General features: G+C 43.7%; 2 protein-coding genes and 1 long non-coding RNA gene across 5 annotated transcripts; 2 read left to right on the forward strand and 1 right to left on the reverse strand.

The window, feature by feature from the left end:
* Window positions 1-3,131: 3,131 nt before the first annotated feature.
* On the reverse strand, window positions 3,132-9,811 carry riok2 (RIO kinase 2 (yeast)). Of its 2 annotated transcripts, none has more exons than XM_064296742.1 (10): window positions 9,676-9,811; window positions 8,796-8,934; window positions 8,458-8,574; window positions 8,058-8,233; window positions 7,639-7,727; window positions 6,773-6,964; window positions 6,584-6,676; window positions 5,542-6,075; window positions 5,125-5,221; window positions 3,132-3,407 (listed from the first exon to the last, which is right to left on the reverse strand). In XM_064296742.1, the coding sequence occupies exons 1-10, from the start codon at window positions 9,712-9,714 to the stop codon at window positions 3,246-3,248; spliced, it is 1,638 nt and encodes a 545-aa protein (XP_064152812.1). In that variant the 5' UTR covers window positions 9,715-9,811; the 3' UTR covers window positions 3,132-3,245. The 2 variants fall into 2 exon arrangements, with proteins under 2 accessions (XP_064152812.1, XP_064152811.1); XM_064296741.1 differs by lacking the exon at window positions 9,676-9,811 and adding an exon at window positions 9,119-9,308.
* A 123-nt stretch (window positions 9,812-9,934) lies between these two features.
* Window positions 9,935-81,039, forward strand: LOC135233320 (uncharacterized). Of its 2 annotated transcripts, XM_064296739.1 has the most exons (12): window positions 9,935-10,112; window positions 23,732-23,863; window positions 24,671-24,720; window positions 25,910-26,009; window positions 27,529-27,617; window positions 30,778-30,892; window positions 46,222-46,344; window positions 53,563-53,793; window positions 72,741-72,899; window positions 74,224-74,371; window positions 76,165-76,299; window positions 79,919-81,039. In XM_064296739.1, exons 1-12 carry the CDS (start codon window positions 10,077-10,079, stop codon window positions 80,383-80,385), a joined length of 1,785 nt encoding a protein of 594 aa, XP_064152809.1. In that variant the 5' UTR covers window positions 9,935-10,076; the 3' UTR covers window positions 80,386-81,039. The 2 variants fall into 2 exon arrangements, with proteins under 2 accessions (XP_064152809.1, XP_064152810.1); XM_064296740.1 differs by lacking the exon at window positions 23,732-23,863.
* A 41,858-nt stretch (window positions 81,040-122,897) lies between these two features.
* Window positions 122,898-129,221, forward strand: LOC135233322 (uncharacterized). The gene is made up of 2 exons (XR_010323808.1): window positions 122,898-123,092; window positions 128,804-129,221. It is a non-coding gene; the product is annotated as an uncharacterized LOC135233322 (long non-coding RNA).
* The last annotated feature ends 14,958 nt before the right edge of the window (window positions 129,222-144,179 follow it).

Raw genomic sequence — 144,179 nt, forward strand, 5'->3', positions numbered from 1 at the left:
CCCTCTGTCTGTCTCCTTGTCTGGAGGAAGCGAGCATTGTGGAGCCGTGCAATTCAACTTGCGCGGCTCTGAGAACCACTTGAATAAAGGCTTATAACCATCATTAAACTGGCCAACATGAATGGCCATTGTTCCCTGATGAATTAATCCACTTCCTGTCTGAAGGAGCTGCTTATAAAAGTATAATTGTGCACTGATATATTCATTACCACAATGACTGAAAAGACATACTTCCTTTTTTGTTCCTTTGAACTTCATTACTGGCGCAATCAATTGTTAATTTTCACCTGTCACATTAATCAATATTTGTGTTCATTTTTCCCCCCACTGAAATGCAGTGACTTCATTTTATCACTCTCAAATCTTCAAGATGAAAAATTTGAACGTCTGGCACCACCCCCTCTCCAAAAAAAAAAAAAAAAAAAAAACCCATCCCAAATTCCTCAGGTCTTTATGGGGAGAATGTAGTCAGTCCTTTCACAGGTTGGCTTCATTGTTAGAGGACTCTGGGAATGGAGACAAGTGCTTTGCATAAGTGACAATCCCCCTCCCTCCCTCCGACAATAGCGGCATTGAAGGGAATAAGCTTGCATCCCAAATCAAATAGCTCAATAAGCTCTTCAGAAAAGTGCCGTTCTATAGCGACCGTGTGTACGCTAGCAGCCAGCTTCACAAAGCAGTCCGGACATTTCAGAAGTGAAAGCGTTAAGTTAGTGATGTCCTGTAAAAGGCTTGTTTTTGAGTTCCTCTTAGTCATTCACATGCAAAAAAAATTGGTTGGTGGGTGGGTGGGTGGGTGGGGGGGTTGGGGTACACACAATTCCTTCCTAAAAACCCACTTGTTATGTAAAACCCATGGAAAAAAAACACAGAGAGCGCTGCTGTAGTGGGATCAAAACAACCCCAGCCCTTGTCCTGTCAATCAATTTTGGCCAGGAGACTGGGGGAGGGAGGGGAACAGAAAACAAACTGGGGAGGGGGGAGGGAGGAGGGGGGATGGTACGGAGACTTTGAAGGGACATGTGTATGTTTTCCCTGGAGCTTATACCGGCCCAGCCTCTACATGAGCTGCAGGTCTGAATGGAATCCGTCTGCAGAGCAAAAGAAACAAAGACTAACTCTCCTGTAAACACAGGCCATGAGTAGCCCATGTGTAACGGCACCTCTAACAGAGTGTTACTGTTCTCCTCACGGGCGTCCATACACACACACAGTTTATGCGCTACGGAGATACTCTCTGCCTCATTGATGTTAGAACAGTGATAACATCACTTAACAGGTTCCAGATCTGACTTCAACTCAATCCAGCAATAATCGATTACAATTATTATGTTTAAGGCATATTACATTATGTTGGTCCTGAGCCTAACCAGTGTCTAGCTAATTCCTGGACTGAGACAACATAAGAAACACATCCATTAGTATCTGTAATATGCCTACATACTGAACATATAGATGGCATGTCTTCTTCCTATATTCCTACATAGAATTACGTTTGGTGTTAGGGCCCAAAAACCTTCAACTTGCATTAAGCTGGTTGCAACAAGAACCGCAACATATCCAATGTCCTTTAATAGACAGAGAACGTCAAATGCATGGCTTTTATTTATTATCATAAATCAACAATAATAAATACACACAGGAAGGGACAGACCAAAGAGACAAAGAGAAATGTAAAGAAACTAAGGGGCAAAATTCAGGCCTCCCCACAATGGGGACGTGGACCTGAAATTACCAAGTCTGCCTACCAACACTAAAACAAAAACAAAGACAAATAATTCGATATTTAACAAATATCCAATAAATATGAAAACTTGGTCCAATTTCCTTAAGTTCTTGTATAGCTGATATTCCAATTAGTCATATTGCATAAAAAATATAGGCCTGTATGTTCTTATAATGCAACTTGTTACATTTAACACTTCAACTCAACTTTCGTATTGACTTGTTAGATTTAACTCCTGATTTTTTTGCACACCCAGGAAACTTGTGTCACTCGTCTCAGACATTAAACATGGTTTCCCCCCTGCCTATCGAGACAGAGTTGGGAAGCGGGATGTGTTGACATAACCTGCCATCTTCCTGTATAGAGTGGCTTTTGTTTGAGACTGGAGGCGTTCTAACGTAAACGGGATCCATGGGGTCTGGCAGCAGCCCTCTTTGACCTGATTCCCTGCTGGAAGACAGCGGGAGATCACGGAAGGAGGGAGAGAGGGAGGGAGGGAGGGAGGTAGCGGGGCCGGCAGGGGTCAGGTCCTGGACCCGTGAGCGCAGTGGCTCGGAATCCACAGCCATACACACTCACTTTCTCCAGTCACACGGCTACGTAAACTAGCTAATAAGTAAAAACCGTGAGCTGCCCAGAAGAAGGCAGTGCTGTGTAAACAGCCGTAAAAATGAATACAAAGCCAGACATGTTCCACCAGCAACAGACGGAAGTCAGGCTGGAGGCTCGTAGCCAAAGTGAAGGGCTTCGGAGAGATTTGCGGTTTGTTTGCCACAGCTTGGGAGTTGGCTAACCGTTCTGTTCAATAGATGTGCACAGATACAGCCGCTGGAGCACTTTGACCCCAAACACTTACTTCTCTGTCTTCACGTCCCCTAACTTTAGTGTTAAAGCACTGGAATCATCTGAATTTTAATCTTAAATGTCACAGCTATTAGCAAGACAAAAAGTCATGTCTATGTCTTTATGTCTGTTATGAGTAATTACAGAAACTTGCATAGCTGTACTTGTAAGGTTCTTTTTTAGTTTGGAAGTCCACATCATGTAATAGTGTTTATCATACCATCTGGAGAGTGACGACCGTTGCCATGAGAGAAGCGGACAGAAATACTCCTCAGCCAATTCCTTCTAACTGAAGACAGGGGTGGTTCTGATTCTTTTTATATCAACTTCCCAGTAACCAATGATGTGGCATTTCAGAATTCTTGACATCACCTCCAATAGTTTTACGTTCAAATATTGTACAACTCCCATGTCAGTTTGCAAAAGCCTGCTCTTCAAACTGAACTGGTTGATGTCAAGAGGCCTGTGATAAGAAAAATGCTTGCTATAAACTGTATTTATGAAAACTCGAGAACACATTTCTTCCAAATGAGCAAAAAACAAACCATAAAAGGGAGCCCTCTTATAAAATTAATGAGTTTATTGACTTTCACAGACAATGAGTGAGCTAATGCACAAAAGCAGCATCCTGTAAGTGGTGTGTGAAACGATCAGTCCGTAGCAGGCTCCGCCCTCTTTAGCCCCAGAAGGAGGCTGCCTCCAGGCTGCCTTTGATATTGCTCATGTTGTCCCGCCTCGCCTTGGTCACCAGGTTGGCCTCGCCCTTCTGCAGGCGCCGCCTCTGCGCCGACTTCTGCTGCTTGGTGAGCTGCCGCTTCACCTTCTGCTTCACCAGCTCCTGCGAGAGGGTTCGAATAAAACCAGCCAATCGTCAGTCTCCGTCGAGGTCACCTGACCTGATGGATGAAGGTTTCCTGTAACGACTCACAAGGATACTGGGAGCTGTCCTTGGATAAACAATGTGGATCACCCAGGTTTGACCCCAGACCCCATCTACACAGTGTCTGGAAATGGAAGCTACAGGTTGTGAGATTTGTGCCATGCAATCTGATTAGTTCTAACATATTTTAGCCAGCTTTACATTACAGGCCAAGGGTCGAATTGGTTTGAATCCCTGCTGCCAAACAGAGCCACATTTACACAAACACTCTTTGGCAGAAGTAGCTGATGTATTGACAATGTACATGTTCCAGAACCGGTGTGGACTATCATCTCACATTGGTGTCAACCTGATCAGGCTCATAATACAGAAAGTTTACAAACCTAACAATTAATGCTATGCTTCATCTCGCTACTATTAATTTTTAAATATACATCTAACTGGAATTTAATATCAACTCAATTTTTTGGAAAGAGTAAGCATATGGGAAAGTATCTAAGGAAATAGCAAAGACTTAGAACTGCTGCACACTGATTAACTTGCCCTTACAAAGGCACATTTAGAAATGCAATCCAAACACTGGTCACAGAGTTTTATCAAAAAAGTACCCCTTAGCGATTGTGAAACAAACACATGACACAACTATTATTACAGTGATATCGGTGTCTCATGGGTGTTTTTCCAAAAATAAGGAGTATGATTCATGTAGAAGAAGCCAAAGCAGGTCAGCAGTGCAGACAAAGAGAAGCTTGAAGCTGATCCATCAGTAACACTTACAACCCAGTGCAATCACACCTTATATTTAAAGAAGAAAATCCCAAGCGCTTTACGTCAGACATGGCATATCCACTCACGATCATTTCAAGTAAATTTTTGATTGGCAGCTCACAAAATGGTTGGCAATGAAATTATATTGCCAGTTATACTGCATTTTAAACAACCTCTGAAAGGGTTAACTGTGGGGCCCATTTAGCATAGCTAAACTGCAGTGGTTTCCGGATCAACCCCCGCAACTCATCATGGTACGAGCGTTTTCAGGATTAACAGAACACGGTGTGCGATTCACTTCAAAAGATCCTCTGTTGTTTCCCCCACAAGTCATAACCTAAAACCTATCACATGGCGGGACGACGCGTCTGATGGTTAAGAGCGTGCACGATTAGCGTCGTCTGCGTTGGCTGCCCTCGTTCACCTCCGAGCCTCAGGACCACACCGTCTCCCGGTCGACCCACAGCCGGCGTAACCCGATAGCGGCCGGGTCAGGGGGGCAGGAGCAGAGCGGTCCTCAAACTGCCCACTTCCTGTCCCCGGAAGGGCCCCGACACGATCGGACCCAGTGGTCCACCGGCCCTCGCGGGATCACCAATTTTTCCCTTCCTCTACAGCTTTAACGATGAGACCAGTGCAGGGTGCACATTTGGCTTTAATCTGTTACCAATCTTATATTAAACGGATGCATACCTCCCTCTCCCGCACCCATACCAGCAACAAAACACCATATGGGCGAAGAAATCACAGATGTATACTAGACTATCGAGTACACCACTGTTCCAATGGCTTACTATTTAATGAACAATCCTCTCTTTATAAAAGACTCAAACGTGTTTGTGTACACTAAATGTGTACAGTAAATATAGGTGGTCTTGGTTTAGGGATGCCATTTGGCTGTACTGACCGGGGGTATGGTAGAGAGGCTGCCCACACTCCCCACGGTTGTTTCGCTGGTGGTTCTCCTCCTGTGTTCGTTGATGTGATGCAGGCTATCCTGGTCTCTGTGGAGAGACAATCACACTGATCTCAATCTGTGGAACCAGAGTCAAGCAATCGCCCTGGCAACAACCACAACAAACTAGCAGCCTAGAATACTTCATTGTACAGCATGCACTTGGCCACACTTTAATTCCACAACTTCACTCCAAACTGGTTAAATGTGAAATATGAAACAATTGCCTGGTTTGTCACTCCTGGAAGTCTGTGTATAAGAACGTCTATATTACAACAGCAACGGAAAATTTGGCAGAGTGTAAAGGTTAGATTTGTTATTCTACTGTGGTGTCACTAATGGGCACTTAAAATCAGCTCAAGTCTGTACCTGAAAGGCCTGAAATCTTTATTGGCAGCCGAGAGGTTGAGTAATTCTGGACACTGGTCTGCCTCCTCTCGTTCCGGGTCAAACCCCGGGTAAACACAGGCCTCTGGTGCGTGCGGTTCATGGGCCTCTGGCTCTTCCTCTTCATCGGCCCGCGGTTCCTCTGGTTCCTGTGGTTCTTGGGCCTTTGGTTCTTGTGTCTCACGGGCCTCGGTTTCTGGTTCATTTGGGTCTGTTCTGAGGTTGCCGTCATACTGTGCAGTTTCGGGCCCGGAGCTGCCCTGACTGGACCGGGCCACGTCCTCCACCTTCAGCCCCTCCAGCTGCTGCATGGCGTGCCTGAACTCCTCCATATCGCCCTCTGACAGGGCAGCCTGCGCTTCTGAGGCCTGGGTGCTGCCTTCCTCATCATCCTCCTCCTCCTCGCTCTGTCCCTCCTCTTCCTCAGGGCCTGCCGGATGTAGAAGCTGATCGTCCTCCTGCATGTCTTTGGTGAAGCCACTAGCAGAGATCTCTACGTCCAAACAGCACTCTCTCCTACAATAAAATGGATCAAGACCATTCTAAAAATGTTCTTCATTTTAAACGAGCCAGTATTGGTCATTCATTTTGACAAATTACAAAAGCACAAGGAGACAACAGACAAAACTTTTTTTGTGTTTGTAACTTCTGTCTTGTGGTACCATAAAATGCTTCTTAATTATCAAAACATATAATGTACTTATCTTACATTTTTGATTAACAGTGGGTACATATAAGTGGATCAAGTTCATCATAAATCAGCCTCTATAAAGCAAAATGACACAGGCTTGTTGAAAAGAAAAAAAAACATTCCTTAAATTAGGGGTGTCAAACTCAAGTCCTGGATGGCAGCATTTTACGCAGGTATTTGTTGCTTCCTTACAATCAGCAGCCAATTAAAACTATGAGGAAAAGGTATGAAGCCAATCAGTGACCAAAGGATCACTGATGCTGAAACACACCAAAAACAAGGAGCCACTGCAGCCATCCAGGACTGCATTCTGACACCGGTGTCTCAAATTACCTGATGTCTTTAAACGTGGGATGCAGCTCACTTTCATAATTGAACCGTCTGCTGAAGAAATCGCGAATGCATTTCACGTCCCGGTCGAAATACCTAGAACAGATCATAAGGGAAACATAGGAACAAGTGAATATTTGTTCATCGAACTGCACACATTTTCAAGAACAGATTTTTCTGAAGGCTCATCACCATTCGGCATTCAGATGGGTAGTAGACACCATCTGGGGAAAGTCGATCATGGTGACATTGTCTCTGTCGTCCAGCATGAGGTTGAACTCGTTGAAATCTCCGTGGATCAGTCCGTGATTGGCCAGTTTCACAATCAGCTCCATGACCTCACTATACAAGGCAGCTGGATCTTCAATGCTACGAACTTGACATCTGCAAACATAAAAGGGACGTTTCAATAAAAGCTGCATTTACTGCAAAATTACAAATATGCACGTAATCAGTTTGCAGGCTCATTTATGAACAAAACAGGAAATCTCTTTTGTAAAGAACACAAAAACAAATCCCTTCTCTGTTTCAAATCCCCCATCAGTATCAAATTATAACTATTTGCCTGTTGCCAAACTTTGTTCTTTTGTGAAAAATTTGTCCTGTCCATACTAGCACTTAATACATAAAGGTTAAATACTCCCATCAATGAACATTCATCAGCTTCTCTTTGTTCTTATTTTTTGGGCAAACATATTTTTCTTTTTTGGTCAAATTGCCACTGTGTTACTGGAACAATAGTATTACATAGCTGTCTTCCACTTCACAGAGCTTTGCACAACAAATCATTTAATGGACTTAGAACATTATGCTTTTTTAGTGTACTAATAAGAATATGGACTGTAAACCCCAACACAAAACATGACTCCTGTCTACATCTAACAAAACCAGCCTTTAACATAAAAAATAATTTAAAATTATAACCTTGTATAGGGGGATGGCCTGGCTATATTACTTCAAAATGATAGCACCTGTTTTTACAACGCAGAGTAATACAAAAACCAATATTAAAAATGGGTAATAAGATGTAACGGAGGGGGCCGGATGTGTCTACTCACAAAGGATGTCCATTAATGAGCTCCATGACAACAGCATGCCTGTTGTAATCCACTGGTTTAGGGACAGGAAATCCTCTGTCATACAAAGCCTAAGACACAGATGCAGAGCTGTGATGCACTCAGCTGCAGCAAATTAAAAACTCTCACTAGACAAGGGCATGACAACAAAGATTTCAGTGTAATGTGAACATGATGCACTGCAATCAACTACTTTAAAAAAATCTGAAATTAATGCGACAGCATTAAGATACAAATTCATACAAATGATAGTGAGAAATATAACTGCAAAAAAGTAGTATTTACATTCACGATATGTTTCAAGCACTTATTATTTTCCCAATGTTCAATCAGGGCACAACACTTATGCCATTTTTCCAGAGGATTAAGCATCACTTCACAATGCCTCAGGGAGATGGTACCTTCATGTAGGCAAACTCCTTCATTGCGGAGAGGCGAGACAGGTAGAGCCAGGACATCTTGTTCCTGTGCTTGTGGTAATCCCGCTTGTTCTTAAGGTTGCGGAATGACGTCCGCCCCAATCGGTGAAGCTTCAGAGCAAGCTGCTCTCCTTCTGAATTTGCAACAATGTAGATATCTGACAGGTAGCACAAATCACAGAATTAGTCACTGCACAACGCCAAAAATGTCTTTCAACCACACTATACAGTACGATACCAACAAAAAATAGCCATATCTCACTGACCTATATGTTGCACGTTCAAAAAAGCAACTTCTTATGAAATATGCTTGATAATTTGTTGATTATATTTATGGTTAATAAATCTAATAGTACAGCCTAAATTTAATCAGACTTCCTACCTGACTCTTTGCCCACACCCATTTGGTTTCCAACAGACGTGAGAGCATCTCGCGAAGAAAAGGTTTTTAAAGCCAGATAATCATAGCCTCCGTAGTTGAGACGGTAACCCTGAACGGCTAGAGGAAGAAAAACAGACCAGTCATCATTTCTATCATGGCTAAATGCATAGACAATAAAATTGGAATGATAAAACAACAGACATTAAAGCATCTATTTATCTGTGCATAATGTTGGCTTATAATCACAATTCACTTTAGGCGGTCGCAGATCAGCAAGCTAACCGCCAGCAATAGCGACGTCCATGCCTATAAACGAGTAGAAGAGGTGTCATTCATACTTTTTGAGCGTTCGTATACCACCAACTTGTGTTTCACGAGTTCCCTCAGTATCTTATTGCATCCTCCGTGCCTGAGACTTGCAATAGAAGCGATGAGACTCACAGGGACTATTTCATGATTCTTCATGCCCATTTCAACCTGAGAGATATCACAAATAACATGTTGCTCTTAATTACTGATATGTAAAAAGTAACATCATGTAAAACAATAAACTGTCACAAGGTTACAAGCGATATAATTCGCAAAACATTGTGCCTCTTGCGGAACAGATGCTGCCATAGCCGAATATGACAGATATACAGCTAGCTAATTGACTACTTACAGCAGTGAGGACCCGGAAATCGTCTCTGGTAAGATACTTCAAGATTACAACATTTAATTTCCCCATGATCTTACTGCAAGTTCGCCGTTTAATTGGAATTTTGGGTTAATTCAAATGCAAAACAAATCGGAACTGCTACTGTACAGCCATTACAAACACACACGTGGTAAGCGGAAAAGACACACGTACACGCAATACGTAATACGTATTACGTTGTCCACTGACGTCAGATCCTATTTCAGCCACTGAAAATGTTCTGTGGTTTATGTATGTAACAGTTCTGTAGTCATTCAGTTTCTGCTCGGAAACAAAACTTTAAATAAGTGGGAAAAATAAAAGTTTATTCCAACAGTATTATTGAACAGTCGTGCTTTGTGTTAAATATGTCGTTTGAGCTGAGATAATTGATAATTTCAGTTGGACACTGAGTAAGGAATCTCTTTAAAACACGTGGATGGCACAACTAAAATCAACTAATTTAAGATTACAACTGTTATATAATTTTGGGCTTTATTAAAAATAGCTGAACAGAAATAATATTGCTTAAAGTTACATACTTGTTTATTCGCTTCGAGCGTAGAAGCTGTAAACTTCATATAATACTCATTGATCTGTGTTAGCAAGCTACTACACCTTTTTTAGGACGAATATACCGTAACCAGAGACCGTAACTATGACTACAGATATTTTCAGTAGTTGTGGTCATTGAAGTGCGCATAGAGTTTTTTTTTCTTCTCTGCCATGAAAACTCTCAGTACCGGAACTTGTAATTACCTAAAACGTATTAAGTAAGCGGAACTTATTAGCCAAAGAAGGAACAAGCGCTACAGAAATCACTCATTGGCTGCATGAAATCAATGTGCGGCTGATTGATTCATCCGCTCAACTGACACTTTATTTGTTTGCAAGAAAATTGTGGCCGGTATATAGGGTTGTACATTTTCAGCTAGTTAGCTAGATGTCATCCATAAATTCTAACACCAGTTCATCAAAGGTAAGAAATTACCAAGGCTGCCAACATTAGGTAGTTAGCTGCCTGAACTTTTTCATTTGTTGAAATTATGACTTAATTGCTGAAGCAGTGCATAGTAACTCTCTAATTGAGCTACGTTGCTGCTTATGCAATTCAAACAATGGCTAGCTTTCGTGCTGGAACATTCTGTAACTTCACCCTTCAACGTACTTTCTAATATTCTCACCATAACTGCTTACCTAGCATGATTAGACTAGTAACGTCGGATGTACAACTTCCAAACTAGTTATACAGCCAGTTAACGTCAACTGAGTAACTGGGGTTTAGCCAGGTTAATAACGTAAGTACTTTAATTTAGTCACGCTGGTTTTTGAATTGACCCACAGCGATATCTACCTGGAGCAAGCACTAAACTACTGACTTGCACAGCTAGCCATCGTTAGCGGGGGCTCACGTGCAGAGTAGTGTCCAGTACAAACGTTTCCTCATTAACGATACCTAGCGCGTGGTACGGCAAGTTTGCTCGCGGATTTGATTGCTAACTAATCAGCATTATGCGTTGGCGTTGCAAATTAAATGTACAATAAAACGATAAAGTTACTTTATCGGTATTGCAGTACGAGTAGAGATATAGTGCCACCTACTGTTCCATACGAGCGGAATATGGTCCAGTTTCGGAATTAAGTTTACAAACATGTGGTTGAGAAGGCAGGCTGTTGATAAACAGATCGCCAAAACAAAGGGGCAGATTCATTCATTCATGCAGCTGAGGCAAACATGCGTGCATTAGATTTTCAGTACCAGGCTATCCAGTTAGGTTAGCCCCTGCCAATGCTGCAGTTTTTTTGCTAGTTTAGAAAAGCAGTGGTTTTGCAATATTCAGCGAAATGGCATGGTTTAGCTTTCAGATGAATTAAAATGCACATCCAGTGTACGTTGGTGTCAGGCAGCTTCCACGTGCACCCATTTATGAAGTTTTTTGAACGGACCACCTTTTATTGTAAAATGCTGAAATGCAAATCGGAAGAATCCAAATAAAGGAGTTGCTGTTACAGGTAGTAAATGCAGAATGAATCTATGAAACGACACAATGGTCTTGTATCCATGGCCAAGTCATTGTCTTTGTCATAATTTTGAACATATTGTACGATGTTTTAAAGTACTAAGATTTTATTTATTTTTTTAAAGAAAAAGATTAATCTGTGTTGGTGCTAGTGCTTCCCACAAAACCAGTGATCAGTTGTGACCTTAATTTAATTTGTGAAGTGCCCTCTTTACTTCTGTTTGATCAGGCAACTTTTGATGAATGCATTCTTGGGATGTTGTATGCTCTTAAAAGGAGTATGCTAGCATATAGGCCTAACTAGAGTCAGTGAAGGTAATGTGATTAAAATGGGATGATGCATAATGTAATACAATGGAACAAAGAGGCTGTATACAAGAGTTGAATGAGCATTATTTTTTTGAGTCTACCTAGTAAGATGTACATTCCTATAGTAGGTAGATTTGAGGGGAAAAATGAGTCAATGGACGATTAACAAGGCCTCATTCTGTGAACAATGATGCTGTTGCTAAGGACCAAATACTCTGCATTCCATCACGGAAACATTTATGGAAGCTTTAGCGCTGTAAATGCGGTCCGTAGCAGCGTTTACACTTGGCTCTACAGTCACAGATAGGGCTCTGTTTTGGAACCGTAGTCTGGCCGTTTGGATTTATTGCAAAACCCGTTAGCTTTTATACAGGCATGGAAAGAAACCGCAAATTTTTCATGCATTCTGTGACGGGCCAGAAACGGCTGTCGATTCTGGTGAAATTCCCTGTACACTTTTATTTTGCGTTTTGTGGCCCAACAAGTAGCCTGCCCGAGTTCCGTGGAGAAGCTCTGGGCGTTCTAGCCAGCCATGGTGCTTCGCTGAGAAAAGCAAGGCTTTATTCTGCCTATAAGTCGCCAAAAGACTTGTATCATTTTATCTAGGCTAGCCTAAAATATTTAAGTGTTGATTCCACTTCCGGCAATGTTTGCAAGTACAATTTCTGCGGCTCAAATGCAATTAAAATCTAATCGGCTGCTATGAACGGATGGCTGGAAAGTAGCACGTATTTTCATGCGATGCTGTGGTTAGTGCTAGTGGTAAGATTCTAAGGCTGTGACGGAAGTCACACATTCAGTTGGAAATACTTGGACAGGCTAAACTGTTGTGGTCACTTTCTCTGAACTATAGCATGGAAATTTAGGGCCACACACGCTTTGAAAATGAAATGCAACGCATACTTTTTGAGCGTTCCTAAATGCTGATTGTAAGAAAAGCAGCATTTTATTTATGTAGGATATGCAGGCCCACTAAATCATTAAAAGGCCAAAGCATTATGTTATGACCATGGCAGAACTACTCTGTAATGTGACTGCAGTGCACTATGACATGCAAGCCTCTCTTTACTGCAGTGTCCTGCATTATTAGTTTACAAGAGTGCAGGCGTGCTCACATCCTGCTCTGAAGCAGCCACTTACTGTCAACTCTGCTGTCTATCACTACAGCATCACCGTCATTGGCTGACTCTTGGGTTGAGAGAGGAGACGAGCCATCTGATTGGGTGAGGTTATGGGTAAATAATGTTCTGTGAGGCTGCTGGCCATGGTTAGCACACTAACATGGTCAGGTTTCCGTACTTCACCCGAGAGCAGGAGTGGACAATCCCGGTCCTGGAGGTTTTTGTTTCCACCAATTATCCTGGATAAATGAGCTTATCGGCTGTGTACAGCAACACTAGTTCGCTCATTGATTAGATCAATGTAAAATGTTGGGGACGCGAGCAGTCTTCGGCTGTCATTCATATGCTAATCTAGAAATGTAACGAAAATGCCTGATGGCGTAAATGTTAGGGCTAATGAGCTAATTAAGGCCAGAAGTTGGCATGAAACCAGAAATGGATATGGCCCTTGTCGCCCATCTCTGACCTAGGGTGCGTCACCGCCTGGGGTGGAGAGTGGGTGGGGGGGAAGGGGTAGGATACAGTATAGCCTATATTCAAAATGTAGGCAGATATTTAATGACAGAACATTTCCTGAGCGACTGGGCTGGAAATCTGCCGAAATCTGTGGTTGCAGACGTAATTTAAAATACATTTTCAGGGCTAAAGTAAATACTGGATTGTTATTGCTGGCCTTTTGCATCCACGCGGTAGCCTGCCAAAAATCCCTAACATGAGCCATTACAACTGTCAACGTGTCAGAAAAACCCTTTTTTCACACTGAGAGGAATAGTGGTACCCAGTATAGATCAAACATTTATACACATGCTGCATGCACATGCAAAAGACGGCTGTTTCTTCAATACAGTGTGCACTTGCTGTACTGCTGAGAACAGCTCTAGTAATTGTGACTCAGACATAGGTTAATGCATTGCAAAGTGCTTTACCACTACCACTCCACTTAAAATACAATTGTGCTGCTGTTCATGATATCAGAAAAAAAATGGAGAGTAGACTAGTCTGCTAGACAACATTAGATTGTCAGCTCTGTCACTAACAAATCATTGGTCCATGGAGAGAGCACTACATTACAATAGTTAAGTAGTTTTTTTTCTAGGCATACTATGCAAAACTTTTTAGCTTTGCTGTGGTCCTGTGTGTGCAATCAAAGAAATCTCCTCCTCCGTCTTCATCCGCGCCTACTCACCCTGAGTGCCCGACTGTGGCCATCTAGCTACCTAATGTAGCTAGGTGGATAGCTAGAGGTAAAGTTGCTTACCTGTACAACTGAAAACGCGTCTACTCCAGCTCCATGTTGCTTTTAATCCCCTTTGTGAACTTCAGCTGTCGCCATCGACGAGGTTGACTTTTTCAAGCTAAAATTCCTGCGTAGTATTACTTTAAATCACATTCATGGGAACAGGGCCATCACCTGAAGAGTAAGTAGGTACCATGGGAGAGAACATGAATCTGAGGCCTATCGCTGATGGGCCGTACAGAAGCCCTTCACACGCTGGCTTCCTGTAGGCAGTGCAGGTACACAAGCACGTTTACAGAGCCAGAGGCACAATGCAGGGACACCGCTGCTTACGGGCAAACTCACACCCCGTGTGAGTTCGATTAACATGTTTGTTCCTGTTTGACAAGGTCACGCAGGTCTACTCACTTATGACAGTACTCTGTTTTCTTTACATCTGCTTAATTATGGAAATTAAATATTAGCCTGTCAAGATAACTGTCATTGCACTCTCTACCTTGCCTGAGAAGAGTTTGACCATTAAAAAAAGGTAATTTCCCAGCCTGACCTGCTTGACCTGTAAAGACCATCCACAGAATTTGGATTTCCATCCTGCATATGAGGGAACATGGATGGGTTACACAACTGCAGCCATGCAAAACACAGACGAGTCATTCATCAGTGAGAGACAGGAGCCTCCGTCCTGCCTGAGATTAATTTTGGATGTTATTTCACGGAGAGCTGTACGTGTAGGAAGTGCTCGCATGACACGCTTGGGTCCAAAAACAACCTGCCAGGCCCGTAATGATGACCTCGCCGGCGGGGGCGTGGGTGCCATGCGACCGGGGTCCATCACTCATGAGGCGTGGGGATGTGGAAAGCTTGGGTAATCACCCTGAGGAGCAGGGGCCAGCCCTCTCTCCCAGAGCTCTGTGAGGGTGACTCACGGAACGGCTTCAGAGAGAAGGCACTGTGGTGTGGTTCTCCAGGCTAATGCATGGTTAGCATGGCAACCAAACTTTTGCACATGGCATGTCCCTAGGTCTTCAGTCTGAAATGGGTGTGGCTTGCAGTGGGCCTGTCTCGATTTGCTCTTACCAGATCAGTAGACTCTAAATAAAGACCGAGAGCTCAAAGATGCAGTAGCACATGTGGCCACAGGGCGGCACTGCAACTCCACCCCAAGGAAACAAATAAAATTGCCATCATGTGACTACTAGGCCTGAGCCAACAAATATAGCGTTGAAGCATGCTGTGTCTTTCTGGGGCTGGGTGTGCTTTAGGGGCTGCGGTTTTTCTGCCGTCTGTGTGGATTTCTGAAGCTGCTGTCCTCTCCTACCCCACTCAGTTTGCCATGGAAATATGGTTTTGAAAACCACATTTTGGTTTTCAAAAAAATAGGACGGGTGGACAAGCATCTACGAATCTAATATTATATGGCTATATGTTTTATATATGTATGTAAGGTCTATGAAGTGAGAACTTAGCCTAAATCCTGGACAGTTTTAGGAATTCAGTTTGAAATCCCACCTGGACAGATATTTTCAGTACCAAATGTCTGGGAAAAGGAGGATGTCTGGGCGGCCTTGTAGAAGTTTAGTATTCCTCCGGAAAGGCCTCAGACCGGCCTGGGATGACTCTTATTTGAAAGCACATGACCGGGTGAAAGGATTACTGCTCTCCAGTTACGGAGAGAGAACAGAGTGCGTGATTGTGATGCGATGGCTGACCACAGTCATAGAGCCAGTGCGTGAATCATGACTCACGCGGGACTCAGGAAGCGCCTTCTGTGAGGAAATGACGTCGCCGGCAGCTTCGCTTTCCGACCTCCGACATCGGTCGCTGTTGACGAACTGAAAAGCGCTTCGCTTTTCTTGAAATTTAGAGGGGGGGGTGGGTGAATTTGTGCATGCCTTCTCAACACCGGATACACCCACCCAGCTCATGGGGTGCGGGGTGTTTTCTAAAGCGCGAGTGCCGCTCGTTTGGGCCGTGGTGCTAACAGCCAATCCCTCCGGGTGTGCCGGTCGGCTGATCCTGCCCAATGCAGTGGGACAGCTCAAGGTACCCGACCTGGCAAGAGGTGCCCTAAAATGCATGACATCACCCCCAACAGCGCCAAAACTTAAGAGGAAACAGGACAGGGTTCGGGGCCCGGGGCCCAGGGGTCCCGCTACGCTCCGGTGCGTTTCGCAGGGCAGCGTGCGGTGACTGAGCTTTCTGTTTGTTGTGGTTTCCCTTTGTGTCGAACATCCTTGTGTAACCGACACTGAAACAAAGCTTTCTGTGTGCGCATCGCTCCACAAACATCTACGTCTGAAGATTTCAGCTGTGTCCTCCTGTTCTGATTTGATGAGCAGTGGATGAGTCCCACCACTTGCCTAATTTAATCAGCTTGCCACTCAAATATAATAGAAAGCTAACAATTTACAATTGTAGTTTAATTCAAAAGAGGATGGTTTGATTGTTGGTGAAAGGGTGTATGGAAAACGAAGAGGTAACAGTACGTCCAAAGCATCGAGTTTTTCTATTTAGGTGTATTTCAAGCACTTTCTGCTCTTGGCTTTGTGTGAAAAATTGCTTTCCCAGCTGGGTTTTGCACCACAGTAACTCTTGAAGTTGGCGTTAAAATGCAAGCGAGGGTGTAGATGTGGCCGTCCGATCTCGCGCCGCATTCTTCTTCCGAAGCAGACCCCAGCGAACACCCGGGGCTGTTATTTGGATAGCTCCCCTCGACTTGTGCTGATGAAGCAGCCGGCCCCAGGGGCCTCTACCGTCCCCCCCAGACCCCCCCTCCCCTGCTCGGAACAAAGCGGGCCCCCGAAAGGAGACGAACCGACCCAGCCTCATCGAGCTTCACCGGCCGGGAACAAAAGGCGCGGGGCGACCCCATCTCTCCCGGCGAAAACGTCCCGGGGCCCCCCTCTCCACGAGCGAGCGCAGGGTTCATCCTCCGGTCACCCGAATCTGTCAGTTTAGCACGTCTAAAGCGGCGGTCGGCACCCCGGCTTTTTTTTTTTTTTTTCTTTTTCGCCAGGAGGCCCCCAAACATTGCCTGGCTCATTATTCCCCCGGGGAAGGTCGCGGCCTTGACCGTCAGACCGGAACTGCTCACTAATTAAGCCCCTTGTTTTGGCACTGGAAGTGTCATGTCTGCTGGACTTCCTGCTGGGATTAATGCTGCCCGTGTTCACTTTTCATAAGCGTGCAACCGGGGGGGGGGAGACTCGGCCCAGGTTTCTTCAGGGGAAGGGCCTGCAGCGCTGCCGCCGCCGCCGCTGGCTGTTGTGGGTTTAAACAAGGGGAATTTTCCTTTGTCCGCCACCGCACCCGGGGGCCATCGCTTTCAACGGCGGATCTCCAACTTTCCTTAAGCCCTTTTGGTCTGGGTGCGTTTTGGGGCCTGGCGGTCTCATAGGCCGGCCCGTTTGTGAATTTATCATCCCGCAGCCCTCCAGGTCCAGGATGACAGGATCAGAAGCGATTTCATGCGGTCCATCATATTTCTCTTTTTTTTTTTTCCTCCCTGCATCCTTCTCTTCCCATTCTTTTCAACTGGCGACTTGAGTGAAGTTCTTTAAATTGGCAAATGGTCTGCACACACATGCCCCCTGTAACACAAATGAAGATATGTGAACTTGGACTACTGAAATTGCAGCACTAATCTTGCTGAACTGAGGAACAGGTGTGTGATGGTGTGAAACGTATGTTAATATCGATTTTTCAATAAAGCCTGTAAGCTTAAAGCAAAATTTTAAACTCTTGACTTAATTTAAGTCTATTGTTCTGTTCAAATCATTAGTATCATTGGTACTGACTAACAGGTTACTCGGTTGGTTTGAATGCATTTTGCGTTGTTCCAAAAACTGCAGAAAAAAACTGCCATGTTATTGAGAAACACAAGCGACAGAAGCAGTATTTGTGAAATACTGAAACGGCCTCCTGCCGCCAGTGTTGGCGTGGACGGTCACTTTATGTTCCTTGAATGCTGCTCCGCTTGTTTGCCGTCCTAAAAGCAATGGCTTAATGTGGACAGAGTGATGTGACTCAGCTTATCTGAGCTGCTGCTGATGTCATCCAAACACATTAAAAATCACTGAGTGGACGTTTGTTCCTGGCAAGCGAAGTTGGCTCTTCTTACGACAGGCCCTGGAAGGCGTGTGCAATATCCGCATGAACGGGCACTGCTTCCAAACCAGGAGACAAAGCTCTGCAGGGGGAAACAGTCTTACTGCAGTCAGGTTGTCTCAGTGACACCGAAAGCAGGGTTCGTGAAAAGTAACAGTGACATATTAGAGGTAGGCCTCACCAGGGTCTGTACCAAGCCATTCATTTGTTAGACCCACACGTAGCATGCCTCATTCAGCTATAAGCTGGGTTAAAAAGCAATGGCCTCTTTTGTACCTTTAGCAATTGATTTAACTTGGTTTACAGTGATCTCTCGTCTTTCTACTGTAGATATTTCAGAGCGTGTTAGGCTATTGTTTGTCATTAGCTACACTTGGCAAAAGATGTAGTCTGGTTTAACCTCCAGGAGAAGTGAATTCTGTAATGAATTCTGTGTATGAGTGCTGGACCGTACACATACAAATCAGTTCACATTCATTTAAGTGAAAATTTACAAGACACAAGTGGAGATATTTGTGTATAGTAAAACACATTTGTAATGTGCCTCTTGTTTATGGATAATGATGCCCAGATTTGTCAGCAATATTGAGACTAATCTCTCGCCGTAGGAAAACTGTAAGAGCCAGGTTTTCGCTACCTGAGGCACTGGGATTGTGTCTAATTAGTTTAATTACTTCAATTAGCTTCCGTGTTCCTGCCCCATCGTTACTGCAGTTCAGCACACTGGTCGCCGGGCAAGCTTCTGCACTCATGCTCAAGGCCTACGCCCAAAATCTCAGAGAAGTCCCATTTCGCAAAGCCCATCCAAGAGCAACGGAATATCTGAGCTACTTTCTGAGGTTTGTACTACTTCGTCTGCTGATGGATAGAGAGCACCTCCTACAGCTGTCATTCCTCTGTCCTCCTAAATCAGTTTGGGGGGTCCTCCCGTGTCTCGTGTCTGGGGAGGACAGGAGAATCTGACTCCATCAACACCGTTAAAACGACACAGTGGTTGGCACGTCTCCCACACGGGACACGCCCTATTCCAGTTCCCGTCCGCACTGGCGCGCCGTGCGGTGGTCGGGCTCACCAGCCCTCCCTGGTTCCAGCTTCTTGGACTGGCACGGGCATGATCTCATTTCTCCCTCACAGAACAGAACGACCCAAATGCGGTGCAGCATTTCTGGGAGTTGGGGGTGCAGGATAGTTAATGTGAGATTAATTGGGGGATTTGGAAAGGACAAGATCCTCGGGATCAGTACTGCCTCAATAGAGCTTCGTTTTGCCTCTTCTGTCAGAGCAAGCATGGTGGCCAAGTCATATACACAGCAGTCATAATAGCATAGACCTAATTTGGCACTCAAGATCCACACAGAGATACTGTTGTAGTTTTGAGCGTGCATAATCGCTTGTGCTTGGATTCCTTAATGTAGCTTTTAGCTTCCGATAAGGCGAGGCAGGTTTTATGACCAATACCTTAAAACCTTTCTCCAAACAGCCTTATCATACACTTTTATTGTCGGGGATAATCATTTGGCTGTTGACTGAATGCTGTGAAAATGTCAGAAACAAGGTTCGATTTACCTGAAGGGCTCTAAATATATTCAGAAATATGGGCTGCTTTTTATGATTTGACCAAACTTTTGCAGACTACTGGAACTATATTCACTGAACTTCTGCACTGTTAAGGAAAGAAGTTGAATAACTAGCCTACATAGTGCTGTAAGTAACCTAAATAAACCTTTGATTCACTGAGGTCTTAGTTTGACAATGACGGGTGGATGACAACAAAGATGGATGAATGAAAAAGAAGAACAGTTGGACCTTAAGAGGAAAACACCATCAGACAGGATAATTTACAAAGAATTGGCTTTTGAAACAAATTGCTATGTTCAATGCCGAGTTGAATTTTTGGCAATTACAGCTGTCTGTCTACTCTTCAGAAATGAACATCTAGGCCTATTCTTTCCCAAGTGTCCAATTTACTTTCAAGTTAGTCAGCTTGCTATGTATAGAGCCTTGGATAAATTTTTTCGGTAATTTTATAAGCTTGCTGTGCAGTTTATTTCAAATATATTGGCCATTGCTGGGCAGGTATGGTAACCTTTACACCTCAAGATGTAGTGTTTCATTGACTGCCTAGGTAGTGCTCTCACGTCACCCATTTGTCTAATTACTTGACCCGCGTATAGCAGCTGAGGTTTGATCTTTTCAGACATGAGGGAAGTGACGGAGGTTGACTGAAGGCAGCTGAGACCCTGAGTTCCTCTCAGGCACTGCCTCAGGCACAATGTGGTCTCTGGTATTCTGTCCTCAGAAAGGCTCATTAAGAAAGAAGTCCACACACACACACACGCACATTATGGGGACACTGACTGTCACACAGCACATGCTGAAATAGCCGAAGAGACAGAAACATTTCCATCTGAAGAGCTCGTCCTTGCAAACCGGACAATTGAAACATTACATTTATTTGGCAGACCAAATAACTGAAACAGATAGACAGCTGACAAATACCTTTTATGAAACGTATTTCTGGCCATGGGTCATTCATTTTCATTCCATAATGAAATTTTCATGATGAGAAGAAACAGGCCTCCTCTCCCCACCCCCCGTACAGTGCCTGTGGGCCTGGCGTGTCTGGAGTGTTAGCCTACCAACTGACCAGACCACGGTCGTGGTTTTTCATGAGCTTCTGCATTTAGAGCAGGGATGACAAACTCCAATCCTGAAGAGCTACAGTCTTTGCTGGTATTTCTTATTTCCTTTCAGCCAGCTGCCAATGAAGGCCTTGAGAACAAGGCGTGCAACTTTTTATCCAATCAGTGACTTAATTAATCACTCGTACAGAAATGCGTCAAAAACCAGTGAACACTGCGGCCCCTCAGGACTACAATCTGATGCCTTGCTTTAGAGCATCATGGTTCTTTATGTGGGACCTTTCCTTTGATGACGAAATGACCAGATTGTGGAACAATGACTTGCCCTTGCAGCATTGATAGAGATTTTCCTACTGCAGTCTGAACTTGGCTCTGCGAGGGTTTACGGCTGATGAGTTTTACAAGGAGGGTGGAAAGTACGAAGACCACAATAAAGAAAAAGAGCCCAGGCTAGTTTATGAGGTACAGGATTGTAAAATAATATTGCCGTTGATAGGCCCATATGTAGTTCGTTACAAGAAGTTACTTTATGAAGTCGGTAATTATTGAATTGGCCTGAGTTTAAAGGATTGGTAAAGGACATTTCTCAAGTATAGTGCAATATTATCAATTAAATTTTCTTACCCATCACATGTTCGGCTAACCTCTTACATTTTTATCAAGTTCTTAAGTGACATCTTGGTTAGGGCTTAAGGACTTGGTTTTCCCTGTAATGAATGAAAATTGAAGTTGACAAACAGTACTGTCGTCCTTAAATCTGCTTACTAGGCCAAATCACAACAGTGCTTGAAATTGGCTTTTGAAAGTCAGTATTAGGCTAAATATTAAAGCTGGATAGTTTGGTTGGATTTACCAGATGTGTAAACTTGGTCTACCTCCCATTGAGTTGGACAGCTTGTAAGCAACTTGGGAGGTCTAACCAAAAGCATTTTTTGAATACATAGATACTTTCTGCAGATGGTTAATTTTACGCTATAACTTCATTTTATTTTCAGGCTTTTATTTCGAAGTGTGCTGTCAAAGTACTGCAGTTTGTTTTCATAACATGGCAATGTCGTTTGTTGTTAAGTTTCTGCCATAAATCCTTCTGTGCACACCAGCATAATAGGCTACATGTTGTGTTGGGTTGTAGACTATTCTGGCTTAATTATTTTTCATGCTCTCTGTACCTACCTAGGATTAAAATACTGTAAATTTACATTTGACCTTGTGCATTTTGTTGGTAATCTGGGTGTAATGGCAAAAAACAAAAACAAAAAAATATATATTTTTTTTATTTGGTAGGCTTATATTTATGAATTTTATAAGGATCTATACAAGAAAGAAAAACTAGGTCATGATGTAGGCTAGCATTACAGCCTAAGACAATGAGATATGGCAGCTGAATTTTCTTTAATCTAAATCTGAATTGGTTTTGAGAGATTTTTAACTTCCCGTGGAATGGCTTATATTGGCCCCGACTGCTTCCTCCTCATTGACTTTAAATGTGTCAAAGATGTCTCATACAGTCTTTAGTGCGGGTTATTGTTATTCGGTGCACTCTGAGTAAACAAATTGGCCTGTAGCGTTAACACATTTCAGTTGATAGGACAATTGAGCCTTTGGCATGCCTGAGACGGTCTCTTAATGAGATGGGTCCTGTGAGCCTCGGCTACAGATGGAGTGTGTAGAATCGCGGGGCAGGACCCAGCTGTTGACCAGTAAGTCTTCCTCTCGACCTGATGGTCCACAGGTGGAAGCGGAACGAGCGCAGACCTTGGCACCGGCGTGCCGCTTCACGGATTAGCCATCGCGCCTTTTTCCCAACGCGCTTTTTTCGGGGCCAGATGTGTCCAAACGAACCTTTAGTCACGCTCCGCGATGGCCGGGTTTCCTCCCCCGTCTAGATCTGGTGGGAATTCAGCTGGGGTTTTTTTTTTTTTTTCTTCAAAAAAAAAAAAAAGGAAGAAATGGGTCATTCAATTTTGTCCTGATTTCTGCCCCCACCCTCCTCCTGTTCTCTCCCATGAGATAAAATTGAGCTGGGAAGAACTGAGCTTCTTATTTGGTTGGGGTGCAGGGGGCAGCCGGGGATCGGGACAGGGGTCGACGAGAGAGCACGGCTGAAGGCGGGGGGCTGAAGTCACGACAGGATGTGCAGGCCGTAAATCATCATTAATCTCCGAGCTCCCAGGGCCCGTGCAGGAAGTGCAGGAGAAGCCGGTGCAGAGACGGAGGAAAAAACGATTTCAACAGACTGCCCGAAAAAAAAACTGAACTCTTTTAGGCCACAAATCAAGCTAACTTTTAGGAGAAAATAAAATGATATGCTAGCAAAAGTCAAGTTGATTAATCGTGGCCTTGCAGTCTTTTTAGTATTTTCATTGGACTTTGAAGTCCTGTGATATCGAAGATTAAAGAAACATGAGTGATTCGAGAGCATCCACATGTGTCATAATTACAGAGCACAATGCTCATGATTTGGATATTTTTAATTGCTGTGGAAATGTTGCAGTGACTGGCTTGTCAGAGTTGTCTATTTCCATGTTTTTCCAACTCATTGAGCTTATCGGTATCCACAGGGCCTCCATCCAGGGATAAAAATCAAAAAGAAGCGCAGCTTTCATCATTTTGAAACACTGCTCAAGCTGCCATAATGGCTAAACCTGTGCTCTAGTTTTTTTTCCAGTCAAAAATGACTACACTGTGCATGTATGCAGTAGTTAAGTGGGCTAATTAAGGTCTGATTTCATGTTAGAGTAAAGAAACAAAACCAAACTAATGTTTTGAATTTTATACAGCGATAAATAGAATATGGAACCATGTGATTTTAACCAGATGTCCATCTGCCTGAAGCTGATAAGAGGCATCCCTGTAGAATGCTGTTCTTCTCGTAATCACTGTGGAGGTTTGTAATTTTCTCAGGCTAAATTTGTGTTCATGGTAAAGGGTACATCGATTTGATGCGCATTTTCCGGATGTCAAGCGTACTAGAATTAAACTTTCCATGTGTTTTGAAACTAGAAAGTACTCTTCATCTTGAGGGGATGATAATTCTCAGCTGTGAAGGTAAAAGTTGTTTAACACATGTCAGTGAATGCGTGACCAAAAAGACATTTGAATAGGAATACCAATCGAATGCGAGTCAAGGCTAACTGGTTCTCTTGTATGCATTTTTGTAGGCTGGACGGTCTCTGGCCAGTTACTGCTCAGACAATGGCCTGGCATCTAGGAGCACCTTTAAAACTTCACTTGTGGATACCGAGAACGATTCTGACCTCAAGCCTTTCCTCAAAGGTAACACCAAAGTGGAGGTAAGTACATACTGATATTCTACCGAATATCAACATTTCAAAATATGGCCATCTCTCCTGTTTTTGTCTCCCTTCAATGGCTTCCTAATGCCACTCTTTCAAATTTGAGCGCTGGTGCTAGCTTGCTGCGAGGTCACTGGTCCTTCCGTTAATCAGACCTTTCACCTTTCAGACCTTGCACTTCAGGTTGTCTTTTAGCCCCCCAGTGGTCAAACGAGTTGGTGCTACTGTCAGAACTACTGTCAGAGCCGATCGCAATTTTTGAAAGCTAACTGAAAACAAACTTCTTCAGACTTTGCCTTTGTTCCCAGAATGGCATGCTGTATACATTGTAACCAGTATCTGATCTCACCAGCCTTTTAGTGAACTTGTGTGTAATGCTGGCCTAAAGCTTTTTCATATCACTGTGTATTTCAGTATGGTAGGTACTATTCACATGGTAGTATGGCACCATGTAATACTTTCTCTTCTCTAGGCCTTCTTGAATTACATTTGCCATGATACCCACTTCTACCACAAACTGGATGCAATCATTTACCATATACATACAATATGTAAATGTTTGGAATTCTAATGCATGCTTGCAGTGGTGTATGATGCATATATTCTTTTTTAAACCTCAGCTTACTTGAGTACACTTTAGAATGCTTACTGATATTGCATATTTTATTCTGCTTGCCATGAATTGGCAGAGTGTGTATTTAGTTAGATGCATGCTATTGCAGTGGTACAGAATCGGTAATGAGAAATGTTCCCCTTGAGAAATAAGAATAATATTCAGTTTTTTTTTTTCCTTTTTCATCTCAGAGGCTTCAGAGAGAGAATGCTAAGCTGAAAGAAGAGCTCGAGGACCTGCGGTAAGGCGGATTTCATTTGTATTCACGCCATTTGTACAGGATTAGCCGGTTTTAGCTGTGAATTTTGCGAGTCGAGTCTGGGCTGTCAAACATAGCAACCAAACTGTTGCGCTGTTTTCCTAGTCGAGATAACAGAACACAAAACACACAACACTTGCCTTGGTGGCGGTGGGCGTGAATATGCTTTTCATTCTCAGTCAGTAATTAAACTATCTAGAATGCTGTCATGGACGAGTAAACCCACTGTCTGCTCGCTGCAAGAATACTTCTGTGAATTATTTAGACTGTTTATGTTTTGGAGGCTGGAGACCGCTTCTCGATATTTATTCATTTGTTTTTTTCGTTCTGCCACTACAAACGAAATTGCAGGTATGTCACATACATGGGACATGTTCACAAACGGCCTATTTAGCATCAAATACAGGACCAGTGTAGATTAGCGGAAAAGGCTGGAAGCTCTAGTTTTTGTGCACAGAGTCACTTTTGTGCGCGTAGCTTCCACCTGCTCTTCCAAAAGAAATACGCACCTGGCACAAACGCTGTTTGCGTCTCGCGTCTGAGTCCTACTGTACGGCACAGCTCATTTAGAAATATCAAGTATGACATTAACATAACTGCCCCGAAAATCTTTATAAATAAAGCTGTTGGTGTTTTCTTCTTTTTTTTTTCAGTTTAGCTTTTTTTGTCAGGGAGTGGGGTACACTTGTGAGCATTTGGAAGGTTGGAAGCAGCCAGGTTTTTTTAGTTTTTTTAGCAAACATCCCTCTCACTCACTCACTCACTCACTCACTGACTTCAGGAGGGATTCCAAGCCACCAGCAGGTGGGAAAACAAAATCTATCACCCTACTGCCTCGCAAAACACGCATGGCCTGCGCCGTGTTTACATAGAGACTGACTGCATCCCGGCTTAATCGTTTAAGGAAATGTATATCAGGCCCTGAGCACTTCTGTTTTCCATATCAATTTTAGCTTGGACCGACATCCCAATCCGGTTTACTGCGGGAGTACCCTTCTGCAGTAATGCTGCAAATATTTAGTTTCCATTTTTTTTTTATTGGCGGCCTTCTTCCAAGCCCCTGTTGAAGCGTGTTTTGACGATAATGTTGGTTGATGAATCATACTTGCGCTAGCCAGGTAGCTGAGCTACCGGTGCTGTCTGAGGAGTTAATTCTGGTCTCTCCTCTTAGGATCCAGTATCAGCAGCTGTTGGATGAGGGGAAAGAGGAGGTGTTTGATGAGAGGAGAGTCAATCTCCTGAAGGCTCAAGTGATGCAGCTGGAGAGACAGGTACAGTAATCGTGAAAGGTGTTCAACTCCCCCTTGAAATCACTTCAGTCAACTAGGGAACGAACCAACCCCATTAACCAGTTAATGTGTAAGATCACGAATGTGTGATTAGAATGTTCTTAACTGAACAGTCTAATGCTGATGTCACATACGCTACTGGTAATTGAAAGCAATGGAATTCTCAACACTGACTTCACAGGGTTAAATATTGTACTTGTGTATGTTGACCGTTTTGATGGAATCACAAAGCGCCATTTTAATGTCTGCCGTTTTGCAATGGTGGCTTTTATTGCAGTTCTATCCTCATCAGTGTTTATTTCTAAACTATTTAGCACCTGTGCAGCAGGGCTTTATGGCATTAAAAACAGAAGGGCTATTTTGTTTCATTGCTATGGTAATTAGATAGTAGTAGTAGTTGCAGTGCATTTTTAACTCCTGGCAAATTCAGAAAGGTTCTGGAAAAGAGAAATACTCATGGACAGCTGAGGTCAAAGGTGACCATATATGTAAATTTCTTTTGGAGTTCTGGCAAAAAAATAACAACAACTGCCCTGGAAGCTGTTACCATAGCAGCAGTCCTGACATAAATGTCTCATTTCAGCAGATAAATGAAAAATGTAGTTGCTTCTGTTACTGTTTGAGCATCAAAGAGCACAGTGACTGTTTATTAAACTACATTAAATCATGTGATATCAGTTTTAGCGAATAGCCCTTTCAGTGTTAGCTGCTAGTTTTTTTACCAATAAAATACGGAATATACTTCTGAACTTTTCCTTACAATAAAGTGTACATGTACATATCTGAGCACATTGACTTAAGTGAAGGCAGCTATTACAAATGGCAGAGCTGAGAATACAAAGAGAAATGTGAAGGTTGTGCAGGACGTGACCAGGATTGGCCGTCAGCCTCTGTGTGACGTGACCGGATTGGCTATTGGCCTCTGCGTGACGTGACCGGATTGGCTGTTGACCTCAGTGTGAAAACCTCTGCCCTTCACTCCCACCTGCACCCTCTCCAAAGTCACTCAGGTAGCGGCGAACGGACATGATTATAATTGAGATTCCTGGGAAGTCGGCTGGAACTAGCCGTAGCGCCAGCTGCCAAATGCAGCAGGCTGGCGCAGCGTGATGTTTGCACAGTGACCATTGTGCTTCTGCCGTGTGTTCATAAGCAGGCACGCTGTAGTTTTATTGCAGGAATTTTCCAGCCGGCTGTGGCGATGGCTAAATCCCGTTTGCCTTTCCTTCTGAGGTCTGCTCGGACACTTCTTCCTCTGTGTTTGTACAGGGATTTTCATAGGACCTTTGTGAGCACTGGTCAGAATATTCTGGGAAAAAATAAATATGCGTTTCATTCAGTACACACGCAACACCAAGCGCAGCGATTGTAAAATAACTGTAGCAGTACAATGCTATCTTTGCATCCAAGTTCATGATGAAGACTTTGCCATTTGTCAGTCTAATTGAGGCAATATTTGGAGTCTGTTTAGATGCATGTTTTAAAAAAAAATCTCTTTCAGGTTATTCTCTTGTCTGAAGGATTGAGTTCCCAGACGAGTCGCTGTCTGGAGGTGGAAAATGCCCTTGAACCCCTTACCGAGAGACTGAGGTACTTCACACAAGCTTCAAATCAATAGTGCATTTGGGGAAAGATTTCTTCAGTAAAGTAATGTGCTAGAATCTGTCTTTTACCATGAATGCACTTTGCTTGGTATTGTTATACAAGTGACTGAAACCTGTTCCAATATTCATGGTATATTTTGGAGTACCAGAGATTCAAGCACATTATTTTGGTCCTGAGTATACTGTATTTGCATATAAATATATCAAGATCTCTTTCCTAAATTTTGTAAAAATGTTTGTGTTTTCGAAGGTAATGATCTGATTCTGATCTGATTAAATAGTCTGATTCTTCCCAGACTACTTAAAATGTCTTTTTGTATTTGCATGTGCATAGTTTTCCATTTACTGTAGTGGTGTAGTCATCACCTTTGAAAATGAAAATGATTAAGAAGTAAAAGTAACTCGCTGCATTCATCCATGCCCAGAAACGAATGCCTGCGAGCAATCACAGTTCCCGGCTAAGTAAAGCAATGCCGCTCGTTAGATAATGTTAAATTCATGTCTGAAGACCTATATATGTGGTAGGCTGTGCTGTATTCAGATACGGACTTCTTACGCACTAATCTGATGTAGCCATTAAAACCACAACCACTAAAAAGGCTCCTCATTTAATTAGTCTGGAGGCCTGTCTCTCAATGCCAGGCCGATTTCCTTCATAGGAGCTTCGTCAAAATGTCACATCGTATTTTTTAAGACGATTGCCAGTACCTCCGCGGTCATCATTTGCAAACTACCTGCAGACATAAATCGCTTCAGCCTTCAGATCCACGTTTTCTAGTTTACGTGCCGTCTTGCCGCGGTGCCCGCGATTACCGTCAATTTCAGACGGCCCGCCCGCTTAGCAAATCCCCCGAAATAGCTCGGGGAGAAGGTCGTTCTCCATCGGCCTCTTTGTGAACCGCGGCGTGCCACGGAGAGAGCGAAGGTGAGCCGGAGTGCAGGCAGAAGAGAGGTGCATCGCTGGGGAACGCAGGACAGAAGCGGTCGCTCAGATGCGCAATCACAGACACGTGTTTAGCTGCCGGGAGGAATGACAGCGTTGCGAGTTTTCCCCCCTGAGTTCAGATTGATCCTGATGTACTTCTTGTCCCTTGTGACTGAAGAGCAATTAAATGTCAAAACCGTACACGATTATGCAGATGTATAAATTTAGCGGATAATGTTATCAGGCAAATCAGTGCATCGCAGTGCTCATTGCGAACAATGTCACGCCTCTCGGAGTCTCTCTGATGACAAGGTGAACCGGAACATTCCGTTTTTATAAGGCATGTCGTGTTCCTCGTGCGATTTGTAATGAGCTGACTCCCGGGCTAGATCATCTTGTTTACGGAGGTAAATCAAGCCAGAGACTTTCTGTTCCAATGCAAATGTTTTCGGGAGGAACAACATTCTTCTCTGGGCTGCTTGGAGGGCACCTTGAGGTTTGAGGTTACAGTACTACTTGTGTTACAATTCAGGTTTAGGTGTTATATATATTCTCTGTGAAGCATTCAGGTTATGTTGAGAATGCCTAGTGTCACTCAAGGAAAAAATGGCTACACGAGACAGTACATGATATTAGTTCAGTATTCTCTGGAAAGAAGTCAATGATAATAGTGAAATTTGTCCAACCAAGCACATCTTTAAGATGTTTTTTCCAGTTCAAAACCAGAGGCGCGCGTTCTGAGGGCTCCTGCTTTGAAGTAGAACCCATTCGGTGGCCGTGTCGACTGGGCCGATGTTTATTCCTCCCAGAATAGCTGAAAGCGGCCTTGTGGCGGCGTCCCTCGCGTAGCCTCCCCACCCCCTTGGGCATAACGGCCTCATTGAAAGACGGGTCGTTTCCTCGGACGCCTCCAGGCGATCGCACCTGTTGCCCGTCAGCGGTGTGGGGGCTGGGGGGGGCTTTCCTGTGACACCTGCCCTGCTCCAGGCCTGGTTCTCCTCGCTCTCTCCTGGAATAAGAGATGATGGTGAGGTGTCGAACCCCCCCCCCCCCACCCCCCCACTACTCCCAGCTGCGATGAACCCGCGCGATACGCCAGGGTAATCTTTTTCCCGCCCTGTAAGAGCTAAGTGGCTGTTCGCCCGCCGCTGATCCACTTATCGCCCGAGGATTACGGCAGTTGGGCCCGGCGTAATTTCATTTCGCCCCGCTTTCACGGACCCAAAGTGCTCCTGTTCCCCCCCGAAGGCGCGAACGCAGCCTTGACCCCGGAAACCTACGAGGCGAGCATTTCGGCTCAGCCCCCGTCTCTCCATCACGAGAGCGTTTGTTTTAATTAAAGTACAGCAGGTATGAACTGGTTTTCAAAAATGTGAACACTGAGACATCACAGGCTTCCGGTGACTCGTCTGAAATACATTTTCCATGCAGGCCTTTGTGCTTTGCCATTGTGCTCCATTTTATCATGTTGCTTAGCTACTGCAAGTCCATGCTTTCACTAGCTTTCAACCAAAAATCAGAATGAGGTCACTTTTGGTGGAGTAGTTGGCTTTGATACTCATACCATAATAGCATATATTTAATAAAATTAAAAAGGTTAGACTTGATGTTAGTATAAAACCTCAGCTCATAAAGGCAATGCATTTAATAAAATAAACAGCTGCTATAATTGTAGTTATAGCAGAATGTGGAAAATATTAAAGGGGCTGTAAGGCAGTGTAAGGGCTTATGATTTTGACAAAACCGAAAATGATCACCTTTCTGAAGAAGTTGTGAAAGTTGGCAGGTGACTTTCCAGGTGCATGTCCGTGGTCCGCCCTGCTCCCACTGTCCCACAGGGTGATGAAGCAGCCCTTTCCCAGAATTCCCAGAGGCCCTGCTAGCTCTCAGGACTGCACAGGCGACCACCAGCTCGGTTGTTATGAACACAAACAGCCAATGGGTGTATCGGTCTAAAAAAAACCTTTTCATGTGACTTCTGCGATCACAGGTCAGGTGACTGGAGTTGAAACAACACGAAACTGACAGAAATAGGGACAAAAACCGATGGAATTGGGCCGTTGAACCCAACGACAGCTTAAAACACAAACAATGTAAAGGTCGGGAACGTCTTGTCAAATGATTCATCGGTGGAGTGCCCCGATAACAGTGGACAGTTTCCCGCTTCGCTACCCCTTGGCGTAAGCGTTTGGTGCCCTCAATGTCCTTGTTTGTTTCTCAGGTCTTTGCTGAGTGTGGACAGCCCATCTGCAGAAGTCCCCATTGCGCGAGCTGAGCTCACCCAGCTCATTGAGATGTGTGCTGACGTCAGACAAAAACTGCACAGGAATAATAAGGTAATCGCTGCTAACGGGTCTCTCTTCACATACGTGTTTCTCTTATCTCCATGGCTACCGCACGCCAGTGACATGAGAACCGCTTTGTGAGTTTCAGATGTTTTAAAGTGACCTTTTAAGTCGAACACATTTGCTTGATTAACATTTTTATACCTGAAACATTGAGAGACTGACAGCCTATCCAAACAAAGATTGCTGAAATGAAGCAAAGACAGAGCGTGTCATTTCCCTTGAGGATTGGTCAGTCCTGTCCCTAATTCACTTTATTTAACTGCGTGTGTTTGTTTCGCTAGGCTACTACAGGTCAGTTTTGATACTCTGTGCACTGGGTTCATCTAACAGAAGGAGAGAATGAAAGTCAAGCTTACATTTTCATCATAAGATTTATCTGGAAACTCTATGGTGCATGGCACACTAGATTATGACCCTGTGAGGATAGAAGGTCCCTACAGCAGGCTATTCAGAAACGACCATCCGTTATTCTTGATTTTTCTATGTTGCCGTTTACGGCGTAATAGATAACTTTGAATGGCGCACCGAAGACGGCACGCCTTGTGCATCTAATAGAGGCGGGAAGGAACTCTGTCGTGTCCTGGTTGTAAGCGAACGCTTACGGCAACGCTCCTTCAAGTCGCGTACGCGTATAATTTTAGTGCCGGGGAACAAAGGTCGATTACCACCATTAATACCCCATATGGATTTCCTGCGAGCTGTAATAGGGTAGGCTTAGCTCGGACGTTTTTTTGCCCCCCGAATCGTTGTCTTCCGGCGGTTATCATACTGTATCTTGCTGTAATAGTTTCCCCTTCTCGCTCCGCCGTTAAAAAGGAAGGCCGGGGATGATGCAACACTCGCGTCCCGCAGATAATAACGTGCCACGATGATAGAAAGTCCCGTTAAGTAATAGCCGAGGTGTTATTACGCGCTTTATCATTTGCTTGCTCAAAAAAAAAAAAAAAAAAAAAAAAAACTATTTTGTATGCCTGTCAGGACAAAGTAATGGGATCGTTCCCGGCCGGGGCGCGTCCCGGTACCGTGGCGGGCTCCCGCTCGTGTCGGGGGGGGGGGAGCGGTTCAGACGCGGGGACAGATCGCACTTCATTTCTCTCTTCCGTTCCACCTCCCCCCCGCCCCCCACCACCAGACTTCAGAGGGTAGGACGGGTTTGTGTGAATCCCTGAAAAACAGGCATGAAATTGCGCAGAGGCCCCCGGCAGGGCCGTCTGAAAATGCGTTTATTCCCTTTCTGCATTGGCTTTTGTGAAGCAGGACTGATGTCGTTCAGCTGCTTTAAGGGCAGGCCTCTTCCTGCATTTTGGCTCCCGACTAGCATTTGTGGTCCGTGCCCCGGTCTCTTTCCCAAGAGCTAGAGAAGGTGCAGGAAACGCAGTCCTTACGACCATTTTAATTTCCTCCGGCCTAATCTGGCGATAAACCTTTGATGACCCCCCGAGTGTGGATTCTCTGCGCGGATTCTGAAGGGGGAGGGGGTGACTGCAGCTAATTTAATAAGGTTATTAATTAACGGCCAGACGCTGCTAGCTTCCTTATGGCGAACATGCTCGGATCACAGATGCCGTTTGGTCAAACAAGCACCATTCCAGGTACATAAAAGATGAGGATCTGTCATAAAGGGCTATTAAATATTTTTTAAACTGCTGTAAAACAAAATGGCCTTTTAGGCCACACGAGGATGACTAATAATAGTGTCAATGAGAGGATCACCCTTGTCAAGTTCTTTGTTATTCATTGCATTGGGCAACATCACTAATAACAGAAATGCAGGAAATGACTCCATTTCCCCCCCCCCCTTTTTTAATAGTTGTGTTTGTGACGGTTCCCTGCCCATCTATTCAAGCAGCAGAGTCTATCAGACATGGGGGCCACTTCAGTCCCCCGCAGCCCTGGCTGGGTGTCGTTCTGCACCCCTTGGCTTCTCTGTTCTCCCTCCCAATTACCGAGCCCATTCGTAACGTTTGTTCCTTGATGGCTTCTCCCAACTCTCAACCGTTGTCAGTTTCCCCCCCCCCATTCCCGTTCTTGATTTCATAATAATTTGTTCCCTGATTTATGTCAGACAGGTTGAAATCGTCGCTGAGTGCCGATCGCATAATGTCTGTAATTGATGTAATTACACGAACCATCTGCGGCGCTTCAGACGGCCGACCGTAAACGGCGTTTCGGGGGGGGGGGAGCCGCGGGAGACGGCGGCGGGATCAAGTGGCGGCGGAGAGGGGGGCCCGCGCGCAAAGCAAATGTGTCTCGAGCATCCGAAAACGTCGATTCGCTTTGTTATTCCCCTCGCCAATCGGGCCCTTGAGTTTATGGAGCTCTTCGGCGGAGATGGCGGGCTTTCGCCTTGTTTCGACGCTGCCGCTAATTACGAAAGCCCACCCCACCCCCCCCCCCCCCCCGAACGAAACTGCCGTCGCTCTCCGAACAACGCGGTTTCGGCTTACCTTATTATAGCATCGACATCCTCGCAATCAAATTAAAGCGATTGTGTTCTCATCTCTTACAGGTTTTGTTATTTGGAAAATGTAATTAAATTGGAATCGTAGCTTGGCACTTCAGTATGTGAGGTTATCCATTACAGTAAGTATTATTACTGTAATTTACTTTTATATATTACTGTGTTTTTATACATTATGATTGGGGATACGGTTTCAGATTTTTGTAACTCTTTTGTGAATGTTATCGAGAGGCAGAAATTTGTACACTCAATGCAGTAAGTCGCTGAAATGCATTCATGCATGGTGCAGTTCGGAATTTTCTGGAATTTAATTTGGGTAATGAACCGAATGCAACCAAATGCCATTGAACTGAGACTGCTCAGGTCGAACCCAGTCCATTTTTGCTTGGTAGAGTGCAGTGCTGTGTGTGTGCAGAAAGAGATCTTGTCTCTTTTCTTACGAAAAACAATCCACACATTTTGACCAGAGATAATGTGTCTGCAGTTGGGCCAAGTGTCATGTGGCTAGCTACGTTCCTCAAATTGTTTTCATCTGGACCGACAAGGATGAAAAAATGCGAATGAACTGCACGATGTTGCTTTGTGTCCTTTCCACACGTATCCTGTTGGGTCCCTGGGGCACTCTTTTGATCGTTTGTAGCTTTGCCCCCTGAGTGCAACAATCAGCATGAAACAAAACATAAACAAAACCAACTTACGATACATAATTTAATAACATATTTGCAGGCATATTTGTATGTTTGCAAATATGTTGTTCAACACATTTTGAATAATTTTCTGGCCTTTAATAGTAATGTAATTTCTGCATTCTAATTCTCCTGTCTGAACTATCTGCTCGTATTTAGAATTTCCAAGATTTCACGGCCATCTTTGGATTTCACAGGATCCCCAGCCTGAGGGAATCATAGCTCCACTTGTGATTATCTTTGCAGCATTTGCCACGAAATGCATCTGCAAAGTGCTGCAGCGGGGGAGATCTGATCCTGCGTTCGTGTAATTTAACACTTTTTATTCATGTAACTCAGTGTTTAATATGTATTAATGCATCAGCGGACATACTGCAAACACAGTCTCACGCACACACGCGCACGCGCACACACATGAAGAGCTAAGCTTAAATGCAAGCACAACAAATATTTTAAAAAATGTTGCACAAATAAGTGGGTAAACTCTAAAGGAGCACTCTGTGCCTCAGTGTCTTAAATGAGCTTGAATTCATGAGATTTTCAACGGTGACCCAGTGTACAGTTGCAGACCGGCTCAGGTAGGGAGGAGAAAGACGTAGGCCTGACAGAAAGAGTGGCAGGCGTGGTAAGCTTGTCCCAGCACTGAGGGCCCCAGTGGAGAATGGCAGCTCGCCTATCCCCCTTAATGGAGACAGGCAAATGGCCATAGGATGAGGAATCTGAGATGTGCATAGGAATACGGAGGAGTTTGAGTGGTTATAATTCCATTGTTTGGAATGAAGGAACCAGTATGTGGTTTACTTGGTAACTATAATGGGATAGGGGCTGCACTGCACAGAAGGACTGGTGAAGAAATATGTTATGTATCTAGAGAAGTAAAGATTTATTTTTAAAAAGTGAATGGTTAATTGATTAAACTGAACACACATCACATTCCTGTGCAAGTTCTGTTATTGAACGTTTAAGTAAATCTGTTCAGTATTTTCTCAATTCTTCCACTAGGGGCAGACTACGATTAGGGACAGTTTACTTCCAGTTCACTGTGACGGTAACACACACTGAGCCTCATTCCAGAACATGTGGTCTTTGTTTTCATGGCTTATTAAAGATGGTCTCTATTTATTGCACTTCAGAATCCCAAACAGTCATCCATCATTGCCCAAAACTATCTATAAAACACATGCAGTGCCTGGGTTTCTCAAAGTATTTTTTTTCTCCAGTGTAGTGTATTCTTTTTGTATGTTCCTGTGTCCATGCGTGTGCGTGTGCGGTAACACATGTATGTATCCCCTATGGATCCAATCTGGTTTTTATCAGTGTGGTTGTGATCTAATTTTACTATCTGCAAATACAGAATCCCACTACTGCAGATACTAGGAATAATCCAGCTATTGCGAAACAAAATACAATCATCTGGACATTTTCATACAGGTACCCTGATTCCTCTGTGACACTAAGTTAGTTTGATGTAAAACAGGTGTTGTGTAAGTATGAGCTAATGAGCTGATTAGCGGCTGCTGCGATGACATAATATTCATTCTGATTTAGGTAGAACGAGCTACAGATTAGAGCAATATACCGTAGCCTGTGGGTTACTCTCGCATAAAGAAAAATATGGCAGAGTGAGATTTAACACAAACCTAAGCCGTGTCTTCACAGAGGTAGCGCCACGATTCTCTCGGCTTCCAGGCCAAAGTGCTTTCATATGGCCGGGACGGAAACCTTATTTGGTGAGAGGCTTTCTCCGGGTCTGTGGCCACGGCTCCCATCTCTTCCCCCATCTGGTTTCCATCAGATTAATGTTATGGCTTGTTAAAGTCACACACTGCGTCGAAAAGACCACAGATTCGTATCAGGACCTCGAAAGGAGTGCAGTTTTTCACGTGATAAAAGATTGCCTGGATTATGGCCATAATCCATTAATAAGGAAGCATGTGTGACATTACTAATGTCCTACATCAGTGCTGAGCCACTGACTCGAATGAGGTTATTACATGTGGTAACTGTAAGGGTGTCATATGACAGAGGTTATATATATGTGTGTGTGTGTGTGTGAGAGAATATCTGTGACTTGTTCAGGTGTTGTATATGTTATGCCTATTTATACTGTTCAGAGCTACAGTACAAGAGTTTATTTGGAAAAACGGCCTTTATTCAGTTTGACTCCAGTATGCCTTTTGTTTATGCCCAGTAACATCTTTTCAGAAAGTTTTTCTTGGTACTTATACACAGAGGTGTTATAAGAGAGGGGTGGGGGGTTAGGACAATTCAAAGGGCCCTGACTGACAGAGACCCTAAAAAAATATTCAAACATAGGATTTTCTGGTGTAGTGGGGCCCAATGTGAGATCTTTTCATTGGGCCCAAAATCCCTGGTGACCCCTCTGCTTATGCAACGCGTGAAGTTGTTTTTCACCGGCCGCTTGTGAATGGTCAGTTTGTGCTGGCAGTCACAAGCAAGAAAAATGTCTCGGGAATGAGAAACCAAACCCTTACTTTTTATTTGTGTGTAAGAAATGTATGTTCTCGATGCTTAGGTAGAGGTCAAAGTGCTCCCTATTTTTAAATGCAGGCCTAATCCGAGTAAGAAGCCGAAAAGGCAAGCGTAGGATATGGACGCTTGTGAAAACATCGCTCCCGGAGTTAATGGCGTGGCATTTAAAGACCATTCGTGAAGAGAAAAAGTGTGAAGGAAGCTTTTAGGCGCTCGGCGCAGAGAGATTGCTCGCTCGATGCGGTCGCAGGCCTCAGAAACTGCGGCTCAGCACACCGCTAGCGGCTGCGCGCGACGCCTGACGTCGCCCGCGCGGAATTCGCTCGGCCAGATATTTGCCCTTCGCTACAGCGATAAAGCAAGAAATGATGAAAAAAAGAGCAGCCCGTGGGGGACCCGCAGCTGTCTCCAAATTGCTCTATATGTCGGGAATAAAGGCAACTGCGTGGATAATGACCTCATTCTTACAAATAGAGAAATTATTCAGTTTCTGAAAAAAAAAGGAAAATGGCTCCATTTGCCTGAAGGGTCTACAAGTTCAGGAATCTGGGATGTTCCCTTCCACCATGAATGCGCACCCTGTCCTCCCCAATTACAGCAGCGTCTTCCGCGGCCCCTGCTCCCCCCCGCCCCCTCCCCTCCTAATTGTGCGGCTGGCCCGTGTTTACATACAAGTGAAAAGGGTGCCCTTCAAAGTCCGAAATCTGTGAGCGGCTCATGTGCTTCAGTGCATCTGTTTACCCAAGGCTAATTTTTGGATGCAGCTAAGCTGCCCTTGCACAGCTCTGCTGGGGGGTGAGGGGGAAGGGGGATGAGGGGGGGGCGGTGAGGAAGGTGAAAGGTCAGAGGCTAACGGGAGGGTTCGGCAGAATGTGTGCGCCTGAGGACAGCAGATAGCGAGGAGGGGGGGGAGTGGGGAGGGGGGATGGAGAGACTTCTCGTGATAAGGCCGGGGGATTTCGAGCGGCCCGGGCTGTGAAATTTAATTGGCGTGAGTAACTGCTCGTCCGCGCGGGCCCTCCCCGTCAGGAAGCGCTCGGAGACCGGGAGGCCCGCTCTTGAACCTGGGCAGGTCCGCGGCTCTGCAGCGCTCCAGCCCCACAGCCTGCGCTCGTGGATCAGCGTAATTACTGCTCTCAGCCCACCGGGTTATTGGTTTAAGGAATGTCAGATGCGTATATCAAACCCAATTTGTTCCTCTTGGCCTGAGGTCACTTCCCCCCGCGCCTCCCCCCCCCCCCCCACAATCGCACTCCGCCTCACCAGCTTTTACAGGAACATCGATACAGCTGGACAACCATCTCACTCTCTCTTCCTGCTGTCTGTTTGCCTGGTCTCTGATTTCTGTTTGGTTAGAAAACAGTGTGGTATATGTCGGTAGGTTGGTTAGAAAACAGTGTGGTATATGTCAGTAGGGTAGTTAAAAAACAGTGTGGTATGTTGGTGGATTGGATCATTTTTATTAAAATTCTAAGCAAACTGTGATCTTATTAAATTGAAAGGATTGTTCATTTCTGACCTGCCACCTGGTGCCAGAAGATGTCTCTGAATTAACAAAAAAAAAAAATGAGGCAGTGAGCATGGCTGGTCCTCATTCACCTGAAACATGCTACATGTGTGACTAATACATCAAATGCATTTTCTGCAAATATCCCATTTCTGTTTGTCCAAAGATTCCTTCCTCTGATTTGTATGGACGTGAGCCTTTGCACAGATTAACAGTAATACTGTATCCTAAACTGTTCACCTGAATTGAATACACTGCAATTTGTATGGGGTTCTTTCCCTATTTTAGGAAAATAGCATACATTTCAGTATTTTGCCCTAATTTTCAGGAAATAGGCTTGCATGAAGCACTTTCTTTTTAAAATTTTGAATGTAGACACGTATTTGAATGTCTTTTAGCAGGGTAGACTCACAAGCTGAGGTGTTGCTGTGTGGCGTCAGTTTCCTAAAAAACACTGGTAAAATGGATTTTATCTTTATGGGGTTCATATTTATCTAATTTTGTCTATATCGTTTCCAAAATAAGCAAGTTTGATTATGCGGGCCACATAGATAAGTGAAATAAAGACTTTAGGACCATGCTTAACTGCATTTTAAGTAAGAAAGGCTGCTTTTGTAGTATTAGTTATCCACAAGCGCGCAGCGAACAGTGTTTATCAGAATAAAATGAATGTATTAGTGGGGAGCACTAATGGGTCATCCTACCGGTGGCACTGTAGGTTGGGGAGCCTCTGCGTTAGCTCCTCCAGAGCTGTCAATGTCAGTGAGAGATGCTGCTGCTTTCGCTTGGCACTCGTTCTCTCGCGAAGCTGTGTGGCCTATGGAAAAAATGGCGGGCGCGTTTGGCGAGCGGGCCTACATTAGAGATGTTTCCGCCTCAGCTCTACTGGCACCCCCCCCAGTCACTGGGGAGGGACGGCTGGCAGTTACATACTGGGTAGGAGAAAGGAGGGGGAAAAAAGGTGAAAAATAAGCCAATGATAATAATTAAAAAACGAAGACTTCCAAATGTCTGTTTTTCATTCGTGTATGTCTTCTGTTCTTCATCTCGCCTAACGTGAAATCGATGCGATCTCAGATCTGTTTTAGGTTTGCTAATGAAATGTTTCGCTGAAAAGTGAGCCGTACTGTTGAGTCCTCCCAAGGATCCGTCAACAGACTGGTAACTTTGAAGTGTGGACCACACTGCAGCGAGTTTGATTCTGGCAGGGAGGAGGACAGCTCAGTTATACGGCGATGTTGCTTTGCATTAACTCAATCGAAAGCAGTGGTGTGAAAGGAGGCTTTTTTTAGTCTGGGCTTTGAGTTTTGATCCAAGTTTTCAGTTGGATTCTGCAAATTATGACATGCTGGCAGTGGTAAATTAATGAGGTGACCTCTACTCTGTCTAGTTGGAAAAAAAGAAAAGAAGTAAAATATCAATTCTCGCTATCCCAATAACTCAAATACAAGTATGCTAGGATAATAGCATTTGTCCATCCACCCAGCCGTCCATCATGCTTGAAATAGCCTAGTCATTTATCTGCCTTTGCCCTTGTCAAGGAAAGCCATTGCCACGTGAGCTATTTATTGCAAGCTAGCAATAACTTAAACATAACGTTATTGTTAACAAATATAAATTGTTTCTCTACTCATAATTGTTTGTGCAAGGTTCTGCATGGATGTAGATGTGGAACCGATGTGCATTTCATAGGGGAAAAAGTCAAAATTTCATTATTTTCTCATTAACATTTAGGGTATACACTTTAAAACAAAGCTGGTTGCTTTTACACAAAACATTGAAAGGTAACTAATGAAAATATTCAGTGACATTTCAAGCTATTAATTTACCGTGAACGACTGATGGGAACAAGCAAAATTTTAAAAAATAAATAAAAAATTGGCATTCTTCAGTTTAACATCTATAATAAGTGTTCAGATATGTGCATTACAAGGACGAAGGAAGAATATGTAAGAGAAAACTCCTACTTATAGCTTTAATATTTACGGATTCATGTGTAATTTTCAATGCACGCATTGTGAAGATCTGTCCGACTGGCTCAGTGCCTTGCAGAGCAGTGTGAAGGCTTAGAGATGCAGTCCGTTGGATTTATCTGTTGTGTTTTCATCTTGTTGCCGTATAAATAGTAAATCTTCATTGTTCAGAAGCATATTTCCCTTGCCAAGAAACGGCTAGACATGTACGCAACAGATGTTCTCAACCTTTTTGTTTTATGAAGCTCATTGTTCACTTGTCAAAACAAGAACTAAGTCTCCTAAATAAAGTTCAAGGAGGCTGCCTGAAAATGTAATAGGAATTCTTCCTTTTATGTTTTACATTTTTCACACATAAATCTTTTTTTCTCTTTAGTTGTTCAGGTTGCTCCTTTCGCTTGCGTTATTTGCGTGCCGATAAAACTCGTTATATCATTAGGCGTTACGTCTCGGCTCATTTTCCCCTTTCATCGAAACGTCAGCTACTTGAATGATTCCTCTGCGGGGAAAACGGTTTCAACAGTTTAAAGTTTCTTTTATAGTCTTTTCACTGCAGTAGATAAGATAAGTGGGTGCAGGCGTTCCAGAAACTGCCGTGTTCTCAGTGCTCAGTGGATTTGCTACTAAAAACAAACGTGGATCTGACTCACTTCAGTGCTGTTTACAAAAAAGACCTGCAGATAAGTAGGACAATTGTATGACACATACGCGTCTCCTTCAAGAGTTTTTTTCTTAGACTTTTTCTTCAGACTTCTTTTTCTTCGTTTTCATGCAAATGAAATGCTTGGGTTGTAGCTGCCAGGTGGCATCAAAACACCAGCCGTAAGAGAAGGCTGGTTGAAGGCTTCCCAGCTGCCCCAGTGCCTGCTGGGAAATGGGGCGCCTGGAAAGCGGGTCTCTGGAGCGGCGAGCGCTCCAAGCGCAGATCAGAGGTATGCGGCAGATGGCGGTCTTTGGCTCCCGCGCCGCGAGCGCATGAAGAGGGCTTCCGTACCAGTCAATCCGTCATCTGTCACCCAACCCGCCGGGGGGTACAGACGCAACCAAACTGGAGTGATGCTCCTCCCCCTCTCTTTCACGACTCGATGCCAAGTTCACTCGCACCTGCGCGAGTGTCAAAGACTACCAGCGTGCACTTTTGAGAAGAACGTGCTTTCTCTCGCTGTGCGATTTCTGGGATTACCTTAGGGTGTCGCCTCTTAAATCGCACTGCAAGCCCGCTGAGAAGTTTAATCACCAGATGAAGCGCCTTTGCCTTAGCTTAGAGCGTTAATCCAATCTTCTGTTTGTCCTTCTTATCCTGGTAAACGTGGCATTTAGATGAACCATAGGGCGAAAGTAAATCCACATGCTGTTTACAAAACCATAGAGTCAACATCCCTCTTTGCCATATGGCCAACATGAAAAGAGTCAGAAACCACAGCTTGACGTCAGATCCTTCACCGGGCCCAGAATTCCCAATGCGAAAGATGTGGCAATGTCTCCAAAATAAAAATAAATATCACTTTGTGCTAGTGAAACTGGGGAGCACCTGACTGGTTGTAAACATCTCAGTCTGTCTGTGGCAAACACGCCTGCCACAGGCCACCGAAGTGGCTTTCTTTGGGGCCCTCCAGCACAGAGACACAGGGAGATGATGTTGAAACAGTCCACATTTATTCCACAAGGGTTTGGCAAGATGGTAACGCCAAATGAGCAGATGTTAAACCCTGTCATGACAGAGAGCTCCTGGTGTGGGTGGGGATGGCAGATTTAACCTGTGCGCAGTGATTACCTCACTACGCACAGGTGCAGCCACTCCTGTTCCTGGGTCCAATTAGCCTGGCCAATTATCTAATTCTTCACCAATTATCCAATTGGCCAGGTCTAATTAACTTGACCCAGGGCAGGTGTGGCTGCTTAAACCAGCCATCCCCACACCACATACCCCCAACGCCAAACTGAGGCCAGGGAGAATCACTGGCCGAAGCCTACCCCCCCCCCCCCCTCAGGGTGGGTGGCCCCGGAACAGTCCAGTACATGCTGTGCCCCTCCTTCTGACGACAAGGCAGCCCTTCTTCCTCCTCCCTCCTGGAGCACGGGAAGTCCTGGGCTGCTCTGCTGGCTGGTGGGGGCGTCACCGGCTTGGGCTGTTCCAGGGGCTGTGGTGGGGTGGCTGGGCTGGTGGGCTGGTGGACTGGCCTTGTGGTGCTGGGGATCAGGAACCCTCGTGGCTGTGGTGGCCGCCAGTCGGCTCTGCTGGCGGGCGGCTGCAGGCTTATCCCCTCATGGGCTCCGGGCAAACCAACCAGGCCAAAACAAAGAACTGAAAACGACCAAACGGACGAGAAAGGAAGCAAAACGGCGCGGCCACCGCTCGTGCGCCGCCCGTGGCTGACCCGCCTTCCCGGCCAAGTCCAGCTCACGGCGCGACCACCTCTCGTGCACCGCCCGTCGCTGACCTGCCTCCTCGGCCAGGTGCAGCTCCTCAGCGTCCCAGCTGAGGATTGCCTCCTTCCCCTCCCTGGTCATCTTCCGCTCCCCATTCTTGGCCCGGAGGATCCGCCCGAAGCCCTGTCGGGAACACCTCAGCCGCCCCTCGTCCAGTGTGCTTCCTGGCTGGCCCTCCTGTGCCTCTTTGCTGTGCCGGAGGAGCCCCACGTTGGGCGCCACTGTGGCAAACACGCCTGCCACAGGCCACCGAAGTGGCTTTCTTTGGGGCCCTCCAGCACAGAGACACAGGGAGAAGATGTTAAAACAGTCCACGTTTATTCCACGAGGGTTTGGCAAGATGGTAACAGCCAAATGAGCAGATGTAAAAACCCTGTCATGACAGAGAGCTCCCTGGTGTGGGTGGGGATGGCAGATTTAACCTGTGCGCAGTGATTACCTCACTACGCACAGGTGCAGCCACTCCTGTTCCTGGGTCCAATTAGCCTGGCCAATTATCTAATTCTTCACCAATTATCCAATTGGCCAGGTCTAATTAGCTTGACCCAGGGCAGGTGTGGCTGCTTAAACCAGCCATCCCCACACCACACTGTCGTATAAAATGAGTGCCTTTTACACGGTGCATAAAAACAACAATCAATGAGCACGTAATTGACATAGATCCTGGTGAGCACAGCGGCACCACTCTGAGCATTAAAAATCAGACAAGCGAACCTTTACTTTGTGCAGAAACGTGAAATTGAAGGGAAACAAATGGAATTGCATGTTTGCAGCTTGGCATACGACTGGGTTTGTGTAAATATTTTGGGTGTGCATGACTGGCTTTGCGACAAGCTGGTTATGAGGAGGCACAGTTTCTAAACATTTGCTATGAATCCCTGACCTTGAGTAATCTGTATTTATCATATATTGAAACTCGAAGCAAAAAATTGAAGCAACAAATCTATGTGAGGGAAATTTGTCTGCATTGAATGCATTGATAAAGAGTTGTCTGTGCTTGATGATGTTATGAGTTGTGAGCAATTTCTCCCTTCTTGTGTCAAGTTAACATGTGCACAGTAGGCCAAATCATTTTGAGATTTTCCTGAAAATTATATGCAAAGTGGTTTTGATATTATCCACCTAGGGCATATCAAATCATTAAATCGCTCTGCATTTCAGTAGTTCCCGCGGTTGAGGTGAAAAGTCTGATTCAGCTCTGTGCTTTGGTGCACAATTGGAACATCAATTGAAATTAAGGCCAAAGATAGTTGGATGAGAATCAGAGACCTGTGGAGACCTCATACAGTAACTTGGACGTGTGGTCATTCATCGCTAATGAGCCAAGTACCGCGCGTGGCACTGGCCAGAATCTCAGTCTCAGAATTATCAGTGTCGGGCCTCGCCATGCTGAAATGCTCCAGAAGCTTTTGCTCCGGCATCATCTCTTGGCAGCCAGCATTCAAGCTGCTCTGTTCAGATGGCAGCATTTTACCCGAAAAATGGGTTTGAATCTAAACCCACACTTTTACACCCCCCAGGATGGGTTTAAATGTAAATCTACAGTTATAAACCCCCCAATATGGGTTTTAATCTAAACTTACAGTTTTAACCCCCCCAACATTGGTTTCAATCTAAACCTATAGTTTTAAACCCCCCAAGATGGGTTTGAATCCATACCCGCAGTTTTAAACCCAGGAGATAAATTTGAATCTAAACCCACATTTTTAACCCCTCCAAGATGGGTTTGAATCAAAACCCGCAGTTTTAAATCCCGCAGATGAGTTTGAATCGAACCCGATCCCTGCCGGCTTGTTAGGTTTAAATGCGAGCCGCCTGGCTGCGGAGAACGGGGCCGCCTGAGGCGTCAGAAGCGCTCATCGCGCCGCACGGAAAATTTCCTCTCCGTCACAGAGCCCGTCCAGACAGCGGAGCGCATTCCTTTCAAAAAATAACAAGCCAGTAAACCAGCCTACCTAATGCTGTAAAACAGAAGAAAAGGGGGGAAAAAACCTGGGAGGGATTTGCATATATGAGAGGAGTACTCTGCATTATTTTGCACTTTCCCTGGTCTGCTTGCCACATAAACGGATAATCTTGACGAACGGGCTGTTGTTTCCAGGCTCCGCGTAAACTAAATAAATGAGCTCGCTGGCGTAGAGGTGCTTTGAATCCAGGGCGTTTTCTACATGCAGACATCGTGCAGGGCTATAAAATTAGTTTAAAAGCAAATATGTGTCTTCCTTATCAAAACTGTTTGCAAATCTGCCAAGTATTACCTGAGAACACGCATTGAGACCCATACACTGCGGTAATGGCTTTGCAGCTGTTTCTACCATGTGGAAAATAATTTACCTGATTATGAATACGCTGTCTGATTTAAAACCAAGGTCAGAACGAGCGGCTTCTCGACCCCAAGGCTGCTCACATTCCACACGAGGATTGAAAGCAAGCTTTAACTGCCACATAAATGCAGGATGCAACTATTATATTTCACCCTATTACATATGTTATATTTATATTCATTACCTTATGGCTAAATCAGTCAACATCGTGTGATACAAAAATGTTACAGTAAGTGATTTGTGGTGATATATACTCGTAGTTATTGTTTCACATTTTAAAGGTCTCTACAGAGTGCCTATGAAGATCACATATTTCTAAATAAACATTTGGTTCAGAATGCGATTTTATCAATTCATTATGCATCAGTTGTATTTGGCTCATCGTGGAATTGTTCAGTTTCATTGTCTGAAGTTCACTGCTCAGTGGTGGGGGGGGTGTAACAGGAAGAATAACATTCACAGAAATGGAAAGAGTGAAAATTGGATGGGCACATTAAAGAAGCAAACATTCATTTCAGAGAAAGATGAGCTCAGGTGAAGGTTATCAAAGTTTTGAGACCTTCAAAGGAAACAATATGGGAAATGTCAGCTCCTATATTCTGTTTCCTTTGCTGATGTGAGCTAACATGATTTGAGGTCAGCAGTGAGTGGAACCAGGGCATATTTGAAAATTAAATTTCGACGGACGGCGGTCCTCGGAGAAATGCCGCCCTTAGTTCTGTTGTCAGCTCTGTTGTTGTCCAGCGTGCGGCTCAGAACATGTTCAGAGTCTGGTTTGAGGTGCAGTTCAAAAGGAATAGGAAATTTTTAAAAAATTATCTGTACTTATCTGGCTTTGATGGCCTATGTATTCTCTTGTGGAGAATCCTGCAGCTGTTGCCCCTGCCTGTGGGTTTAATATTGCGTGCATTTCTGAAATGGAAATGATACTTGCGGTCCCGGAGTTCATTTGCACAGACAGTTAATGCGACAGGGCTTCTCGTTATTCTCCAATAAAAAAATAAATAGAATAAAAAACACAAGACGATACAGAAGCTCCAGATACATTGAGTCTTTTTCCTAATTTGCAATGCCTTCTGGGCTAAAATGTACTTGAGACATAATAACAAAAGCATTATGATCTTGGGACCTTACTGTTGCCTAAATATTTTCCTCACATGTGTTTATGCAACTAAATGACCATTTGCTGCAGATTAGTTGAAGGCTCCAAAACAATAGAATCAAGACTCTACGATCTTTCAGATACATCTATGCTATTGATCTGCTATAGTAATTACAGAATATCTATTCCAATTCGTTTCTATTTTGTTAAAGGTGATGTTTTCATTTATTTGGGTAAATGCTAATGAAAACGCGCACTGTGTGGGTTGAAACGGACATGGAATGGTTAGAGAATAGGTCGGTTAAGAGTGATGCTCTACATTCTTCCTTTTGTGCTTGTAGGTGAAGACTGTGGAGAACCTCTCCATGCCTTGGATAATGTCCAAGAGGAACCTGGTCAAGCAGCCAGTCACCCTGGTGGATCTTTGCTATGGGAAGACAAATAACTTAAACCTTCAGCAAGTGGTAAGTCCAGTTAATCACCAGTCCCCTGGGTAATATTTCTGTTCTGTCAGCATCTGTCTGTACTTGAACTCAGTCACTCATCGCTCGTGCACGTCAACAACTTATTTTTAAGGGAGTGGCAGAATTTGGAAAATGTGTTGCCATTTTCTGTTCTCTTACAGTGAAGCAATTGCTTGATATTCCATCTGCATGTACAGAAATGACACCAGGATGCCAGTCTCTGACGCTCTGAATGCATGCTAAAAAAAATACTATAGATATCTTTTTGTTTAGAAGATTTTAAATGGATCTCATTTCCACCTTTGAGAAATGATCAGCTACTTCTTTTTACTAAGTAGAGGAAGAATTTCATTTTCCTGTGAGCGATTACAAAAACAAAAAGAGGGGGGGGGGGATCCAGCTTTGATGGCATGTTTTAAGAGCAGCTGGTCCTTCAGACTCAGCCTTTGCTTTGTATACAAGTCTCCTGTGTGTCATCACTTGTGGAAATGTTTGTTGAAATCGTAAGTAGTTATGTGCTGCCATTTTTACACGCTTCACACCGAACGACTACAAAGCCATTTGCTGATGTCCATCTGCCTGAGAGACAGATTCAGAACATCATATTTTCTGGACAACCATGTGTTATGGCCCACATCCTTCTGGATTTTAATGATTCAGGGGCAGCAGTGGCTGCTGCATTCAATGATGCCACTTAAACCAAGAAACAGAAAACCAGTAGAACAAAACTGAGGACTTTCATTGTCCCAAAATATGTAGGAGTACTCATAAGTGGACACTGGACAGAAAATAAAAAAAACGAGGGGGCATTCAGGCCTCCCCACAATGGGAAGGCGGACCGGAAATACCCCAACCTGCCTGCCTAAAACTAAAGCAAAACGAACAAAAATAAACCCGAAACATCCACACAAAAAAGTGTGTGGTCAAACAACGCCAGTTTCCCACAGCTGTAGCCGCACACACAAAAAAACCCTGCTAGCTGTACCAGCTTCAAAGAGACTGACCATGAGAGAGAGAAGGGCAACAGGTGTGCTGGATTTTCAATCAGGGCCAGGTGAATGCAGTTCCCAGTCCAGCAGAGAACATAAACTCTGCAATGAGGGAGGGGGGAGAAAAAACAGCTGAGCATCCGTGTCATATATTGCCTCAATCCAGTGTTTCACTGAACTTGTGTGTTGGAGGAACATCGGAGGGTCCATTTGACGTATTTCCTGGTCTTTCTTGATGGAAAATGGCAATTAAAAAGCAGTTGCACGCTGTCATCTGGCAGTGGGGTAATTAGAGGGGGCCTTGGGCCCCCCCTGGATTCAGGAACGCTTTCCTGGAGGCACGGTTGCCCCTGGTGATGGTGATAATCATTCTTTTCTGAGTTGCTGCAGCTGGTATCGCTGCAGCTCGGGCCAATCAATGTTTTTTCCCCTGACGGACTGAATCCACACCCACTGTTCTCTTCAAGGTGAGCCGCCCAGCGGCTGTTCGCTGCCTGAAGGGCCAGTGGGCACTCTTCCGAGGCGAATCGAAGGGGATTGCTCGCGCCAGGTCTGTTTCACACCTCAAGGCGGATACAGATACTGTGTAGTCTTTACAGCAGTGGTAACCAATCCCGTTCCTGGAGATCTGCCGCCCTGTAGGATTTCACTCCAACCCTAACAAAGCACACCTCATTCAACAGCTAGCGATCTAGTTCTACCATCCTGTAGGTTTCCATTTCAACCCTAATTTGGCATATCTGTTTCTACTAATTAGCAGCTCAATGAGATCGCTAGCTGCTGAATGATGTGTGCTTTGTTAGAGCTGGAGTGACAACCTACAGGATGGTAGATCTCCTGGAACAGGGTTGGGCAACCCTGGTGTACATGTTGCAGTATATATTAAGTCATAGAATAACAGCAATCTGTATTCCATAGTAGTATTCCATAACATTCATGAAGCCAAAAATATACCATTAGGAAAGCCCTGAATATTTTTTTTTTTAGAGAAGCTCAGTACTATATGCGGTTGGCCGACATGGTGCATTGTACATCACATCAGAGAATAATAATACTATTCCATACTTATTCATGAATGTGCCTGTAGGAAAGGAATCCCTTTCAGTCGTTGGCCACCGTGTTCAGCGGTGTCTAAGGGAAGTAGTATTCAGTATACATCTCGCAGAAATTCGACTGTATTTTCACCAGAATGTATTCTTGTGGAATCTCTCGGGGCGTCCCTCAAAACCCGTGTCTTGCTTAAAAGCCTTGAGGCATTCGGTAACTTGAATCGTCTCGAGGCGGCGTAAACATCTGCCAAATTTTCAAGAGACTCACGCTCCTTTGAGGAGAGAATGCTTTTTTTTCTTTTCTTTTCTTTTCGGTTTTAAAGGAGCTGAATTATTTTGTTTCTTGTTTGCATTTATAATCTCCTTCTCTCAGCTGAATATGTAATTAGGCTTTATTCATGCGCCTTTGTGGAAAGAATTTCAAATACTGAGATTGGTTTCAATGAATATTGTATTAATCTATTCTGAAAGATGCATATGGTGTTTGATACATAACCTTAGAGCTATAATATCAGAATACATAAAAAATATTCCCTTTTGGTGCATGCCAAACATTGCTACATTGTGAGGAATGGTGGCAACTTGAAAAAAGAATTTAAAGATAATGTAACTTTGGAATTGCTGCTTTTTTGGAACATTGCCATCTCATATGTTGAATCCTTAGTAAGATCAAATACACATATTTGAAATGATTACAAAACATTATAATTTGGGATATCAACAGTAAATAGAATGCTTGTTTGTATAGAATACCATATGGTACTTCTTTATCAAATTTAAACAAAATTTGCTGTATATGCAACAAATGATTACCATGGCGTGAATGTATTTGGTTTAATTTCCTCTAGACTGCTGTGTGATTTTATGGTAATATCACAAAGCAGTTGGCAGTTCATGCTCAGTTTTTCCTGTGCCTGGGAGTAGATGGAGGAAATGTTTGACCCTCTCTCAGTGTGTATTCTGTGTTTCTTTAGGCTCACCTACCGTGCCTCATTTCTTCTGGCACAAAAAAGACGACGGGGAATCCCGTGGACCCATTTAAATTTAAAGTGGATATTCCCCTCCCTGTGGTCTGTCAGGGGACATGTCATAGCGTCCAGCGAATTGGGTGGGGGGTGGGGGGGCGGTGCAGTCCATCAGCTTTCAGCATAGAAGGAACAATGCTTCTGCGTGATCTATGACTGCATTTTATCATCCTCCATTGAATTAGTGTGCGCTCCACAGTATAGACAAGTGGTCAGGTTTTTTTTTTTTTTTTTTTTAAGCTAGAGTGTAAATTATTGGAAGTTCAATGCTTAGACCAAAGCAAAAATATTTTTCATGACTTCTATCAAATCTAAATTGAGTGGAAAGATTTATTGATTGGGTGTTTTATTGTTAAAGGCATGTGTCATTATGTCCATCACTTTCCACTGGTAGTGTTTGACCTGAAAACTAATCTTATTGCAAGGTTCTCTAAATGTGCACTTCTGCTAAGTAATATACTGAACATGTAATGTTTAATTTCCATAGATGTTGCAGTTTACTCATTTTACCTGTATGCAGTTTTGGTCTGTTTTAATTTGGATTAATTCGTTCTTTTAAATTTTTTTTTAGATAATTTGTATTTATTGGAAATATTTATTTTACACAATTAAAAATGCATGGTTCCTTGGAGGGTTTCAGTATCAAAAGCAAAAAAAAAAAAAAAAAAGGCCAAACGTCTTTTTATATAAACAAAAACAAACTATATCCAACGGGATGTTTCACTGGTATTGTACCTGATTTTCATTCACTGGGTGGAAGATATATCACACATTGTGTAATCGTGGCCTTTTCTGTTATTATAGGCTTCTACTTTAACAGAATTTGATTTGCTGGGGTTCAGTAGATGCTTCATAGCTAATGCCCTGATGTGTCTGTTATTTGGCCTTATGAAATTAAATATCACCTCACGCGAAATGGGGTTCAGGCAGGCCAATTTCTCTCCTCTCTCCTTCGACGCAGAAGGGGGAGGAGGGGCACCTACTGCGCTCTTCAGATGGGTTCTGCTAACCAGTGTTGAGGAGCACAATATATAGTATTGACAGATACCACGTTGTGTACTTGGAAAGGCAATGACGTGACGCCATTGTCTAGCAATGCAGTGCAATGTGACAGCTAGGGGACGGACAGCCTTGGTAAGCATCCTTTGTACGGATTCATGTAGAATGCTGCCATTTTTTTTAAGGCTCTTTTTGTTCTGAGATAAAGAGATAAATCTTTCAGTTACTCTCAAAGGTCAAGGTTGGTTTGCTGCTGTGTCTGTGTTGTTACAAGGTTGAACACTTTCATTTAGTGGTAACCAGGCAACACTCCTACCATTTACAACAACACCTTGTACTCCTGCCCAGAAATATTATTCTCTTTTCTCTGTTGGGATTTTTTTTTTTTTTTGGTAAACGTATGAAAGTAATTTTCTGGTTGTCTTCCCCTTTCCAGCACGAAAAGTATTTTGACAGAAGGAGAGCAGTCTCGATCTCAGTCGGTCGTCTGTAGGCGGCGTCTCAGTCGGTCGTTTGTAGGCGGCGTCTCAGGCCCAGGCTTTGCGTCGAGAGAGACGAAAATGGCGAAAAGGAGACGGGGATGAATTTTTTGGACGGCGCGCTTATGGGAAACACATGTTGATTCCGAGGCTCGCCCCGTGAATTTTCGCCCCCCCCCCCCCCTTCGAATCTTCACAGAGAGGCTCCCGTCCCGCCCAACGCCCAGATGGCAGAAACAGACGGCGCGGTTCTCCCTACCGATTTTTGTTTAGTCTTTCGTCTGCGCCCCTCTGATGTGCGCCGCTGACAGGGAGGAAGCATCCCGCGAAGCGGAGGCGAGGCCTGAGATTGATGTCACGCCCACCCCCCTCCAACCGCCCCCCACCCGTACACCCCCCAATGCTAAAGCACCTTTCCATCATCAGCCTTGGCAAGCCCCCCCCGCCTCTGCCGCTGTTCAAATTAGAGATAGCAGAGCGGGCCAGAGGTGGTCATTACAGCACGGCCTTTATTATTATTATCTATTAAGCAACTTCCCAGACACCAGTATCCAAGGCGACCTGTAATGAATGAGAGCGTAATAATAGCATGCCCATATTTATGCAAAATCTGGCATACCATTTCGCTTCTGCTAAAATGACCAAATGGAAACAGGTGCTGAGGTGCACAATGAGAACAGCAAAGAACATCTTACATTTTTTGAATTACAAAAATTGTATTCTTGATACCTAATCTTATGATAATGAGCTAGTTTTAAAGCTCTGATGCAAAATAGATGGAAGATAAACTGTAGCGCAGGGTGAAGGGTTTTTTAAAAGTGACTCGATGAAGGTTGAAGGTTGCATTGTAACAAAAAGGAATGCCAACCAGGCATATTATTTTGAATAATATGGTCATTACCTCCTTGGCTATAATGTTATATAATGATACTGCTATAACTTCTATATAAAATGAAATAGCTCATTTTTACCTGCAACATTTGTAAGACAAATCAATCAGTTCTAACCATTCCTGTTGCTAAAATAGCTTAGCCTTACAGTCTGCTTCTGTACTCCATAGGGGTCTCTGTATGAAGAAATACATCACCATATAATTGTCTTGCTAGAAATAAATGTTGGTAGATCATTTTACAAGCTGTCATAAATTTAAAAACAAGGATCCCTGCTCTTGGGAAGTTCAAGGTTCAAAGAACAGAATGGGTACAGCTCTACTTTGTGGAGTTTAAAGGAGAGGGATTGATACTGCCAGCCTGACTAACTCCTGGTCTTGGATTCCCATCCCCAAAAGCTGTTAGTACTTATAAGGTTGTTAGATATGGTGAGCACCGAGGTGAGGTATGTCATCTGGAATAATTTCACACTCCAACGTGTTCCAGCCGTTGTCAAGCGCTCTAAATCAAGGCACTGGCCGTCCATCCTACAAATTGGTCGTAAGTCCATGGAAATCGGAGCATGCGAAGCACTTTGTTCCTGGGCCATAAGAATGCGATTCAGCGGCGTGTCTGTGGGCCATATTTATGGAATCTTCGTGGACGAGCCAAGGCAGAACAGGAAGAGGACGCAGAACGAATCCGCAGCAAAATGATTTACAAAAGGATGGAAGCAAATTCATTGTTTGATGGTACAAGGTGTGAAGTGTGCTAATTCAGCCAAAATGCACCTTGACATTGTTTTTCAGAGAAATGTTGGCATTCAGTCCCATATTTTTTTCAGCGACAAGTGCCAGAAGTGACACTTCTAATATTGTACGTCAGTTTGGAATTTGAAATTTCCACAAAAATAATTTAGATAAAAAATATAAATTCTAAATATGGTCAGAAAAGATCAAGGCTCTGAATTGAGCAATTAATGTATACTTCTAGAATCATATTGAGTGGTCATTATTCACAAACTCATTTTAATAGGAGAACCTTTACTAATGCAATGAACTTTCATTTTCTGTCCCAAGTATGAGCATTGATGATGTTGAACTATTAATTTATAGCTTTCAAAGTTACAGGTAGTCATTGTATTATCAATAAAATAGAACATGATTTATTATCATTCTGGTAACTTTAGATTGTATGAAGTAATTCAAAAGTAGCGCTCAATTAACCTGGAAAATTTTGATTAATAAAAACGTGTTACACATAGTCACACCAAATCTGTTGATGTGTTTGAACAGGAATGTTCACAAAAAGCCGTATTGACAAAGCAAATGTAAATAGGATGTGTTAGTGTTGAAATCTCTGAAACCGTAGCTAGCCGTAGCTTGAGGAGCATTCCCTCTGAGAGGAACACAGTGGCAGCTGTGCAAGACTGCTCATCCCGAACCGATCTTTTCACGGGGCTCGGACAGATCTGGCCGTTTGATCCTTGTTTTCATATTTGAAGGCTAAAGTCAGGACCGGAGCTGCTCTTTGGTGGGACAGCACTCCCACGCAGGGTATTTATTTTTCTTCGCACCACCTCAAGCTGCTCTTTCGGCTTTAATAAACACCTGGGGCCTGCTCCGGAGATAGGCCTGACGAGCGTCCTGCAAGCTCAAACTGGCCCCTGCGCCGCCGGGCTAGCAGGCAGGTGCAGGGGCCTCCCCCGGGGGGTCCTTGACCTCCAACCCGTGAAGAGCTGGGCTTGTCTGACGATGCTGACAGTCGATGTCTTCCTCTCACCCCCCGACCCCCCCGCGTTTGCGCAGAGTGCCCTGGAGTCCCGGCTGAGCCAGCTGTTTAAACACCTGCACGGGATGAGGCAGACCCTGGGCTTCCTCCTGGCCCCGGGGCCCCACCCCTCCGACCAGGCCCGGAGGCTGCTCCCTTCCTCGGTCCACACCCGGCTGGTGAACCAGGCCGCGCGGTGCAGCGGCGATCTGGACCGGTGCTGCTCCGACCTCCTGACCCTGTCTCTGATCGTGCCCTCCGCACCCTGGGTGAGCAGAGCTGTCGTCGTGTCATTTAACATATGTGCAGGTTCCCTTAAACGCTGTTTAAAGCTGAAGCATATCTGTCTCTGTTTGCCCCACTTTTTTCTTTTTTTTTCTTTGAATGACCTTTGTGTGAAGATTTTTATTGAGTTTGAATTGAAGTGCCCAGTGTGGAATTATGTGCATTATGGGAACTCATGATGCCTACCTGTTCCTCAGATGGGCTCTGAATTAGGGCCTGTCTGACTCCAGTGTAGGTAGCACCTCTGTGTGCATTTCTCTAACAGAATGTAAGTTTACAGTGATGTGACTAGTAAAGCAATACAAGCTGAAGAGATTGATTGTGGTCTGTTACATAAAGATTATGTTTCCTGGAGGCTGATGTTGACTGAAATGTGTTGCGCTTTAGCCAATAGTTGTTGCTGGACACTGTGACAAAATGTAGCAAACCTGTACAACCATCAAAATATTCAAACAACAGCAAAAACTTTTGGCACAGAAGTGTATGTTCAGTGGTTCTGCTGTAAGTTCTTGGTTCTGTGAACATGAATAGCATTCAAAATAGAAGTAACTGTTTCATCTGTTGGTGATTTCCTTCAAGGGTATGTGGCTGATATGTACCAGCAAAGTATTCTTTTGCAAACTGCATTCTAAAGATTGCTCCGAAAATGGGATGTAGCACATTGGCCTTGTTCATAGATTTGTGGTTACCTATGCGATTTCAGCTATTTGTCCGGTATTACTTCAATCAGCATTCCCTACCCATGAGGTCAGCAGTATTGCGAATTAGTCATGCAGGGTCAGACAGTGGGCCCCACTTGAGGCTGAAGCTTTCTCAAAAGCCAGTCTCTCTCAGCACAGAGGAATGCAGTCAAAGGTCAACGCGGTCAGCGTTTGAGTGGCGGGATAGCCGGCATTTCGCACCACACCGGGCGCGACCTCCTCGTGCCACACCGACGCCAGCACCTGTCCGACTTTCCCAGCATGCAGAGCTTTCGTCGGCGGCGCCCTCGATAGCGCGAAGCTTGCTCAGCGTCACCGTTTTGAGGCCGAGACAGGATCATTTCCCCTTTTCCTGCGGCTGAACTTGAAGGGCACGCAGCTGTGTGGCGGATCGACCACCGTGAGTCACGCAGCGGGTCGGCCCTGAGCCACAGGCCCCCGGGGGGAGCTAAAGAGAATCTCTCGCAAATCCTCAGTCCAAATCCACTGCGCCCCACGGACGGCCACCCCCATCAATGGGGCTCACGCTGTCGTTTCTGTAATCTTTGCACGAACAGCTTTAATGGGAGGAAGCGGATGAAACCCATGCTAAATGCCGGTTGTGTGCTAGGGCAGCCATCCACGTGCAGAAATTAGACAGAATATCCTTCACCACCTCAGGATGGACCACCTATCCCCTGGGATCTGCTTTGGAGGACGTTCGGAAGATAAAAAGTGTGTGCATTCTCTTACAAGTAGAGTGCTAACTGGGGCCTTCAAGGAGAGTGATGTCACTTCACTTGATGACCGATCCACTAAATAACCAGCAAGGTGTACTCCAGGGATCAAAGAACGGCTTCCGGCTCAACAAAGTTGGTGTTGTGACACATTGTCCACGTAAGGCCTCAGCGACGCTGAGGAACCTCTCCCCGAGCACCCAAATCATGTATCATCAGCGAGCCGTCCACAGACACGATCGATCTCCAGAACATGGGCTCCACAGAGACCCTTTCCTGAAGGCCATTCATAGACATTTGCTGAGCTATTGTATGGTGACCTTGTTTGTAAATGAATGGAAGTCTTTCTTTGCTGTGCTGGGGTTGACCTTTTGCACTGTGAACCACTGTGGTAGAGGTCACATGTGTACCGGACCCAGGGGAACCATGCGATGAGCCTCCACCGTGAGACTCCTGACGGCTGTATGCAGTGCAAGGTAGCCTCGTGTATGAAGGGCCTGTTGTTGGCTTTACCCAGCAAGACTAGGCCTGAACCCCATCTGGAGGGAGGCTAAGAAGCTGGGTGAAGCCTGGCAGCTTTCAACCTTCTGCGATTAAAATGGCCGCTATTGTCTGAGTCCTGATAAAGCCTAAATGAGTGGTTCTCAACCTGGAGTACCCCTGTGTATGCTGGTTTTTGTTCCAACCACAATTGCGATCCCAGAATTTTAACAAGCTGTTCATTTTTCTTACGGCCATTAGGTGCTTTTCATGTTCAGAGGAATTATTTACCCTCTCAAGTCACATTATGTCTGAAATGGCTATGCATCCACCATGAAAAATAAAAGTTCCATAGTCACATTGTGCTATATTGTAAATGATTACATGAACAGGTTAAAACACATTTTTAACTAATCAAATTAAAGACTGGGGCAAATAAGCAGGGTCCTAATTAGGTTCTCCTATCAATTCACCTCAGACTTTAATTTCACCAGTGAAATAAAAAAGTTACTTTTTAAAAAATTGTTTGCAGTATAGCACAATAAGCACAATGGGAATTTTATTCTCAATGGCATGCTTAGCAATTTCTGACATAATGTGGCTTAAGAGGGCAAATAATTCCTCTAAACATGAAAAGCACCTAATTAAGAAAGTGGAACAGCTTGTTGAAACTCTGAGATTGCAATTGTGGTGGGAACGGAAATCTGTGTACACAATGGGTCCCCAGGACCAAGGCTGAGAACCAGTGGGCTAAATCAAAGAAGCACAAAACATGCACAGGTGCACTCATTTTGAACAGGTAGCAGCTTGGCTCCTGATCAAGAAGGGCTGCTAGCCCCCTAACAGTGGATTGCGCTAGCTCTTGATTGGCAGGTCGCTTCTTTGTTTTTTCATTTACAGACATTTTAGAACTTAAAAGATGAGCTTAAGTTTCAAGTCTTAAGCTCAAGCATTGAGTTTCTTTGGTTTTTTTCCCTCAGGTTTGCTAATAACTGATTTAAGCTGGTAGCTAGCTTACTTGCAAGTCCATTCCCATTTAATACAATTTATGTAAGGCTCGTCTCTGTATATTTCCAGACGAGAGGTCGGTCTGTCAGAAGCAAAACAGCATTGTAAACATGTACATAGCTGGGTAAGATGGCAGCTAGCAGCCATCGACGATACAATTACTTTGTTCAAGATGGTTTTAGAAGGGAAGTATGTGTTTGTGAGCAAACCTAATCAAACATAGGAGGCAAGAGCTGACGGTAAGCAACAGGGTTGCAGCTGATGACATCATTTCCAACTCTTGGGGGGTTTAGTTTATCTGAATGGCTATCCAAAGCAGTTATCTTCAAGATAGGAAGCTGATCTCATGTTGAAGGGAAAGGGGCCAAGAGTTTCTTCATTGTTGCATTTGGATTGTACAACTAAAGCATTTCGGTCCTTCCTATGGTTTTTAACTGCCAATGAAAGTAGACTCATTAACTTCAGATGCATGAACTGCATTATCCTGTCATTTCAGTGAACCACGTTTCATTTTCCACAGCAAAGTCCAGGCAGACTGCTTCGTTTTGAAAAGCCCTCTTAAATAGTTGACTAAGTTTCATCATAATTTTAAATTTGGCAGAATGAGCGAGTGCTGTGTGGTGTAGCTGTGTATCTGCACTGGATATCAGAAATGGTTCGCTGCACAACAAGACTGCAAAAAGTCACGTTCAGCTATTTATTTTCTAAAGCAGCAGGGGAACAAACCACAGACATTTCAGCAAAAAGCCTTCTTAGGCCTTCTTCAGCGTGTAAAGAATCTCTGGATACAGCTTGCTCTAAATATGGCTCTAAAAGTGTTTTATGATTAACAATGTGATAATTAGATAATCAACTTCAATTTACCGCAGAGGTACAACAGGTTCTAAATTTCACCGCATAATTGCACAATGCCATCATATAGTGCAGGATGCATTACAACCATAATTACTCAAAAAGCGCTTTTTCTCTAATTTGATTATTTCAGCTGGTCAGTTAATCAGTATTTGTCATGCAAGGCTAGTTTTTACTTTATAATACTGGTTATGATATAAATAGCATGTCAAAATAATGTTCATTTATATTAATGCAGTTGCTCAGAGAAACGTGGGGTCAATTGCAGTCTGCTTAGCTGGAGTTATGGTTTATGCCTCTTCTTAAAACTTCAGGTTTAAATCTGATAAATAAACTCCAGCAATGCACCCTGCAATTGACCCATTTTATTTAAGGTGTAATATTTTTTTCCCAAAAAGATGTCAATTATTCATACTTCAAACAATTATTTTAATTAACATGCTTCTTTTTAAGTTAATAACAGTAATCAGGGAACTGAATCAGGGGCTGTCGTGGCCTTCCTGTTTCACTGGGGTAGAGAAATGTTGAGAAACATGTCATACCTAAAGTGAAATATGGTGGTAAATGTTTGATGCTATGGGGTTGTTTTGCACCTACATGTCCTGAGGCTGTTGCTATAGTCAATGGAGTCATGAGCTCCCGCAAGCATGTACTTTTGGCCAAAATTCTGGCGCCCTTTTGCCAGGACGATCAAACTTGCAAATGGTTTTTTCAGCAGGGCAGTGATCCAAAGAATACCTCGAAATCAACCAAGGGAGTGGTCAACTGACCACAAAATTTCTGTTTTGTAACGACATCTCTGGATCCAGTCAAATATTTGTAGCTTAATAATGATTTATTCATTAATAATATTTTGTAAAAAAAGTTCTAAACTTGCGATGAGCGTGCAGAGCTTGCAGTGCTGCTTGATAAGCTTTGGAAAAAACAAAAAAGAAGAAGAACTGTGGAGTAGCAGCGATTATTCTGCGCACACAGACCTTGCGCACTCGTATCCTCGCTCTTTCAGCTCAGTGTCGGACCGATACATACATGCTTGGAATCATAACGGCAACAGTCAATGGAAACGAAAGAAAAAACAGGCGAAGGCACGTTTCTTAGCAACCCCTCGGTTCCCCGATCCGCGTCTGTGTCGCATGACTTTGCCCCGGGGTCCGGCCGATATCCCCAGACGTCCGGGCGACGGCGGGAAAAACGGCGGCCCGGCGAACGTCGCGGCGTACCTCCCCGCGGAGCACCTCAGCCGCGGGCGCACGGCGAGCGCAGTCAGCCGTGTTAACCCTCAACGCCGTCTGCGCCGCGGGGAGACCCCAACCCACGCGCGTGTTCATCACCCCGCGGAGCCGCTCTCTCCACATCTACATGGGGCAATAGGGCCCGGCCGTACAAGAGTCAGGCAGGCTGCCGGGGGCCGAGGCTCCACGGCGGCTGGCTCCGCTCCGCGTCAGCTTTCCGCTACATTTCCCCAACTTCGCCGTGCGCGTGCCTCTGTCTGCATTATCATATCCTAAATCATCTGATTCCAAAGGGATTTGTCCTTTCTTACGCGGTGCCACAGTTGCAGTATCGAGCAAATCGCACTTCACATTACAGTGACTGGGTAGCACCACTTTTCTTTTTTTCTTTAAATGAGCTACTGCAGCCCTTATTTACATGAGTCTTGAAATAAATTGTTTGGAAAAGGAGTGGGGATTGAAATCGTGACAGGCAACTACTTTCTTTTTTCTTAAGTAATCGGCATCCCCTTTCCTGCGGCTTTGAGAATATTATTTTAACATGAAAAGTAGAAGTGGAAGGTGTAGGGGGAAAGAAAGGAAATTGTATATCACTGTGGCTGCGCATAGCTTACGCTCAGCGTCTACGGAGAAGCGCAGCCTAACCGTCTTTGGCCCGTTGGCCCGGAGACAAGCGGCCCGTAGGCTGGGGAATTAGGACCCATCTGTTAAAGGCATCGCCAGGAGCCGCTACGAATAAGCGCGCGCGGATAGGGCCCGCCCGTGTCCCTGGGAAACCAAGCATGCGTCCCCTTTCTGCCTGAGCGGAGATGCACATACCAGGAACTTCATCAGGAGAGCGGGGGGGCATCCATCATTCACTATGGCCCCCACCGCAAACAAAGCCAGGGAGGGACCCACATTGCCCCTCCCCACCCCCAAAATCTCCACCACCTCCCCCCCCCCGCCCCGAACGGCAGCCGTGACCGCGGCGACAAGATAGATGTTCCGACAGCTTGGATCGGGCATCCCGAGCGCATCGGACAAAGCTCCCCATCTGGCTGGGTATTAAAAGGGGCCGGATGATTTATTTTAATATTTAGATCTGTGTACACAAAATGTTATTAGCCATTTGCGAGGCGTGGCCTCCTGGCACAGAAACGTAATTGGAACTAAACGGGCGGAAGCGCGACGATGCTTGTCCCCGCGCTACGCCCATATACGGCGCGCTCGGAGTTCGGGGCAGCTGCGCGTATCAGACGATTGGCTGCATGAAGAGGTGGGCGGGGCACCAGAGCGCCAGCTCGCTTAACATAAGCGCTCCATTCAGGGTGATTGCGTGTGTTAATGTGTGTTATATTTGGGATGTTTTATTTTGAAATAAAATGTTTGGGCTTTTTACAAAGGGGGTGCGTAAGTGGCGATCGAAGGAGACGGGAAATGGCGCAGTTGACTTGATGTTGGGGCTTATTGCAGCCGCAACGTCAATAACATCACGGGGCAGCCATGTTACAGTTCTTTAAGGACGGGAATGAAAGACGGAGACTGTTTCACACTGAAAGAATGTCAAATGAGGCCGACCGCTTTCAAGACACCGGACCCGAAACGTATGGAAAATGGTGCTTTATTTTTTTTTCCCTATTTAGGTTACGGAGCGATTGTGATTTGCATACAGCGCTCCAGGATAAGCTTCAGTGAAGATCAAAAAGGGGCTTAGGCCTGTGGAGGTGTCACAGTTTCACAGCAGAGTCTTTGATGTAGACCCCCCCTCCCCTCCCCCTCTCTCTGCAGAGAGCGGAAGACCCGCGGTTCAAAATGGCGCGGCTGCCCGCCATTAAAATCGATCCGACGGCTCGGCAGCTGGGTCTCCCGCCGCCGGAGCCCGTTCATGGGAGTCGTCCTTCGCCCCCACCCCCCTTAAAAAATAAAACCAGCGGTGGTGGTCCGTCACTTCAGAAGGCCCCCGGGCCGCGCCACTCATGATTCGCGGGTTTACGTCCGGGGCCGCTTCGCGCCCCACGCGAAACCCCCGCCGTCCGCGGTTCTCCGATCCGATCGGCTGAGCCGTTAATCGCTGGGCCCGCCCGCCGCCCTCACCCCCGCGGCTCGGTTTCCAGTCGCCTGCTGGACGCCTTTTTCCAATCGCAGCGGCGCGCCGAAAATGCCTCTTCCTTTGTGTCCGCAGAGCAGCGGGACTTCGGCGGGCTGGAATGGTTTTGTGCGGTTTGCTACGGTCCATCGCTTTGCCTCTGGTAACATTTCCTACCGCGAGATTAGAAAATGTCAGACACGAGATTGTGTCAACGTGAACGATTTACCCTTATTGACAAAGAAATTGGCTTGTGCGATCAATCACTGTCAGTGATGATATCGGTAAGCCTTTTGTCTATTGGCTAGATCATAGATAGGTGGTGCAGAAAATGCAGTATTAAATTTGACATACAAAACCTATATGTGCGAGAATGTGGGCAAAGTTCAATGATGATGATCCTCATCAACTCCTACACAGTTAATTCTTTTCTCAGTAATCTTGTTTCCATTTCTAAATGAGGTGGTTCAGTGCATTACAGCTGAGACTAAGAGATACTCATCCAAATGTACTTTGCAGTTGCATTTTGATCATAAACAATGGAAAACCAGAAAGGAAACCTATTATTATCGAGCCTATTATTTCCATCTGGCCCCACCCCCCACCCGCACCCATCCAAAAAAAAAAAAAAATCCCTTATTTTCTTTTGGCAGTAATCCGCGAGAGGAATATATATGTTTCTTTATTTGTCAGGACACTGACCATGCTGTTTTGAAAACATGTCAGCGGGGCTTTGGGCCAGTGAGTGACATAACAGCCTTTGACACGAACACGTCTGAGAAGCCATCAACACCTGGGGGGCAGCTGGGCCGGGGCGAGGCGAGGCGAGGCGGGGGGGGGGGGGGGGGGTGCTTTTCATCAGGCGTGTTTTGAATTCACGGGAGCGTGCCCGAGGTCGGGCGAGGTGACGCAGTCACGAGGGCGGGGGTGCTGACCCCATGTTAAAGCAGCACCCCCTCACCCCCCACCCCGTCCTGCCCCCCCGTCCACTCCATCATACGGACAGGTCACTTTCCAGCCCAGCAGAACTGAACGGCGGGACTGATTGATCACAACCAGAGCTGTGAGCCGGAGAGCGTTCGGCCTGTTTAAAAAGCCGTAGCGAATTAGGGGCACGGTTTCAAGCGGACGAGCACTGGGTGTTTACTCCTGTTTGTCCGCCGCAGTCAGATTTCATCGCCTCTCGCTGTCCCAAAATCAATAAGCAACAACTACAGAAAGGCAAATAGAGCAGGTCTGGGGCGGTTGCATGTTGTGTCCAGGCTGCCATAGTGGAAAAAAAAATACCAGGCAACCGTGTCATAATCTGCCACTGTACAATCATTCTTAAATACACAGCACATCAGTGGTGCTGTATTCTCAACTAACCATAACCATAAGCCTAACAACATTTAATCTAACTTTCACATATTGCACGAGGAACATGCACATGCATGGCTGTGTCTGGTCCTTTATGTTATTCATAGAGTGACCTATGATGATATGTAACGTTGTATGAGATTTATGGAACATATAAATGGTTATTTTCAATATGATTTGAGGAGGGCTGAGTTCTGAAATGTTCATGTATTTAAAAACGTATTAAGAGTAGATGGTAATAGTGATGTGCTGTCCCCTTTCTTCTATCTAGTTTGCTGTTTATGGGTGATTCAGCACCCTTGAATAAGATGCTACGGGATTGAAGCGTGTTGTTTATATTTCCTGTCGTGATTGGTTAAAGCTATCTGGATGGGAGCAGGAATGTACAGTACTGAATGTGTTCATACTCGCTCAGTATTTCATAACCTGTCTGTAGTGTTTGCTCTTCTAATATTAGAGAGTCCTGCTGTACCACCACCACATCCTATTTAATATTTTTCAACATGTACTGAAAAACAAATCTGGGCAAAAATAAGACGGCACACCTTGAGATGTTTTCCACAGTTCCTGGGGCCCAATGAGATTTCAGCAAATGTTTGTTACTTGGGACTTGGGGGGGAAAAACATAGCAGACAGACGAAAGAAATGTGTTATTTCTCTTGTTGTATCACTCTTTTTTGCGCACGGTGTTGGTCTGAAAATGACTGCCCACGTGCTCACACACACACACACACACACACACACACCGCTGGCACACCGCAATCTCTAAATAGTACGGCCCATCCCAGATGGGGTACTACAGGGGTACTCTTAATCAAGGTATCTAACAGCAAGAGATGCATTATCACCCAAGTCCATGCAGCTCTGTGTGTGTCTGCTGCTTGCTTTTCCCATCTTAGGAATGTTCTTCCATGTTTTTAGGAAATTTAGGAATGCATCTAGGAATCTTAGGAATGTTCTTCCATGTTTTTAGGAAATTTAGGAATGCATCTAGGAATTTTAGGAATGTTCTTCCATGTTCTGATGAAAAATTTGGGAATGCATTTAGGGATTTTAGGAATGTTCTTCCATGTTCTTAGGAAATTTCCATCATTTAATATTGTGGACTTATAGACTGTGCACAGTCTGTGTTTCTGCTCAGACTATCGCAGCGTGTAGGCAACACACCGGAATAGCTGCAGCCGTCTGTGAAGGCACCTGCCCCCGCTAGACAAGGTATCTGCTGAAATACCTCCGAGCGCCTTTCTGTAGGTGCTGATAAATAGGTCTGGACATCACTGGCAGGACCCGAATCACAGTGGCATATTGGAACAAAGCTGTCTCGACAGGTTCGCGAAGCGTTTATTTTTGGCTGCCTGTCTTGCCGCACTGAATGCAAGATACTCAATTGCTGCAGCAGTCTTGTTAATAAACACCCGATAATATTATTCGGAGTGATTGTGATTTTTATGTTCTTGCTCCTTACAGATTTCATGTTTCAGCTGCATTGTAACAAGTAATGTTCTTTGCAGTGATGTTTCGTATTTTCTCACTATAGCGTTTTATGTATTCTCATTTTGTGTTCCTAGCATAGAACATAAATCTGAACCCTGCATTATGTATTCATGGTTCTGTTTAACGTTGTATTTGTGCCACATTAGTGGTACTCTAACCAGTCAGACTTATGCGTTGTGAGTTGTTGCTGATAAGGGCACATGCCGAGCTGTTTTATTTTTCTCAGAAAGCAGTCTTTCTGTGAAGGCCTCAAGAGTTTTTGTTTCCATGGGTGAAAACAATGAAAATTAGGAGTAATTAGTCAGTGTTTTCCAGCTCAAAATAGGGCTTAGATGGTGCTTTTGCATGACAGCGACTGCGGTCGGTTCAGCTTTACTGCCATCATTAACTTGACGTCTCCCTATATTTAGCTACATTTCGAACGTAAAGTTTTGGTCTTCAAGAGACCACCACAGTGTATTGACAGAGGCTAGGAAATATGAAATGTGACAAAAATGAGAAATTTGAAAAGGTGTTGATAGCGGACGTCTGATTGGCACACGTGGTCGTCGGTCATGTCTGAGGTTCGCACATAAATTTGAAAGCAGTCAAAACTTAAACTTGAAATGCGGTATCATTCACAACCAAATTGTACCAATATTGACAATTTCTAATTGTTTTACAGGAGTGGATTGGTGAATTGCAAAAAACACTTTGCGGCCCCCTGAAGACATTTCAATGCAGAAAGAACCCCGCTTAATTATTTAGGCAGCACTCTCTCCTGTGTGAATGAGCCCACTGAGTTGATTGTGTGACGGGTGTGAGGCACTAGTGTGGAGCCTCCACGTGATCCGGATCCACCAACAATGGCCTCGGCTACTTCTGACAGTGGCGGCGGTATCGCAGTGGACACTGGAGAGTTCTTCCGTGATAAGATCTAGTCTGAGCAGGTAAAAGGAAAGCGCAGATGAGCTCAATGCTCCCTCGACGGTCTTATCGCTAACTTCCTCACAGCCACGAGATCTTCGCCATCGTGATTCATTAGCGCTTAAAAAGCTTGCCTTTCACAATGAGCGGACGTGCTTGTTTTTAATGGAAATCCACTGGTCCGCATCCCGTGTGAGGGCACTGCGTTTAAAGTGAAGTATAGAGTCTCACGTTTTTGTCTTAATTCCCAAAGTGCCGAGCCATGCTTATCAGACTGCAGCTGAGACTGGGGAAATGGGATGTATTCTATGAAGCACGAGGTTGTTGTTTGAGGGAAGGTTTTTTTTCCCCACGGTGAGATTTTGAATTCTAAACAGTCTTATCTTAGATTATTCTTGTTGATTATGCGGAGTTTGTTGAACTGAGGGCAGCAACATACAATATGAGACTTACATCCCTCCTTGATGTATTTATGTATTGCTTGTGTGAGTGTGCACGCAAACATATGCGTGTTAGTTTATTTATTTTTTTTTTGAGCTGTTCTTGGTTTTTTGTGTTTTCTTTTTCTGAAGAAGCTCATTATAATATAGTTGAAGATGGCAAATTAACTGATTTGACTTCATAGTTATCTTTCCCCATTGGCACACTGTTAGTGAAGGTTCTGAATACGTCAGGTCATTAATTTCTGTTTGGTCTTGTGTGAGATCAGAGAGCAGGAGCATACCTTCTTCTTACACCAGGACATTTGTATCCAAGAACCTTTAATGTGATCTGAATTGCATCTGAAATCCCACGAGAGCCTATTTCTTTAGATCATGTTTGAACTTCAAAAGGCCCTTGAACACCCCAAAGCTCTTGCTAACCTACATTTTAATTTGTGTGATTTTGCTGCTCTTTTTTTCTTCTGGTCTTTATGTACACTTTACGCTATAGTAATGTTGAATACCCTGCCACATGAAACAACATTATGTGCAATAATAATATTAATATGATTATTATTAATATTAATAATGATATAAAATGAACTTAAGCAAAAGATGAAGAATATATTGCTCGGATGGTGGATCTCCAGGAACAGGGTTGGGCAGCCCTGGTATACACAGTGCTGTAATGTAGATGTGTGCTTGTCGTAGGTTCATATTGTGGGTTCACATTGTAGATGTATATGAGACTGCATTCGCTTTATATTCACTCCATTCACTCCATATGCCAGTACAGGCAGTTCTGCGAGGGTTAAATGTTGAAATGAGTACGTCTTGCATTCTTATTTCCCGACTGTTTTATTTAGCCCTGGCATATTCCTTATCACCTGCCGTGTCCTTTTGGTGACATTCTGGCTGTGTGTGTGTGTGTGTGTGTGTGCACGTGTGTGTGTGTGTGTGTGTGTGTGCGTGCATGCGAGATTAAGATTTTAAGAATTGGGATTTTTGTCCTTGTTTCACAGACACCCGCTATCAGCTCCGTAAATGGCAAGCTGTTAACAATGCGTCTTGTCTCTTTTGAAAAGGAGCGATTTCTTACAAATGTCAGCAGGAAATTGCAAATAAAGCAATTAAGGGATAACACTTACCGTGCTGGTGATAGTCTTTTTTTTTTCTTTCTTTCTTTGAAGTTGTACAGTTGTAAAAACAACATCATCATTCATTTTCTCAAATGGCATGTAAATTGTTTTTTAAAAACCCAGGATACCAGGTCTGGAACTGGTGAAAAGGCTGCAGTAGAGGTACATTGGTTTTTCAATTTACAGAGTCCCCAAAGTATTAAATCAGTTAAATAACACAACATTAATATGTTTTTGTTTTGTTTTGTTTTCGGGTGCTCTCCACTGTATTTAATATGCGACTATAAAACCTCAGGTAGCCTACATTGTGTCATTAATTCTAATTATCTCAGTTCTCTACGCATCAAGATTTTCCTCGCTTATTTGCACTCTGTCACCTTCTCGAATTGGCTTCTTTTTTTTCCTTTTATATTTTATTTCCGATGGTGTGAGGTGTCATCACCACCACCCCCCCCAATCGTGAATCACAACCTGCCCCATTTCAGGAGAGACAAAGGAGGGCCTGGAGGGAGAACAGACCCTTCATCCGCCACCAGCTTTACTGTTTTAATAAAGAGAGATCCGTCACACCTGAGGCGGATAAGAGATGCTGAGGAGATGATGACAGCACACCCTGGGCGAATGTGTCGTGCTTTTAGCTTCGCTGTTTAAGAAAGCAGAGCTTTTGCGATCACTCTTCTGGAACCCAGTAAAAAAAAAAGAAACAATGTATTAAAGTTCCAACCATACTATGTGCTCAAGGCGAATGCCTTTTTATTCAGTAATATGATGATGTAAAAATTCAGATCCATTAGGCTAATATTACTTATCCTGTTGAGCATTGCTGAATCGCTTTCAGTCCCCTGTAGCTTTCTTTCTGCGGAACTGCTGCCGTTAGATGTAATGTAGTTACGCAGCTAAGAGGTGCAAGCACTTTCCACCGCTGGCTTTGTCTCAGCACCATTAAGGTCAAAGTCTATGACGTCACATCTGGGGGTAAAGATTCCGCCTTGTGTGGTGAACGCAGGTTAAGTTGCTGGAAGAGTTGGGCCGCCTTATTTGGTTATTTCGTCCCAGAGATTCGCACTGTGTGTGAGATGGACGTGTTGGATACTGTAAGATGGGAAGTGATGTAATGATGGTAGGCCTGGGCACCTGCTTAGGAGGTCTGTCCTCTGTGCACTGGGTCAGACTGCAGCAGAGAACCATTGTAACACCTATGTAAGACTACTTTCTGTTGGAGATAGTACATGTTTTGGTTGGTATTATCTTAAAATTTTATTTTATTTATTATTTTAAACCCAAACTATCTAGCCTGCAAGAGCCAGCATGTGTGGTAAACAGAATTCCCCACTCATTTCGTTTCTCATTTAGAGGGCTCAAAAAAAACAAACCTCAATTAATTTCTTTGTAGGAATTTTCAATTCTTCACTAATGATATTATTATTATTATTATTATTATTATGTTTTTTTAATGGGGAATTCTGAAACCTAAAATCTTGGTCCAAGGTGAACTGGCTCTGTTTTTTCTCTGTTGGCATATAGCCTCTTTGTTTTGAAAATGGCTTGGTTGAAAACCTTTTTTCTCTCATCTCTTTTTTTACCCCCTCTTTTTCTTTTGAAGATGGAATACTGCTGGGGCGAGATGAAAAAGCATACTCTTTTTTTTTTTTTTTTGTGGATAGAGCCAAAAGTGTCTCTCGCCTTTAGGAAAGAGTAAAAGTGTGAATTTCCTGTTAGGAAAAGCCTCTCACTGCTACTTTCTGGGTGATTCAGTCTCCATCATCATTTTCTCTTTCACTCGCACAGAAGGACCCTCTTCTCAGACAAAGGCCACTTTAAATCGCAGTCTGTGTGTCATCTTTCTCAGCTTAGAAGGAAGTGTATGCGTATGCTATCCTATTTTGTCATCTTCTCAAGTGTCTCCTCAAAAGAAAATGATTAAGTTAGAAAATGGGAGGAAAATTTTCTTGAGTGTGTCCAACCTCAGTTAGTTCTACCCACTGATTTTCGATGCAGTTCATTCCTTTGCAATTTCGGCTTATTTCTAGTGGCTCCTTTCTTGCCCGGAGTCCTCAAGCGTAACATACAAACATTTTCAAGTTATATAGAGCCAATTCAACTGAACAAGTATCATTAAATTTGTTCAAGCCTTATAGTTTACAAAGAGACTCATTTATTTCAAACTCTCCCCACCAAAAAAAACTCAAATTGCGCTCTTGGCCAGTGCTATTCTATAAACTGTGGTGTCATTTTTTTCCCCCTCTTTTGAATGGCTGTCCAACAGCTGCGTCCATGTGTTCAACCGTTCCCCTCTCAGAAGTAAAACTCACACCGCAAATGAGAAAGGACCCAGTCAGTCGCAAACCCTGAACTTTCTATACAATAAATATCTCTGACCCTCTTTTTTTTCTCTCCCGCCCCAAAGCCCCCTTTCCCCGTGTTTTTTAATTAATTGGACGAGCTCCAAGTCGGGCTTCAGAAGCCACGCGGACACCTTATCTGTCAGGAAGGATCAAAGTCCTGCCGGGGCAGGGGAACCGCGGAAAGCCTCTGAAAGGCCCGCCGCAGATTAATTAGCGGCTAATTGGGCGGAGGGCTAAACAGACTCAGTGAGCATGTGTAAACAGGTGGAGACACAGCCCAGGTGGCTGGAGGGGCGGTACCAGGGGAGAGGCGCGGTACGGCGGCCTGGCGAGGCCAAACCTCTCCCGCCACGTTTCCTCTCCGGAGCCAAGATTAGCCAAGCTCTTCTCAGCAAAAAAATAATAATAATAATATTACAGCACTGGTGAAGAATTGAAAAATAATACAAAGAAATGAATTGGGTTTGAACTTACGTCACTAAGAGTGGGAGGCCAAAGCTCTGAGAGACTGCAGACTTTTTTCCAACCAGGCCTGCATTGTTAGTTCCTCCCAATAACATGCAGGGGCCCACAGACTAGCGGTAGCCACCGGTGTGACGCACCCCTCCTCCCGTTGGCGATAGCTGTCCTGCATCTCTCTGCCCATTAGCGGTAGCCCTCTAGCCGTACTGTATGGCCTACAGTATGGGAAACGGGGCGAGTGCGTCAGAGCATTGCACAAGTCCTCTTGCAGCACCCCCTGCAGGGCTGCATCTGTCATAACATTTCATGCCAAATCAGAGGAAAACTGGGAAGGATAGAGAGTTGTTAAAGATGCCAGGCCTTGATCAATTCCTAGGTCACGCAAGGACTGTGGAGATCACGACAGATAAAATAAGTGCTAACCCTAACAGTTAACCCTAACCCTGACTCAGAGTGAGCTGTGCCTGACTGAAGTGTGTGGGAAGACTCGTCCAGTGCTCTCTCTGAGAGATTTAACAAGTGTTCAGTAGCATTTTCAGAAGTGCCTCTCATGTCCTCTTAATCCTGCGTAGCGTGGCTTTTGTGTAAACAGTCGTGGAGGGCCGCTCCTGGGCTCTCCCTTCAAAGCGAATGACACAGGAACAGATGAAACAGGCTTGTGAAAATGTTCTTCCCTGTCTGCTGCGTCGTCCTGACACGGACCGCTAACTCAATCTCTCCCTACCCCAGCACCGTTTTTCAAAGCTTCTGTGGCTGTCGCTCCGTAGACTTGCTCATAAATATTCCAAAGCTTCATCATTAAAACCTTGTGTGCATGTGGCTCATAATTTTAACTGAATCAATGCTAAATTAGCTATAAATTAAATACTTTTATTATTTTTTTGAATGACTGATTTTCCAAACACACTTAAGCGAAAGCACACAAACTCTGGGACGCGAGAGGACCCGGCGGTTTTTACGAGCCCTGGAAAGATGGTGGCAGGAGAGTTCCAGCGGCCGTAATCAAACGGGACGCCCCGAGACGCGATCCGGCGTAGCCCAAATAAAACTTTCGGTCGCGTCCTCTCCCTGAGTAATGTTCTGGCTCTCCTCGTCAGCGCTGCGTTTCCACTGGAAGTCGTAAAAAAGCCTCCGCTTCAAAGGGGCTTCACCCGTTCCTCTCAGCTCTTCGGGAGAGGGTTGGGGTTGGTGTTGGTGTTGGGCCCCCACCCCCCCACCCCCCCGTCTTGTCATCACAACGGATGGTGTTTATCCGCGACGGCTAAATCTCTCGCGAGCCTGTATTATACTTTTAATGGTAAACAATGATGTTGAAGGCTTTTAGCCTTTGACCTTTTTCAGATTATTCTGGAGTAATGATCAGGCTCCTAGACTGTTTAAGCTCCTCTGGCCTGTTTCCTGTCAGCGTCTCTCTCTCTTCCCAAAACTTGTGAAAGAGGGAGCGTTTGGGAGCACTTAACCCTTTCCCTGGGAGAGAAAGTGCTGGCAAAGAGGTCCACTTTATCTGAAGGGGGAAATACTTAAAGCTCAACAGGAACGGACTTTTATGAGCGTCTTGCCCTGGGTTCGGCCATATTACATCATAGCAGACTGCATGCTAAGCTGACGATGCCCATGATTAGGCTACTGCTCCCACCATAGTCATGCGAGGAGGTAGAAAACCCAGGGAAAGCCTTTGGTTGGGCATGTGCAGCATTTATAAACCAGGCTTTGAGAGCAGGGGGCTTCGGAAATAGCCTAGCTGAATGCGTTTCCTCATATTTCTTTTCAAATATCTTTTCCAGCGAAAATGTCTTATATGAAAATCATAAGAAAAACTTATGATAATTGTTTCATTTGAACATGAGAACCACAAGCTGCTTTTCAAATGTGCGGTTCTTTAACAAGAGACACAAAAGAGAGTATAGAGGGAAGGCTAATAATATTAAGAATCCCCTGAGGAAAGTATAGCATCCTCTCACAAGGCCTATGTGAATACGCAGAAAGATATTTATGATTCGGAACACAAAGACTGTAATTTTGCCTGGGGAAAAAAAAATAAGTCCCTGCTTTTTCAGAGACATTCTTACAGATAAATAGGCTGCATTTATCTCCTTTTTCTATCTCTGGGATGGGGCCTTTTTAAAAGACCCATTTCGCCCATTTCAGCATGACCGATTTAGCGAAAAACCTTCACAATGGCCCGATTCTAAATAAAAGCCTCCCTGTGTAATAATGTTACACAGTAGTATTTCTTGCCGTTTTGGAAACGGTGGAGGCATGGAGGAAGAAACTTTCATTTTAACGTGAAAGTGCCATATTGTTCGGGTTTAATCACGGAGAAATGCGCTTTCCTTGACGGACGAGCCCTCTCGTTAACCTCTTCGTTTACGTCGCGCTAATCCTTATCAGCGGACGGCCTGCTGGGATTTTAATGTTTTCTGGCGCAAGCCTGTCAGCTGAGTGCCTTTGCCTGTTTTCCAGGCCAGACCCCTGTGCGTTCTGGTGCCGAGGGGTTTTTTGGTAGCCCTGCCCGGAGTAAACAGACGACAGTGATGGGGAGCGTAAATCGCCTCCCCTGTCTCTCTGCGTGTCTTCAGAGCGCACTGGAGGTGCTTCTCAGCGTCCTTCAGCAGGAACACTCGGCTGGATTAGCTCCCTTTTTCCACAGAGCGAGGATCGGTCTCTCCCGCACTCTCCCATTACTGCCCTAGTGGATCGGAAGATGGCTGCACCTCGCTACAAGCATCCAACTGTTTGATGGCAAATTGCTTGTCTTTTTTTTTTTTTCTTCCAGTGTTCTCTACTTCCCTTTTAAGGGATGAGTCGGAGAAGCACGCGGCTCACCCTGGATGTGTGATGTCACGCAGCACGACGGGTTGCTAACGAGCGGCGCGCGGCGCTTTTGGCGGAAGGGAACTAAAGAGCCTCTTTTTTTTTGTTCCCAGCGCAGATTGACGCAGGACACAATGAGTCGGCATCGCGTATTGTTCCGCAGCGCGAGCCTCAGAATGCCGGGGCTAATTTGCCATGAGTCATATCCTGCTCGGATGCTGATTGGTGGCTTTTGTGCCCGATGCATGGCTCGCCCCCTCTCCCTTACCTGACCTTGAGAGCCGTATCGGAGGTGGCCCTGGGCCCGGTTTGGGCTGTGAGAAACGGGCGGGTGTCAGCCTCTGCCAGGGTGGTCCCCTGCGGGACACAGAGGGCCCTGTGTCCCTGTAACGTATGACCGGATCTGCCTGACCCCACCTGATGCTGCTGCTGCTGCTGCTCCTGCTGGCTGGCGGGATCGCCGTGGAAACCCGCCGTGAATGCAGCCAGTATCTGCCTCATGAATAGAACAATGCCCCCCCCCCCCCCCCCACACTCCCCAATCTGAAGTCTCCTTGGTTTTTAGCCCTTAATGAATGTCCTTAACCAGTGAGCACATGTATATGTAGAATTATTCTACTGTGTACTGTTGAGTGCTTTTCTTTGTTACTACATGCGTTCTGTATGTTTGCAAATGTATGTGTGAAGTTATGGTCACAAATGTGCACTTGTGTGTGTGTATGTGTATATTTGTGTTTGTGTGTATGTGTATATATGTGTGTCTGTGTGTGTGCATGTGGTTGTGTGCATATGTGTGTGTGTGTGTGTGTCTGTTTATGAGTACATGCATGTGTGGTTCACAGTCTGTCTGGTGCTCTTAATTAAGAGGTTGTGCTCCTGTTCTGGCTCAGTGTGAACCTGCTGTGTTTTTTTCCCCCTCTCTTTCTCATCCAGGCCGACAGCGAGCAGCGGGTGACCCAGGAGCTGAGCGCCGAGGACGTGCTCTCGCTCCTGCCCCCCTTCCCCCGCGGGGCCCCCCAGCAGCGGGCCCGGAGGGTGGCCGAGGCCCTGGTCCGAGCCGCAAATTACCCCCTCCTGATGGCCCTGCAGCAGGTGTGCTGGGGCGGGGGTGGGGGGGGGCGGGGGCAGACTGATTAAAATCATTCCCCGGTCCCGTTACACACAGACCACCAGCCTGCCCAGGCTACGTACTGATAAAAGATATTCTGCAGTGCAAGATCATAAGTAGCAGGCACAAATAATATAAGATATAGCTCCATATTCCCTGAGAAATACTTGTCCATTAACAGGTTACTGTTGACTACGAGTTATTTAGCACCAGGTTTTTCATAAGACTAAGTAATACAAATCTTTATCGAATATAGCATCCCAATCTTTCTGCTTTGCCGTGTGTGCTGAAAACACACGACCGAGACAGTCGTAAGATCTGTCAGTGGGTGGGAGCAGGACTCCTCTTCACGGGGAGGGCTGAGTGCTCTTTGCAAACCCCCCCCTTTGTCCCCCCTCCCGTATAGGTCATGAAAGCTGTTGTTTCAGGTAAGAGACCTAACGCGCATTAGCCCACAGAGAGAGAGACAGAGAGAGAGAGAGGAGATGTATCAATCATTAATGACGAGCAAAGGTCTGCCCAGCTAAACAGAATGATTTATGCAGCGCGCTTCAATCGCAGAGCCACACCGAGGCGCCTCCCGCCTCTCGCACGGGGGTTTGCGAGGCTTTAATGCATTTTTAAAGATCGCAGCGTCCGGGCTCAGAAACGGGACGGCGAGCCCTTTATCGATGGCGCGCAAAGCTCATTGTTTCGCTCGAACGGCCACCCGAGCATTTTTAAGCACCTCGCCGACCGCCCCGCTGCCTTTTGTTCGTAAAACAAACGTGTTTTTTTTTTTTTGTTTTCATCCTTCGGTGATTATTTATCGGCGTTCCCGTTCCGGCGCGCCGCTTTGTGCTCGACGAGGCGAGCGTGTCGGGTTCGGCACGCTGCGCTGAAGGAAGCTCAGCAGCCGCGTTCAGGCGCGAGTGTAAAATTGAACGCCGTCGGGGGGGGAGGAGACACGCTTGGAAGCACCTGCGCGTTTGTGCCCGAAGGCTTCCTGATGTGTACGTATACAGATTTTACAGCAATAAAAGCGTAAAGCGTTCCCCCCACGATCGATACCTATTAGACGTAGGCGTGTGGTACTCAAGCCTAACAGATTTTCCACTCGATGGATGTGCAGATGCGCTCTGCTGTAGAGATATCCGTGACTCAGGAAAGTCAGGTGATTAAATTGGGTGATTGTATTGGGTGAAGAAACCTTTGGATCTAACGGGGGAGGGAAGGTTTGGCCGGTCGATGGAAGGCGAACCCCTCCCCCTCAGGTCCCGTTGAGCGGAGCGAATGCTTTGTTTTGCCTCGTTGCCGTTGGAAACGCAGGTGGAGGCGCTGCAGGCGGAGCTGGACTTCCACCGCGGCCTGTACGCCCTGCAGGTGCAGCACGCGGAGGGCCTCGTCGGGGCCGTGCGGCAGGCCTACCGGGCCTTCCAGGAGAACGTGGGGCGGACCCTCTGCCTGCCGCTGCAAGGTAACCGCCCAGCCCGGCGCTCGTACGCCGCGTAGCGTCCGACGCGCGGCGTCGCGAGGGCGACCCGGAGGTGTCCGCACTCTCCCAGGTGCGGAAGGGCGCGCGACGGAGAGGAGGGGGGAAAAAAAGAGAAAGAGAGAAAGAAAGAAAGCAGCATTACGCGCGGCGCGCCCCAGGAGGCCGCTAATGGATCGGAGCTCTGGAGGGAGCTCCGCTCCTAATTGACGGCTCGCACGGCAGCCATTTGGAGCCGCGTGCGTCTGCTCTGAAGTGTGCCAGCCGTGATGCTCGCGCGGTGCCCCGGGGGGGCGGGATGGGGGGGGGGGGGGTGTGAATTATGGTGATGGTGCAGAGAATAACAGAGGCCGCACTGCCTTTCTCTGCTTAGGGAAGGGTGGGTGACTGGCAGGTCTGTTTCGGAGGAAGCTCTTTCTGAGGCCTGTGCAGGCGCAGGTTTGGGGGGGGGGGCAGTGGTTGGCGGGGAAGGGTGGGCGTGTTTCTGCTAGGCAGGCAGCACAACATTTATTACTTTTTCATTTTGTTCTTTTTGTAAACCAAAAACTTGTGTGAAGTTCTATAATGGTAAGGCTCGTGCAATTATTCAGTTGAGTTCCGTGCACCTGAACCTGTTGCCTGAACTCGGATGTTACAAACTAGACGGCCCTGGAAGTTTTCTTAGGAAGGTTTCTTTTATTTTTTTTCTTGTGCAATAGAAGGAGAGGGGGAAAGGCTGTCAGAGCCGTCTCACCCAGCTATAAGAGATTAACAGCAACTGCCGGATATGCGGTGGACATGATGTCATCCCCATTTTCAACGCTGTCGGGAGGCATCTGTTCGCATCTGTCCACAGCTGGGCCGGGACGTGCTACGGGCCTCTTCTGAGAACGCTTTGAGAGCAGCCGCCCTGAATGCGTCCCCCCCCCCCCAACCCCCACCCCCCCCCCACTGCATGCGGACCCCGCCCGGGGCCCCCACGTGAACACGTGAAGAAACCCGCCGTCCAGCCTGAGGGACAACCTCTCGCGTGAGGGAGGCGGATCCACAGATCTCTGGGTCCAATGGCACTTCACTGATTGGCCGGGCACCAGGGACGCCACCTGTTGCAGCACCCGTATCACAGGTGCCCTGTCTCACGGTGGTGCCCGTGGGGTACCCAACACGTTCCGAATAACACCGGGTGTTCTCCCATGCCAAGTTACAGGCTGTAGCCATGCATGATGTTGGATTATTCTAGGCCGGAGGTCTGTTGAGATGATAATAATAATAATAATAATATATATAATAATATATAACTTTATTTGTATAGCACCTTTGTTAACAAAAGTCTTCTGGTCTTAGCTGCTTGCTTTTCTTGTCGTTTTTTTTTTTTTTTTTTTTGAATCACTGTTCAAAATTGATCAAATTTAGTTTCATATTTGATTTGTGCTTTAACATGCTCTGTGTGAACACTTGTAATGAGCCTATTATGCATACACGCATTACTGAACGGACCTACATTATTTCTTGTTTTAGCAGATGCTGTTGTCCCAGATGTAGCGCATCCCATGTTTATCGTTCTGCTTTAATGGGGTTATACAGCTGGGTATTTACTCAGGCTCTTCAGATACGCGTTCCCCGACTGGGGCAGTAACCTGCACCCATCTGGTGCAAACGCAATTAATGAAGCCCTCCTCCGCTCTGCCGCACCGACGCGTAGCTGATCGTCTGCGTTTGCGGTTTTGAATATTCGGTCGACGAGCCGACCGCGAACTGGAAGGCATATTCTGAGCTCACGCCAGCCTCCTCTCCCACAGACGTTCTCTCGTGTTACAACGGCTTGAAGAGCAGTGCTTCTGAGGCCGCCCTCCGCCAGTTCCTGACGGCCTTTAAGAACAACTCGCAGCAGATCCAAGAGGCAGTGGAGGCTCTCGACCCTTCAAACAACCAGGGTAATCAGCGCCGAGTATGCTAACTTGCCTCACCATCTCCAATCCTCTGCTAATGCTAACTTTACCTCATCATCTAAGATCTTCTTCTAATGCTAACTTTACCTCATCATCTAAGATCCTCTGCTAATGCTAACTTTACCTCATCGTCTCAGATTCTCTGCTAATGCTAACTTTATCTCACCATCTAAGATCTTCTTCTAATGCTAACTTTACCTCACCATCTAAGATCTTTTGCTAATGCTAACTTTACCTCACCATCTAAGATCCTCTGCTAATGCTAACTTTACCTCCTCATCTAAGATCCTCTGCTAATGCTAACTTTACCTCCTCATCTAAGATCCTCTGCTAATGGGGTGTTTACCTCATTGTTGACTGACGTGCTATCATCCCTTCACCTTGCCAGTCGGCCCGTTTAGTTGTGGGGGGGTCACACGCCAGCGCTCACAAATCCTCTGATATTTTAGAGGATTCATAGATCCATAGTTAGCAGGGGCATTGCGATGACCATGCATGACGTTGTAACGTCCTGTTAGCATGGGCGGTCACCATGGAAACACCGCTTACCACACCGTCCCACTGGCCAGGTACGCAGCTCCAACTCACAAGCAGACCCTCGCACCACCCACCCCCCACCCTCACCACCCTCGTGTAACAGCGTGGTTTGAGCCTAACGAGCTGTGTGTGACGTGTTCCATGCATAAATTCTCTTTGGGGGCTGGAACGGAGTGCAGAGGAGGTGTGTGGTGATTCCAGGCCCAACAGTGTGTGGCGGTTCCCGGGCCGAGCCAGAGACAGACCTCCCAGCTTCAGAGACCGAGAGGCCCCGGGCGAACCGGGGGAGAAGCGGGGGGGGGGGGACTGGACCGGGGGCTAAACACTGACATCACCCACCCAGCGGGCCTCCATCTCTTTAACACCCCAGGCTCGGCGCGAGGGGGGCGGCTCGGCCGGGTCCATTACCTCACCCGCCCCGGGGTTCGCAAAGGGGGCGCGTCGACCTAGCGCCGCACCTGTCACAAAGAAACCACGGCAACGAAAGCCAGGCTCTCCCGCCGAAGGGGCCGTTAGCGTGTCGAGAGGACGCTCTGGCCGGCGGGGTCCCTGTGTCTGATGGCGGCTGGAGCCGCTCCGTAAGACAGAGGTGCGACTCGCAGAGCCGTAATGGGTGTCAGCTGCATCCTCTGACAGATAAATCAGGTCTCTTTTCGCCTCTCTCGAATCAGTGCTGACCCAGATTTGCGGGCCTTTTTATTGACAGCGCTGCTAGCAGCTGCTAGCGCGGCTAAGCAGATAAAGACACTTCTTTTAAGACGAAAAAAATAAACATATAAAAGCAAGCAAGCTTTTAATCACCAGGCAGTCTGCGAATTTTGCACATTAGGCAATTTCCGCACGCCAGGAATTTGCCTAATGTGCAATTCGCACAGGTGCTGAATCGCCTGCGTCGCTTTATTTGCGTTTCTCACGTCTGAACGGTCGCCCTCATTCGGCTGTCATTTGACACCTGCGACAAGAAATGTATCGCCTTCACACCGCAAGCCGAGGGTTCTGAAATCCCAACGCGCGATTTTCGTGGACAGAATAATCCCCGTCCAAAACACTGGAAATGGATGTTAATTAATCCCGGTCTGGGTCAGTCCAAGAAAAACAGGTTCCTGGTCTGGCGGTCCAGTGAGACGTTTGGAGCTTACCCTAGGTGGCCTGACTTGGGGGGGGGGGGGGGGGGACGCTTCTGTGTGGTCCTTCCCTGGGTTTACCACTGTGCAGGGTGTACCCACGGTTTCTCCCAGCCCCCGCCCCCCCCCTATTACCGCCAGCGTGCTGCTTTTCAGCTGGACTCGGCAGCGTTAAATATTTACACAAGGAGCGGAGGAATGGCGCTTTTACAGCAGCGGACAGATAAAGCCGCGCTGTTTTAGTAGCCGGAGGTGTTTCGCCGAATCTCGGCGCTCGGGCCGAGCCACTTTGATGCGTTCCCGAGTCTCGTCATTTTTTAACCGCCCGTGTCATGCTCCGCTCGGACGAAGCGCCCAGCTTGCCCGCGCCCTTATCTCGCTGCCGCCCTCCCCCCCCGCACCCGTACGCGGTCACCCGATTGCCAATTACACGCTTCGTTTAGAAAGCGCCATTTGAAGACGCGCGGTGGCATTTCGAGAGAACGCAAACAGCGAAAGAGACCAATTATTTCTGTTGTATTGCGGAGATATTTGTTTGTCAGCATCCCGGGTTCCATAAACCCTGCACGGCAGCGCCGTTGTCCTTTTTCCCCTGACGTAAAGCGGCGAAACACGCCGTTCTGTGGAGGCAGTGCGAGTCAGTGCCACTTACAGCCGCGCTCACTCTCTCTCTCTCTCTCTCTCTCTCTCGCTCGCTGTCTGGCTGTTTGGAGCCGTCGGCCCGTTCTGTTCCAGCGATATCTAATTTTACTGTCGGCGTCGGGAACGCTGTGTCTCCTCAAGCTTTATCCGCTCCGTACCCTTCAAGAGACGCTGGGTCAAACCCGGCGGGTTTCATAACCAGATGCAGTCGAGCGCGACTCCAGCCCCTGGCCTCCCCAGCTGCAGGTATCCTTATCAGGGTGCCTTTGTATCTGTACAATAACTCTGTGGCAATGTGTGGCCGCTGGTGTTATCTGCCCTGGCCGTTCCTCTGTCTTCACCTGCTATCTGCGCGTCTATCCATGTCAGGGGCCCCGTCGGGGGACGTGGCCCTGAACCTGTCTGTCTCCCGTCCAGGATCCGGGCCCCCCCACGGTGCCCTCCTCTCCCGCCCAACAGGGACCGGAGGCGGGGAATATGCAAATGCCTGACACCAGGTTGAGTCCCCTCCACCGACCCCCCTGAAGGTCAGGCCTGCCCCAGGGCCTGCTGGGACGGGGGCTTCCTCCGAGCGGCCGGGGGGTGAGGGGGGAGGGGGGGGTCATGGGGGAGGTACGCTGAGCCAGGAGCCAGGTGATCCCTCAGAGCTCAGAGATTTATGGCGTTCCCGACACATTCCTAGACGCATCAGAAAAGCAGGTCTGATTTATCTGCATTTCATTTCAGACTCCCCCCCCCTCCCCCCACCACCACCTCCCTCCCATCCAACCCTCGCTCCCACCCCAGAAAACTGCCAGTAAATCTTCCCCGCATCGCCTTCCACAATGTAAACCGTCTGTTTCAGTTATCAGTCCCACTTATGTAAACAGGGGTGAGGATCTTGCAACCATGTGTGTCTCCCCCCCCCCAAAAAAAACCTCTCGTAAGCCTTCTCGACTGTGAAAGTGAAACTCCCGCTCAGTGAAGTCTGGAATGATGTCTGTGGCGAGCCTGGATAAGAACTTTGAGTTCCTTAGAATTACAAACCCAAATGTCCTCTGCGTTTCCCACTGGCGGACTCCTGGCTGTTATTGCACTTAATGCTGCTCTTCTGTTTTTTTTTGCTGATGATCTCTACATTGTTGGCAGCGTTAGCGCAGAGTGCTAATGTCCGCTAGCAGGTTGTAGCACACGGGATGTGTTTGTTTCCGAAGCTGACCAGCCCTTTCCTTCATTGTGAACCGAAGGCTGCCTCTCTTCGCCGTGTGGCGGTTGTCTGTCTGTCTGTCTGGCTGAGCGTCTGTCCTCCCCTGTGTCCGTAGGAGACGAGGCGCTCTCCAGGTACGGGAAAGATTTCTTCCGCTCGGTGGAAGAGCTGCAGGAGCGGAGCGCGGAGCAGAGGGACAGGTCCGCCGGCGAGCTGCGGTCGCTCGAGTCCGAGCGCCAGGAGGCGCGGGAGCACCTGCGGGCGCTGAGGAGGGAGCGCGGGGGGAGGAAGGGCGAGCCCGAGGGGGCCGAGAGGGGGGGTGCGTGCAGCCCGGGCAGGCGGGGGGGCCGCGAGGGGACCCCGGAACCGGCACTGGCACCGACACCCGCCGCGCCGCCGTCTCGCCCGAAGCCGGGCGCGCCCGGGAAAGCCCCGTCGCCCGCCTCCCCGTCCGCCACCTCCGACACGGGCCCGTCCCAGCAGCCCCGGGTCACTCAGAGGCCGGCCAATCAGAGGCCGGGAAAGAGCCCCCCGGGGAGCAAGAGCAGGACGATTCCTCCCAGGCCGCAGTGGCAGAGCTAGCAGCCGACATCATTCGGGTTGGAGGGGGGGTGGGGTGGGGGGGTAATAGGGGGGCTCACGCTGAGAGAAACAGCCATGCCCTCCGTCTGGTGCTCTGATGACTGGGACTCAGAGCCCGGCTCGCAGCAGAGAGACCGGGGGTTAATATCTCACAGAAAAAGCCTCTCTCTCTCACCCCGCGTGGGGCAGACGCGGCACTCCGAGGAAATGAGAAGCACTCAGAAGGCCCTGTCTTCTGGTGTCAGGCGAAGTCCGCGGCTATTTTTATCGGCTTTCCGAGCGGCTTTCGCGGGCGTCCGGCGCGGCCGTGGGGAGAGGCGCGGAGGCGGGAGGCACCTGCCCCCGCGTTTCTTTTTAACGGCCTCCGCCTCGCCGCCGAATGAAAGATGCAGGTGCCGCGCTTTTACGGCCGAGCGGGGGCACTCGGCCCCGGCTGCGGGGCCCGCGGGCGACATTAATGATTTAAACATTCGGCCCGGGCGCTGTGAGTTAATTACCGTCCCCGCGGTGCCGGCGGCCCAGTCACTTACGACATGTAGTGTTTTTACTGGAACGTGAACTTTATAGGTATACGTGCACACACACACACACACACACGCAGACCTGAAACAAGCAGCGTTTATTTTTACAATAAATTAATGTGGAAAAGAAAAATATTTTTGTGTTTTTTTTCTTTTCCTTCTGATAAGATAATTGGATTCTCTTTTTTTGGTTTGGTCTCTCGTTTATTCATTTATACAGACGAGTACGGTGAAAGCGCAAACGTGCTTACAACGGCGAATTTGCATATTTTACTTTAATCACAAAGCTGGATGAGGGATCAAAACGCCCGTGCCATTTCCATACAGTGCCTCATTATCCGTGGAAACGCCAAAGAGAGAGAGAGAGAGAGCGTTAAAACCGCTCTCCGGCAGGCTCAATAACTGAAAGACCAGCGTGTGACGCACGGTCATAAACCTGGCCTGGGTGACTCAGCCGAGGACACATACCTCAGAGATCATCAGCCGCGATACCGGCGTCAAATTTCATGCCCAAAACGAATGAATGTTCTTATCGGGTCTGATGACAGTCTCCATCATATATAACCAATTAGGCGGCCTTGTTTACGCACTTGCGCTCCATGTACATTTCTCTGTTGCTTTTTTCTAACGCTTGAAATTTTTGTTTTTCTTCGTGTTGCTAGCTGTCCTTCCCTGTTCGACCCCTTTCGTTTTGAGCGAGCACAGCCCTTCACCAATTTTGTATTAAAATTCATAGATTAATTCTGTCCCTTTCACCGTAAAATCAGTCATATACACTGTTTACTGGATCTCATTTTATATGAGATAAATAAGTAATATCTCTGTCGCTTTATATATATTGCTATAATATTGAATAATACAAACTATAAAATGTAATGTAGTTCTGCGGACTTATTCAGAGACATAAAGCGGGCTGTGATATTTACGAGGTGTGTTAGGACAAAAATAAAGATAGAGACAGGAGTGCTAATGTATTGAACCAATAGTAATGTTTCAGCCTAATGGTCCAGAAAATGATTTATGCAAGTAGTTAATTGGGATAATATGTAAGAAATGGCAATGTATGACATTTAAAATGTAGCTGAATCACGTTCAGATATATTTTGGGGTAATGCTCGTGCATTTCATTCCGTAACATTTAAGAGGTCACGCAGATTGAATTGCATGGTAATCAGGCCAGTGTCTTTAGGGTGCAGACCTGCCACTCCCGTTTAATTGGACGTACTGTAAAACAATGGCGTATTCCTTCACTCGGTAACTGGGGTAAAAATGGCGTCACAGTCAGGAGACGGGCGCTCAAGTTTTAAAATTTCAAGACTTCACCAGGTTTCATGTGGGCAGATTAAAAATATTTAATGATGTTGGCGAATATAGGCTCACTTTTGACCCAGGTCCATTTCCATTTTGTTTGAAAGCTTCACTAACACTAAGGCTAATATACAGTATATCTGTGTATTTAATTTTAATGTTGGCTGTGTTGGTTAATTCCAGCTATAGTGCTCCTATATCCATTAGCCTGTCACAGAGTGCGCTGTGTTTCATCATGGGTGGTAATTTCTACTCTCTGAATGAACTGGTAAAGCAGAGCATTATGGGACATGACAGAGGTGATCAGTGAGTGGAACTTCCCACTCCACTGCTCTGCGTATAGACCCACCCCCCTCAGGTACCCCGTCGACTTCACTGGCAGCTGATCCCAAACCCCCCCCTTCCCCCTAATTCCCCCGCCTGTTCCTCTCCCTCCAGACAAAAGTACACACGGGACACATCAGTCACCTCTCTGCTTTTGCGTGTCTGTGACAGCACTGATGCCAAAAAAAAAACACACACAGACAGAAAAACAGTAAATGGAGAGATAGGGAAGGGCCATTTCAGCAATTCTCTGCTGTCTGCTCAAACTGATTTAAAAAACAAAAAATGTTTTTGTCCACTAAATTCTGCGCTCAGTTGTGAATAATGCATGAGGGGGGCTCTCGCTCAGACCCCGGCTGCCCTTCAGCTGAACGTGAGCGGCTGCAGCTTCGCCGCGGCCATTTCCTCCACACGCCGGGATAACCTGATTAGCCTGTCGTTGCGCTGCTCTCCTGACAAATCTGTTTATGGATGGAAGAGAGAGAGAGAAAGAAACACATTCGCCTAAAAACCACCTTTGTGCAGTCTGTCTATAGAACTCCTTTAAATATGTGGACCTTTACGAGGATGACTTTTTGTAATCACATCCCTCAAGTAAGAAGTCATGTGCATTGTCTGCATCCCAGCTAGAAATTAAAATCCTGCAATATGTGTGAAGTGCCCATTATTTAACTAATGGTGTGTTACTCTGTTCAGCGAGAATTGCATATTGCATTCAAATGGAAGTATAACTTATATAACTAGATGCAACGTGAACAGATTAACAGAAGTTGCTTCTCTTTAAGGTTTACGATCTCATATGCTATTACAGCGCTAGTCTATTATTTTTCTCACAAACTTTTTAATGTGCTTGATAATGTGGTGAGATGCAACAAAGCTCATATTTATTTAGCGTCCATCAGGGGAATGTTATTCTGAAATTGGCTATTACAGGATGATTTGGATTTGGTCATAATCTCACAATGACTTCCTTTCTGCATTGTCCATCTTGTTAGTGTTCATGTATATATGCTTTAAGTTAGTTTTTATGGGAGACATGCTAACATTCTGGCATTGGAGAAATATGGGCAAAGAAGAACTTGTCAAAGGGAGATTTTTAGTGAGTTCAATTCAGTTATTTGTTCAATTTGGTATTATTTTTTGTTATTATTGCCCTCATAAATGTACATATCAGTCATCTTGAGTGATGTATTTGCGAATCGATGAATAGAATCCAGAGGACTGGAATATTTCCCTTTATGAACTGCATAAGATGTTCTGTGAATGACAGAGGAAATGACCCCACGGCAGACTCAGGACATGTAAAATGCGCCCGTTCGCTTCCTCCGGTGCTTCCCGTCTCTGGCCCGTTATACCAGGCAAACAAAAACCGCGGAATATTTACCGCTGCAAATGGAAGCTTGATTTCAGCCAGTCCCTCCCATGTTGTAGATGTACAGACACTGATCTGGCTGGGAATACTCTTTTAAGCAGAATTGCGGTAATGGCGAATGAGGAACAGGAGGAGGATTTGAACTCTTATGAGGAGGTAGGCGGTGTGGAAGAGCTGCGGGAAGCCTTGGATTAAGGGGCTTGAGAAACTAAATCCTGCAGGTGACATCATCCGTGTAAACGCTGAGCCGTAGCCGCTAATCCAGTTTATACTGTACACCTGGGAGGTGGGGGGTGGGGGGGTGGGGGCAGGACCGGGGGTGAGGAGAGACCGGGACTGGCAGGGACTGACAGACTTAACAGGTGATGCAAATCCTTCACTCTGAGAGAGAGAGAGAGAGGAAGAGGATCTCCTCACATTTCCTCTCTGCTAACTGTAGACCACCCTCTGCCAGGCATGAGAAAAACGAAGAAGAAAAAATCCTGTCAAACTGAAATGTGGAATCCACTGAAAAGAACAATAATTGATTGGCTTTGTCTTGAATTTCTCATCGGATGTATTTTCCTGGTTAAAAAAAGGAAATAAGAGCATGATGGGAAATCAAAATAGAGGTGCTCTTAGCTGCCTTCCTCTCACTCTTTCACGGGCACATGCATTCACAGTGAGAGTGAGAGTGAGAGAGAAAGAGAGCGCAGGAGAGCACATGTTGAGTGTTTTTCCTCTCGATGCATAGAGATGCAGTGTCTTCAAGGCTGTGTTGCTGGTTGCTGAGCTCTGGTCAGCTAGAGCCAGTATGAATACCAGGCTTACTCTCTGTGGTCCTCTCTCTATTTCTACCATACACTACCATACCCCCCCCCCCCATGTTCCCCACAACAGCTGTTGGAAAGTAATGCGGTATTGGATTCAGAGCTCAAAACCAGCTGTTTCATTACCTGTAATTAGAGCCTCGATAAATGAATCATTTCCTCGGGATTCTTACTGCTGGGGTTTGATTATATCCTTGTAGTCATTAGCACCATTGGACAGGTTCCAGTACCAGCTGCCTCGCAAAACGCACTCACCCTGAGAAGCTGAGAAACACGAGGACCGAAGTTTAAAATGCAGTACGCGGTTTCCGAGCTTCTCACCATGGGAAGGGAGGCCTCGCTGCTCTTCTGGTTTCACCAGCTTTTTTCCTGTCTCTGCTCTCCGCTATGTCGCGGTATCCGCTAAGTAAACGTCTTGTAGGCAAATTACAGCTCACCATTTACGAGATAAATGCTCCGTTAATCAGGGGAGAACCAATGAGAATCAGGAGGAGCTCTGTCAGGAAAGCAAAACTGAATTTTCAGCCATTACAGGAATTGTTTGAGAGCAACACAATGTATTTCATTTCATTCCAGTGCTGCAAACGTAATTTCATAGCACAGTAGACATTCTGTAGAAAGGTGAGAAATGCATAAATATTACTAGTGCTCGAGGGCCATAACCTCCAGGTGTGAAAATGAGGAGTTAAATATGATACAGGAAAAATGATTTACAGCAGTGTTTTCAGACAGAACAAGAAATAACAGGATGTGGCATAATTTCTTTGCGGCAAAAATGTTCAGGAGAACGATGGAAAGTAAAATATGTCCTGTTTGCATTCCTTAAGTGGCCCAAGGGCCGAATGAGAGGCTCCTGTATTCTGACGTCAGATTTCACCAAGCATCAGAAATACACTTTACACAAACTGAGCCTGAATCCACTATCATTTTTAGTGTATAAAATGTCAAGTGCCCAATTCACAGTTAGATCTGCAATGCAGACCCTTACAGCAGACAAATTCATCCTAGCCTGTTTACAGTGGCACATTTTGAGGAAAATAAAAGATGAAAAAAAAAGAAAAAAGATTTTCCTGATTGTCTTTGTTCCTGAGAGCTCATTGATATGTATGAATTGCAAATGATCGCAGCATGCCGTGGTCCTGTCAAGCGTTTTGACGAGTCGAGCAGTGCGCACGCAGTACTGTACGTCTATTCAAACATAACCAGCACCAGAAGAGCATTTCATGAACCAATGAACTGAACTAGACCCCTGTTGAGATTACATAGATGCTGTACAAGATTAGTCGAGCGATAACGCTATGAAATCACTGACGGGTTTTTTTCAAGTTCTCCTCTTGACTGGATGCGGAGACTTGCGTGGTGCTCGCTGGTTTGCACGGTTGCCATGGTGAAGCATGTGTTGTAAATGTTCTCACTGAAAACATTCAGTTATTCTCCCTAACAAAACATACAACTTTCAACACCTTTCTGCCTTACGAAATTCAACCACCCATGAGGGAAATGGTAATGTTTAATAGTTTGATTTTTTGGAGTTTTTCCTTAACTTTTCTTCACCAAAACCGGCAGATTTTTGAGTCCGGAATCTTGAATGTGTAAGAATATGTTCGAGCCCCCCAAAATTTATGATTGCAGGATGCTGAAATATGACTAATGACTTCACACGTTTAAATAAGGCACCGAGTATTTTTGTTCCTGTTTTTTCACCTAGGGGCAGAGGAACAAGTGCAGTTGTTTATATTGTCTGGAGAGGAGGCGGTGAATGGCTCCAACTTGCAAGTGTGATGAACGTGGAGTTTTCCATGGAGTCTGGCAGCGGCTTGAATTTTATTCCAGCGGCTGCGTGATTTACGGGACCTTTGGGGGAGGGGGGAGGGGGGTGGGGGTGGGGGGGGTGCTGAACTTCCATCCCCTTGAGCAGATCCTGTCTCTGTTTTCAGAATTAATGTTTCTCAAAGGAAAGTGACACTGTAAGAGGGACACTGACCAATCAGCTCGCTTGTTTTTGTTTACAGATTTTCAGAAAATGGGCATGCCCCATGGGAATTTGCTTTGAGGACTCGTACTTCCCAATTCGCTGTCGAACAGAAAAGTAGTCATGCAGGGAGCGGCTACATTCCATAAAATTCCAAACTGGGATTTGACGTCTGCTCCAAATGTGCCAATTAGATCCCAAATTCCAATGAATAGCCGTAAATCAAACCGTTACCACCGGTCTGCGAGCCGGTGAGTACACGGCGGGTCAGCCATTTGAGATGAGTGTGAAGCACAGTCGGCTGTTTCCTGCGTGCGGTCATCCTGGTTTCATCCCGCCTGTGCTTTGTGTGGTAAAGCCGTGACTGCGCCGACTGTTTTCAGAGGCGGAGAGAATCGACCCCACCCCCTCCCCCCTCCCCCCTCTTCTCTCTCCTCTGCCCCCCGCCCTCGACGCATGTCAATTTTTCACCCGCCGCCATGCCCGGTTCGTTGGCGGGCCCGCGCATGAAATTACCATCTGATCAGGGAGGGCAGCACATGTTTTTTGGCGGTGTCCATTAATTTGTTTCTGGTCGGAACAATGTCCCACGGTTTAGCGCCCCGCGCTTCTTTAATGGGCCGCGCCTGTGTCCGTAGCCCCGCGGCCTGCTGGGAAAAGGGCTCGTCTGGCCGAGGCCTCGCCTCCACAGCTGCACCCCTCCGCCTGTGGGCCAGAGCCAGCTCGCAGATGTGAAAAGCTGGCTGCTCTTTTTTTTTAGGGGATTTCCCAGAAAAAAATGAACAGTGGATGGAATAATGAGAAAAAAGAACCCTCAACATATGCTCACATTCCAAGAGCAGTTTCCTTTTCAGTGAGAGGTTATTGTTCCCTTATTCTTATATAGGCTCCATTCGGTATTAATCTCAGTTAAAATGTAGCTAATGGATAGTGAATGTTATATTTATCCTTTTTGAGACATAGAGCTCATTCCAATCACTTTTTGCTCAAGCATCCTTCTGGAGCCTCCTAGCTCCTCGCTGCTTGCTCCTTCAAAGAGCATTTATCAGATTGGAATGTCCTTAAAGATCGTGGACCTCAAAATGGTGGATTTCCAGATCAGGCGAGGACCAAGGAGACGAGGACAGATAAAATAAGCAAATGTAATGAGCCCGTATTGTTTTAGCAACCTGTTGTCACCTTGCTAAAGGTTAAAACATAACTGTGGTCCACCTGTAGGGCCTCTGGGCACTGCTTTTAGATTTTGGATTGGGGCTTCCAAGTCTGGGTGGTACCCTCCAGTGCCAGGGGCGGTCAGCCTGGATCACCAGAGAAAAAACAAAGCTGCAGCGTATGGGTAATATTTCCTTAAATGAGTTGCACTGGATCCAGCTGGCTTCTGCTATGTAACGGCAAGCTTGCTGTGGGTTTACACCAAAGGCCACCTAACAGGGTGAAAACTGCGAGGTGTCTGTTAGCGCTAGATTTTATCATTCATAGCAGGAAATTGGTCGACATTTTAGTTCACTCGATCCAATAAGTTATTCATAAATACAATCTTTGGAAAACAGAGCTGATTTATGTGCATAGCAGAGTTTGACTCGCAGTTCTTTTTCAGAAATCGGGAAAAAGACTTATGCATATTGCTATAAAATACAAAGAGAAATTTGCTGTCTGACCTGATTACCAATATGGCAGCTACAGCACCTTCTCACAGAAAGGGGGAAAACCATAAATATTAGATAGATGGGTATGCATAATTAGTGGGACTGCATGCACCGCTAGTTTTATTGCTTGTTATTGCATATTTTTGACTGGTTTTATTGCACGTTTTCATGAGTGTTTCTGTCCTGAAAATGCGTAGTGTTGCAAGAAATACAGCACACATGGAATTTATGGTAATAACATGAAAATGAATCCTAAAATATATCTGCGCAGGGTATTATTTATCGCATACAATGACAACCTACTGTACATTGTTTCCAATGAGGTACACTGTGTGACTGTAGAAAGTTAACATGCCCTTAAATGAGCAGGTGGGGGGGGGGGGGGGTGCCGTATTGTGATCTAAGGAGTCAGGAGGTCTCCTATCTCACATGTGATGAGTAATGTCTGAGAATACAGAGTGGAGAGAGTGTGCAGGCGAGGTGGGGTGGGGCGGGGCGCGACGGGGGGGGGGGGGGCACGCTGGGTTTCGGAGCGCGCGGCGGGGCAGAGGAGGGAGGGGTACGGTTCGGAGGAGGGAGGGTAGGGAGTCGGCGTGAACAGAGGCGGGCCGCATCGCTCTCGCATCGCGGCGCGGTGGGAGGCGGCTCTGATCAGACGCCGTTGGCGGCGCTCCCTGACAGCGAGCGCGGCGGAGGCCGCGGAGAGATAGCGCAGGTACCGTCTGATCTGCCTCCCCACCCCACCCCCAACCGCCTCTGCGCTTCCTTCAGCTATGCATCTCACAACCGACACCCTTACCTGCACTCAACTGCAGTTCTGTTATTGCCTCTACTAGACACCGGCCGGGTGACTGGAAACAGAGCAGAAAATCAATAGCGGAAGAAATACTAATAACAAAAACAATATTAACACTAATAACGCTTGACATTTATATGGCATTTTTTAAAACATGGATCTTCCTGCGGTTTGGGAGGCTGAGGGCGTAATTCCCTTCATCCATCACCAGTGTGTGGCATCCTCACTGCTGCTGCTTTGGCTCCGAATGAATCAAGCCAGTGCAAACTCTTCATCTTTTCTGCTGCTCGATGACGATGTCCAGCGTCTGAAGTAGCGATTGGAGAAAGTACGCGCTTTATTACTTTTCATACATCTGAGTGAAGGCCTTCGGTGAACCTTGGAGTTGGAAGATGGGAAACTCGCCTTGCAGTTAAACGCTGAAGTCTGGCTCTGTCCCAGAATGCCCTCCGATCGCTCCAGTGATGCGTCACCGATGCGCGGTTGCACAACACTGTCAGTCGCAATCGAATTTTTCTGGATTTATCGCATCCTTGTCCCATGTAATGTAATTTCAGAGACGGAATGAAGAATGCAAATTCATGCTGCGCACAGCACTCAGGTAATGTGTGTTTTGAGAAACAGAGATCATGTGGAAGATATCCTGGAAGGTGTACAAACCTGAGGCGCAAAACTAATTTCACCAATATAAATGGCATCATACTCCAGACATGATATTTCTCTGAACCAAAAAAAAAAAAAGCTAAATGTGGGTTTTGGCTGTTTCTCGTGAGGCATAATAACTTTGTCTGGATTAATGGAGAGATAAGATGCAGAGAGAACATCACCAGCCTCTCACCTGCACCTGCTCCCTCCAAGTGGCCAGTACACAATCCACACCTTTTGTCCTGGTGCCTCTATTCTGTAGTTGTATATAACAAAGAAGAATACAAAAGAAGTATATGAGCAAGACAAAGAAGAAGAGGAAGACAAAGAATAATATGAATAAGAAGAAGAATAAAAAGTATGAATATAAATAAGAAGAAACAGCTGCATACAAACATTTGAAATGCACTGATGATCCTTCTATTCTATTGACAACAGAAACAGTGAACAAGGCGTCAGACACAAAGCTAGTTATTTCCATCAACCGACCGCAATTTCACTGCTCCAATGAACCGCCATTGTTAACCATGTATTTATAATGGTAAAGTCTTAGGTGCTCTGAGCAGCCTTCTGGCTTTCCATGCCATACAAAGTACAAATTGAAAACTAACCAAGGCTGGCTGCTGCAGTGCCTTGACTTCATTGAAAGGATTTGTTGAAGAAAATGTGACTGCTCTCTACCCTTTGAGCCAGACTGTTCCCTGGGTTGAAAAGCATGTTTAATACAATCCTAATACAATCTCTTCTGCCCATGCATCTTTTATTTGTTATTACTGATGATAGTGGTTAGTTTGCTAATGACACAGTTAGCATTCAGGAGCAGAATCCAACTTCCTCTGGCAGAGATTCAGCTTCTCTGATGGGAGGGGCCTCTTGAGTGGTGGGTGACCACTCTCCACTGTCCCACCTACTGCAGCCCAAATAAAAGGCCTGGACAAATCAATAACTGGCAGTCTTCTGCCACAGAGACTATTGATAAACACCATCTTCAGCAATTATGCTCAGTTACTTTTTAAAAATCCGCTATTTATGAGCTGCATGTCAGCAGCTCTTCAGAGGGCATTTGTGGAAGGGCTGGCTTAACTTCTTTAAGTGACAGGGCTGTCCTCCTACCGTTGGCCTATCGGCCCCGCCCCCTGCCCTCAGCGAGGAGGCGGGTCCTAAGACAGGCACCCCCCAAATGCAGAGGAGTCTCAGACACTGACACCAGCTTTTTCTTCCTTAGCCCTGCATGCAGTGAAGTGTAAATGAGACAATGAGGAGAAAAATATGGGGGGGGGGCTGGGGGGCCGGGGGTGTATGGTTAATGAGAGCAGGGGGAATATTTAAATGAGGGCGCAGTCGCTGCTGATAGATAGTGAGTGATTGGCTGGCCCTGGCCCAGTCACTGTCTTCCTTTGCCAGCTCAGTCTGTCTCACCCCCTCAGATGTTACAACCCCCCCCCCCTCCCCCCCCAGCCTGTCATACCGCCAGCCAGAGGCATCAAACGCACAGTGGATGTGTCATCCTGTCAAAGAAGGGGCTCAATTAAAAAGTGCACTCGGGATACAGGTTAAAATTAATGATGGCACTGCTGGATTTTAAGCTACGCTATCCAGTGCTTCATTTTTTATTTTCCTTTTTTTTATTGCCTGACCTTGATGTTACACCCTTTTATAGGAAGGAGGGGAATTTCTTCACTGTCTGACTTTGCCCTCTTGTCGATTGCCACCCCCCCTTCCTCTTGGGGATATGGCCTTGTATTGCCTGCATCGGTTTTTATTAAGTCACGTTCATTATGTCTAGACTTTTACAGAGGCTCGTGGAATGCTTCCACAGACGCTTGTGCAGGTAGCGGGTCTTTTGTTGTTACTCCACTGAAGACTTATAAGCTCTCCGATATGAGTTATTGGGGGAAAGCATGCACTGCAAATCCCCAGTTGGGAATAATAATAAAAGTAGATTTTTCTGAGAATGCAAGGGGGTTTTTCCCCCCTTACATTTCTCAATCATATAAGCCTGCTTTTTAGCTTCTGTATGTGAACAGTAGTCTGTCTTGCTATTTCCATGTGTTTTTCCCTGGTTCTTGGAAATTTGTTTCATAACTTGGCATTATCATGTTGGTGTAATATATCTGGGTTATTTGATGGGACACATGACTGATGACTTATTTTTAGGCAGTGTGCCCATTGTCATTATGTTGCCTAAAAAAAAAATAGTATATCACATGTTTACGAAAGCTATGTTATTCATGCTCTGAACATCTGCATGACCTATAAGTGACCTCACAGGCCAAAAACAAGGTCATGTGATCAAGCTCAGTTTCAGCCAAATCTCTCAATGCCTTGTAGTCAATGAACAAAAAACTCCCGCTTTATTGAAATGTGAAGTGCTATATTTTTTCAATAAGCATATTCTATGATACACTTACATATCATTCAAATCATGTTTGTATAATGTGAAATATGAATGCAATATGTTCTTTCTTGAACTTGAAGCAACCTGGACCCAGACTGTGGTATATGTTTAATATTCAAGCATAACTCGGTTCCTACTATTATTGAGGTAGATACGTCTTACTGGCAGAAGTACTGAGGAGGCTGTTTATGTTTTCTATGGTGTTTATGTTATGTTTTCACTAGAATAGGGCAAGAGCCCCAAGACTCTGTCTTAAATCAACACTGGCCTGGAGAAACATTCATTTTTCTTTGTTTGTTTGTGCTAGATATCAATATGCCCTTCATATGCTCAATCAATATGTCTGTGAAACTTCGTGGAGCTGAGAACTAGGTCTTGCTTCTGCATCTTTTCAAAGTTAGATGTGGGCAGAAAAAATAGAGGGCTCATGGTGTGATCATAAAGTAGAACCAGAAAAACGGGGATGGAGTGTGTCTCAGTGGGTATATATCGTGCTTCACATGCAATAGCAACACAATAGCAGGAGTGAGTATTCCATGTTGGTAAAAATAAATAAATAAATAAATAACTTTATTTCTGCTCACTGGAAGATACATAATGATTTTATGATATGATATGCATAAGTTGCATCACTTTCTTATCTTGTTTAAGTATGTCTTATCTTCTTCAGTGATTAACCACAAAGAAAGTCAATTATGGATCTCACACATCCTACAGGAATTCAGGATTATCTGGTCAATAGCTAAAAAAATTTTGACTTACAAAATTTCTAATGGTAATTGGTTGAGAAGCAGAAATTGATGCCTAAAAAGGGTTCATTATAAACAGCTAAACGACTGTGAACAAGAATGCTAACTGGATCAGGTCCCCGTTGAGGGAGGATGAAAACAAGCTGAGAAAAACTTGAGTCTAATTAACGAACCGCGTAAACAGTGCAGGGCATAGGGATGTATCCGATGATTAACATATAAAGAACAAAGGATGAGAGTTCCTCTGTGAAGGGCCACAGCACATTCTATTTCAATCCTCATAATTATATGCGTATTGTGTGTAAATGTGACATAAACTGTGTGGGGTAGAGATGCAGTATATGCTGTTTGTGGAGCAACATATATGGAAATGCTTTGTTCCAAAGAGCTTGTTTAATTAAAATTGAAAGAGATGAAGATTTCTTCAACTGTCCAAAGCAGGACCCTCTTTTCAGTCCACGAAGGATGTTTTTGCTGCTCGACCGTCTGTAATTCTGCATTCGATTTACTCGTTCAGCGAATTGATAAAGTCTTCTTTTTGGGATTTTGGTGTATTACGTGGGAGAATTTGAAGAGCGACCCTTTTCCGGGAACAGAACCATTTTTACGGCTGTTGAACTGTATTGATCTAATGCGAACATGATGAAATGGTCGCCGGGGCGATACAAGAAAGCGAGGAGCTGGGAGAGGTTAGATAACCCCCCCGGGCAATTTATTCCATTTCGGTCAGAGGTCGCGCTGGGAAGACGGTTCTATTGTTTGCGAAGCTTTCAAGTTAAAGCCGGAGTCAATCAAACTTTCCCCGCACCCACACCTCAAGAGCACTCACAGCACCGTGACCCTCAGGACCTGGGGGCAGATTAAGCAGTGCATTTCTTCAGACCTGGATTAATGAAACGCGTGGAATAAAATTATAATTATTATTTTGAGACTGATGTACTTTCTCTTTTAAGTAGTACTGAATTAATATTCTCCTCTTGGCTAATGCATGCAATATAATAACAACAACAACAACCACAACTGCAACTAGGCTTTTCAAATCAGGATTTAGATTTCAATATAATATTTAAGATTTTTATTGTCCTAAAGAATTTATCTAGAATTAGGCTACACTGTTTTTTTGGTATGCAAAATGATATATTCATGATATAATATATTTCATAAAGCTTATGTTAATTCAGCATTAACACAGTAATATGGTAATGTTTACTGGCATTTAGCAGACACCCTTATCCAGAGCAACTCGCATGATTCTTTACATTTGCATACTTTGCACAGTATCCATTTATAAAGCTAGATTTATACAGAAGAATGTCAGATTAAATACCTTACTCAAGGCTACAACAGCAGTGGGAATGGAACCTGTATAATTTAGGTTGCAATCCCAGTTCCCTACCCACTATGCTACACTGCCCGTGTTATATAGCAGCGGTTCAGCTCTGAGACAGTCTGACACGTGCTGGGGGTGTGAGGGTGATGGAGGCCGATGCTGTTCCCATCAGAAGTAAAGAATGACCCAGGTGAGATGCCATTATAGGTACATTATGTCAGTAGATATGGCTCAGTGAGCTTCTGGTGATTGATGGTGCTGAAAATGAGGAATCTTCTGACATCCTCCCACCTCTCAGATCTCTCTGAGACCTTTTCTGCTTCCTGGCTGTCTCCCAGAATATTGCTCTCCGGTTAGGGGGCAGAATACCCGCATCGAGCGTTTAGTTGGATGCCTGCTGCTTCTTTTGAACGAACAGATGAACAAATGTATGAAGTATAAACGATCTTAAGGTCATTGAGACACCTTGGTCCCCAGCTGGTTAATGTCACACCATTCAAATCCAGTAAAGAAAAGTAAGACCCTCTCAAGACTACAGCATTTTAATTGGAGAGGTCACTGGCCATGTACAGGCTGCTTCCTGGTTAGATCCTGAAATCTCCCTTCTTAGCCTATTTAAATAATGAGGTCGACCCCCGCAGTGATTCTCTCCTGTCATAAAACTAACATCTCAGACAGAGGGGCAAATGTCTCCTTTTGACCGGATAAGAAGCCTGATGACAAGCAGAGATGACTGTCACAGAGAAATTGCCCTCTGTGCAAATATGGCCTTATTCCAGGGGCTTTTTGTTATTCCATCTCATGTTGCTGATGACCCCACGACGGCACCGTTATCACCGTCGCAAGAAGAAGAAATTTTTTGCGCTGCTTCGTTTGTCATCGGAAAGAAAGATCTTATTTTTTGGATTAGATTTATTATTATTATTTTAATGCCACTGTCACTCAGGAATTTTCTCAGATGATTCTGGTTCTGAGGGAAACGACTTTGAGGTGACAAGTGAGTCAGGCCAGCGCTGATGTTCACGTAAAGCTCATCCTTGGGGAAAAGAAAGACAGAAAGAAAGAAAAAAAAACTGCAGCATCGCTCTTATCTACCGTAGACCTTGCAGGTTTAGACTCTTGACGAACAGTCACCCTCCTGCCCCTAAGGTCAATGACTACACAAGGACATGTCTAGCAGCCAAGCCATTACACTCTACTATAAAGTACCTTTATCAGGTCCTGACACGAAAGATGGATTCAAGTAGCGCCATGGGTAAAATGTCGAAGATTGATTTGATGCCGAACAGATGAAGGATGGCTCTGGTGTTTTAGGTGCTTACAAAATGCATTTGATGGTGGAACCACGTTTTAAATTTAAATAGCCACATTACAATGGTTTATCTCCAAACAATATATGTATACCGTATGCGTTACTACGTACAATTCATCCACCTCATTAAAAGCTCTGCCATAATCAACGACAGAGTACGTTACCTCCTGAGCCTTGCAAAATATAGATTCCGTGGTGTATAAGAATAATATCTTATTTTGTCCAAGTTGGACAAATTTGCTTGTATGTAGTAAAACTCAAGGCAGAAGAAGTGTGCTTTTTTCTCTCTCTGAAAGGGTTCTTTGGCTTGTCTCCATAGAGAATTGCGTTTTAGTTCTTTATTGAACCCTGTGTGGTAGGTGTGAGCATTCTGAAAGGTCCCAGATTGAACCATTTTGCCTGATGAACAACGCTTGAACAGGATTGAGTTCTTCTACGGAGACAAAGAGGAGCCTTTCTTCAGAGAGTGCGTGGGAGGCTGGTGCGCGTGCGAGCCGCCACGGTCATTCCTGGAAGTCATCGCTGATAAGCCGGCAGGCCTCCTCTGAGACGGGGAGACCTCGTTAGTCCACGGGGCTGAGAAAGTTGTCATGTCACACGCCATTATCGCCATGGTGTTGACTGCGGGGGCTTTTATCTGAAGCGCAGCCCAGGATTGGACTGTCATCATATTCTGAAATATTCTGTCAACCCCAGAGCCAAGCTGCTCTCTGATTAATGTAGTCATTGAAGGCCGTGGAAGGTCAAAGAAGTTTCTGTCTGTCAGACTCCTCTATCTAATACGCATGTTTTTTTCCCCCCATCCGTACATTAATACAAGTGTACACATGTTAGATGGGTGCATGTACGCACGCAAGTTTGTGTATTACCTTGTGTGTGTGCTTTCTTCAAAATGAAATTGGTTGTGAAAGCATTGCTTTGGGTAGGTTTTTTGGAATGTTTTTCCAAAAATCTAAGTTTCTAAAATTCTAAATTCTGTAGTTCAGATGCACATGCTCCATATTGGTCCTCTGCAGGGGACATGAGTCTCTGATCTTAATCTCAAGAGCTTAAATAAAAACAAAAATCATATTTTTGAAAATATTTTCACTGCAACACTTCACATGTTTTTGTCATCCAAGACACTTGTATTATGCCAAAAAGTAAAACACTTAAACTTTTTTTTTCCTGCTGGGTCTCAGAAGTATTATGTGTAAAAGCATTCTCACATGAAATCCCATCAAGGATTCATTTCTAGGCCTGGATATATTTGATTTTAAAAGAAACAAAAATACAAACACGTGCAATTTATCAATGTCCCATTTGTAATGCTTAGCTTGACATTTGTTTTTCGTGTCAGGAATAACATGCAGTGAAGCGCTAGGATAAAACTGCACACCTGAGGTAGCTCCCTTGTCAGAGCCAGTCGTTACATCCGGTTATGATGGGTAAGGATGGCTTTGAGCTGCCTTGACATTTACAGACCTCGCCAGGGTTACGAGATGTTTCTTATTTGCATAAGAAAACTCTTTTTCTAGTGCTTTGGATTTAAAAAAAAAAAAACCCAAAACAACCTCAGGGGTAAAGCTAAGGCAAGTGAATATAGTTAACACATTTCATCGCATTGCATCATATTTTATTCACTGCTTGGTCAAAATTTGCAACCCGAGCGCACGCACGACACACACAGACCCACACAGACACACACACACACACACGCACAGCAGGTATATACATGTCAAAGCACTTCTAAAAGCCCGCAAAACAAGACCTAGCGCTGATTGTGTGGCAGAGCCGGGACTTCGCACAAAGCTGTGTTTTTTTTTTTTTGCGGCATCTCGCAGAGAGAAGAGGTCCCCCGCAGATCGCCAAATGGCACTAAATGTTTGAAAATGCTCGCCAGCAGCCGGGCAGAAGGAGTCCCTTCCTGCAGTTAATTTGGGCCCCCCTTCAGCTCGCAGATGCGTCTCTGCTGTGCTCTCTGCGCTGAGTAATTACATGCAATTACCTCACTACGGCCTGCCCCAAATCCCAAACGGGGGTCCCGTCCCATTAACATTTCTAACGTTTCGAGGTGGTCCGTGGAGTGGCCGAGCCTGCCCACTCAAGTTGGAATTTAATGACGCGTTGACCCCTGTCTTTGTTCGCGAGGCGCGAGCGCGAGAGCTCTCGTTCTGGCCTCGCTGATGAAATGAGATGCCCTTGCGCAGTCTGGTTGCTGAGCGATGGAGAGCCGTTCTGCTAGTACTGCTTTTGCAACAGAGCAGCATAATGGATTTTACTTTGTTACCAAGTTAACCTGTATTTTTTATCGGAGAAAACCAGGCATGGGATTGTATTAGCTGGATTCTTATCATGCTCATGTACTGTTTTAATACACCCTACTAATGGGGGTAGTGTACTATGGTACGTCCATGTCCCCCTATCATACATATTAAGTTTCCTCCATGTTTGTGTTCAATATAATGCGTGTGTTTGCTAGCAAAGACAAATATGAGAAAAATTGCGGAAAGGCTTTGCTGTCCAATCTGCAAATAACAACCAAAACGGATATAGCTGTGCAAACCTTCACCTGGACGCACGTAGGGCGTCATTCGCCCACCTCTTCATCAGCCAGAAATGTTTGCTCGTGGACAGGCGGGCTGGCGTTAAGGGGCTCCTGGTTTTGCCACGCATGACGGTAAACAAGCCAGTCAGCCTCCTGTCGGGCGCCCGTCTATACAACGCCGAGCAGAGAGGGAAAGGAATGCTCGTGTTTTTTCCCCCCCATTTTGAATCATCTTCATGAATAATGTGAGATCCCGGCAGGTGGATAAAAATGATTTGTTTGATATGCTAACTCAGAGCGCGGTACCTAAGGAGCTCTCGCAAACAGCCGTCCTAATCAGACTCAAAAAGGCGTCAATTCATTACAAGTGCTGCCACCGGGGTATGCAAATTTCCCACGTGCGATGCTCAAAAAAGCAGCGAGACAAAGCAAGGTGAGCTCTTTTTTTAGGAGGTGGAAGAGTGGTATTTCTGCTTTATTTTTTTGTATTTTTTTTATTTTATTTTATTTTTTTTTGGCAATTGTCAGGACTATTCAGTGTGGAAATAAAGGCTGTTGTCTTTACCAATATGAGTCTGACATTTTTTATTCACACAAAAAAGAGAACGCTGCCTCCTCTGCCAACAGCTTGTCTGTTTTTTTTTTTGTTTCGAGGGTAATTTAAATTCAGAATGGATGCACTGAGGGTCAGACAAAGGCAGACACATGTGCAGGTTCAAGACAAGTTCATTAGCAATTAGTGCCGTATGTGACAGTCCCCGCCAGAGGAGGAGTGAGCGTAAAGGCTCCAACAATACAGTAACATGACAGATAACTTATCCCAAAAGCAAAAAGTCAATCAAGCTTCAGGTTCAGCTCTAGCCTCACAATGGGCGACTCAATGAATAGGGAATGATTTCTGATAGCGCTCTCTATGCGTTTGTCAGTTAAATTATCACTCGTTTCCTTTATGAAGAAAGGGGAGGGAGGGACGTGCGGTAATTGGTTTTGCCTCTGACATGAAACATAGCTCGCATTAAAGACTGCTTAATATTAATTTCAGGATATTTATTTCAACATTTTTCTAATTTGCATAATCCTTGAGTGTGTAGACAGAGATCCTATTTTAGAGGAGAGTTGATTTAATATGGCTATAACAGGAACCCACAAAATAATTTAAAATCATGAATCTTCGTTATGGGGCGATTTAAATTCAATGAGTATTCAGATTTTGCTCTTGACGCATGGATCCTTACTTCTGCCATACATGAACATATCTTTTATTTTTACAAGGAAGGGAGATTAATACTACATGAATGTCCCTAATCTTTGGTGCAGGAGAGAATGCATTATTGTGTGTTGAGAGATCAGGGGCTTTATCCATTCACAGAATGTTGGAAAACTTGACTTGAAGCTACTTGTACATCCTCCTTTTACTTGGAAAGGGAAACTCTGATTTAACATGAGGAAAAAAAGAGGCAGTAGACTAGCAGAAGACTGGTTTCCCTTTTCCGCACAACTCTGTTCCTGGAGATCTACTGTCCCGTAGATTTTCACTCCAACCCTAAACAAAAGCACACTTCATTCAACAGCTTGTTGAGCTGCTAATTGGTAGAATCAGGTGTGTCAAATTGGGGGCTGAAATGAAAATCTACAGGAGGTTAGATGTCCAGGAACAGGGTTGGGAATGCACTGGTCTAGCATGTCTCCCAGTAGCAAAGACTGGATGAAAAGAACACGAGCCACCAGGTGGGATGTATGGCTAAAAAATTCATTCTCAGTGCAGTGACGCACAGTGATTTGTTCAGAATGTGATCCAGGCTGCCATTGCTAACTGAGACTAGCAGCATCACAGGGCAGTTGGCAATAGTGATTATGTCCACGTCTCAGCATCCAATAGTGCCCCTGCTGGTCGATCACATAAACTGCACATAAAAAGCAGTCCTTCAGCGCACTCTCAATTGGTGGACTGTGGTAAAAGTTGCGGCTGCTAGCATAGGCTTCAGGCTTGTGTTCTCTCTCTCAAAAGGATACATGACTTTGGAACAACTTTACTTCTTTTAAATTCTAAAACATATATGTATTTTACTGCATTTTAAAACATGAATTAACATTGGACTTAAACAATATATCAAAAGATTTGTAGATTTTTGCTTGCTCACATTATGCACTTCCTGTCTTTTTTATCAGCTTTTTTGAAGTGCCTAATGAAATGCCTAATTAGCATGTAGCAAATCATTTACCTTTTGATAAATAGGCCCTTCAAAATGAAATGTAACTCTGTGCTGCTTTTTAGTAATATACAAATAAGTAAAACCAGTTCATCCTTAGGTATCAATGTATCATTAAACTTGCCTCCAAATGGTTCCTGGCTCTTCTCTTCTCTTTGGAAATAAAGAATCAAATTAATTTTAAGCAAAGCTGATTTCGCAGATCCACGATCGAAGTATACGGTTGATATCGTTTTTGTTTATTGTAACAGGGGGAAAAAAACTATTCAAATGAAAAAGACAAAAGCAGGATCTCTGGCTCTTGTGGGAAGAAACCCACCTGACCAACTCCAATCTCGTGTCCAAAGCTTGCTCTCCCAGTTTAAACAAACCATTGTGCTACTAGAACAGCTAGATTCACCATTTCCTTCATAATGGCATTGTTTGCGCAGTCTGGGTTTCACGATGGCCATTGTGATATATTCTCTCATTCCACGCCTTGGTTCCGGTGGGAAAAGTGACACAGAATAGAGGAAAGCAAATTTAGAGCTTTGGGGTTGATGCGTGAGGTTTGTTTGAGTTTGATTAATCCTGATGAGATAAGCAGGGGAGAATGAAAGCGCTTTGGGGAGCAGCTGGCTTGATCAGCAGCCTCATGTGTGAACAAGTTGAGGTAGTCCAAGACAACGAGAGCCCAAACTGAGCTCGCTTACCTCACTGGGAACGGGCCCATAAAGGGCTTCTAAACGCTGCCAGGGCCATTTCGTAAAAAATCTGTTTTTGTTTCGACAATGACGGCGGGTTATTAGGGTGTTGGCACTGCGCTCCTATAGTTGGAATCTAAGGAATGACACATAAGTAGAACATCTGTTGTAATAAAGTTTTTATTTAGCTCTTTGCCTCTCTGAAAGTATTATTTATTTATTTATTTATTTGAGGAGTTGACTTCTTTATCAGAATGTTCTCTCCAGATAAAGAAATGGCTGGCTTTAGCTGGACGCTGCTTCCAGATGGTAGCAAACATCAAACGAATCAAAGGGATCTTTTAATCAAAGGCGCTGCTGATGAAAAAAATGCATTTGAAGACGAGATCCAACAGCATATCACCATATCAACAGCGATTTACAGAGCAACAGATTCATTGTTTGGCTAGCTTTTATTTTTAGTTCTATTAACTTGAACCCAAAAACTCTTAAACCTCTTTTCGTCTATGACAGCATATCCCCAGTGCAAACTATGAAGAGAAATTTACAGAACCGCTTCCTACATAAGACACATTGTCTTTAAAGTTTGATGAGATCGAGCTTTGAATATGACTTTTTTTTCCATAATCCCGCAAGTCTATTCTGTTTCATATTGTGTCAAAACCATGCGTGTGCATACCTTAACTTTGAAGTTTTGGGTTTATGGATTATTTATTAAAGAAAAATGGGTGAGGACTGTGAAAAAGGTTTTTTTTTCCCATAACATTTGACATCTGAAAACAGAACCAGTTTAAATTTTTTACATCAATATAAATGAAGCACCTTTACAAGAATGAAGAAACCACAACAGCATAGACAGGTAAATCCCTTATACAGCACTTATAAATATTTCATAAGGGCTTTTTTTTATTTGACTGCTACTCCCAATAGTTCTGCTTCTGTTTTTTTTATTTTTATTAAGGAACCCGATTTCAGCAAGTGCAAAACTTCTGTGTGTAATTCAAAGGGAAGTAAAAACCATACTGATTAGCTTAGAGTTATAAACTGAGCCATTGCAGTACACGTGCTTTTGATCAAGTCATCCAGTTCTCTTGGAACATCCATCCTGTTTGTTGGTACGCCGTAATTCCTGTTAGATACTCCATTGGAATCGTTTCCAAGCGTAAGGATGGGAATATGACGGGGATCTGCCCTGATTTAATTGCGATGCAGTTTTCGCGGCGGCGATCTTGGACCGGGTTTGTGTGGAGCACCAGCTGGGCCCGCCCAAGGCCAGCTCTAAAGCCCTCCTATTCACAGAGCCATGGTTTTTGCAGGAACCGTCCAGAATGTGCTGATTTGACTTTCTAGATGAGCAGCTTCGGCAAATATTTAGCCTGAGCGATTCTTCTGGAGCCATTTGGTCGGAGTGTGGGAAAGGATTTAGAAGATTTACGGGGGGCTTTGTCTAATAAACAAATGGCGGCACTGTACGAGAAATAATTTTGTATGGCCATGCCTGAAGCCATTATTCATGCTTTGTACACCTTGTTGTGACATGCATTACAAATTTATGCAACCAGATGACCAATAATTCGGATTTTATGGAAATGTCCATTTTTTTTGTTTTACAAAACAGAATGATAAAATATATGACAACCTCTAAAATGTCTGCAAAACACTGAAATCAGGTAAAAGCTGTTGCCTAGAAAACCAATTTACAAAATAGATTTTTTTGGATTACACAGAACCCAACTTAATCTTGTAGTCAAATTAAATGTATTATTATAATTATTGCTATTACTTCATTTTACGAGAATGCTGGTGTCATTTATTGCCTCACTACAATGGTTACTTATTATACCAATTTACATGAGCAGTGCTTATCCATTTGTAGCAATATAATACTGGTCATTAAATGCCGGTTATTCATTTGCTGAATTACATAAACCTTATTCTCTCTTCCACAAGGACATTATAAAGTCATTATTCTATATTCCAAAATACAGAGATTAATTTTTTTTCCTCAAATGGCCAGAATCACTGGGTCATGTGCTCCCAAAGGCATTAGTGAATACACAGTAAAATTTCTTGTGTTAATTTAATTCTAACAGGGCACATATGAGTCCAACTGGCTCCATATGTACCCTGTGACCATTTTACTGTGTAGCAACATGGCTAGTGTTAAATAAACTCCAATAGAATACAGTTTACTCTGATACAGTACATTTCTACCCCTCTGATACAGTACATTTCCTTTCCATTTTGATTTTGATTGACACTGTTAGAGTTGAACATGCTGCGCACATGTGCACAAAGAGGGGATAAGTTCATAGGTACCTTATGTTTATTGGTATACATTTCCTGTTAGAACTTCAAGCCAAATGCAGGCAGCAGTACTGCAAGTGCTGTTCCTTGATGTTTTTTGACAGGAAAAAAATTACTTTTACGCACATCTTGCACCCCCTGCTCTGTCCTTTTTCATTATTCTTTGAAGAAATGAATCAATACTGTTCCCATAGAGGTGAGATTATGGGCTTTGCAAGGATATCAGATTTGTGATGGTGATTGATGGATCTACAGTGTAAATCAGTCATGCATTCCCCCTAAAATCAATTTCGCCAATTGATTTGCAGTTTTTGTAAATATATGTGTATTCTCATTTTGCTACTTGGATGTTGAAATAGTTCAAACTGTGCGCACTTTTTGTAAAAGCACACTTATTTCCCCCCAATAGGCTAAACTGTAAATGTAATAGAATCCCTTGCTGAACTAATTGGTGTCAATGGAGTAGAATAGGAGAGTTAAAATGGTGTCTACATGTCAATGCATGGCCTCGAGGATGGGCCCTCTGATTGGTCGAATCAGCTCACAGGGGAGAGCTTATCCTATACTCAGTGGGCCAATTAGCGGGGAGGAGAAGGCTCTCAGGTGCTGGCTGCTTTTAAAAGGTAATTTGGGGAGGTTTTCCGTCAATGAGACTTCACTGATACAGTGCAAACGAGTGGGAGAGAAGTTTACTTCAAAGCTGAAATGAAATGATGTGGGATTAGTCCCACTCCTCATCCCCCCCCACCTCCCCCCCCCCCCCCACCAGAATTCTCCCCACTTGTGATCCCAGCAAGGGATCATGGGAAATGAATGCAGACAAATTCACAATGCTTCTGAGTATGTCCGTTTAGATGTGCATTTTCTGAAAGTTTAAAGGAACGCATCTTTTATACAAATAGAGATGGCACCAGAAGAAGCTGTTTTCTCTAAATTGAACCACTCATTCATGTACTCTGAAGAATGCCATTAGATTAGGAATAACATGCGGGTTTGTGTGAATATCATGAATGCCTTTTTACAATAATGGCACACGTACATTGCCTTAGCTGGGCAAGCCATTTTCCCTGTTAGTGCAAAAAGCGAAAGAGGGTACAATAATGATCACTCTGCAGAGAATGCACTTCACTCATTATGCCACCGGTGTTGGTCTGCCGCTAGAGTAGGACATTATATCGATTAAAGGGCAATTTTGAAAAAACCGATGTCCTCAGTGCCGAAGTACTCAACTTTGAGTCTTCTCTGGCAATGCTCCATGGAGATTGTTTCAATTGGGAAAATGACTGACTATTGCTTAAAACATTTCCTCTTGATATGTTGGAGGCATATAATCAAGGCCTGAGAGCATGTCGGACAAAGACATTCATCACTTTGAAATAAGTGCTTTCCCATTCACATAAATCAAAGTAGAATGCGGTATGAATTAAACATTCCATAGCTGTGCATATTAAAGCATACAAATTCACTTAATTCACCTGGTAATTATTTCTGGTTCGTGGGATTTTTATCCACCAAAAGCTTGATAAGCCTACATTGGCAAATGTCTACAGTTCTGTACGCAGTGTTTTTGATATTCATTATTATTCATGTACATTCTTGATAGTCCACTTGATTTCACAAAAAAAAGAAAATACATAGTAATAGGCAGCTAGGGCAGCTTATGGAAAGGTGAATAGCATTTTGTGAAGTTGGCTCAACTTGGTTCAAGGGAAGTCTATGATGTCTATATAGCCATTTTTAATAATGTTGAGCGCTGTAACTTTATTCAGTAACACAATGGGGCACCAAAAATTCCATCAATTGTAATGTGTTATTTGAAAAAAATCTTTCCATTATTAGAAAACAGATCATTTCATTAGATCATGTTGTTTCATTCAAACATCAAAAGCACAATTCATACCAAAATAAATGACTTACTGCCTTTCGTGAAAAGGAGAAAAAAAAACTAGTTGGTTGCTTTTTATTTCACTTGAATTGATGTTTGCTTTGGCAATAAATATACACATTTAACAAATGTAACAATATTGCAGAATAATGGTGTTTGCGCTTCTTTCCATCTTGTTAAATGGCTTTTCTACATTCTATTATTCCTGAGGGAAATTCTGCTGCATGCTTATGTCAAGAAGTTGTTTTAGTAGTTTTTTTTTATTATCATTATTCAAATAAGCCTGACTGTGTTGACAGTATTCTGTCCCTCTCGTTCGCAGGTGCCAGCGGTTATCCCTGATTGGTTAACATATTTAATTAAGCCTCCTTGGTACCTGGGAGAGGAAGACAGCACTGTTCGTAGCTTCTGTTAAGGTTTATTTTTAGTTTTCTTTTTTCTTTTGGGGAAGGGGGACCAGTAGCTCAGTAATTGCTACTTAGTTTAGTTTTCCTATTTTACGTTTTGGTTCATTTAAGGCAAGCCCTGGGTCCCATGACCCATTACATGGTTAACCTGGGAACTTACCTTCCTTTTTTTGTTTTTGGCTGGATGCCTGGGCTCTTACAGTTTCTTATGTTAAAGTCTTTTCGCCTTTTGTAAGAAAATGTTTATTTGGCCTGCTTAACTCAAGTCTAGTCTGGAAATACGATATGGGCCTCATTATTAAAGGAGCCAGTTTTGAGGATGTAAGTTTGCATTAAGCCAATACAGTACATGTGTGGATGTAGAGTGCCATTGTCAGTTGTGCAGAACCTTGTATTAAAGTCATGCTCACATTATGAAATTACACAGCATTTGACTTATAAGTTATTAATTTGCATTGAGGATCTAGAAGTGTTTTGTGTTTTCCTGGACAGATGCGATATGTGAGTTTAAACACCTACAAAAATTAAGACCAGAACAGGTTAAGTTCTACAGTGGTGCAACCTCTCACTTATTTGAAGATATCAAGAATATTACAATGTATCAAATCAACTGGAATTCATTTAAGTATGGCAAGTAACGACACACAGCTGATCTTTTGGTGTGTTTGCATGCCTGTGTGTGCGTGTGCGTTCATTAGCATGCCTGCAGCTGTTTGCAGATGGGTGTGTGCATATGTGTCTGCTTGCATTTATCCACAGAAATTCATTTCACATTTGATTTTTTCCTTGAATGCCAGCAAATTAAATTGGTCTCAGTAATCCCATACAGTGTCCCATAACCAGAATTTAATGAAAACAATTTTCCCATTAATTCATGCCCCAGGAGAGATATAATGAGTTTTGTACTATGAAACTACTGATTGTCCCATATCCTGATTCCTGTGTCAAATAAGGACATGGCACTCCACCACATACTGTATAAGGCAATAATTTTGCTATTCATGACGAGAAGAGAGAAAATTATTATTCCTGATGCTATCAATCTTCTAAACAAGTAAGACTAGAGGTCCTTGTAGATTGACTCCATTACATTACTGTCATCCATCAACAGACAACTGTGTACATCAAGCCGGCAAGACACCAACGTTAAAATCATGGTAGCCCATTTGGAAATGGAACGTTGTTTTGTGTATGGTGACCCTTGTAATGATGGGGATTATGACTAAGTCTACCCCAGGAAAGTGCGTCAGCCAACAAAAGCCAGCGGAAATCTGCACAGAAATCTGCCCTCTAAAATCACTGATTCATGCATACCTTGTTCTTTGGGGTTGACTCTAGGTCCACTATTACAATAGAAAAAAAAAAGTTGAATAAGCTGTAAGCTGTTCCACTTCTTCAACTTTATGAGCTAAGAACAGCTTATTGGACCCATAACTTGACTACTTTACTACTTTGCAGGGACTTAACAGATAACAGTTAACTACTGAATTATATGAGATGAAGGGTCAAAAATAAACATCTTTGAAATATTGCTGTATATATCTTACTAACAACCAACATAAAAGTTGGACTTTAATGAAGAGCTGATGTTCATATTTTACCATCTCTTACAATTATACACATTAAACTCTCACCATGGTTCTAACGATTCTAGAGGCAAATAAAGGCTTGTATTTAATCTTATGTTTAGTGGATTTTGTGTTTTGAGGGCTCTCCAGCACTGGTTTCTCATATTGTTAAATTACAAGCAATGAAAATTGGGATGTGATTGAACACTGGCCTACAGGCCAAATTAGTCATTAAAATGCACTGCAAACCACTCAGCACTAGTGGATAATACTGAGCGGTTTGTATGAAATTAATTTCTATTATTTATTTATTTATTGAAACATTGTGTATTTTATTAGCGAGGACAGCAAGCCCTAAATTTTGAAATCAGAATGCGACTGCGTTCTTATTATGTTCTGATTTTTGATTAGTCATTTCTTCATTTGGCTTGGTGACAGTTCCACACCAAATCCATGTCATGTCTAAAACAGAGACAAATTTAAATATATATATATATACATTTATGTTATACACTTTTATTTTATTGTGATGTATAATGGGGAACATTTAATTTAACATTTAATTACTATACTCTGGGTAAGTGAACAAAGATGGTCTTTCTTCCTTTGTAATCCAAATGCATTTTTGAAATAGTATTATAGTAAAGGAGTCCTTACCAACCAAGGCTTCAAAACCAATTACACTACTACCCACTTTTCCACAATTTTGCCTCGCACAATGGTAGTCTACAGCGTTGAGTGCAAGTGAAAAACTGTATGTCCAAAACTACTTTGCTGAGTGCATTTAACAAGTCTGATTGCCCACAATCAATCAGTTTACAGGCATTGAGAGTCCGTAATGGAGAAGGAATGATTGATATGGCCTTAGTTTGCTGCCCAGGTTTTCCCATTATCCGCACTGTGGAGAATAGATGTTCCCTGGGAGGGCTCAGGGAAAACACCTTCCTCTCCAGCCGTTTGGCTGCAGTTTGTGTTCATCATGATCTGCACCTTATGTGCAGCTTAATCTTTGTTCAGTGTCATTGTGCAAATTTGACGTTGTAAATACATAAGGTGGGCTGAGATGATACCCCTGGAAATGGTCAATGAAGAAAGCCTGTCCGGGTAATGGAATCAAACAGCAGGCTCGCCGTATGATGGCTTTGCGGTGTTGATTCTCTTGTCAGAAACCACGTGACACGGAAATGGTTTTCTCTGCTTCCACTCAGATGCTGATGACCAAGATGAGCCTGGATCCACAACTCCCTTGCCCATTCCTACCCCCATCCCCCATCCCTGCCTGTCCCCACTCCCTCTCACCTTCCCTCACCCACCTCCCCACCATCACCCCTCCCGCCCAACCTCATACCTGATGTAGGAGGAAACAGGTTGCAGTAACCCATTAATCTATCACACCAGAAAAAAATTAATACATCTTTAAAAACTAGAATGCCGTGTGGTTACAGAGCCATTAAGGACACACTTTTCCATGAATCCTAAACTCTCTGCACCGTTACGCCAATACATGAACCGCGGCGATTAAGCGGAAAGCCGGCCTTCCGGTCCTTACCGTGAGGGGTCACCGACGAAGCACGCCGTGGCTCCTCCGGTTCAGCCGGACTTGAACCGAATCCGGAAAACCCAGTCTGGTGTTCTCCCCAGGTCACACTCCATAAACTCGAGTTTGCAGCCTGCTGGGGAAACTGCAGACTGAAAGCAGACGGATCTAATGCCTCCCAGGGCATTAAATGTTAATGCCCTGAATGAGGAGGTTAATGCGTGCGCCTTAATTTAAAGTTTTCCGAGGCGCAACTCCCAACCCTTCTGCTGACCTTGTAAATAATACGCGGGGTTATGAATTCAAAGTCGATTCGTCCTCAAAAAAAAAAAAAGTATAAATAAACGAAAATACTAATCGCCGTGGTGCGATTTTCATTTATATGGAAAAAGGAATGAATTGCAACATGGTACGACTCTGTCTTCCCCTAAGCATTTGAATAAAAGTGAATCATGGCTCTTATTTAGAACCGGTGGTCCATGAAGTATTGCTGACGTCGGTTTAATTTCATTTCCATGACTTATTCACGTGGATTTTCATGCCCGGCGCATGAATTAACATTTTTATTAATAAAAGTGCTTGAATGTGTGAGTGCGTACCTTGCAGATTGAGGAATCCAACGGTATTGCGTCCCCCTCTTATGCATACATATTTGAGTTATGCTGGGATTGGGCGTTGGTTGTCGAGCTCTGTTCTACAATGGGCCCAGCGTATCCACTACATGCACCAAGGGGGTGATTCAGCCTGCTGCCGGGCTATCAGCTATAATGATTCCTAAATCAGAAAGGCAAATAGGTACTCCTGGAAGCTCGTCTGCTCTGAGGTTGATTGCCGTACCGAATGAACCATTTTATCTGATTTTTCATTTGATTATGCAGCTCAGATATGTACTCTTTGGCTGACAGAATCATAAAATAGCTTAAAGGCATCGCTATAGCTAGCGGTAGCGGTACATTGAATTGGCTCCTACAAATTCAAAGCTCTGCTGTTGTTATGATGATTCAGAGCACTATTGTAACATGAATAATGGAACGTGGAATTATACCGAGGACCTGTACAAATTCAGTATAATAGAATAGTCAGTACTACCATATCATACAAAATGAATGAACAGAAAAGATTCCATTAAAATGTTACATGGGCAAATATTGTTCTTGTTTCTGTTAAAATAATTGTTAATAATATTTATCAATACCCGAGCAAGCATCTTTCCAAATTATAAACTAGTATTATGTATTATTATCTCCCGAATTTGAAATCATCAGTTGTCTCCCATGCAAGGAGCTTTGCAGCTCAAGTGCACATATCTGATGCACTTGTTCACAAGCCAGTGACAAATTTCCAAACAGGAGGCATTGATTGAGTAAGTTTGCAGGTGTATACATTCGGTAATATCAGTTTAATAACAATGAAAAAAAGAAGTGACTTGTGTTCGCCATTTAAAAAATATCACTAAGAATAACCAGTCCTGTATTTATATATATTATACATCTCATAAATACATAAATAAGTGCTGATGATTTCAAACTTATCCATTTTTATAGGAGTACTTTTACCACTTTTTTCCCTATAGAGTTCTGATATATTGGGCTGTGTATAATTCACCCAAGATGTGTCTGCAAATAAGGAACTGACCAAGTTTATACAAACATACACCACGTGTGAGTTACCATAGGGCTGCAGAGATTCACTATTCTAAATGGTGTATAAAATTGTCTTCAGCAACTGGAACAGGATTCAGACATTAGACAGGCAACTTATTATATTTACATAAGAGAATTTCAATAAAATAACCAAGAGAAAGAAGGAGATGCGCAGGGAGAGGAGTGATAGAGAGAGCGATAGAGGACGAGACAGAAGACCGAGTGAGAAACGGAGAGATAGAGAGGTAGATATACAGGGGTTAGGTCGCTCTGAGCTAAGCACCACTCTTGGGATGGTCTAAATGCTTCCTCATCAGTAAACAGTGAATAATTCATCCTGTTACTGCCGAACGCAGAGATGGTGGAGGGTCCTGGAGAGTTCACTGGTTGGTGAATAATGAAGAAGTGCTCACAGTCGGGATGTCGAGCGACCCCGCCTTTAAAAAATGCAATGTTTGTGACATGTATCCAATTCCCTCCCATTTTGTCTGGGTGAATTCGAGGACAGAGCCGAGAGGCTGGCAGGAGCCAGGCAACATGCCTCTCTCAGCCACTCAAATGGCTTATAAATGACTTTCTCACCAGTAATCACAGGCCGTCCATTCTACTCAGCACAGTTCTGCTTTAGTGAATGAGATGACTCTGCCAGATTTACAGCCAAGACGATGAGGACTGTCTCATGCAACATGGTATGTTTTTGTGAAATTTTGACCTAGATATAGTACCTGTTCACTATATGACCATTATCTAAGGCAGGGGTTCTCAATCTTACCCACAAAGGACCAGTGTGCATGCGTGCTTTGGTTTAAACCAAGCAGTAACACCTGATTTTACTAATTAAGGTCCTTAGCTTAAGCTCTAGTTGTTGACTGGTAGTATCATATGTTACTAATTGGTTGGAACAAAAGTCTACACCCTTTCTGGATAACCTTGAGGAGCCCCTGATCTAAGGCATGTCCAAACTCAGACAGCCCCATTTTTAGAAATGTTATAGAAAGCCAACATCGCTTTTTCAAAATGGTAGAGCAGTACAAGTAATTTCACATCCATTGCAATTTTACAGTCTTACAGGAAATTGAATGAAATCAGACAAAAAAATTGCATAAATTAGAAACGCCTCATGTGTTTTTTTTTTCTGGTTGTTTTCTCCTCCCTTTATGTTGATATGAGACATTATCTGACTGTGCATTTACTGGGGCTACACCACATCTTAACTCATTAGCTAACAGCGACGAATAGCACATAGCAGGTGGGAACTGTGAATAATGAAAACAGTTTCACAGAGAACATGCTGAGGGAGATAAGGAAAGAAAAGTCACGCAGAGTCACAAATTGATGCCTTCAATCTATGATGACGTCAAAGACATAACAACCCTGAAATATTAAACAGAAATTAAGTCTCCTGTCAGCAGTTTCGGCATAAAACTCAGACAGGAGTTAGTGTCAGTATACCAAGCTTATTGGCTGCCCCATAAATCTACACAAGTGTTGATGCCTGTCCCAAGGCATCACAGACATTCCGACAGTCATTTTGAGCAATATGCAGGATCAAATAGCATTGTTTTGAAAAATCTGCCTTCTTAAATGCATTCATTTGCTTCCAATTAATAGGTTTTCAAGGCAAATATATAGGCAATTATATTATATATATATTATATATATAAGTTACCATTACCAGAGGTGTTATGTCACAGGAATAGTATGTACTTTATGTATGTGGATGAAATGGTATAGAAAAATCAATAAAATCATGCCCTCAAAATGAGTTTAAATAATTTCCTTAACATATACTATATAAGCCCACATTTTAGAAAGATGATTTGTTGTGCAAAACCTTAAACATACCAATAATTTAGAATTTAAATAATACAAAACCACTCCAAAATACAGAGAGCTATTTTCAATACTTGATTGGCCCTGTTGATGCCGTTTTCACGATTATCATTCAGGTGAGATCTCATGCACCGTTCAATTAATTATATTTATTGGAGCACAGGGAAAATCTGGCAGGATTTCTACAAAGCAGGTGGAGAATGAGATCTGTCCAGAAGAAGAAAAAAAAAAAGCTACTGATAAAAAAACAAATGTCAGTGCCTCCATCCCACTGCACATCTTCCGTGCGCTTCTTCTGAAGCTCTGACCTTGAACCCGTGCCTCTCTCCTGTGCTGGAGCCCGTGCCGACGATCCCTGCCTTGTCCATCCAAACACCGCCCGTCCAAATTTACCGCCCGGCTTTGATTTATCGGGCCCCAGCGAAATCCCGTGCTTGCAGTTGCAACCCCTGACCTTATCCTATAAACTTCAATCAACAAGACATGGACTCATTTTGAAAAAAAAAAAAAAAAAGAAAATGATTTTTTCTTTCCAAAAGTGGATGAGCTTGGAAGGTTTACTGTCCCTGCAGTCTAGAGCAGCTGCAGACATCAAACACATGAGATCTGTATCTGTAAAAATGCTCTCGGTCATTCAGAGCTATTCTAGCTTGATCACTTTACCACGTTTGCCTTACATAGCAACCTACAGCCTTCGATTGGATGAGATTCATAGATTTTTTTTCCAGAAAATATTCATATTCACGTTAGAAATATCCCGTCAAAAATGAGAGGATAAACTTGGCTATTATAGCATCATGATGGATTATTATCTTCCATGAACAAAGCATTTTCTTCAGAAGAAATTTTGTCAGTCTGTAGAAAAGCTCATTTGATATGGATTATATTCCAACTATCTGTACGTGGCAAGGATATTGAAGATCAATCTTGAGGTTTTCTTTGTTCACCAGAGGCTTATGCTGGTTGCTTCTGACAATATATTTTACGTTTATTTATTTCCCAGTTTAGTGGAAAAGGTACTGTGAGGGGTGTGGTTCAGTTAGAACGATTCCAAGGGACCTGACTGACAGGGGCCCTCAAAAAATATGGTGTGGTTATAGTAATTATGCAGGAATTGGGTGGCCTGGGGTGGTGGGGCCCAATGTACTGTACCGCAATAGTGGCATCAATATGTGATAAATGAGCCTTCATACAATAACAGATAAAGGAAAAAAAATCTGATAAGAAATATTGCAAAACTATTTTAAAACTAGTTTAGTTGGAAGTGCAGTGTTAAATGGCCTCATTCACAAAATTTGAATGAGGCCCATTTTCTTACTTTTGTTCTTAAAAATGTTCCTAAAAATAAGCAATATGGGAGTCATGAGACGTACCCAAGGTGTATGAGATGATGAATGCGGACTGTTCGGAAATTTTATGCGTAATCCTGTTCATGTGATTAGCATAAGGAAACAGCCATGAACACATACAGATAGGAAAAAAATGATGAATACCGAAATGTTCTTGGAAACGTTCTTACGCACAGTTTATGATCAAATGTGATCGTACACGTTTCATGAATAAAGCCCAATGTGTTCAACATGTGTAGTTTATCATAGAAAAAAAATATTTCAGCAGTTATGTATCGATCAGTCAGTTTGTGAATACATGAATGAATGTATCAGTCAGCCGGTGAATACATGAATGAATTGCCTTGTCATTAAGAAACTTTTCCTCATGAGCAGACGGCTAAGATTTCTCTGATTGCATTGGCCCAAGAGGGAAAATATCAACGAGAGAGTAACCTGAAGTGGAGTCATCCGCCTCCTGTTGCCATGGCAGCCTAATGAGGGACACAGATGATTAATTTACTCAGGGGGAGAAGCCATTTTGCAGATGCATTACGTCTCTGCCTTTTGTAAGGGGAGGGCCACTTTATTTGATTTCTGCACTTTGTTTTCATTTTTCATTTTTTGAAGAATGCACCTCAATCTGCTTAATGTGCTCGTTGGCCCTGCTTGCTCTGCCCACCAAGGAAGTTCAGTACTGTGTGAAACAACAGTCTGATCTTTGAGCCAAATGTCACAAAAAAGATACGAAATATCACATATAATTCCCAGGCGTGTCCACGAATTGTTGTTCGAGAATCTTTACTGACCTCTCTCTAATGACCATACAGATGGCTAAGTTAGGGTTTTGGCTTATTTACTCTAATTCTAATTTAAAATATAATATAATTTAAAATTCTATTTTAAAATTGACTATATAAAAAAAGGCACACCATAATTACTCAGTATAATGTGCCTGTTCAAACATTGTAAATACCTTTTTTTGAGCCTTCTGTATTTTCAGGTCTAGGAGTTTCTGGTTTATAAAACAAATGGTCCAGTAATGAGCTTGTGATTGTATTAGCAATTTCCTGTCATTGACCACCTCTCTTCATGAATATTTACAATGTCCTGTGAACTTCAACAATGGCAAAACTGTTTTATTTTTCAATATCATGCAGACAGATAAAATATTAGTGAGGAAAATAAGCCACATTTTTATGTTTGGAACAGAGAACATCAACTGTTTGTGCCTCAGGCAAGTTCCACAGTGAGCCAGATCTTGAAGTAAACATGGTGATAACACAAACAGCCTATGACCAGCCAGTTCTGTGCTCCTGGCAATGTTGTAGATCCATGACAAATGGTTATTTTGTGAGAGCAATACAAAATTAATGTGCATTTCAAGTAAGTATATCTTAGCAAGTAACTATGACTTTTTGTTTTTTGGGAAAAAAGTTGGTGGTTGGGCTGATGGTTCAAACCCCCCCCCCCACCCCACATCTGCAGTTTAACGCATGAGGTTTAATACACTCCAACTCTGAGCTCCAAGTTGTGCCCTGCGAGCAAAAAGAGCACCAAGCTATGCACAGCTGAAACGATTCACTTCAAGAAGATCCATGGAGCTGTCACAGAGCTACCGTGAAATTCAAACAGGCCGGAAGTTCAAAATGGAGACTGACCGTGTTCACCCGTCCAACCTCAGCTAATGACCTGCCTCTCCTCCCAGCCATTCGGCTAGTATTTACAGCTCTTCCTGTTCTGTGGCGAAAGGTCCATCCTGATGAATGACTTTTGAGTCCTTAAGCCAATGCTGTGGTGACACGGTCACTCTGAAGATCAATACCTTCGGCTGGACAATTATTTCGAGGTTTTCTGAGGTGTGCTTCTGTACAGCTGCCTGAGGAACTTAGATACGACGACTTGGAAGAACACCTGTTGTTGATTCAGACAAAAAAAATAATATGGCAAGAAAAAGTAGCAGCCTATTGTTTTTCAGCAATAAATGACAACATATCTGATTCATGTATCCATCATCTTGTGTTGGCAACATGCATTTTTGGTGCTGAATAGAGAAGCGTGTATGCTTTTCCAAATGGAAAACCTATTATTGTATTCGGAATACCCAGACACGTCACATAAAACACATTAGTGTCACATTAATGTGGTATATGTTAAATATTATTTTCCAAAGCAATCAAAAACAGTTTGTGCGAGCTATAATGAAATACCACTGTATCCCCCTCAAGCCAGCAACATCACTGTTTTCTACTTTCAGATTATGGCCAACACAAACAAAATCCTCCAAGCATTACTCTTAATAGACAGACTGAGGAGGTAAATGTGATTGATGCATTCTCCCTCTTAATCCACTTTTATTTTCAGAATATAGCTAAATCTGTCTTTTTAATCAAAAAACTATTAAAAAAAGTATAAGTGTAATGTTATTACAGTTATCTATTCAGTTACATAAATTAGGCAGTGTTAATTTGTAAATGAATTACTTTGTACAGCTCTGCAGGTGCCACATTACAGAGATAATCCAGGAAATTAAATAAGAGAATATGAATTAACATTCATATGCAAACATGTTCCGTAATGAATAAAACAGCCCTAGGTAATTAGTTTTCGGGTCGTCATGGCAGTATATGATGATGAATTGAGGAAAAACAATGAGCTCATTGCCTCATGAATATTATCATTTAATACACATCTTTTAGAAATTGATTTATTTATTGTTGTGCATTATACAATACAGTTTTGTACAGAGGAAATTGAATTGGAATGTCTCTCCTGATTTGATGTCCTTCAGCCTAATTATTTTATTGCTTATCAGCTTGCACTCGAAAATACAAAATTATTTTACTGCAATGCATTGCAGTGGTTTCTTTAGAGTGCGTGGTTTTAAGGTGCAGTGCACCTGTACATAATCAGTAGAATGGCCCAGCCACAGCCTTAGTGCCTACAATCATTTTATGAAGCCATGTAAATGATCTTAAAATGCGTATACTAATGGAAAGACATTATAGTCGATTCAATGTGAAACCAAAGAAGTAACCAATTTTTGTAAGCATGAATATGCATATTGTGCCTGTACAATTCTTTAGCCTGTAGAAATGTTATCCATATTCAGCCTGTGGCGAAACTATAACTGCTTTAGAGTATGAGATGCATCTGACAAATTAATTATAGTCTCCAACCCCTCTAGTGCTCAATGAGTGAGAAAGACAAAGAAGAAAAACATACAAGAGGGGAAAAAAAGATACAGTGACAAATGAGGACAATTGCAAGGTTTTAGAAGTGAATTCATTACATTAAACCTCTATTAATCTTCCATCTAGCTTGTCTATGTTTCTGCTCAGACATCTTCAGACAGTGTCTGCTTTAAACCTGATTAAGTGTCGTAGTGTTTCCATATATGGCTAAACTAGATTAAGTATCGATTACAAAATGAACATATTTAACCACTGGAAAAATTACATCTAGCTTTGAAATAATTTCCTCTTTTAAAATTAAACCTTTAAAAAAAAATAAAAAATCTTTAGACATCATGGAATGATAATGTTTTGTTGTCTTTTCTTAAATTAAATAATTTATACAAAATCTTATCATTTGTATTTATTTTTCCAAAGGGGTATGCTTCATAACCTTGAAAGATGAAGATTGAAATAGTTTTAAATAAAAAGCTACTGTATGTAAACAAGGTTCAATATGTACACTGAAGCAGGGATTAATCAATGTGCTTACCACAGTACTTATTAAATTTGTAGTCAAGAAGGCTTTTTGGCTCATTTTACAAAGTCTGGATATAAAATGCATGGTAGAAATTATTGCCTGGTCTAGTAAACAGCCTAATCTAAAACAATTTAAATACTTTATGGTACATGTAGAAGTCATTTATATTGCCATGCCCCGCCTTGGATTTGAACTGGCATCACTCAGCAGCAACTCCCCCAGTAGCAGTAGGGCATTAAACTGCCACCAGCATATACTTTGCAACATTGCTTTCACAGACTGATTTCTGGTCCGGCTTTTTGTCTTTATGTCCAGAAAATAGTTATCCAGAACAAATGTGTAACATATTCATTCAGGCCACTACCAACTTAGCTGGATTCACTTCAGACAATAATATGATTTCCTGGCCCCCAAATTTACCACAGGGGAAGAAGCTCATACTCAGAATCCAGTGGGCTTAAAATCACTAGAAAATTCCCAGATTGTAAATAAATAGCACCGGTACCATTCTCCAGGTTGCAGTGTACTAATGCCAAACTGACCTGCAATCCATTACTCTTGATAAACCAATGGAAATATTTAATACTTGGATCTACACAACAGAGTTTAGTTGATGTGGGGGACTTAAATTACTCAGGACTTAAATTTACTAACAAGCCGTAAATATTGCAGTTCAGTGTGAATGGTCACTCAGAAAAACGTTCAGGCAAACGGTTATGAGTATTGCTACTGAGAGAGAGAGCCAGTTACAATTTAATGTGTGCACATTATGATTTCTCAGTATCTCCCCCCAATGCCCTACTAACCTGGCAGAGCTCCAGGCTGGAGTCCCTTTATTGTTGCGTGACAGGTGGGTCCGCACAGCCCTGGGGTAAGTAAATACAGTTTGTATTATTGATTAATATTGTATTTACCTAGAGGGACATACTGTATGTCCATTTATCCAGCCATTCCGTTGAAGGCAAAGCAAAAATATTACGGTTGTTTATGCCTCTTCTTCTTGGAATCTATACGCTGTCTGCAGGATAGATTCTGGCTGTGCTAGCATGCATACTGTGAACTATGGCTGATCCAAGTCTCTCCTACCCCCCTTGTGCATTGCATAGTACTTTGTGCAAAATGCATTAGAATGAAATCCAGTACAACTTGACAAAAAAGACGATCACATTGTGTGAGGTTTCGATCCTTGCAAATCTTTTTTTGTCAGTTTGGACATGTCATAAATCCACCAATATTTGTGGGGCAGATCCTATTGACACATGTACAAAATATTAGGCATTTTATTTATTATTTTTTTTAAATCAATTATTTTATATGTACAGAATTTAACATATTTCACAATGGTGATGCACAAAACACACACATCATTTACTGAGAAAACACATAAAAATGGACAAGAAAATGGCAAAGCCACACAGAAACATTTTTAGACTTGTACTTCTCGGTACAAAATGTTCTATAGTTTCAACAGGCTGGCATACAGAAGTACAATACAATGCTGCTGTGAGTGACTTGTCTATCTTTTTAATTAAGACAGGTGTCAGTGGGGAAATTGGAGTGATTGTTGCAGCAGATGATTTAAGTCGCTCTCGCAGGTACGGAGGCTGGCGACGCACCAGAAAGGTCATTGTGCCATAAAGAAATATTATCTTTCCACCGTGACAGCTGTGCTCTTTACCCTCAATTTCATGAGAATGTAATATTCCCATTATGTCCTAATCTACTCCACAACCGCTACTTTCCCCCAAGAAAAGTGTGTGTCTGGGAGCAATGAAATGAAATGTGACAGGAACCGACGCCCAGCACGTAACCGGCTGTACCGAGACCTCAGCTTCTTGCACTTTAACCCTGAGATAGACTTCTAAATTGTTTCAAGTGCAAGAGTGCTGGTGTAGACTTCAAGATAGACTCACAGCACTGCGCTGGGTTCGGTAAAATCAATGAATTGTATAACAAATACGTTAAACTTCAAAAGGGAAAAAAGTTGAGCTCTGTGTTTTGCCTGGCAAAGAAGCTCGGATGTACCTGACACAGAAGCGCAAAGCAAAACAAAAACCCTGAGGAAACAATCACGCAAAGCTGTTATGTCTGTTGGCTCTAGGAACAGACTAGAATGTTCCGGGGATTCCAGCCGCCCGATTCTTTAATCCGCGCTGCTTTCTCTGGCTGTTTTGAGAGCGTTGGCTGAAAACACAGTGCAGATCAGTCCGTGCTTGCGGTTCACACACTGCCCCGAAAGCGCGGATTTAAGTGAACGCACCTGAACGAAGGGAAGACGAACGTACACAGCCACGACCATTCGTGGCGGAAGAGGCCAACGAGCTTGTCACATACCAAACGAATGAGTGAATCACTTGAGGATTTGTTTTGCATACCAGCACATAACTTAAAAAAAAATTACTTCCAAATCAGAAAATTCTGGCAGACTATCACCTTGGACCTGTTGTGAAGTAATTCATGGTTATGTGGAATTCTGGTTTACTTTGACTTCGGTACGAGTCATTGTTATTACCTTTACAATCCGTGGTTTTTCTTAGAAACATAATTAGTCTATTTGCAATTCTGCACATGGACAAACAAAAAAGAGGTAGTTTTAGAGCTAGCCTGACTGGTACCCAAGGGTCTAATTGAGCAGAACAAACCAGTGTTCATTGGCAAACAATTCAGCTTTTGTTTCTAGCCACCAGAGTACAGGTGAAAGGCTGGACTGGAATCTCTCTTGTCTGTCTGGCTGTAATGGTTCTTATAACTTCATGCCTGCTTGGTGTTCCGATAATAACCATAGTCATTTCCTGAATTATTCATAAATTCTACTCCCAAATGACATCGTTCAATGTTATTGGTGTGTGTGTGACGAATCAGAATTGCTAAACGATTCGACTAGGCTGACACAAGTTGAAAACAGTGAACTTTGTTGTAATTTATTGCATTTCATTCGCACTTGTGGGCATTTTTATGTTTCCCTCAATATATCACACGACAGCTGTGTTCGGATCTGCATCAAGATAAATAAGAATGGCCTGTCTCGCTGTCCAACCTGTGCAGCAGACAATGTGATAACGAGGGAACACAAAGACCAAGCGGTGGGATTTGATGGTTTCCATAAATCAAGCCTTCAGGTATACGAGGCATTTTACCACATCGACGGAGAAAGTCCAGGCAGGCTATCGTGCCAGCTCTGCTGCAAGCTTTCCAAGTTCTCAGTTTTGGTGCCTGGAACTAGCTTTTTGGTGTCCACCTCTCTAGCCAAACCCGCTCTTCTTACTGTACTTCGAGCGAAAAAGGACTAGTGGTTTTTGGCTCGCAAAAGACGACGTGATGGCAGGGAAATCAGTGCTATTGACACGCGAGTCTGAATGGAGGGGTGGGGTAAGTAGCCGTGTGGCTCGTCGTACCGGACCCCCCTCCTCCAGCCTGCTGTTTTTCGGGAGGACCTCTCATTTCAATCACCTGACTCCAAAGCACAGCACGACCCTACGGTGTGTGATTTCCTCCCACAGGCCATTTGCCGTCCAATGAGGCGAGGGGACGGTGGGAAACGGGGCCAATGTAAAGAAGACGGGGGCAGTAAATGGGCCAGGCAGAATGCGAGAGACATCTCTCAGGCATCCGCGGACGCCTAAAGTGACCGTAAATCGCGTCGGTCCCGTCGGGCGCTTGCATCACGAACGGCCAGGTGCAGCGCCCGAGGACGCTGGCTCCGATAGGCTGACACCAGACGCAGTCATCCGAGATAGGGTTTCAAAAACAGGCAGGATGAAAAAGCCTGTCAGCACCCTGTCCGAAACGCCCAAAAAAAACGCCCTCTGGCAGGCAGGAGAGAACGCTGACAGGTCCTGCAAACAACAAGATGAGTTTCAGGAAACGTGCGATTGCACTTGGCTTTGAAACTTTTCTTTTCTACATTCAAAACATCTGATTTCAGCCCGTAGCAACCTAGGCACCATTTAAACTCGAGCGTGTATGGTTTCAAAGTAGGGCTACTGTGTACAATAGCTGTGAGGGTACATCATTGGAATTGTACCATCGTATCACGACTCCTATAGTGGGTGTTGCATTATATAACTTGTTATTTGACAGTCACTGCATGCAGGCCTTAGGATATTTTGTAAAATTAAACCCAATAACATCCAAGAACTTTTTGACTTCAGACATATGGTAATTAATAACAAAACAAGAAAAACATATCCATCATTTTGTATTGAATGCCTTTCTGGCATTTTTCCTACCCTCAAGAATTCTGCATGGAAGCAATTACTGTGTGTGGATTCAAAGAATTACCCAACATGCTATTTTTCAATCTGAAGTCCTATATGCAACTGCCACAGCATCAATACTTGTTGAGTAAGTATTGCCAACCTAACCCTAAGAGAATATACTTTTGTGTCATTACTTTTATAAACAGTGCAATAAGCTTGGGAAAAAGAAAATTACAATAAATTTTTCATTTTTAAGATTTATACAGCTGGGCATTTTGTGGCCAAAACATATTAGATTACATTAATCACAATTTATTCTCTGTTGATTTAAGATCAGACAATTAAATCTTTTTTTTTTTCCATATATAATATTAATAAAAGATTTTTTTTTAATTCAGTTTTCATTTAAAATTCAAGCATTGACGAATTTAAAACACCATTGTAATCCCGAGCACTCACATTCCTCTGTGGTTCCATTTAAATGCCTCTAGATTATACACATAGACTGAATTAAAAGGGCTGAAATGTAAACAAAGGTGGGGGCTATAATAGGGAGCCTCAATAAGACGAACGGTTTAGTAAATATTTGGCTAACGGTAACACTTCCAAGACCTTCTTTTTCATGAAGCCGGAGCCAAAGAGTGGCAATTTGTTCTCTGACAAGTATATCCCTGACAAATAAACTCGGGCTAAAAGACGCAATTAACCGGGCGAGAGCGGGTCTGAGACTGACATGACGAATCTCGCCAGCCGCGGCGCCGCCAGCTATTACGCGCACCTGACGGCCTGCAGCGACGGGGGGGGGGGGGGGGGATAACGGCGGCTTCATTGCCCGTTTGCAATGCTCCCGGCCCAGGGGATGAAGGAGCAGGGGAGTGGGGAAAGAGTTGGGTTCTGGAAGGCAGGCCCATGAGGAGGGGCTGCACTCCCGGTGCTGGGGGAGCAGCGTCTAGCCCAGGCTCGAGGAGAGGGCTTCTGGCCGGCCGCTGCCGTTTAGGGCCTGATTTATGGGCTGCTGAAGGTCCTTCTATGGCTCCGCTGGCTCTGCTCTACATCATGTGACCTGGAAAAGAAAAAAAAAAGAAAAGATCCGGAGTGTTCCAATACGTGTTGACGCCTTTTTGGAAAACATCCCTCCTTGAGGAACAGTACCTCACGGCTTCCATCAAGTTTCTGTTGCCAATCTCATGGTTGTCAGGGTGTATATTCAATCGCAGATCATTGTTTGCCTGCTGATTGTTAAACACTAATTGTGAAAATAGTGTAAGATGGTGTCAAATCAATCCATGCAAAGGTGTAGCAGGATAGAATTTATTGACATTTACTATTTTTTTATGTAGTGCTTATGGAGGTGCTATTTACTGTTTATGAAGGAGCTACATAGCTCTTATGAAGAGGGATTCATTGCAATGATGTGCATTTGTCAAAAGGGACGTGACAAAATTATCTTGAATCCTCAGTAGATGTGCGTGTTAGAGCCTGGTGAAGACACCAGCATAATCACACACAGAATAAAAACTGAATTCACAGACTGCAGCATCAGCTGAAAGACGGAGCCCTACTTATCCTCCGGCTTGCTTCTGGCAGCGTTTAGTAGGGTCTGTTGATGTGCACAGCATGGTTCAGGCAGGAAGTGCTTCATGAAGAGAAGGATTCTAGTGCCTCAAGTAGCAGACATATTAAGGTAAGAAACTAAATGTTAAAATGAGCTGGGGGAGGGGGGGGGGGCGGGAGGGCAAGTTCAGATGACACTGGTAGCTCCAAATGAGGCTAATAAAGCAACTTTAATAACTGAATCTGAAACCCAGAAGATGTTAGATATCAAACCCTTTTTATCATGCGTAACAAGTCCCATAAACAGAGGAAGTACGAGTAGACTCAACAATAAAGCTCCATTAGCAGAACACAGGCCGAGCCGGAGTCTAGAGGAGCAGGCTAACGCTCGGTCACCACTTACAGACACCACTGAACGTGATATGATGCAGCAGCCGCGTGGCTCACAAAGAGGCTGTTTCTGCACGTACAGAACCGCAAGTTTATGTCCCTCAGTACATAAAACTGCCCTTCCTGCTACGGCATATTCTTCCGTGACAGATAACTGGCCGCTAAACAGACCCCAGTTATGGTTTACAATAAACGTCACGATAATATGCTGTCCTCATTTCATTCGGACATAAACATGTCACATTACCTTTCCGCGATCCCTTTTCAAAGGTCAAACGTTTCATGGGCGAAAACAAACAGATTCTTGACTGCAGGTCCTAGCACGTAACCATTACATTAACACATAAAAGGACACAAGGAAAAAAAAGTATCCTGAGTGTTTTTAGGGGCTATTTATTTATTTATTTACTTACTTATTTATTGCACTTGACTAATATCGGTGCACCTTCCTGAATGCAGACTTACTCCATTAACTAGCATGCTGCGAAAATCTGCAGTTGAGGCCTTGGTCGCTGTCTTTTCCCTGCGGATCCGCGAAAATGGAGGCAGCTCGGTCAGGAAGCACTTTGTCAGACGGCCCCACCACGAGCATCTAAATTAGAGCTGTCACACATATCACGGCTAAACGAGAATATTATCAATTCCGGGCAGCCGGAAGGGGGGGAAGGGTCACTTACCCTTGACGAGCGAGAAGGAACCTTGGCTCACGTGTTGCGCGGCTACTCCGAATGCTAGCGGTGGGCCGGCTGATAATGAAAGTAATTTATACAGTTCAGGCGGGGCTGCTGTGTGCTCATCTCTTTTATTGACGTGGGATGTACAAAGGCATAGAGGGCTGCGCTGCATTAGCGGGGACTGATTCCTTTAAAGATACTCGATTGCTTCTGGACATTGTTTACAAATGCAGACGGTTTTGAAAATTGCTCGCTGCTCTTGTCGGCGGATCCAATTAGATGAGCAGTTTAATGAGTTGTCATGTGCGAGGGAATGGCAAAGAGGATTATGGGTGTATCCTGTATTCCAGGGGCGTATGAGAAAGTGATTGTACTGTAATGGTCCTCGTACGAAAGCACTTCTTAAATGTTCTTGAAAAGAGCACAGGTTTCAGTTCTGTCAGATTGTCATTAAAAGATGAATAAAAGATGCCTATTTGACTAAATGAAATGTGCCTACTTGACAACAGAGGAATTTGGTCTGTTTCAAGCAGTTTTATTAAATGTTGTTTGAGAATGGTTTTGTGCTTGACAAGAAGTCGACAAGATCTCAACATGACTTAGCTCTCATGTGTTTGATTTCACAGAATGTAAAAACAGTTCGCTTGTTACCTTACAATTCTCGTTTTCTGACATTGTAGAGCGTTTGAAGTATCCTGAATGTCTGCGACAGAAACCTGAAGTCAGAGCGGATGACATCTTGATTTGCACAGCATCTTGCCAAGTAGATTTCTCTAATTTAGTAAAATTGCTCGAATCCATAGTGTCATTTTTTGAGTCAAACTGGGAATATATTTTCTAATGAATGATAATTAAATTTGTCTGTGTTTGCCGACAGCACATGGTGAAGATTAGTAACAGGAGGTCCCTGTCTTTTTAAAGTTATTTCCCTTGGACAGACACGATCATTCTCACCTCACAGATTCCCACATGACTGAATCTAAACCACGCACAGAATAAAAACAAATTGAAAATCCTGAAACCATCCTGAGTCATACAAAAACTCCCACACGTGTTAGTTTAATTTTTAGCCTTTGTATAAGTCTTTACATGTAATATACTGGAGACTAGCCATGGAAATAACTTCTAATATTGTTTATGTAGGGGATCGACTGAATGGAAGAAGAAAATTACTGTCAGCACTGCCTTCGCTGAATTTTGTGTCTCTGAATTTCTTGCATTTCCATGTTTGCACCAATCATTAAACATCTCATTGCTTTTCCTGAATAATTTAAATTCATTATTTAATCATGCACATTTGCTAGTCTGTTCACCAGATTAATATTAGCAATAGTGCCAGACCAGGATAACAACATTTTCAGAACAGCAAATAAATATGCAGCTTTTTAACAACTAAGTAATACAGTACTTTGACAAGACTGATTTTGATTTAACTACCATCGCTGCTGGATGAGTTTATCTTGAAACAGGACACCATGGATTAAAACCGATCAGTTTAAAAACTAAAAGGAGTTCGAGTCTCCTGGCTTAAATGCTAACACATGCTAACATTGAAGGGAGTATATTTACTGTAAGGGGTTTCTCCAGCAAATAAACATCAGGCGACTGCAGCGGGTGAGCAACACGCATACACAATATCAGTATTCAAAACGGTCTCTGAAGCCAGTTAAGTGGGTAGAAATATTTGGACCGCACAAAACTTTTCCCCCACTTTTTTTTCACGCTCTCGTGCCAAAAGAGCTCCGTTTATGTGTGGTCTGACACACGTCAAAGTGTTTCGAAACATCCAGTGTGTTCACTGGCACAGATAGCCTTCAGCATACATATGCCACCCTGCATCAGCAGAGAGAGTGACAGGGCTGTAAATATGCGGACCACACGCTAATGCATTCTCCGTGTGTTTTCTACAGGATGCCTCCCCACCTTCCAGGCTCATTAGTTTGGCAACGTCACCATCGCCATCCTCTTCTGGCACTAATTGCAATTTTTAAGCACCCCCGATGGGTCTTCACTGTAATGGACTTCATTATTAATGTGTCAAGCGTGCCACCCACCTCCATGTTCCACGGGAAAGATGGATGTCGGTGCGAGCGGGCCTGTTGTGTCATGGGGGGGGGGGGGATTCTTGTACGCTGCTGAGGTGGGTGTGGCATGGATGCGCCGGTCAGGAGCCAATAACAAGGAAGAATGCGCTAACGCTTGAGATGACAGCGGCTGTGCGTCAGCCGATTCGAAACCGTATGATGAGGTGCTCACAGTTTATTGCTACCCCAAAACATACATCACATCAAATGCCGCACGTCAATATGACACGTCCATCAGCTATCCCCTATGTTCCTATGACGTCTGGCAGCATAACCTGAAATTGATGAATGAGTCTTTCTTGTCTCAGGTTTGGGTGGGGGGTGGAGGGTGGGGGGGAGTGGGCAGTGTTGCTTTGATGTATACTATAGGTAATTACTGACTGGTGTGTCTTACAATGTGACATTGGAAAGCCACTGAACCAATGTGGTGTTGCATGTCCAAAAGAAAGAAAAAGAAACGTTTCCTTATTAGAAGTTGTCAGATACCTGCAAGCCTAAGAACAAAATTCTTCTGTGAGATACAAAGGATGCTGTTTTTCACCCTAACCCTAACCCTAACCCCTTTGTTTGGGGGAGCTGGGGTCACAGAAACATTGCCTCGGGCCTGAAACAGATTTGGCTCACGCCACACCTCTCTAGACATAATGTGGGGTAAGGCAGGGCTCCTCAAATCATGGAAAGCATGTGAATGAGTTCATTTGATTTGAGGTGTTTCAGAGGCACTGCTGATGTTGAACATTTTGACGCCTCCAAAATGTTGAAAATGGCACTGCTGTCGTTGCAAAGAATGTTATTTTTTAACATAACTTATAATAGAATAATATATATTTATATATAGCGCTTGTTCTTGGACTTGGAATTTTGGATTAGGCTGCTCACAATTAGCCATCTGTGTCAAATATATTCCTGGGAAAGGATTATTTATTTATTTAAAAAAAAATTTTTTTTAAGATTCCCTTTTTTAGTTCACCAGTTTTTCACTGTTATAATATTATGGCTTGTGTGCTTGTTTTAATGTTTAAGAGAACATAGTCAAGGTAATAGAATACGAAATGTTGAGTTTACAGCAGAAATGTGATTTATGGGGGATTTGCATCGGAAATTAAGCAAAAATATGATCGTTATTAAGGGGTAATGATGCCGTTTTCTCACACCTCCTTGAGAGAAGTGTATTTCACAGCAGTGAAGCTTGTTGCTCTTCCCTTGTGGATTTCCTCGGAGCAAGCCTTAATTAGGTTCATAAACACAATGAAGTGTATGTTGTGCTGCTGGGGTCTCTGGATGCTGTGCTGAAAGCACAGTTCTCTCACGTAGCCAGCGCTGCCGCCCTCTACACATTGCACAGTTCTCATCTCTCAAGAAAAAAAAAAAATTAAATCACGTTCTGTCTCTTACTGGATCAGGCCAAATTTCAGCTGAAGAGCCAGTCTACGTGAGATACTGAATCTGACTGTTTTGGCCTATTCACTGGCACACACAAACAAACACACATTTTAAATGCTGCCACACACACACTTGTACATAATCCTACTCCTACACACACACACACACACACACACACAAACACTCATACACACATACCCAATTGCACAATAACACATTAAAAAAAATAAACACACTTATGAAGACACTTATAGACATACACACTCTTTCATAGATTCACAAACACACTCAAGAGTCTTGTGCTTTCCTACATGTGGCCAGTTTGCAAAGAAGAGATGGGCTTATTGAAGAACAGCTATGATTTTTTTCAGCATGCTGTTTTATATAATAAAATCACTTAGCTCGCAGTAAAACCAATGGCAGATTTGGTCTTTTTTCGAAGCATTAATGCACTCAGATGACACGTTTTCTTTTGTAATCCATGATTAATTTATTGACTCTGTACTTGCAGTACTTAACAGTGTGGGAGTTAAAGAGATGCAAATGACAAGAAGATAGTGTTGGACAATCTCATGTTTCAGTAAAGATGGTAAAGAAATATCAAGCATGCAACAGGCACATATCCATCCAACTGCACGTGTCCTCAGAAGATTTTAAACAACAAACATGCAGAAATACAGAATGCTAATCAAACTTTTCTGAATCACACCAAATTACTACAGTGCTTAAGAGAAATTCACACAATGGCACAATGCATCTCTTATTAAAAAAATAAAAAATAAAATATATATATATAAATATATATATATATATTCAAAGCATACACATCCTGCTGGCCAGCAAAATATTACTACTTGAGGTGAGAAGAGAATGAGCCATTGCAAAGGTTCGCTCCAGGAGGCAGTGCATCGTTTCATAACGCGAGGCCAGACTGCACTCCCGTGTCATTCCAGAGAAATCACTTCTTTAGGGCCAGACAGCTGCTGTGACACAAATAAAGCCATGGAGTCAGAGTTATATTTCATCAGCGCGGCCTCTCCCCCGTCTCCTCTCGATCCGTCGCGCATGGAGTCATTATCTGGTCGTCAGGAGAGTGGCGAGCGTCTTCCGGCGGGGGCCTCGCCTGTGACATCTCTCACCCTCGCTCCCCCGCTGCCACTCTCCCCGGCCTGGCTGAGCTCATTTGCCAGGCTGTCACTCTTCCACAGGTGCTCGGAAAAATATCCAGAGTTGGGGGGTGGCATGAAAATGGCACAACCTGTCCGTCCTCTAATTAGGCTAACTTCTCAACTTTTTTTTTCAGCTTCCAGACCTTTCGGGCGGGGCCAGCAATGGCGGAGCGCGCAGTCTCTGTCTGAAACCGAAGACATGCCACGCCACACCGCGACAGGGGCCCGTTATTTTCGGAAAGGACCCCTTCGGCTGAAGGGACAAGAGACAGGCTGTTGCATCTAGGTGAAGGGAAGTGCTTCAGACTGTGGCGGCTGTCTCAGCTTGGTGGTTACACAGAACCGCCCAATGGCGACAGCGACTTCGGCCTGGAGTTTAGGCCACTGACAGCAGGCGATGGTTAGCACATGTTCAGAACAAAGAGCATTACACTTTGTTGAAAAATTGAAGGATGTCTTAATTTTTGTTTTATAGATTGTGGTTGATGTACTCTGAATTGGTTGATAAGTCAAATATCATTCTCAAGTATGATAGCCACAAAACCCATATCCCCTCTGCGTTTCTGAATCTGTCTACATGGACTTGGAACATTTTAATAGATTAGAACCAATGACATTTATTTCATCAGCCCCCTTTAACTTCAAAAGCCAAGGTTTTGTTCTCTACTTACGAAGCTTAACTAAGTGGTTCTGTAATTATTTTAGATTTCTTATCTACGCTTAACAAAAGCCCCGTTGAACACTGCAAATTAGTGTCATTGCATTCATAGAGTCATTAACATTTAAACAGCCACGAAGTGTTTCTTCACAAGTAGGACATGTGACAATGTGTGGTAATGTTCCCAAGAGGGACCGGCCCTTGACAGGTTAGACATTAGATAATTACTACAAAGCTTTGATGAAAGTGTAGGCATTAAAGAAATGAAACCTCCTGCCTTTTGGCAAGAATCTAGTTCCTCAGAAAACTCAGACGGTATATCAGTCAGTGGACTTTTCTCTTTATAATCATTTTCTAAGGGGTTTTGCACATGTCTGTCTGTGCAGCAATGCCATGCATGAAAGACTAATCAGCATGATGTCAAATTACCGGAGAAGGAGAAGAAGGGAATATAATGTAATGATTTTATAAGCTCTGTTGCGCTCATTTAGCAATATTGCATACATCAAATTAACCGTAGTTTGAAACCACAGCCTTTGTATCATAGAGGCTTAGAATGAGAATAAGAACAATGGGGTCGTAAGGCAGAGGAAATTCTGATCTGCTCCGACCCCCCACCCCAAAGCAAGGAGTTTCTAGGAGAGGAACAAATTATAGCTTTGACCCACCCAATGATTGCAAAAGACAAAGTCGGTATTGATTGGCTGTTAATACCTCAGGGGTGGAATCAATAACCCCCCATCCAGAAAATGGACCATTTTGATTAGGTCTTGGCTGAACTTGCCACGCGTCTTGCATGATCAAGTGCGGAGTTTTATTTTTCCTTTTCGTGGACGCCATTTAACGGAAAAACCGACTTCGCCCGTATCTGTGAGCTCGAGGCTTCTGAGGAAAAACGGGGAACGCGTTTGCTCATGTTGATTCGTGAGTTATTTGACATCAGTCCTGCTTGAACCGATGTCAAATAAATCAGGCCGAGCTATGAACAAGTGACTCCGACTCCCTGTGAACAACATGATGCTACATGATACTTATCCCACTGTTACAGAATCTGAGGAAGAGCTAATGAGGCAACACTGACTCAAAACATGTACACTACAACGATAATTCCCAGCATGTTTTTGAACCCTACCTGTCTCACATTAGATCACATATAAATTACTGGTGTGTTTTTAATACGTTTTTTTTTTTTTTTCAAAGGTCATTCTAGTTATTATGAAGTCTCAATGTCATGAGTAAATGACACTGCAATTAAGCTTCAGTCCTTAGATGTGGAATTACAAAAGCTAATTTTCCATAAAGATCGTAATTGTCATTGACTGATTTGAACCGTGTTCAGCCATTTTATCTGGCATCATTCATTCGGAATGACAAGCTGATTAAAAATGTATTGTGTTGAATTATTTAGTTTGTTATTTCAGTGTAAAAATACCTAGGGGTGTCAGAGGTGTTGTCGGGTTGCCAGAAAGATCTGTCTGAATTCCAGAAATTTCACCAGTCTCGTCTGTGCCTTTCCTTAATCAAGAATGCAGATCACTAAGAGCAGAGTTTTACGATAAGACTAAGACATCACTCGTCTACAGCAGATGCCCTCTGGAATGTTCTGTCAATCTAAACCATATGATTAATAACATTCAAATCACAACTGACCAAACTAATAAATAAATAATTATTATAGTAGCACTGTGTCTATGAGATATGTAGGAATAAATTTAATAAATGTATTGCGTATGCAGTACTTCACATTTTATTCAATTTCCAGTACTTCATTACAGTATATATTTGGAAATATAATGTTGCAGAGATTAACAATATAAGCTTCGCTTCAATTTAAAGTTGAGAAAATTGCCTGTACGTTAATATCACCTGCTCTCATCTGTGGATGTTTGAGTAAGGAGACATTCTCCACAACAGAGGGTTGCCATGCCGATGTTTCCCATGAGCATCTCTCATGAGGTCCCAGTGGCCAGCGTGACAACCACAGTCAGCCCTTGAGAGACTGTTCCGGATCATGCTCTGTACTTAAATCATACACTATATGTGCCCTCAAACATTGGAAAAACGTACTATATATAATTATTTTTAAGTGGTAACCTACATTTAAAATGCTTTTTAACTTAGTTGGCAGAATCAGAATGGCATTACAGTGTGAAGAATTAGCCAAAGTAAAGGTACCGTGTACATATTTATACAGGCACTCCTTTTACAGTTAAGTATTAAATTACATAAAAAGAAGGACAATAAGTCATGTATAAAGACAAGGAAGGAACAGCATTCCCTCAGTGTAGAAATAGCAGCCACGGTGGCCAAACCCACGGACATATTTTCCTGCTTGTGGTCAGAATAAATCTGGGCCGTAATGAATTTGTTAGCGTCGTCCCTCTATCATTGAGCGCGGTGACAAAGTGGCGAGTGTAGCGGAAGTGGGCACCGTCGCCCTCGTCCTCATCCCTCAGCAGTCCAGATGGCGGTAACGCTCGCCTTGCCACGAACCCCCCCTCCCCCCCTCCCCCACCCCCTCTCCCCAAGGCTCATATTGCTTCAGCTGCTGCTTGCGGTGAAACGCCTCAAACAGGGAGGTCTCAGTTCACCAACTGGCAACCCAACCAACTGGCAACACTTTTCCCCCCAGGTTAGCGCAACACAAATGCACAAAAACAGGGGGTACAGCAGGGACCGCTGTACTTAATGTGGGTAATGATCATTATGAAACAGAGCACATACTTGTGTGTCCACCTTCATTATGGTCCACAACTATTTCCTAAGTTTTATAAGGCGTTAATTGAATATTTCCCTGAGAAAATATTCAATTAATTTTTCTCACCTCAAGGATGTTGGTACACAATTAATACAAACTAGGTTATTCTGAAAGTAACAACCTAAAACTAAAAACGAATAATCTCTCAATCCCATCTTAAATATCGGGACTGTTTCTGATTTCTAAAAAAGGAATCAGCATATTTTTAAGTACTGAGAGCAAGATGGTCTGTGTCTCATTAATTTAGTATACATCTACGGCATCACATAAAACAATCAGCGAGCCCAAAACTGTTTTCCTTTCAAAGATTTTTCAGGGGTAGTCATTAAAATAAATAAAAAATTAATAATAATAAAAAAACGAGAACAAGCATTTCAATAAATGTGAAATAAATGTCTTTCATTATTAAAAAATGGTGAAAAATTGTTCTAATCTTCAGAATTAACGTTTAACAGCTAACAGCTGAAGCATTTTAACATTGATTGTTAAATCGGGATAATCAGATAATAAGCATCAGGACATGGATTCAATTCAATAAACTGGAAGACGTGTGAAACACATGGTTTTAATGCCAGACTAAGGTCATAAAAAGTACATAAAAAAGAAAAAAACTGGAGACAGTGGAGCGGACAAAAACATCCCATTGTTCCCTTTGAATTTGTGGAGAAGCTCTTGAAACATCTGCATCTGTTTTTAAAACCATCAAAAAGTAATAGCTGCTGGCAAACTCAGATTTCTGTATCTCACTCTTTGAGATTACTTTTTTTGAAAGCAAAAAATGTCATTAGTTTCTCAAGAAAGAAACAGTAAAAAAAACACACTAAGAATATTCAATTAACTGTACTTGGATACCATGAACAATGTTATTTATCAAACTAAGGATATGGAAATGCACCTGCTATTTGTATATCAAATGACTATTGCTCATAGGAAAATTTATTTCATAATTATGAAGCTGGGTAAATCCATATTTGGAGCAGGAAATTAGTTTCATTCACCTTCTGTTTTATTTGTGTGTATTACTGTGAACTGTGAGACATAGCTATGTGGGTTAGCAAAGTTCAGTAGCAGGTCTACCTGTGTCTACCTACAAATCTGACCGCCATCTACAGCTGCAGAATAAGACAAACCTTAAGAACATTGACATAATTCACTCTGGAACTAATGTCCTTCAAAGTTCTATTGGACATGCTGGCTAGAATATTGCTAAATCATCATAGAGTTTGTACATTTGGAATTTACAGTCCCCCAATCACAGAGGTACCAAGCTGTTTTGGTCACACCAAATCCTGACTGATAATGTAATGCAACAGTAATGTACAATCAGGATATTACAAACAAATATATATGTTCAATCAAATGTTTTTATGGTATGTTTAACAATGTCTTTGAGGCCAAATGATTGTGATTTCAATCATTTTACATGAAGTGATTGATGTGCCAGCAGAAGACCCTCCAGACCTGTCCTTGACCCCGCCTATCCCTGTACCTACACCAGACAAAAACAGCTCAAAGCAAAAATCCTGCTTGTGTTTAAAAACAAACAAAATGCTACATGGGTTTTTTGTTGAACAAATCTGTTAAGCCATTCAAATGATTTACCTCAAATAAAATTCTGGAATTTGCAAAGTGCAAGTAAAAGCACTGTCCAAGTAAATCAGTCTAGAAAGTTCCATGACGGTTTGAAATAAAGTCACCGTATGGAAAAGTAACCAAATAAAGTTCTGGATGTCAAAGACAATTGGGATTATCCAGACAATGAACAGAGGTCATTAATGAGAAGACTTCCAGCAAGCCATCCGGAGCATTGCGTTTGTCATGGGAAAGTGAAAAAATCACAGGCAGTGTCTCAAAGGGCTGCCAGATTGTTGACATCCACTCCAAAGATCATGGGAGCACAGATGTGAGGACGAAACATGGAACGCCAAATATTCAGAAGTCCCCCCCTCCCCCTCCCCCTCTCTCTTTCCAGGGAAGCTCAGAATAAAATCTGCTTTTCTGATGGGATCCCAAAATGAAAACAAGGATCAGAGCAGAGGAAGAAAGCTCAGTCACCGTTGCCAAGTGAAGTTTAGGCCACGGTCGACAACAGGAAACATTATGACCACAAGTTATACGGATTCATTTCATGGTCTGGATTCTGCATAAATACCTTACTGCATTATGCCATGGACTGATATATGGTAAATATTGGCTGCACATTTCCATACGCAAGTGTGAAAAGTTGTGTTGTGGTCTGACTTTACTCCCCAACAACTACTTCTCTGGACATATCTGGCCAAGTGTAGGCATCCATTATGGGTTGTGGGTTCCACATCTAAATATAATACAGCATGTCTGTGGCCTAGGACTGTGGGACTGCTAGTTTTGTAGGTCAAACATATACAGCATCTGTTGCAGATTTCAGATATTTTTGTACATTGTACAACTGGTACAGTAATAAATATAGATGTGTGTGTGTGTGTGTGTGTGTGTTATTTACATGTATGCATGCATGTATGTTTACTTTTCATTTGCAGCTGTGATGGTGATAAAGGCCACTATATTAAATGTTCCTCTGGGAAAATGGCACAAATTCACAAATGCAAAGAATTTACTGTTAGACTCCAACAAGGACATGGTCAATTTGAGTGCAGAACCTATGGTATTATTGATATTATAATTGTTCAAAACATTTAAAATAATTGGCTAAATGTGTACAAAGGACAAATCTCTCATCTTTATTCTTAAATGTTAATTAGCTACAGTTACCACATTTTGGCCCAAACGTATAAATACCTGCCCAGTGGTGTGAAAAGGCAGGTAGAGAAGGCTAATTAAAAGTGTAATAGCCCAGTGAACATTTCTGTGGTGAAACGTTGGTGAAAAGTCAGTGAAACACTGTGTGTTCAGGAGAAAATGCAGCTACATTTGGTTGAAAAGTTAAAGTTATCTATATAGCTATATCCAAGTAAAACCTCAGCTATATTGGGTTTTTGTCAAAAGTGTCTATCAACCTAGATTTCCACCCCTCTAGACGTCTAGATTCAGGCTTTTTTCCCCTCTCACTGGATGGGTAATATAAATAGACACACCTCTGGTTTTTACAGTAACAAGCTATCTAATTATCTGAGCCATGAACGGGGTACTGGAGAACCAGAAATGTGCTTTATGCTGTTTCAATCTTTTCAATTGTATTTATAAAAACCATATGCACATATATTTATACAACTGTGTTGGTGTTTCTAGAATAATGATTATTTTTTATAATAGTCATTAATAGACAGCATGTATTTATGAAAAATACCATGCATGCATTTAAGTGCTCATCTGCAAGGGGAAGTCCCAGATGGGTCCCGGATTATGGCTGGCCAGATATTCAACGTGCTATTAATCCTACACAGATGCAGAGAAGAAAAAAAGCAGTGGACAGTAAAGAGAAACACAAATAAGATTCTGCATGAATGCTGGCTAAAAATGCTTCTTGCTTTCTGCCTGGAAAACGGCATATCGAAGGGTTCAACGTACAGTACAGTACAGCCCACGGCCTGATGTCTGTGAACAGATCAGTTTTATAAATGCAATATGATTCCTAGAAAAAATCCCCTGTCGTGCCAATATTTATTATATAACACTCAAGTCATTTTGCTTGATTAAATTGAAGTTAAACTGAAGAAATAAATGCTGTATTCAACAGAAAAGTACTATTTTTCCATTCCTACGATTCTGTGCAGGTTAAAGTTACACAGTAGGAAAAATGCACAGACAGATTTAAAAAGAAACCCTAAATGGTAAAATATTCTTCTCACCATTGTGCTTTCATTGTAAAGGTTGGCAGGATTTGAGGTTTACTTTGTTTGGAAAATGAAATGCTGTGACTTACATTTCAGGGTCTCTGGGACTCTGGGAAGGCTCAGAGTAAATAGAGTTGGCTCAGGCATTGTTTGGTTTGGACAAACCCTCAGAACCAGCTTAATTGCTATTTGTCCTCATTTGTTTAAATGCAAAGGATGACAGATCCAAGTATCAGTGTTCATCAGCGATCATCTCCGTCTCGTATAATAAATGCCTGCTCCCCAATCGAGGCCATGTGCTGAGGATTAGCCCTCGCCTCTGGGTGAATATTATTTGACTGAACCCGTAAAGAATCACAGTGGGATGTTTTTATTTCTTTATTAAATTGTATTTTATTTCATTTTAAAACAAGTATGTACCTACTCTATTGACGGATAACAAAAATTGTAGGTCTTAATTTAGCCTACATGCTAGATTGCTCCCTTCAAATTCAAATTTTAACAGTATTTCAATAAACAGCAGCCAGCTCGCTGTTTATTAAGTGCTGAGATACACAAATGATCAAAACAAGGATTGTATGCACAATAAACTAAAACAATGTACAATTCTCTTCTAAATATTAATGTTGCATTTCAAGAAAATCATCTGGTGCTCTCTGAGTCCCTAAAAGACTAACATATTCAAGATAATTAGTTTAGATACTGCTCACCCACAGATATTCACAATATGTAATGAAACAAACAGCTTACAATGCGATTACACTGTATGCACCATCTGTGTGCACCATGCTGAAAAACCTGCTGATGTGATTGGTTAGACTGTAATGAGTGACAGTTTGGTAGCCAGTGTGTATTTCCTGAAGCCTTGCCAAGGCGTGCTAATTTTTGTCTGCACAATTTCAGCTTTTTTTCTAACAGCTGTAAAAGCTAACTTGGCTGTCAAGTGAAAACATGTCATGCAATCACTTCTCAGCTTTTGCACACACTTAAGAAAACTGAGAGTCAGCACTTTCGGCAGCGTAATTAAGGTGTGTTAGTTTGTGTTAACAGTGTGCTATTTGACCACCCTGGTATAAATCAAAAGTGCACCATGCCAGCCAGTCACCAATTACACATGGGTTCCAACTGGTGTTCCATGGGGCAAAAGCATGAGGCTTCTGACAAAATGAGAAGATGCTATGAAAGGGCTGACTGTTTAATGTGCTCCGGACATTTCAGGTCATTACATTTGCAAAATGCAGCACAACTATAATTAGTTACAATGTATACACCTAAATAAAATGACTTATCTATAAGCTCAGGCATGCACGCACACACACATATACGGTATATGTGTGGATATATATATACATGTGTGTGCACACACACGCCTGCATGCATGCGTGTCTGAGCTTTAGCTACACCTGTTGTATAAACCAATGAGAGTCTCCCAGACGCATTTCTGAAATTGCAAATTGGCATAAAATTATTCATAAGAGCCTATGCACTGTTAGCAGCTGGGTGCATCCACATTAACCCCTGAACATTGTTCATATCGTCTGAAACGAGCGAGGGAATCACCGTTTACCACTACGGGGAGAATTAAGCCCCACCCCCCCCCATGCACCAGCACCCATGACCGTTTTGTCATTCGACAGATTTGAATGTATTCAACTGCTTAATATGCATGCATTTATTCAACAGCCCGGCCCCTCAGGTAATTGGTCTTAACCAGTTATTGACAAAGGTTTGTCATTTCCATTAGACCGATGTCCCTAACACAAAGGAAACCACTCCAGTGAAACACCCACATTTCCTCTCCGTTCTGAGCATATTCAAGTGCCGTGTTCATTGAGACATGCAGGAACCTTTAAGAAATCCATAACAACTTCATTTAAAATATAAAAACAGCTGCTGGTTCTAAAAAAAGCCCTACATGTTTGGGCTGTTTGCAAAAGGTCTGTCCGTGATGCTTTTTCTTTTTTCTTTTTTTCGGTCCTTATTATGCAATTGAAATAAGAACCCGAGGGGTCTAGAAAGCATTCAAAGACAGTTCATTATTTTCTTCCGTTTGACTCCAATCAATATGGAATCAAAAACCATGTGGTGACAAAGGATCTCTTCCTATTTAAAGCTTGGTTACGCGGAAACTGCAGGCCGGGGCCAGTCCATGCAGGATGTCGACCCTCTCAGGCTCATTCTGTGGAATGATCTCAACTGCGAGTAATAAGGCTCTGTGTGAGAGAGCGCAAAATAGCACCAGCTGGAGATAGAATAAGTAATAGACATGGTGAGTTTGCTTTTGTGTGAAACGGCAGCTTTCTTGCCAAGGTAGTGCAGGCAGGCTTTTTCAAGTCATTACAGCAGAACTCCAAGCGAGGCAATTTGGCCAATCTCTGAACTTTTAGCAAAGAAACAACGTGATGGATCAGTATCAGTTGTCCATGTTGGTTTTATTTCACACAATACATTTTTTTCCCCCCGTCTTATTTCAGGTTTCCACGTTTAATGAACAGGTTCGACAGGAAAGCTCCCCCCAAGTGAAATGAATTCCCAGGTCTGTGTAGGCTTTGTTTTCAGTTCAGTGTGCATTCTCACCTGCAATGAGATGAAAGAACTAAACCCTAAACACCTGCAGCTACATACTGCCGACCTCCCCGCAGTCTTATTGGATTGTGTTGCTGATCAAATAATAATAATAGTAATAATAATAATAACACAATAGTAAAATAAATGCATGCAGAAAACGATTAAATCCCTGAGGGGTGCTCTAAGTCCACCTTAGTTCCTTCTACCCAATTTCTTTCTTCTGAAATGTGTGTGCTTTTCATTTGAGGAGCTTATTTTTGGAAAGAGGTTATATAGGTCGTTGTAGGTATTCGCTAATGAATGTAAAAATGTTCGTTTTCAGCTTTGTCTTGATGAAGGATGAGAAAGCACAATTTTGCATTCTACCATGCACTTATTTTATTTCATTTTATTTAAAAAAAAAAAGGGTTTGGGTCTCACCTGCAAATTATGTGCAGTTTTGCCATGGAATATGGGACGTTCCAGCTTGTATATGTGTATTTTAGGAGTATGGAATATAGAACATTTCAGCGTGTATGGGGGTATTTTACATGATGCAGTCGCTGAAAAATGCACGAAGGCACTACGCCATGACATCCTTTGTTTGCAGTTGGCTCCTAATGATGCATGTGGGAAGAAACATGGAAACATGGAAAAGTACATGCGGTGCTCGCCTCATTATTCCTGGAAAATCCTTATTTGGAATAATATGAGAACCAGAGAAATCTTCAACCTGCAGCTGCCAATTTTGTCTGCCCTCAACAATACTGGTAATTCATGCGGGTGAAACAGGCCCCATGTAAGAGGGGTTGGGGAGGGGAGGGGGGGTGGTGTGGCTTTGGGGTGGGGGTTATGAGGAGATGAGGTGAGGATTCAGCTGCCAATAAGAGAGGGAATTAGGTCTGGTGGCAGCATTATCCCTGAGCCGTAGTGTCCCTCACTATGACCACAGCGCACAGCTGGGTGCTAGAGATGATCTTTCTGTAATTATGGTCTCGAACCAGATTTGGAAGCACACCTTGATTATAAGACGGAATAAGTAAACATCCTACAAAATTGAATAAATTTAATAAATCTCGGAAATGACTTCAATATTAAAAAAATGGTTGATTGCTAATATACATTGGCTGCAGAATATTTAATTGGCAAGAATAAGATTTCTGTTGTGCGATTTGTGGGTTTCAAAGGCAGATTTCCTGCCGTAGTAACTTCTTAACCATAGGTTCTTGACATTTCACATGGAACTTCCAAGTTTAGACTACTTGTGGCACCAATTTTTTTATTCACAAAAATATATATACTCTGGAACAATGATAGAAGAGTAAGAATGATCAAACCACTCTTCTGTAAAATAAAATGAAAGTAAAACTATGATAAACCAAAAATATGGCAGGGTATTCTCAGTTTTTACTCAGTTTAACTGAAATAATTGTCTAGTGGAATAGGAGCACAATTCATAAAATGATCATATTTAGTAAAATATAAATTCATACAAATTGTATTTCAGCAGAATATAAAGAAGCTAAAGCTAAAGTTAAGCCTGTGGTTGAATGATGAACATGAGGCCAACGCTTTTGGATTTTTGAGGGAGTGAAATTCAGACCTCGGAGGCCTTCAAAATTGGTAGCAGCGCATTTATTATTGATTTAGCAAGGGCATCTCAAAGAGTGATTGAACATCATTTGTTCCGGAAAACCATTTTTTGCTTTTCTCTCCCATGAACTGCAGCTGTAGGGCAGCCACCGACTCCCGAAGAACTGTCTCCTTCGGCCTCTGATTTACGCACATTTTAAATTTCCAGAACTAACTTTCATTGGCAGAGACGTCACATTCCTTTGCTGACAGAATGCTTTTTAACATGTGGAACATAATTTATGAGTCACAGTGCAGCCCAGCTGTTTGAACTCTCACCGGCATTGTTGACGTTACCACGAGCGCTGCAACGTGTACTTTCCAACTAAAAACAAATATACAGAATATGGATACTGGCCACCAAATTATTTTTATTTGGTTTTCACATATGTATTTGTAAATTCATGTTTCTTCCCTTGCTTTAATTGGCTATTCTATTAACTGACTAGGCCATAGTTGTACTTATTGTAGTTCAGATTCTGTAATGATTAAAACACATTGTGATAAGTTGCATTTGTTATATATATATATATATATATATATATATAGGTATAGGTATTATACTTCATTCCATTGTAATGTGTTTTTTCGTCTTCATTTCAGAATCAGCAGTTGTACCAAGAATGATTTTCAGAGCAATAAAGAAAATGCTCATCCTGCTGAAAAACTGCTCAGCTAAATAAACCTTACCACCTCAGCAGCTGGCAGCGTTTGGTGCTGAAGCAGCGAAAATCATTACCTTCTGATATTTCATATAGTGGAAACCCCTGGGGGGGGGGACAAGGTGGGTGACAAAAAATATGCCCTGTGCCAGAGACAGGATTGACTCATCACCAGATCATCACCTGTAGCAAAGTGGTAAATAGTCCTTAAAATGTCCTATTGGTGCTGTAGAGAATAGCTTGCAGGTTTCATATCTTTGAATGTCCTCAGTAAAGCACTCTGATGTACATCACATCCTGAACAATAACACTACACATTCTGTCAGAGGCATTATATGAAAACTGAATATTTTTTTAGAGTGGTTGGGCTGGTAGTTTTTTGTCCACTAAAGAACACAGCCACTAAAGAACACAGCCACAATGTTGAATCCTGGCCTTGACTGTCGGCGATGAATACCGGCGCATGTCTAAAACCTTGACCTCCACTCTTTTGAAATAATTCCCACTTGCAAACCCACGTCCTTAATATGCACAACAAATGCACCCAACCTCTGTTTCCTGCATAATAAATTCTCATCATTCAGGCTCAATTCAACAGATGCAATAACCTTGCGAAGTGGCTTGGGAAGTTGTGAGCTCGCGTCATCAATAGTCAGCAGACATACCTCGGCTGCTTATGCGGACTGTCTGTCTCCGCAACCGCCCCCCCATCATTAAATCACCGACCCACCCCCCCGAAGACCTCCAGTGCAGCCGTGCTCCATGAGCCGTCTCCGTGCGGACATCCCTCACGGTGAATTGCGGTGACTTTCCTCGTCCTCCGCCATGTTTTCAATTCCGGCTTCCTGCTCCACGGTTACATGTACATTACTGCCTCAGCGAACACGTTACTATTATTTTATGTCACCTTATTCGGGTGGGGGGGGTGGGGGGGGTGGGGGGTGGAGTGAACATATGGCCATTCTTTTCTCTTTTTTTGCCAAAGCTCTCAAAAACAACAAAGTGTAATGAGGACTGGCAGAGTAACGATGTGTCCTACACTGAGGGGAGAATCGCACTCTTTCCCTTAATTGCATACAGGATTTGTCAGCCTTCAGCATTGGCAAGGATCGTTAGGACGCTGTACGTTTAATTATTCCAGGAGACTATCGCATGCTTTGTTAGATTCCAGCAAAAGGAGGGCCATATTTCTCCCCACCTGCCTGAAAAGTGTGGGTGGGAGTTGGGGGGGGGGGGGGTTGGAGGGTAGAATGGTTTCCCCTGCAGCTGTTGTCTTTCTGCATCTGTGCCTGCACGAACACTATCTGCTTCAAGACCTCTGAAATTCAGATTGACTGGAAACGGTGCCAATGCACCACTTGTGCATGTGACACCTGGACTTCAGTTTGGATATTTAATTTCACCAGTGCCTCCGTGCTGCATAAACAAAGCTTACAAGGGATACAGAAATGGATCACTGCTTATGTTAATAATTTTGTAATTAGTTCACTTTGTGGTGTTTGGGAACTGGTTGTTCTGCATTGTGTCTTGTCTTGTGTTTTGCATGAACCCTTGGAAGAAAAGCTGCTCTGCAACAATTTGAAACAGCTAATGGGGATCCTTCTAAACAAAAAAGCCTCATTTACTTTGCTACTAAGAGAGAATCCACTTGGGTAAAGAAATAGAAAATAAAAAACAGTATGTGTGTGTGTGCTGCACAGGCAGCAGTTTGGGAAGAGTTTATAAAAAGGTGAATTAGTGTCAAATTAGATAAAGACTAAAAGCTCCCTGCAACCCAGATTGCACTCAAATGGAAGCCAAGACTTGATATTACATCAGAAAATATGGACCTCTGGTTTCATTTAGTCTTTTTTATCCCTTTTTTCCCTCACAATTAAGTGCACATGTTATAATACTTCAATGCACTGCATCCAGTTCAGCAAGATCATCTATTTGCATTTATTTGTTAGGGAAGGACAAATGTTGATTCCAAGGGTATGTTTTTAAAAAACTGTAATTACCGTTACTGCCTTGGGCAGGTACCTTAACGAGTCATGTGACAGCAATAGAAAACAAGATCTGCTTTTGTTCCATTTTCCATGTGGATAAATCAGTGATAAAACTATTTTATTTACAGCATGTTTTTTTCAAACATTGTAAAAGAAATACAATATGCCTGAACATTGAATCTTGAGTTGTAGTAAACATGCTGCCTTCTAGAATTTAAACTACGTCAAACTAAAATTTAAATATGATTCTTCTCAGCATAATTCAATTGCTTTATTAAATGGATAGGTTCCAGTAGCAAAGAATAATATTACCAGTTCACCCTTGTTAAAAAAAACCCAACAGACATGAACTCCATGTACTAAACAAAACTTTTCGTTCTTGCGCTATTTACTCACCATAGTATTTTTCCCTGCAGCCCTGTGAAAGCACAATGTGTGTGTGTGTGTGTGTGTGTGTACGTGCGCTCACTGGAAGTGACAGCTGTCTTTATTGCAGCTCACTCACCCAGCCCAGGCGAGGGCCGAGATGATGAAATGATATACACTCGTTTGGCTTTTTGCACTTCAAATGAAAGCGGTCCGCTGATGCTCCCTAAAAGAAAGCCATTAGATTTTATAATTACTGCCGCGGCTGCTCTCCTGAGCCGGCACCCCTCTCTCCGGCTCCTTTTGAATAGGGGCCCGGCGCTTGCATCAGGTCTTATGCATTATACATTAAACCCATATGGTGGTCTGCAGTGTGTGGGGGGGGGGGGGTGGAGGGGTCTCCCATGGGGAGGGGGGGGAGGGAAGGTGTGGGAGGGGGATGATTTCCCTTGATGTGCTTTTCACAGCTGGAGAAATAACAAGAGATGGTAAAGCCAGGCAGGACCCCTCCAGCCCGTTCAAAAAGGCCCTCTCTGTCCCTCAAAGGTGGAAGGGAGGGCGGAGGGTGGCGTGAGCGGGGAGGGGGGAGGGGTATCTCGCAATGAGTGAGGTTTCAACCTTGTCAGAGGACCCTTCCGGAAAAAGCAGCAGACACGCGTTGTGCAGGCCTAGGCTTGAAAGGCCGCTTTGTGCAACTGCTGCTGACTTGTCTGTACCTTTGTTGAATAATTATTTTAGCTCCTGGCTGTTTTTTGGCATGAGGCATTTAATCACGCTTAAAAGGTGTATGAAAACGGTCAGGGAATTGGGCCTCTAGCTCAGAGGTTCCAGGTTTGATTCCCGGGTGGGGCACTGCGATTGTATCCCTTGAGCAAGGTGCTTGACCTGAATGGCTTGAGCGAAAATATTCACATGTACAAATGGATTGTACATAAAAATGTGATCCGTTTATGTTGCTCTTGATGAGAGTGTCTATTAATCGTCACAATGTAAATGCACTGACATATGACATTGTGTTCTTTGTTGATTTTAGCACTTGCCGAGCTCATATGTACAAATGCACAGCTCTTTTAATGTCCAATGTTCAGAAATAAGGACAAAGCAATGGCTGTGCATTTTGGATTTTGTCAATT

The sequence above is a fragment of the Anguilla rostrata genome, chromosome 10 (genome assembly GCF_018555375.3).
Source record: "Anguilla rostrata isolate EN2019 chromosome 10, ASM1855537v3, whole genome shotgun sequence".
Lineage (NCBI taxonomy): Eukaryota > Metazoa > Chordata > Actinopteri > Anguilliformes > Anguillidae > Anguilla > Anguilla rostrata.

What these genes read in the sequence shown, in the direction of transcription:
- LOC135233320 (XM_064296739.1), top strand. Translation starts at nt 10,077, where the DNA reads ATGTCATCCATAAATTCTAACACCAGTTCATCAAAG. An exon ending in AACTGCACAGGAATAATAAG is followed by an intron (nt 30,893 to 46,221) that starts GTAATCGCTGCT and finishes TTGTGCTTGTAG; the next exon opens with GTGAAGACTGTGGAGAACCT. An exon ending in TCCTGATGGCCCTGCAGCAG is followed by an intron (nt 72,900 to 74,223) that starts GTGTGCTGGGGC and finishes TTGGAAACGCAG; the next exon opens with GTGGAGGCGCTGCAGGCGGA.
- riok2 (XM_064296741.1), bottom strand. Translation starts at nt 9,184, where the DNA reads ATGGGGAAATTAAATGTTGTAATCTTGAAGTATCTTACCAGAGACGAT. An exon ending in ACCCATCTGAATGCCGAATG is followed by an intron (nt 6,677 to 6,772) that starts GTGATGAGCCTT and finishes GATCTGTTCTAG; the next exon opens with GTATTTCGACCGGGACGTGA. An exon ending in GCCTCTCTACCATACCCCCG is followed by an intron (nt 3,408 to 5,124) that starts GTCAGTACAGCC and finishes ACCCTCTCGCAG; the next exon opens with GAGCTGGTGAAGCAGAAGGT.